The sequence below is a fragment of the Camelus bactrianus genome, chromosome 17, assembly GCF_048773025.1.
Source record: "Camelus bactrianus isolate YW-2024 breed Bactrian camel chromosome 17, ASM4877302v1, whole genome shotgun sequence".
In the NCBI taxonomy this organism is placed as follows: Eukaryota; Metazoa; Chordata; class Mammalia; order Artiodactyla; family Camelidae; genus Camelus; species Camelus bactrianus.
Window position 1 is genome coordinate 40,750,476 of NC_133555.1, and position 110,430 is coordinate 40,860,905.

Here is a 110,430-nt window from a genome sequence, read left to right on the forward strand (position 1 = left end):
CCTAGGGGATGCCTGAGGCACTTTGACTCCTGGCCAGAACCCTTACAGATAGCTACTGATAGAATTTACTAATTAAAAGATAAATGAGGGCGTTGCAAGGTTGCTTTGTACTGAGTTATTGCTTTTTATTCTTATTTATGTATTTATTTATTTGACAGCTCACATTGTATCTTCTCCCCTGGGTGTGTCATTTCTGCTTGGCAACTGATTTCTCAAGGTTTTTATCTTTTTTTAAAAAAAATTAATAACAAGGTATTTGGTTAGAATGTTCATCCATCACATTGCAAGGTTTTCTGGTATTCCTTATAAATTTTGCTCACCTTTTTAAATTTTATGTTTACACTGATTCATGCTGGATCAGCTCCTTTTAATTTTTCTCAGCATTGAATTAGCTGGACTTCCCTGACTGTCTGTCTGTGGGAGGTGGGTATATTCACTGTTTTGGAGGTTTTGGTTTCTCGATGTTTTCTGAAATTTGCCACTGCTTGCTATTCACCAATTTTCAGTACGTTTCCTCTCCTACTCTCACGTAGTTTCCACTCAGTCTCCTCCCCATCTTGCCAGAGCCTTCAGCCCTCTGTTTGTGCAAGAGATGTATGTTTGTCACTTCAGTGTGTATCCTTGTAGACAGGAAGTATATTTCTGAAATCCACTGCCGCAGGGCCACCTGTCTGCTCAGAGCAGGGTCCCCCAAACAGCCACAAATTATGTTCAGTGGTTTAGAGAGCCAGGGCAGGATTGATGCTCGCATGTTGACAGCTCCCCCTTTCACTCTCCCTCCAGGGGTCTCAACTTTCCGTCAGAGATGTTAGGAACGAGGGCAGTTTGCTTAAAGCAGTAGGAGTCCAGTTTGACTCACAAACCCCCGGGGTGAGTTCTCACTGTGACACCCGTGGGCGGAAGAGAGTAAGTAAAACAAATCGCCAATCCCGCGTGACTGACACAATCCAGCGTGACTGACCCTGACCACGGGCAGTACTCAGAGGCTCACAGACACCCATCCTTGGACTTACGTATTTAAATAAACCCCAAACCCTCCTCTCCTTTCTCTGTTCTTCCTTTCACCCCACTTGGTTTCCACCCAGCACCTCCATCCTGCCACCCACCAGGCAGCCCCAGCATGTGCTGACTTCCTGCCCAGTGCAGGCCCCTCCACCAGCTCCTTTGGGAGGAGGGTTTGACCTCCTTGCACGTTTGGCACTGTGCTGTCCTTTGTTGATGATAAACCTGTTGCTTGTTGGTTTCCTTCTAATTTTTTGTAAACTATATAGTATGCGTCTAAGACACCGATTTTGCAAAGAACCTGATGTTATCACAAACACCAATTGGTGTTTAAATGACCTTTTTTCACTTGTTTGATCATACGTTTAGTTCTTGTAAACATCAGCTTGCATTATATTGGCCTGTTTTTCCACTTGATTTTTGTACTTTTGGTAATGTTTAGTGCAAGCATGTTTTTCCTTACATATTTATGACCAAACTTACCCCTTACCATTCTACTTTCTGTTACTGCACCTATGTTCTATGCTTCCTTAATTTTAAAATCTCCCTAGAAAGAGAAGCTCAGTTAAAATGTACATTTCTGTGGCATGTTTTTTCTTTATCTTTCTTCTTTTACTTTTTAGCTGATTTTGATACTTCTTCACCAACATGCTTTCTTGTTTGTCTGATTATCAAAGTTTCCAGTGCATCAGGGTCCACCTAACATTTTCTGACATCTGTAGGATTTTCCTCCCTTGTAGTGAGGCATGGTGAGTCTCCTGCAGGTAGAGAAGCTGGTTCAGATTTGCCATCTGAGAGGCACAGCCATGTGGTAATAAAAATAATATGGAAATAGGATGTAGAGCCCCTGCTTGTGCAAAGTGAATCATTGTTGGGTAAGTGGCCATAAGTGTGACACAACCTGCAGGCGTGCGTGTGTGCTGGCTGAGAGAGCGCCACAGTTTTCAGAGGATGCCTCTGTCTGCTGTGCAACCACTGCTGGCCATACTTAGGAAAGACTGTAATTTACTGCTGGGAAGATAAGAGAGACAGCTCTTCACGGCCATCCTTTAAGACCTTTAAAGGTCATCCCTGGCATCACCAAAAATTCTCTAGTCCGCTTGCATCCTTTTCTAGCAAATAAACCACATTTCCCAGAGACCTTTGGAATATCAATATCGTTCCTGTGATAGATACCCCTTCCGAATGTGTCCTGCTTCAGGTTCCTCTCCTAATAGAAAAAGACAGCATCCTGCATTTTCAAACTCTTGCTTCTAAAAAAATAAGTGTATGACTCTCATAATTTCTGTTAATCAATAGACAGCCTTTTCAGTAAACAATTTCAGAGACAGGCTATGTTTTTCAGGCAGTTCTGTTTCATCTTCTCTTTGCATCATTATGAATCTGTGATGCTCTGATATCCTAATGCAACCTTGCTTTCTTTCAACATCTAGAATTCACAAAGGAATCCTGATTGTTTTTTTTCCCCTGCCCAGAAATATAGAATCAACTCTCCTCTAAGGGTATTTGTTCCTTTCACTGGAGAATAGTTTTAGAAACCACAGCACTAGTCCTACAAATAAACTTGTCCCACATTCTGACTGGAATATGGCAGATGGCAGCAAAGATATCCAATGGCATAAATCACCGTAGGGACAGAACAGATAAAGCCTCCTTTAAAAATATGTCCCGGGGTTCTTCGTATTTCCAGTTCACCTCGATTGTAATAAATTCTTCTTGCCTTACTCTAATAGAAGAGTTTATTAATCCATCTTTTCAATTTTTGAACAACTTACTTTTCTTGTTTCCATTAGCATTAAATTTTTAAAAGCAATATGTTATCACACCAAACCGTAAGTGTAAATATGAGTATCGCCTCCCCAAATTCAGAAGGCTCCACGTCTTTTCTTCCGTCTCCACCCTCAGCTCAGCCATCCTGAAACCGGCTTCACGGTGGTTTCCATCGATTCTTCGGTCCTCATCTTAGCACCAATATCTGAAAGGAAAGAAACCCTAGGCTCCATCTAGGGGAACACCAAAGAAACTAAGAGGTCAAAACACTCAAGGTGAGACACAGGTACCCCATCTGCTTAATAAAAGGTAATAATAAAATGTAGAATATAGACAAATAACACTTCTCAAAGTTATAAAAAAATCCTCTGTCAATTTTCTCCAATAGCGCTCCCCAATTTGAATTTATTTTCCCTTTATATTTTTTCTTTCATTCATGCCATTTTGTATTTAGGGGACAACATTTTTAGTAAAAACCTGTAGTTTCACACCAGCTCCATGGGGTATATACAGTGGCCTGTACCAACTCTCAAGGATCGACTGTGCACATCTCTTTCCTATTCTGCATTCAGGATACCCATTCTTAGCTTGCAATCAGCCATAGTGGGAGTATTTACACCATGGAAATTGGCAAACACTATCAATCAGGACTTTCCACCCAGAAGGCCAGTTTTTAAGCATTTACTGGGACAATTCTGGGTACATATCTCAGTTTTCCCCAAACGGGTCAAAATGTCAGACCGTAAAAATCAACTGACATGCAGAATTATCAGAGTGATATGCCAAACATTATGGCTGAGAATTCCCACTCAAGAAATTTACATAGAGGAGGGTAGGGGTATAGATCAGTGGTAGAGTGCGTGCTTAGCATGCACGAGGTCCTAGGTTCAATCCCCAGTACCTCCATTTAAAAAAAAAAAAAAAGGTTGATTTACACTTAGTAGGCATTGAATAGATACTGGTTAAGTATTTTAAAAAAAAAACAAATTTACATAGAGTAACTTTTGGAGCTTTGTAATTTTTGTAATATTTACTGCATAGTGCTCCCCGGAACCAACCCTTAAAAGACAAAAAATACAATTGGATTAGAGTGCATTTTAGTTATAATTCCATTTAGTTATTCACCAGTTTCAAGTAATTTCCAGATGTTTTTGATCCATCCCCAGAGGGCTTTATTTCCACAACAGACAACATAGAGAATTCAGCAATTTCTAGTTATTAACATTTCTGTGCTGATATACAGGGGGTTTTTTTTTATATGAATTACTACACACCATGCTCTCTCCTCAGTGTCATGTTCTGTAGTAACTGTGTGTCTTCTGGATAATATGGAGGACAGAACCCAGCAAGTTTGGAGTGTGGGGTCTGGCTTTGCCAAAATCTAACATGGACTAAAGGAATATTGTTTCCTTATTGGGTCTAAGTGGGGCTGGCCGGCTAATTTGTTCTCTGTAGTGGTCTGTCATGGCACCCCCAGTGTTATTCCCAGGAATGGCATGGACTCAGATATCTCATCACTGGAAACTGTACACAGTAGAGGTTCTCATTTTATTGTTCATTTAGCACCTGAATGTAGGCAGGGAACATTTCTACCTGAAGGCTCTGTGTAGCTCGATTTCCCTGCCTTTTTATTGCCACTTCCCCAGAGAAGTGACGTCCCCAGGTGAGGAAGCCAGGCACCTGGCCTCACCCTCCCACTGCCCTGGGACAGGACCTGGCCTGCTTCCTCTTTCCAGGAGTGTGATGTTCAGAGCTAGAGCTCATCTGAGTCTAGACGCTTCCTCCCTACTACTGGCACTCCCTCTCCTTGAGCAGGACTTCCTCTGGCACTGCCCCTGTATTCTCACTTGCCCTTCAAACTTGGCTAGGTCTGGCTGTGTTCACTCAAAGACACAGATCCATGGCCTTGTTGGTGTCTCAGGCACCTGCCTGTGCATGGCCACCCCAGCTCCCAGCACAAAACTGACCCCACGCCCTCGCTCACCTTTGCTCTGAGTTTCCCTCCATCTAATACTGCCCTTTTTACATCCCTCCACATTCTACAACATTCTAGTATCTTCTACTGTGCTTTCTTACCTCTTACTAAAGGAAGGTTGGGGGGTGGGGAGGTATATTCTAGCTCCTCCCCCCTTCCCCATGTCAGAAACTAGCAGAAGCCCAGTACAGCCCAGATTTTAAAAACTGACTCAGAACAAGTATTTTTGTTTTCTAAGACTTACAACCTTGGAGAGACCCCAGGTTGATCATTCATCTCCCTTACCGCCCCAGACGCATTTGTATCTGGCTAATACATTGTTGATCATTTCTACATAGCTTTTAATTTCTGTTATTTCTCCAAACCGGAATTATTTCAAATCTTCTTTTTGATTTCCAAGAGTAGAGATATTTCTTGGATTGCCTTTTATTCTGTTGTCATTTTTTTAAAAATTCTATTGCATTATAGAGGGAGTGTGAGATCATATGGCTTCTGCATTTGGGACAATTATAGCATTGTGGGAGGCTAAAATTTATGCATAGGGCATCATATTGTATTTACCATCTACTTTTTGCTTTTTTATGTTCCTCATTTTGTCTTCCAAATTTGTCGACCTGGTATGAGTATATTTGATTCGTTTGTTTTAACTGCTATTCAGGGTTTCATTTATGAATATTACATTACCGATTCATTCATTCTGTTGATGGAAATTTTGATTAACTTCTTTCTCTCTCTTTTTCCAATGGCAAACAATGCTTCACTGAACATGTATCTTTTTTTTCTTTCTATAAATGCAAGTTTTCTCAGGATTGGTGCCTAAAATTCTAATTACTTGATCATAGGTTATAGAATATCCCATTTTGCTAGTACCCCAGAAATGTTGTAATAGTTTATGAATTCTCATCAGTGGCTTACATCCTTTCCAACACTTGATAATTTTTAATTTTTGCCATTACAATGGTTGTTCAACATTATCTTTGTTTTTACATATCCCTGAAGAAAGATATATATCTTCAGATTGAAGAAACTTGAGTCCTGAGCAAAAAAAATAAAAATAAATCCATACTTAGTGACATCGTAGTGAAACTTCAGAACACCAAGACCAAGAGAAAAATCTTAAAAGCAACCAGAGGGAAAGCACAATTTACTTACAATGGAAGGACAAGTAGACTGACAACATATTTCTCATGGCAATTATAGAGGTCAGAAGACAATGGGATGATATCTTCAAAATACTGTTGGGGTTAAAAAAAAAAACCTGTCAAACTCGAACTCAATATTATTCTCCCAATGGTTGTGTCCATGCATCCTCTACTGGCCTCCCCCACCTTATTCAGAAATAGATACTGCTCCTTGACCGAAGGGATGGTAGATGTCTGAAGCTGGGCACATCCTAGAAACTCATTCCCTCTGTTCACATGATTGGTCCAAAGAGGAGGCACAGAAACTAAGAAAGACAGAAATCGCTTTGGTCACTCTCCATCCTGCCCTCTCCATGCTTTGCAGATGCATCCTCTTTGTTTTGGTTCCTTGCATCTGAGAGTTTTGAAAGGGAGCTTTTGGAAGAAATAAGGAGGGGAGAGAGAGACAGAGAAAGAGCGGGGACGGTGGGGGAGGACACTCTAAGAAGTTCTACTCAGAGTTCATTTTTTTACTGACTGGAGGTGTAGGAGTGGTGGAGGGCAGATGGAATGTGCGGACTGAAAAGATGTAGCCCAACCACTGTGAAAGATGGAAGACAGAGGCAACCAGAAAAAGCAACAGATAAAAGCATTGTCCATCAGTGGATAAACTCTGAATAGGCTCCACCTGCCAACAATTTCCATCTTGGGAAATAGAGCATCTCAGTTTGTGTGCTCTCTCACCATAAGCACAGAAACCACGTGAATCTGAGTGTCCCTGTGTTATATCTATGTTTTCTTTATTCAAGCCAAAGACAACATAGTCCATGTAAATCACAGAATTTTAGAACTGGAAGATTTCATAAAGGTCTTTTAATCTAATCCTTTCATTGTATAGGTGGGTAAATCAAAGACCACAGAGTGAATTGCTTGGAGTAACATAACTAGTTCATGACAGATCTAGACTAGAACCTGGATCTCCTAACCCCCGAGTCACTTCTGCCTCCCCATTTGCCACGCTATCTTGGCATCCATAGGGACTGAATTTTTGGAGTAACTTTCCTAATGTCCTAGCATCATGCTTTCTGTAGTAGTTGTTTTCTAAATGCTGGCTATTTAGTATGTCCTTTTTTTCTCTTCCCTTTTCTCTCCATTTTTCCTCTGCTAGAAAGTTCTTGGGTTTGATAATAAAGCAGATGTTCTACAACCCTACCATGAAGCTGAAGACCCTACCACTCACTGGGTGTGGGAGGAGTTAGCTCATGCCTGGTGCCATTATAACAGCCAAATGGAGTGGGAAAAGGTGTCTTGGAGCAGGTAGTACAGTGATACGGGAAAATCAAATGTGGCCCAGCAATCTGGAGTGGACTCTGCTCCTAACCTAAGGGCTCCTTGAGTTCACACTCAGCATTAGCACATCCCCAAAAGAGAAAAGCCTACTCAAAAAAAAAAAAAAAAAAAAAAGAAAGAAAAAAAGCAGCAGCCTTCAAGAAACATTGAAGTAGAGAGGACATATCTCAGAATCCATTTGGTAAAACTTAGTTAGATTTTGGCATCAAATCTTTAAATTCTCTTTCTAAAATCTTTCTGTTCGTATGCTTTACTCCGGGGGAGTTTCTCTCCTGCTTCCCCCCACCCCACAATTCCTAAATTCCCCTTCTTTTGGCCAGAGCTCTTTAGCTCTACCCCAGGACTGTAAACACCACTTGGCAAGGCAAAGTACTTTGGTTAGGCAGGTATTCGTGTTCCTGAAGCCTGCCCTACCTCAGGGAGCTTCGTTCAGTTTATTTAGCCAGGGGGTACGTTATAGTGCACACATGGTTTTAGGTCCAGAGTATGGGACCAATGTATCCTTTTTCTCATCCCAATATGGCTCCAGACATTGTTCTATATCAATAAACAGAAGGGCTAGACTGATCGCAGAAGTCACCCCAGAAGTCAGGTTCCTGGAGTTCTAGATGACTAAAAAGTGACCTCTGTCCACTAGCCCCCTTCATAATTGTCCCTCTGAAATTTTGTTTCCATCTAAGTGTGCTAAATCTTTTAGATTTAAAAATTTCATCATCTTTGTTCTACCAAGTTGCCCCGTGAGGAAGGGAGGGTGAGGTAGGCGTCATCCTTCCACTTTTGCAATTAAAGAAACCAAGATGTTGATAGGTTAAATGACTTGACCAAAGTCATACAGCTGATGAGAAACAAAACCATGTCCCAGCCCAGTTTTTGTTAGGGAAATAAATGCCCTTTCCAGAATCCAGTCTTCTTGCCCATGTTCATGAAACTTTTTTTGAGCCACTACTTTCAATGCCAACAATTGGAAAACTTATTGATTTACTGTATTTGCTTTCATGTGAAGGTATTAAATTCTTGCAAAATCACCAAAATGTAAACAGAAAAATAAGAAATATCAAGAAGTTGAGTGTATGTTTAGAAACCAGATAATTAACTTTCCTAAAAAAAAAAATCAAGGTATATATTAGAGGTTAATATATTCAAATGAAATTTTACTTTATAAATATTAATGCTGGATAAAGCCTAAATAGAAATACTCATAGGAATATTGCTCAGGGCAGAAAAAAAAAATTGTAGGCTCAAAGAAGTTTAGTTCAATGGATTATTTTCCAAAAGCCAGCTGTTTGTTAGCTTAAGTAAGATCAAGCACCTTGGTCATGAGAGTTACTCTGTGGGATGGTGGCGGGGCTCCGTGGGGGGTCTGACATCGTATTATTATCTATGTCTAGATACTCTGACTAGTGAAGGCAGAGGACCCTGCAGCAGAGGAAGGACTGCCCACTTCTGCTCTGAGCAGATGGCATTAGTTCACATTTGGTCTTACACTGCCTTAGAGTCTCTGGCTGCAGCCTTTCAAACGAAATGCCTTAATCCTCACTGGGGCCAGGACGTGTAAAATAATCACATTTTTTTGTCAAAGTCACAGACGTAATCCCTGAGTAGATGATCTGGAGGACGAGAGCAAGCTGAAAATTTCAGGAGGAAGTGTCTCGCGGCAAGTCGTGCAGCGTATGGGAACTTTTGTGCAAATGCTGATACCTTGCGCATCTTAAGAAAGACAGTAACACATTTATGTTAATGAGGATCCTTTCCTTACTATTATTATTCTCTTTTAAAAAGGAGTTGCAAAGATGGTCCAGTTCTGGGTAAAGTCTGCTCATCATAGCAGTGTGGAAAGTATACCAAATCCATACTCGGCCAAGTCAATAGCATGGTGGATATGAAGGCTGAAAAGGGAGCCATGTTTTCTTTTCTTTTTTTGGGGGGGGGTGGGTTGTTGTTTACTCATTTATTTATTTTTAGAGGAGGTACTGGGGATTGAACCCAGGACCTTGTGTGTGCTAAGCATGCGCTCTACCTCTTGAGCTATACCCTCCCCCCTCAAGGCCATGTTTTCCAAGCTGTTTCCATAAATCCCAGAAAATGACAGTTGTCCATATCATATAATCAAGGGGAATGAGAGACAACATAGGGGTATGAAACCATGGTCCCTGCTCTTTTGAGGATTGCGTTCTAGTGATGGAGACAGGTGACAGCCATACAAGTAAGTATAGGAGGTAAATACAAGTAGTGATGAGAACTCTGACTAGGAGATGAGCATCCTGTTTCCCTGTTTCACTGAGAGAGCGCTTCCTACCTGCCAGCTCTGTGCTCATTACTGTACACACTCTTCCTATTCAATGGTGCTCGCCTGTAAAATGAAGCCTGTAGAGCTCCCGCCACTTACCCAACTTCACACAGCCAGTGACACTCAGACAGGGGTGTGGCCACAGCTTTGTTTATTTTCAGATCCCTCACACTGAACCATTGCACGCGCCACCTCTCCTAATAAGGGTTAGGTGATAGCTGCCGTGGTCAACTCCCACGTCTGCTGAGCGTGTGAGAGCCGCCCCTGTTCTGTGCCTTTGGCGCAGACCTGTACCCAAACCCTCCCACCTACGAGAACGCCAACCAATAAAGCGAGCGCTCACCAGCACAGGATACGCCAAGGGCACCTTGTAGCCTTGGCAGCCAGCCCCGTGTGGATGGAGGAGATGGTGTTACATGCTTGGGTGCGCTCAGCCATCTGCTGGAATAGTTGTGTGAGCTCGAGCGTCTCAAGTGGTGGTCTGGCCACTCTGCCTGGTGGATGGAACTTTCACTTCTGAGTCTTTACTTACATAGTACTCAGTAAATCTCTGAACCATTTTTCCTTCAATATGTTTTCATTACTTATTCAGTCCCCAGATATTGACCTTATTGGTCAGTGACACTGGTGATGAGCAGACTTGTCCGTGCACTTGAGGACAGACCCTTTTGTTTTGACCTCTTAGGTATCAGTATAAAAGTGCTTACTGCTCCAGGGTCCCATGTGAAAGGAGAGCTCCTAAAAAACATGGGTAGAGGGCAAAGGTCAGGTAGTCCCCAAAAATGTTTATAAATAGGGGCTCAGATGTTGAGACAAAATGAGTTTTCTATTTAGAAAGAAAACACACACACACACATACTTGATTTTTACCTCTGTGTAAATAATGTCCTGGGTTTAAACAAGTTCATTGCCATAATGCACCCCTACCTAACGTTATTCTAAGTCAGTTATATCCCCGCGGGGGTTAGAAGTGTTCAGAAAACAGAGCTGCCTTAAGAAACAGCTTTATGAAGCTTTGTTGGGTGATATGTGTACACGAAAGTGTTTCATTTTCACAGCAACTTGAGTTTCACAAGTTGAGGCAGGAAATGGGAATGACATGCCAACCAAACCTTCTTCTGTTTGGGCAAGGAGCACCACAGGGTTTACCCCTGCCAGGAGCCCTGGACTTCCCATCTGCTTGTTATTTTGAGCACAAGGAAGACGGGGAATCAGGGAATAGAAGGGAGGGAACTCACCTCTCCCAGAGCACATGAAACAGCACAAAAGAAACCACAAAAAGGGAAGAATCTCTCTCTCTCTCTCACGCGCACGCACACACACACAAACATACACACACACACACACAAGTTTGATGCTAAATGCTCCCAGCTCTTCCTTTGGACTCCAGTGGTTCTCTTATTAGGACTCCAAAGCCTCACTGAAGGGAAACTTACACCAGAAGAAAGGGGAAGTCATCACTTAAAAAGCTGGGTTCAAGTATTTGAGGACTTTTGAAGACTCGAGACAATGAAAGTCTAAGCAAATTAAAACTGTAGGTGAAAGCAAGTTAGGGAGGTAGCTTCAGCAGTGATGGAACCAGCCTAATTCAGGAGAGCCCATCTGCAAGGCATGATGGCCCTTTGACACCAGGCCATTTGGGGAAGCGAAGACAATTGGGATTGGAGAGACCTGGAGCCAGGGTGCACCCAGATGTGGGTCAGCACCCCTCTCAGGTTCATCCTTGGTCACCTGACAGTACAGACCTGCATGAATCAAAGTGGTGCCAGTTTGGGCAGGATCTCAGTTAGCAGCTGGGAACAAGACCTGGAGAAGGCAATGAAGACGGCGTGAAACCCAGAGCAAGAAAATTGTATAAAGGTTGTTGGTGGCTCTTCTGGCAATCTAAACACCAAGCTCTTTGGGGAATTTAAGTTGTAGGAAAACAGATGAGTGCAGGAAAGAGATGGAAGGGAGGCAGGAGCTAGGAGAGGAAGGGGTGGCAGTTGGAGGGCGGCAGAGTGGAGAGAAGGCTGTGGTCTCCTTTGCCCTCCCAGCCCTACCCACTGAGATCAGTGAGCAAACCAAATACCATCTCAAGTCTCAGAAGGAATCCATGGCTTAGAAAAGCAATGGAGCTGAAGTTCTCAATAAATATGCAGCTAAAACCATGTCATCACAATCTTTGCATCTGAGGAGGAAAGCCATAGGGAAGGAAATGAGCAGGATCATTTTAAACATAAAGATTTGGTTGGCAGATTACCACAGAAGAAGATGAAAAGTCAGGGAATTCAGATGGTACCAAAATCCGCATTAACAAGAGTTGAGGAAAACAGACACCATTAACATTCCAAGCCAAATAATGAGGTGTCAGCAAGGCATCAGCTGGAAGAAAAAAGCTGGAAAATGATTCCTTTTTTTCACTGCTTGCGGCCAAAGCTCTAGTTGAAAATGAATGCAAAATCTTGCAGCTGGCAGCAGAGATCCTTAATGATCTCCATCAGCAGAAAACTAAGATTCTGTGCAAGGGTCTGACTCAAAAAGCTTACAATCCAGAAGAGAAAGAACAGAAGCCGTCAGCTGCAGATGGGGATGTTCACAGAGAATTCAAGAAACGGAGAGTGAATTATAGTGAAGATAGATTATATAAAAATTTGTTGGATCATTTTGTGGGGAAAAAAAAATCCCAAGACACCAGGCTTTTTCCTTCTGATGCATTAAGATTTCGTTCTGGAGAGAAGAGAGATACTGCCTTCTGGAGACAGAAATTGCAGATAGCAAACCCAAAGATTGGTGTATTATAGAGATCTCAGAAATAAACCACATCCAGGAAGTCCACTAAGTCCCATCAATGAAAGGTCCTGGAAGCCAGGCTCCTTACCACCCACTCTACACCAGTGCTGTTCCAACTCTTTCTTGTTATAGAAGAGGCACGCCTGCAGGGGAATTAGTTGAGAATGGGCTGCCACCTGAGTAGAGGGACCTATGAGGTGTCAGGAAAAACTTTACCCTCTGATCTGCAAGCAAACATGACTTAATCGACGAAAAATTGCCAGAATGTCTATTGAATCCCACACCCTCTGAATGACAGACTACCCAACCCTCCTTGAAGGTGGACACAATAGGAATATCTCCATTTCATCAGTATTGGAACAGATCTGCCTGGAGGTCAACACGGGGCTATGCATGGACCACCACCTGGGCCAAAGGACTGTGTTCAGTGTCTGAGAAAATATCTGCCTCTAATACTGGCCTTAGTGGGGCTTCATTAACAAAGAATGGCCCCACGGGGGAAGGGTACAGCTCAAGTGGTAGAGCGCATGCTCAGCATGCAAGAGGTCTTGGGTTCAGTCCCCAGTACCTCCTCCAAGTGGAAATCAATGAAGAAACCTAATTACCTCCCCCTCGGAAAGCAAACAATACAAACAAAGAATGGCCCCAGGAGCTCTTACTTTCTGCAGGGAGGGCTGGTTTGGCTAATGCTGATGCCAATGACTTCCTGTCTTTATCAAGAATATCTGTCATTAATTCAGCACATAAAGGACTTCCACTGCCATCAGCCACTTTCTCAAACATGAACCCAGACATTCCCAACCTTTTTTTCCTGGTAAGCTTATATCTCCTTGCTAAAAGAGCTTTAGAAACGTAGACCCTCTTGCCATAAGGAAGTACCATCTTTCTTGACCTTAATTATTTAAGATGATCGACCTTTCTCTTTCTGCAAAATACATACAACCTTTGGATTCCAGAGAGGAGCCTCTCCAGATATCACTGTTGGCTCCCATTGGCTTCCAGTCTCAGGTTATGAATGGACCTTTGGGACAGTTCAAGTGCTTCAAAAATCCAGTGTGAATGTTACTTTGGTAATTAGATTAATACTATTTTAGAGCTTAGTTTTATTGCTAAGAGATCTTTTTGAATCAAATCACTCAAATCTGATCGATCTGTGATTTGCTATAGGTAAGACCACCCCTTCAGCTGTAGCCTCTCATTTTCTCCACTCTCCTCAGACCTTTTTTCTGTACTATTACTGTAGTTTATATAGTCAACGTAGCTTGTGCAACAGAGATGGGGTTGAATATAATCCACATTGAATGTAATACTTTTACATAGATTTGCTTGAAAGGAAGAGTGTAGGAATAAATATCAGGACTGTTTGCTCATCTATATCCTTTTGCTCATCCGTACTTTGGATAAACCTTGATCAAAAGTCAAAACACTCAACTTGGTGGTAGGTGAACTGTTGCCTAAGAGGAGATAATTAGTTGCTGAAAGACCCATCAACTAAACCCAAACCTATAAGGTGATGCCAAAGAATACGCTCTTCAATTCAAGAAACCATTTAGAAAATTACTAACATAAGTATTCTATCAATTTCTATCAATTTCTCTCAGTTGTGAAAGTGGAGATTGTGACTCTTCTATCCCAGTGGGACCCTTTATTTGCATAAAATTAGAAGTCAACATAGACCCTAAAAGCTGCTTTAGTTGATGTGGAAGTGACCTGACCCCTGTCAGCTCAACCTCCCCCTCATCTCATAAGGTGGCATCTGCAAGTACCCCAAGGCTCCCCCAAGCTCAGTCTGGTAACTTTTAGGTTCCAACATAATAGCAGTAAGGTCAAGGTTATGGTTTCAAAGGCCCTGGAGACCATAACCAACTTCTCCTGTTTACAAACATAAAATACTACATGGTACCGGATAGATACATAGTTGATACTTAATAAAAAGACATTGTCGTCACTATCCTTAACCAGCACTCTTGCAAGTGTGTACCTGTGTTACAAATAAGAAGAGTCAGTATGCAAAATATCTCCAAATTACAAATATACACCCTGCTGTTAGGTCAACAGCATCATCTTTGTCTGTTAAAAACAAACACTTCATTTTATTTAAGCAGAGATCGTAAGCACCTGCTAATGATGTTATTAGTGGGACTGAGATGTGTACCATGGAGTCGGGCAAGAAGCTCCCCCAGGACCCTTTCAGAGTTTTCACATTTCTCTGTGTTAGGACAGCAGCCCGGATGGACATTCAGCAAATCGCTGTCTCACAGCACAGCCCCATCTCGCTGTGATCTGTCAGCACTTTTGCAGCTTCCCATAGTGAAAGCTGCTCCTGATTCTATAGGGAAGATCAGACTCTGCCTTTTCTCCTCCAACTATTATATCTTCCATCTGAGACCATATGAGTCTCCAGCTTAGACCTTAGATTTACATTTAAATGAGAAGTTGTAGGCAACGACTTAGTGGCAGAATATTGCCTTGAACTGTAAGTTAACTAATTAGTTAATTGAACTTATCTGGAGAAAGGTTTTTTTAGACGATTTCAAAGAACTTATATGAATTGATTTCCTTATAATCCTCTCCGCTGTCCTCATATCTCTGACATCCAACACCACCATAACCACCAGTTGTGAACAAACCACTTTGCCTCCCACTTCCAAAGAAAATCAAAGCTACAGGCAGGAATGCCACAAGCTCCTGCCACTGACCAGAGTCTACACTCTCCTTTCCTCCTTCCCTTTTGTCCACTGAGAAGGAACCCCGACTCCGTGCCTGATCTCACCTGTGCCCCGGCTTCCTCCCGCCAGCCTCCTCAGTTCTCAACTCCACCAACTATCTCCTCCTCTTTCTTCTGACACCCCCCCTGCTGCCTCCTTCCCAGCAGCATTCAAATGCCCAAGTGTCAGCTGAGTTTGTGGGATGCTCCAGCTGTTGCCCCATCCTCTGCTTCCCTTCCTGGTTAAACTCAGTTGAAGGAGTTGCATCTACCTTCACACAACCCTGTCCTCGCCTCCCTTCACTCCCACAGAGGGTGCCCGGCAAGGTCACCCTACAGGGATCCTTGCAGCTCAATACAATAGTCACCTTTGATTTCTCAAAAGGATCTAAACTTTGGAAAATTATTCCTATTTAAAAAATAACAAACAAGCATCCATTCAGTCAACAAGCATTTATTGAGGTCCCTCTAGTGCTGGGAACTCAGAACATGGCAGTCAACAGGTATTGGCAATCATGGACTTTACATTAGGAGGAGAAGGGGACCCAAGCCATAAACAGATAAATAAATGAACAAGATAATTTCAGAGGGTGATAAGTGCTGTGAAGACAAACAAAACTAGAGTGATGGGAGCGAGAGTAACTATGGAAACCACACTGAGTCTCCAAGGGAAGCTTCTCTGAGATGATACTTGAGCTGCTGGCATTAGTGCAAAGATCTTGGGCCAGAACAGCACAGGCAGAATGAACAGCAAGAACGGAGCCCTGAGGTTGGCACCAGCTTGGAATAGATGCGACACCGTATTGTTTACACACAAAAAGGGAGAGAACGGAAAGAGGAAAGAGAGTGTGGTCTTGCTGGGAAGGGAAAGGGCTTCTGAGTGACAGGTGAAGTGGACCAAGCCTGGAAGAATAATGAGCCTTGTACCCTCCACGGGCCTCCTAGGTAGAAGTTGGAGGAGTGGGCGGACGATCTGTTCCTCTATCTTTCACCCTTCAATCCTAACTTTAAAAGCTAATAAGCAAATCAGGAGCTCAAAACAAGCTGGAATGGCTTCTGGAATGGACCCCGCCAGAGCCTGAGAAGAGACAGATCCCCTCAACCTGCTCCTTCAGTCCCTCAGCTCTGAGCTGAGTAGGGAAAGTAGCCCAAGAGGGGCTCCCACGAGGCCACTGCTGGGCACACAGTGGGACCCAGAGTCAAGGTCAGCCCCTGAGGGAGCGTGTTAGAGTCCAGTCTTCTCTCCTGATCAGCTTCAGGGGTCAGGGTGCTGGAAGGGCATGGACTTGGAAGGGCTCTCCAGTGTTTGTGCCTGGGAGAGAAAATGAGAGCCCTGAGATATTCTCCTGAAGCCAAGTTCCTCAACACACACACACACACACACACACACACACACACACACACACACCCCAATCCACAGGAGCACCAGGTGATCTAAGGGTCCTCCGTCTAACCTGGGGGCTGCCCCCCAGCATGTGTATGTGTGTAGAGTGTGGTAGAACCAGGGTAGAGTTGAGGGGGTTAGTTCCTATGTCCCTGATCGAGAGCCCATGCTCAGGATCAAAGTTCTTTGCAAGACTGTGGGGCTACGGAGAGTGGGAGCAAATCAAAAAGAGAAGGAGGTGAGAAGTCCGCCCCAATCCTGCTCCATTATAATTGGGTTCAGGCCCCCACCCACCACGGAATGGCTTCCAGCACAGGGAGGGAAGTCTTGGCCTGCTCACCTGCCCTAACTCACCCCTTCCCACTATTCATTCTCCTCTCCTAGTTTTTCTGTTCCTACACAGCATGTGGGGAGCCCAGCCAGGGAGAGCATGGAGTTGGGGTGACCAGGCCTCAGGGCTCCTCAGGAATCTGAGGCTCTACTGAAAACAGCAATTCTCTGAGCAGCCCTGCTAGTCCTGTGAAAGCACCTGGGGGCCGTCTGCCTGTGTTCCTGAGGTGGGGGGAGGGAGGGAGGGAGGGCAGCAGCGCTGCCTCACAGGGGCCGTCTTGGCAGCCTGGTCTCCAGGAGCCCTCAGGGGAGGGAAAGGGGGAAGGCATCGTGCGCAAGTCCGCATTACTCGCCCGAGGTTTCACGTTTTGCAAAGCAGTTAGTTCTGGAGTTAAGACTGTCCAGATGGGTTGGACAAGGCTCAGAGGGAGTGTTTGCTTCCCCCTAGGTGGAGATCAGGAGGAGACATTCACAAATCCCTGTGTGAGGCTGGAGATGCAGCCTGAGGAGCAGGAGGGCCTCCTTCCTCGTGGCTTTTCTCTCAGCTTCTGACACCCTAGATCGGCTGCATCTGACATGTTGATGTAGACAACCCCTACCCTCCCTGGGACTCTGCTTGCAGCTCTGCAGCATTTGGTGGCTTCATATCTTATTAGAAAAGAACTTGGATCTTCCCCCAAAGCCAGTTGTTCCTCTGACTGTGAGCTAGGACAGGGAACTGATTAAGGAGGTCAAATGGAAACCATGGCACAGGGGGAGAGAGGAGCCCAGGTAAAGGCTTACTTACAAAGAAGAAAGTAAAGGATCAGAAGTCAGACTAGGCAGCGGGATGCCAGGGACAGAGGGGCCTAGAGGTTGGAGGACAATACATAGGCTGGCACTGGGGCCATCCTGAGCTAAAGGTCTGGGGGCCTGTGCACACCCCGGGGGAGAAAGAACCATAGCTGAGACCAGAAGCGCCGTGCACTGAGCTCTGGTGCCTGAGGGATGCTACTGGGACCCACCACCCGGAGCATAACGCACAGAGGTGCCCCCTCTCACCTCCAGGCAGGCCGCCCGACGGCCCCGGTGCTGTGGGGACTGTGGCCGTCGGCAGGTGTCTGCGCCTGCATCATGTTCAGAGCCAAATAACCTGCCCAAGGGCGTGTGGGTCGAGAAGCAGTGAGTCCGGGAGCTGAGGCTGTCCACTCATTTGGAGCTTCTCCATCACTTCTTCCGAGGGGTCGGCTTGGTCTTCTTTTTCAATCTGGTTTACAAAGAGAAACATGAAAATCCACAGTGTTGCTAAGCAGCGTACTCTTTCTCCATGCTCAGTTAATAGGACTGTAAATTTACAGACCACCTTTGAGGTTATTACTCGTCTGGGAAATCCAGCCTTAAAAATCTCTCCTTTTAATTTCTCACTTCTGGAAGTAACTCGCCAAAATAACATGATAATATATTTTTTTTCCTGGACTGAGCCCACCAAAGATATTCTTTAAGAGATATTCTATTTTTATGTACAATAATTATTGCTTTTCCATTCAATCATTGCCGATAATTTTGAAACCCAAAAAACACAGAATAAATCAAAATACCATCCCACTCCTAGAAAAACCTAGGAGTTTTTACTAGGAGTGCCCATAGACATGAACACCTAAATGTATGCACATATACCCCGAGGGAATATGTACTCACATTGTAAATTTGTGACCATATTGACATGTTCTTATTTTGATGGGGAACATACTTTTCAAGAAGGAGATCAACAACATCCAGTAAAGATGTTACAAATATGTGGCCCCCCCAAAAAACTATTCATTGCAAGCTTATTCTCCAACCAAGGGATTAAATTACTTAGATAGCAGAAGTCTATGTGACCACCTTCAAAATAAGGTCATGTCAAATTGTATGAGAACACCATCAAAGTTCTTAATTTAAAAAAATAAACAAGAAAGAAAAAAAGAATACCACTCATCAGTGGGGCACAGTTTTACATTAGAGACTGATCTTACAGAGATCACAGGTTTTCCTGTAATTCGGGGAGTTTTAAAAATTAGAAATAAAATTAATATTCAAGTGTTAACCGTAACATTCTCCAAAACCCCAAATTATATGTCAAGCTAACAATGCTGGTGCCCCTCCGACAGGACTGAGGATGTCAGGAAAAATAAATGAAGAAATACTTTGTTGAAACTTGCAGAGTGAATTGTAGCCTGGAAGGTTGGAACACATCCCTTGAAGTCTGGGGAGAGAATCTATGTTTTGTGGATTGCTTCCATGACCTCCAGGCATGGGACAGCCTGTTCATATTAGAATTCCCTATAGGTCCTGCTGAATATGATACCCTGGGCACTGACACTAGCATGGAAGCCCGTATTTCCTGGGTATTACCCGATGGAAGTACCACTGCAAATGGGCCACTGTGGCATCTTGGGTAATATGAGCACCTAATTATCTCATCAGCACTCCCCTGGCAATAGAAGCCACATTGATGCCCCTGGAGGTGGCCAAATTGTGCAACCTGAACTCCTATTCAACCAGGGGAAGCAACTGAGTTGGGGAGGATCAGCTAGTTGTTAGGATTAAGCAACACAGTGTATCCATTAAACAATAGTTCTAATAACATCTCCCTACCTAGAAGTGTAAGACTAGCAACTAAGCACTTTACAATAATAACCCATGAGGTAGATAATATCGTCATTTTACAGATGGGCATAGTACAGCTTTCAGACAATAAGTGACTTGGGCAGGCAGCAGTGTTCAGACTCCAACCTGATGCCAGATCCCTTGCCCTTTTCACTGGGCCAGACTGACTGCTAGATGTATTTTTAGGTCTCATTCAGTCAGTAACGTCAATGAAGCCTTGGGTTGGGCCCTGGGGATATGAGTGTAAGACAGAGTTCCTGCTCCTGACTCACACACACTCCGGCAAGGGAGATGGGCACTGGGGTGTTAGATACAGCTGTGCAGGTCCCAGCTGAGCCCACGGAGGTGGTGGCCCCTGCTCAGTGTGAAGGCTCTTAAGTCTAAGGGCTATTCTAAGGCTCCTTACCCCTGACAATAATAATGTTGCTTCTGCAGACACAGAAGAGGGGTCCTCTGCTCACATGAAATACCCTGTAACATCATCTCCCTTGACCAATTCAAAATAGGAAAATAATAGGTCGCTATAATGCAAAAAAATCCTATATAAAATGTCCTAACTGTCTTCTTGTAGCATAGCTTTGAAGGGTGGAAATGACAAAGACAGTCCACGTAGCAAAGCAGAAGAAACAGCTCAGGCCCGTGCAGGGCTGGGGAAGGCAGAGGCATGGGTCTTTGGCCCACACATGGATGGCCATCACATGATTGTTCTTCAGGGCGTCAGTTCTCTCCAAGAAGAGCTTGGCCCTAAATGTAGGTTGGAACTGAGTCCATCACGTAAATCCAATCCCAGGGGCTTCATGTCTCATAAGCCTCAGGTGACATCAGTACCTGGTGATCTTGGGCAATTACCCAAGTTAATCATTCCAGGAGTAATTAGAACCTCTTTGATTCTTTAATCCAAAGCACATTCATGCCCATTCTCTAGTTTGATGATAAAGTATGTCAATCAATGAACCATGAGGGAAGATGAACCATATCTTGAAATGAGGATATGAGGTAAAACACAGGTATGAACCTGCAACTCGACCCAAGCACTTTATCTGGTTGGGCTCAAGCCTTTGGGATCTAACCCCTTCTAATGATTCAGAAAGCCACTTTGTCAAGGACTTGATCTTGTTAAAATACTTCTCTAAAAAGAAAATGAACTAAGTGAAACAGCAATTTAAACCACATACAAAAACTAGACAAACAGATCAAGATGGAAAAGATAAAATTGTCTCTATTTACAGGCAACATGATTGTCTATGTAGAAAATCCCAGAGTCTACCTCCCCTCAAAAAAGCTAGAATAAGTGAGTTTTGCAAGATCACAGGATGCATGATCAATATACAAAAATCAGTTATATTTTTATATACTGGCAATGAACAATTGAAATAGACGAAAGTACTATTTTAATAGTATCTCAAAGCATGAGATGCTTAAGTATAAAGCTAAAAAATGTGTGCAAGATCTGTATGCTGAAAACTACAAAACAAAAAGTACCTAATTGAATGGCGAGATATACCATGTACAGTTCTCCCCAGGCTGACTTACAAACTTAACACAATCCCAATTCCATCCTACCAGGATGTATTCTAGAAATTCATACGTTTGACACTAAAATTTCTATGGAAAAGTATTGGAACTAGAATAGCCAAAAATACAATTTCAAAAGTAAAAACAAAAAAGGTAGAGAATTTACGCTAACATTTACTATAAGGCTATAGTAATCAAGTTGGTGAAGGAAATATACATAAGTTAATGAAATAGAATAGAAAGTCCAGAAATAAACTCACACATTATGGTAAACTGATTTTTGACAAATATGCAAAAGTAATTTAGTGGAGAATCTTTTCAACAAATTATGCTGGAACTATTGAATATCCATACGCAAAAAAATTGAACCTCAATCCATATCTCACACCATTTACAAAAAATTAACTCAAAATAGATAATAATGTCAATGTAAAAGTTAAAATTTTAAAGTTCTAAAAGAAAACATGGGCAAAAATCTGTGTGACCTTGGGTTAGGCAAAGAACTCTTACATGCAATACAAAAAAACATGATCTATAAAAGAAAAATACTGATAAATTGGACTTTGCTGAAGTTTAAAACTTTGGTTCTTTACAAAACACTATTAAGAAAATGAGAAAGCAAACCACAAACTGGGGGGAAATATTTGCAAAACATGTATTTGATAAAGGACTTGTATCCAGATGTATTTTTTAAACTCTCAAAACATAGTAAGAAAATAACCACCCACTTTTTTAAATGGACAAAAGACTGAGCACACACTTCACCAATAAATATTTTTGGTGGATGATCTATAAGCTTATTGAAGGAAACTGGACATCCTTAGTTAACAGAAAAAGCAAAATTAAAACTACATTGAAGTACCGCAATACATGTATTACAATGGATAAAATTTTATAAGCTGACAGTACCAAGCATTGCAAGAATGCAGAGCATCCCACATTGCTAGTGGGAATACAAAATGATACCACCACCTTGGAAAACAATTTAGCAGTTTCCTATACATTTAAACATATGCCTACCGTATGTCCCAGCAATACCAGTTGTAGTTATTTATTCAAGAGAAAAGAAAACTTACACTCACATGAATATTTACAGCAGCTTTATTCATAATCTCCAGAAAACTGGAAACAACCTAAATATTCTTCAACTCATGAATGGAAAATTGTGATAGGTTCATGCATACAATGGAACACTACTCAGCAATAAAAATGAAAGAACTACTGATTCATGCAACATCAGCATAGTTCAATCTCAAGTGCATTATGCTAAATGAAAGAAGCCAGACTCAAAAGGGTGCATACAGTATGATTCCATTTATGTGACATTCTAAATAAGACAGAACTATAGGGACAGAAGACAGAGCAATAGTTGTCAGGGGCTTGGGGACCGACCTCAAAGGAGAAGTGTGAGGGAAATTTGGGGAGGATGATGAAAATACTGTATATTTTGATTGTGGTGGTGGTTGCATGACTGTTGCATAGAACTGTTTGTCGAAAATGTTGAATTCTACTGCTTGCACGTAAATCTGATATATATGTTAAATACATTTGTGTGTTATATAAACAAACATGGCACTTTTCAGGTTCATGGTTTTCTCCTTTATCTGAATGCAAGTAACTGAACTACGACTTTCCAAAAGTAAACCGTGCTTAGTGATATAATGACCATAATCCTGCTTTTACCCAAATACTACTGCCCTGCTGTGTGTTTTTCCCCAGTAACATTCAACTGCCTGGAAATAGACATGGTGGAGGTAGATGGTTGGATTCATTCAGGGTTGGAGTGCTTCCCAAGAATGTGAGACAGATATTCAAAGGGTAGGGGAATTGAGGGTATTTTGGGGAGAGATTAAAACGTTGGGCCATAGCCTCTAACTTGGCAAGGGAGGAAAGTGAAGAAAGGAGGAGTCTGAATAGACATTTTTCCAAAGAAGACATACAGATGATCAACAGGAACATGAAAAGATGCTCAACATCACTAATCATCAGGGAAATGCAAACCAAAAGCACAGTGAGATATCACCTCACACCTGTTAGAATGTCTATTATCAAAAAGACAAGAAATAACAAGTGTTGGCCAGGATCTGGAGAAAAGAAAACCCATTGTACACTGTTGGTGGGAATGTAAATTGGTGCAGCCACTATGGAAAACAATATGGAGTTCCCTCAAAAAATTAAAAAGAGAACTGCCATATGATCTGGAAATTCTACTTCTGGGTATTTATCCAAAGAAAATGAAAACACTAACTTGAAAAGACACGTGCACCCTTATGTTCACTGCAGCATCGTTTACAATAACCAAGGTATGGAAATATGGAAATCACCTAAGTGTCCATCAGTGAATAAATGAATAAAGAAACTGTGGTGTGTGTATATATATACACACAATGGAATATTATTTCTCCATACAAAAGAATGAAACCTTGCCATTTGCAACAACCTTGAGGGCATTATGCTAAATGAAACAAGTCAGGCAATGAAAGACAAATACCATATGATCTCTCTTATATCTGGAACCAAAAAATAGAGGGAAAAAAGGAAACAAGCTCATAGATACAGAGAACAGATTGGTGGTTGCCAGAGGTGGGAAATGAGGAATGAGAAAAATGGGTAAACTGGGGTTTTTTTAGTTTAAATACATTGAATAATTTGTAATAATATAATAATAAATAATGATGATAAAAATTTTAAAATCAAACTAAGGAGGGGTGGGGAAGGAACGAGTCTGATGGATGAAGAAGGAAAAATGAGGGGTTAGAGTACCAGAGGCACCTGGTGAAGTTTAAGAACAGTTGCTTTGAGGACACTTGACAAAGCAAACTGGAAGAAAAGCAGGCTGTCGGTGTGGAGTTGGGTGATTCCACTGGCAATTTCGGAGAATATAGTTTGTTTCCCTCATTGGAGAATAAACTCCATGAGAACACATGGTTCCGACCCAGCTCCGTCCAGCAGAGCACAGTGAGCCCTCAGCACTGCCTCCCAGCCTGAATGGTCTTGCCACCGAGGTTAATCCCGGATGAAGGTGCTGGGAGGAGGGACGGCTGAGCTGGCTGAACCTCTCCTTTGGCAGATACACAGATACCCCTTAGAGTCACCATTCCTCCTCTCTCTGGGGCCTAGGAATCAGGGGCCTCATTTATTCAATCAGTTATTGTGGTCCATACTCTGAATTGATAAATTAATCACCTCCGGTCCCGCTAAACAAAGGAAGCAACCAGTACTGCCGCCTGAAGTATTGAACCAACACCATCTATGAGGAAAACAGAAGCCACACTAGGGGTTTCAAATGAGGGGGTTTAACGCAGGGAATTGATTACACAGATTCGGTCGGCCAGAAAGAGGGCCATTGAGATAACCGGTTGTTAGTAAACACAGGGAGCAGCTACTAACCTTGGGGGCGGGGGAGCACAAGGGAAGAGATGGTGTTACCAGAACCTAGGAGCTTTGCCGGGGGACCCCCCACGGCCGGTGCCTGGCCCTCTCTGGGGGCTGCTGCGCGGCGGCGGCTTGGCCTTCTGAGGGGGGCGCTGCTTGGCTGGTGGAGGTCGGACTTCCGGGCGGGGGCGTGGCTGGCGTTCGGACCTCGGAGGGGACCGTGGCTTGGCTGGTGCTTTGACCACCGCAGGGGGTGCAGCCGGCTGGAGCTTGGGCTTCGGAGGGGACGTTGTACGGCGGCTGGTTCTGAGAGGGCCAAAAGAAGCTGGAGGCTGGAGCCATGCTCTCCTCTGCGGCTTAAGGGATGCTGGCAGGAGCCGGAAACTGGAAGGCAGGCCCTGCTCCCCCTCCCACCTTCCGATCTCCCTCCAGTACCTTCCAGTGGCCGAACCTAACAGGGAGCTGACTGTCGGGGGGGTTTTGGGGGGAGCCGTTTGCCGAGCCCCAGACCCAGCATCGCGGAGTAGAACAGGCAGCGGGGACTCGGAGCTGAGAGATGAAGTCCAACGCCCGGCCCAGGCGCCGGGTAGGCCGCGCGGACCACTCACCTGGTCTTCTGGCAGGCACAGCAGATCCAGTCCTCCTCTTTCTTCTGGTAGAAGCAGCCACTTTTACAGATGCTGTATTTGCGGTCCACAATCTCGCGTTTGGAGTTGAGGAAGGTGAAGGGCGGACAGCAGTGTATGCTGAAGTGCTCGGAGAACTTCTGGTTCTTGGAGAGTCTGGGGCCCTCCTTAGCCACTTTCTGACTCATCTCACTGGAAATCAGTGATGGAGGGGAGAGGCGGGGAGACATAAAACAGCACATCAGGTGAGGGAGATTTCTACTCAAGGCACCCACTCTCTGCTGCTCCCGTAGTCCAAAGTAACATTCAGGGCTGTCCTGTGCCCTGAATCTGGAAGATCGACTTCATGTCCAACTCTATGGAAAGGGGCTAAATTAAGGGCTTGTTCATTTTTATTTGTGTATTTTTCATCGTGTTTTCTGAAAATGGACTCTTTTTTCCCTTATGTTTTAGCCACTTATTTAGGGCAGGAAAAATATTACAAGGCCAAGCATTTCCATGGCAGAACAATACTCTAGACGTAGGAATGGCCGTTTCTCTAAAACACCGAGAAAGGTTTGTTATCCAAAAGCATAATCACTATCCATACTATGAAATACTACACCAGAACGAGAAAGAACAGACGGTGGACACACACATCAGTGCGTTTGAATCTCACAAACGTAATGCTGAACAAAAGAAACCAGACAAAGGAATACAAGCTGTATGATTCAGTTTACATGTGGTTCAAAAACAGGCAAAACTAGTCTAGACTATGGTGCTAGAAATTAGGACATAAAAAATAGTTACATTTGGAGAATGTGGGGTCTGACTAAGAAGAGGCAGGGGGGAATCTGCTGGGGGCCAAAGGTGTTCCGGATCTTGATCTGAGAGACGATTACACAGGTGTATACATATTTAAAACTTCAGTGAGCTGTACACATAAGTTTTGTGTATTTTATTGCTTATCTCAGTTAAAAAGAGGGAGTAAGAGGAGGAGGGGGGGAGACCCTAAAAAGAGAATTTTGATTCTTGAAAAAAAATCCAAAAGGGAGGTAAAAAACTTAATTACTACATATTTTGTCAGGGCAGAGGAAGGTATAGCTCAGTGGTAGAGTGCATGCTTAGCATGCATGAGGTCCTGGGTTCAACCCCAGTACCTTGGTTTAAAAAAAAAAATGAATGAATAAATAAATAAACCTAATTACCTCCCCCAGCAAAATAAATAAATACATACATACATACATACATACATACATACATACATACATACATACATACTACAACATCTTTTGTAGGACTATGTCCCACCTAACACTCCCAAACACTAAAGCACATGGGGAACTTAAATGACTACTCTTCAACAAGAGTCTGCAAATGTACATGGGTGGCGCGCATATAGTGGGCACTGAGAATGTCCCTGCTCTCAACAAACTCAAGGTCAAGTTGGACACACAGACGTGCAGCACATAATTACAAGACAACATGACATCAACCAGTAGAAGCTTGTACAAAGTTCAAGGAAAACATAGAAATGGGATGCATTCTTTGAAGACAGAATAGAAAATCTATGAGTTTTCAGGGTGAATACATAAAAAACAACTCTTGGGAGATACTTTGATTTTATTTTTCGGTTTTCTTTTTATTTGAGTACAGTTGATTTACACTGTTGTGTCGTTTTGTTTGTTTTTTGATGTGGTCGTCTTCTGCTACACACAGAAGTGAGGGCCGAGGAGCGAGTTGAGTGTAGTTGTAAAAAGGAAATACATTCTTTTGCCCCTCCGTTTGTACAGTCCAAATTGTGCTTCACATCTGTTATGTATGGTGCGTGTTTTCTTTCCCAATGTTTCACTTGCTTTTATCATGCAAAATATAATTAATTTTCACGTAATTAATTTTCCCAGTTCTTGTTCAGGGTTTCACATTTTGGTTGGGAAAGTCTCCCCTACTTCAGAAGCTCTTAAACATACTCATGGACATCCCATTTTAAAAGCAAATCCTCTCTGGATCTCACTTTCCTGTCTCTTTTCCTCCCTGTAACTCCTCATTTTTATAGGCAATGTTCTTGAGAAGTCATCAGTACTCTTTTTCTCCATATCTGCATCTCTTCCTCCTTGCTGCACCCTGATCTGGCTTCTGTTCCTGTCCTCCCAAAGAAAACTGGTTCTGTAGGCTCCCCAAAAACCACCATGCTGCTCAACACAGCCTTCTTCTTACTTGACCCCTCTCTCCGTGGAAACTCTTCCCTGCCCCGTCCTACCACAGTCTCCTAGGTTCCCTCTTCTGTCCTAGCCCTTCCTTCTCAGTTTCTCTTATAGGCTCATCTGCTTTATCCCAAACTTTTCATGTTAGAGTCCTTCAAGGTACAATAAAGACTAAATGATTAACCGAGTTCCCTTCAATCATCCGATTCAGCGTTTATTGTATGCTTAGGTTGTGCCAGCCTTAGTGCTAAGTTACGGTAGTGGACACAAAGTTGAATTACGCTTAGTCCAGTCCTTGAGAAATGTATCTGCCAGCTGGGAAGACAGGCAAGGATGCACATAGTGTGCTAATGGCACAAAACCCATCTACTGAGTTCTCCAATTATTCCGTGGTAACTTTCCTTCCTCTCCACCTTCTCCCACCATGTCCAGCAGAGGGCAGCCTCACCACTTGTTACCCATCACGTGCATTCCTGTCAGTTCTCTTCCCTGGAACCCTGACATTCTTCTAGAGCAACCAGCTGAAATCCAACCAGCTTTAAAATTACATTTCCCCCCATCCTTTAGTAAAATGTTTGTAGTCTGGAAAGGCTCTGGCTCCTATTGCCCTTGGGAGCAGAAATACTGCATTTAGTTGGGGTGCATGGCTAACTGGTTACATATACCCCACTTCAGCTCTTTGTCCCACACCATGCCCTGATTTAGGAATGCTAAGGTCCACATGCTAAGCTTTTGCAATATACCCCCAAGCTGTCCCTTCACACCCCACTAGGCTTACTAGTAAATTAGTTCATAACTATAGGCAAATGACTAATGGCAGAGGAAATAATTCACATTTACTGAGGCCTTATTGTATGGTGATCGCTTTATATACTTTACCTCATTCTTATAATATGGCATTATTATCAACAAACTAAAGATGAGGTAAGCTAAGGAACATGAGCAAGTTCAAAAAGGCAGTAAGAGGCAGACGGGGATTTGAACCCGTGTCCCTGTGACTCCAGTGTCCCGTGCCGTCTGATTGGGCTCAACACTGTCTGCGCTCCCTGTGTTCAGCCTTCCTCTCCAGGGAACAGGGGTCCAGGCAATGGGGCCAGCCTGGACTTTGGGGGACTGGAGATGGGCCCAAAGATGGGCTAAGGCTGCAGAGATGCATGGGTCTGCACCCCAGAGTGAAAAAAAGACTGCAAGCTGGGGAAACAGCTCTCTAGAAAGGAAAGGTAGAGGTCGGATCAGGACTGTATGTGGCCAGGACCTCCTGCCAGAGCTTGAAGGCTCCTGGTGAGGGGCTGGAATACAAACTCAGACAGGGTCCTGAAGAGAACGTGACCCACAGGTGCTTCCTCTGTCCCTCCCCCACCAGTCCTTCATAGGCTTTAGAATGTATATTCACTGTTGAGAATTAGAAAACTTGGATGAATGAAGATCATAAAAATGCCTAAATTCTTATCCCATAGTTAACCACTTGTATTGTGGGTTATTGTAAAATATCTGAACATTTTCTTCTTTGAGAATATTTACACGTAAATATACAGTTAATAAAAAGTCAGACCATACCTTACATACTTTTCAACTTAAATACTAGGAAAATCTTTTTTTTTAAGTTTTATAGATATAGACCTAATGCTTATAGCATTTCGAAATGTGTGATAAATTTATAGTCACAGCCCCCTTTATGGTTTATAACATATATTTGTATCTTCTCTCATTTTTCTTGAGCAATCTTGCCAGAACTTATCTACTTTATTATTCTTTTTTAAAAAACAAGCTCTTGGTTTTCTTGCTCTTCTTTGCTCTTTTTTTTCCCTAGTCCATTAATTTCTGGATGTATTTATTATTTCTTTTTTCAATTTTCTTTAAGTTTATGTTCTTGTTCTTTTTCTCTATTCTTGAATCAAACCCTTCTCACATGTGCATTTTTGACTGTAATTTTTCCATACATCTTCAGCTGCATACCACAGTATTAACATACATTTTTCATTTTCACTTCATTCTAAATATGCATGAGTTCTTCTTTTAGTCATCAATTATTTTAAAAAATCTGTTGTACAATTTCCAAATGCACAGAGTTCTTTTTATTACTCTGACTTCTAATCTGAATACATTCTAGTCAGAGTGTGGTCCGTAAGATAATGACCCTTTGATATTGGTTGAGTTTCATGGTTCATTGCAACATTTTAGAATGTTCCACACGTGCTTTGAAAGATTATGTATTTCCAGAAACAGTTTGGAATTATCTAGTAAAGATAAAAATGTGGACAAACTACAGTCTAGCAATTTATTTTTGGATCGTGGCTCAACTTTGCAGATAAAGCCAGTTGGAGGAGACTGATGAGGGTAGAGCTGCTGTTCTAGGCCTGGACCCTTGAACACGGAGCACCTTTTACGGGAGAGACAGACAAACTTCCACCTCGTTTAAACCACTATTATTTCAGCTACAAGCAGTCACATATAATTCTGAATTAATATACTCAGTGTTCTCACTTAAAAGAGGGTGTCTTAGTTGATTTGGGTGCTATAACAAAATACCACAAACTGGGAAAATTATGAATAACATTTATTTCTCACGGTCTGGGGGCTGGGGAGTCCAAGACGAAGGTGCTGGCAAATTCTGTGTCTGGTGAGAGCCCACTTCCTGGCTCATAGGTGGCGGAATGAGTGAGGGAACCCTCTGGGGTCTCTTTCATAAGGGCACTAATCCCATTCATAAGGTCTCCACCCTCCTAACCCGATCACCTCCCAAAGGCCCCACCTCCGGATACCATCACACTGGGGATTAGATTTCAGTGTATGGATTTGGGAGGATACAGCTTTCAGTCCGTAACAGAAGGAATAACAAATAATAACAATACTTCACTCAGAGGGCCTTTGGTAGAATTAAATAAAGTAGGTAAAGAACCTAGCAAAACTACCTAATACAAATAACTTGCTTCATAAATTCGATTTCCCTGGCACTGACTGAGAATTCACCCAAGTGACCTGTCTAATTCTACTGAATTCTTCAGACACCGTTTCTATATCTCACATGACATTTAATTCAAGCATTAATTAAATACTTAATAATGTAAAGACATCTTTATTTACTTTTGCGGCTACAAGCCAATCATTATAAACACTACATGATGTTTTCACAAACTGTACCACCTAATTGCAGAGCAAATATAATTAGAATATAATTATGAACTGTCTGGTGGGATGAAGAAAAAAAAATAACTGAATCTGAAGCTGTAAAAGATAATCTCTTCCAGGCTTTGTAGATGTCTCCATAGACTCTAAAACTAAAGAGGAAAGGAAAGTGAGGCAGGTGTTTGAAGGAGGAAAAGGAAATGAAGGAGAGGAGCCCAAGAGAGAACAAGGACCTCCCCTCACTATTTACTGAGCACCTACTGCCTTCTTGATGCTTTATATTTGTCATTTCTAATTCCCAAAATAACCCTCCAGGTAGTCCCTACTGTTCCCATTTTAGAGATAAGGAAATTTAGACCTGAAGGAGTTAAGTAAATCCTCCAAAATCATAGATGATGATGATGATGATAGAAAACTCACAATGGCCAGCATGACAACTGACGCCCAATATCCACTCTGCCCTTCAATAACAAACCCCGATTTTGATTGGCAGCATGATGTGACCAGTTAAATATATACAACGCCCCCTGTGACCACATCCTGGTCAAGGAGATATAGGCAAAAGTCCAGGGGAAGATGACCTTTCTTCAGTAAGAAGGCTTTTATTCAAAATGGGACTCACCCCTACATCAACTATACATCCATTTTTTTAAAAAGATGGGGCAGGGGGGACTCTTGCGGGGGAGGGTGTAGCTCAGTGGTAGGGTATGTGCTGAGCATGCATGAGGTCCTGGGTTTAATCCCCAGTACCTCCATCAAAAATAAATAAATAAATAAATCCTAATTAACCCCCCCCACCAAAAAGGGACCCTCCTCTCCCCTGATGAGTACATCCAGCCCAAGCCAGCTTTCCTGACCCCCAAGAGGTAAGATTATTTCAAGCCTCTGGACCTTGAGTCATAGGGCTCCTTGCCCCTATTTCCTTCCCACACAAGGGTTATACTGCAACTGCTTCTAACACCTTGGGGCTGACCTGGAGTGGACTCACCCCTACAACCAACACACACAATTTCAAACCTATCTGGACCTTCCCCCCTGCAACCCATACCACATCCCTACCATGATTTTTGAGGTTTTTGTCTGGAGAAAAGTGAGAACATAGATGTCTGCCTCCTTTGCTTTCTCTGTCTCTCTCTCTGTCTCTCTCTCCCAATACGCTGTGCTCCATAGGGTTCAGAATTCTCCCATAAATTCACAAAGTGAGGGAGACTTGAGCAAATGAAGACGTGCTCTTCCTAGGCCTTTTCTTTCCTTTTCCCAACTCTTTCCCGTACATGCCTGTGATTTCTCATTAAAACCCACACTGCCACCCTCCCTGCCTCCAAAGATTAGGAAAAATTGTAAGCAAGGGATGGCAGTAACTGAGAATTGCCATTTTCGTAGACTGGTTTCAAGACGAGATGAAATGTCTAGCATTTAAAATGCTGAATTGACTTCAAGTGCTTAAGATATTTATAAATCTTGAATGAATTTCTGTTAAACCTTGCCTCCAATTCACAACTGAGTATTTATTTTCTGAAAATCGAAGTCCTTGAGAGCAATTAAACCTTTTAACCTTTCACTTTACATAAGGAGACAGAAATAAAATATGTTTTCAGTAGTAACGTAAGAATATGGATGAAGACTAGTAAATGGAATTTTACTCACTGGGAGGGATGGAGGGGTGGGGTTGAGGAGAGTGGTAGGAATTTCCAAACTTAATTTCTGCACATTCCCCAGAAACACAATAATGGTCTTTCAAGAAATTGCCAGAACAGAAAAAAAAAAAATGAAGCATTCATAACTCTATCCATTTCTTAAAACCAGGCTAGCTTATTAAAGGGGAGATGAGTGAGGGAATTCTTGCACTTCATAAAAATATCAGGGAAGCAATAAGGCTTTGAATTTTGTTTAATTATTAATATTCTTCTAATTGTTTACTCATAGGAATATTAGGTAGCCATTCGAAGACCAGCTGACTATCAGGCAGCCATTTTTAAAGGTGCTTATGAATAGGTTGTGCTAACATAAGAAAGTACTTCTGTTAATATCAGAAGAAAGCAGCAGTAAGCTCGATTATTTATTGTATGTCATCAACTCCAGTTAGCCAGCCCCATCCCAGCCGAAGCTGGTTGGGAGTCACTGTGGCACCCACGTCAAGAGGGCTCTCAGCTCCCTCAGGAACCCTCTGAAGTAGCACCCTCAGCAGGAAGCTGGGACAGGAGCCAGGGGGACCCCAGCAGGGGAGAGCTGCACACACAGACCCTGCCTTGAGTAGACGAGACCAGGCTGGCAGAGACCCTCTGAGCTGCCAGTGGGCGTTACTGAGACTATTTGTGACCTCAGTGGACCCCACGGACAGAGGAGGCCAGGAGACATGAGGCTACATGTATAAAGAATACACTTGGAGATAAATTAGGAGTTTGGGATTAATATATACACATTACTATATATAAAATAGCTAAACAACGAGGATTTACTGTATAGCACATGGAACTATATTCAATATCTTGTAATAACCTATAATGGAAAAGAATCTGAAAAAGAATATATATATATATATATAACTGAATCACTTTGCTGTACACCTGAAACTAACACAACATTGTAAATCAACTATATGTCAGTAAGATAAAGATTCAAAAAAAAAAGAATATACCCAGAAAAAGATTGATGGTAAATGCAGCCAGATACAATACTAATACTCAGCCACTCCTTCCGATGTTTGTTGAGTGAATACTAAAAACAACAGTGGTGAACAAGACAAAGAAGGTGCCTGTACTCACAGAGCTTGGGGTAGAGTGAAGTGGCCTTGAACAGAGCATCTCATGTACAGTCTATGAATACATTCTGAAATGTGACTAGGCTCCTGGGTGTAGGCAGAGAGTAACAGTGAGACAAATTTAGACTGAGAGGCTGAGGCAGGATTCCTAAAGAAGCAATACTTGACTTGAGATCTGAAGATGAGTGGGAGCTATCCATGCCTAAGAGAGGAGAAAGTTCCAGATAGAAGTCCCCGAGACTTGGTGTGCTCAGGAATCCAGAAGGGAGCACGTGGCTGGAGCATCAAGAGGCTGGAGGGTGAGACGTGGGCCTTGAAGGTGAGCCAATGAATAGGAAGACATCGAAAGAGCTTGATCAGAAGAAATAAATCTTCCTATTTTTGCTGTCTGAAGATCACTCAGGCTCCTATCAACATCAATTGGAAGGAGGCAGGAATGAAAGTAAGGAGACCAGTGAGAGAGTGGGAGGGAGTTCAACTACAGCAGTGGCACTGGAGGAGGAACTTGGAGGTAAAATTAGGAGACCTGAGGATGGATTGGATGTGGGGTTTGTTGGAAAGGATATATTAAGGATGACTGCCAGGCTTAGGGCTGGAGCAAATGTCCAACTGAGCAATTCACCAAGGTGAGGAAGGCTGCGGGGAGGGGGTGGGAGGGTGCAGTTTGGGACATTTGTTTATTCAGCATATTAACTGAGCACCTACTGTGTGCTAAACAGGATAAAACAGAGATGCTTGTAGCGCAGATGATGAGCTGTACCGGGAGCACAGGCGTGTGCCTCAAAGTTGCTAAAGATCAGGGTAGAGACTGAGAAGGAGAGGAAGCCCAGCAATGAATGGGACATGCAGGAAGGAAGGACAAACAGGACTTTTCCAAGACAAATTAAGTTAGATGATGAATCATTTTACTAACACAGGAACAGATTTAGGGATGGGGAAGGAAAGAGTCAAAAGTTCAGTCCTAGGCATGTTCAGTTTGAGAAATTTATGAAACCTCTAAGCAGCTGTGAAAGGAAGTGATTGGCCCCACAGGTCAGGAGATCTGGAGAGAGAGAGGGTGAGAAATAAATTTAAGTGTATTTGACAGTCGGATGAAATTTACAGCCAAGGGAACACAGGAGAACACCCAGGGAGAGAGGGAGTCTAAGAGTGGGAAAAGAATAACTGGGGAAAAATTTTTATTCTCAATAGCAACAAGGCTCTTTAAATTCCTAGAAATAAAGCAGAAATTAAAACGTGTAAATCCTTGTGGAAAAAAAATTCAATACTCATTCTTGATGAATATTCCTAGCATAGTGGGAAGGGAAGGGAATGTCCTTAACATTATAAGGAGCTAGCTACCAAACTATCCATAGTAACAGCTTACTGCTGGTGAAATCTTAGAAACATTGTCATCCAAATCAGATACCCCAAGAAGGATGCTTTCATGACTGCTATTCACCTGGGCACCAGAAATCCTAACTAGTACAAAATGCAAAGGAAAACAAAAGACTGAGACTCTGCAAACTGTTAGAACTTAAAGAAAAATCCAACGAGACTTCTGGACCCAAGATCAGTATAACACAATCAAAGTCATTTCTAGAGAGCAGGAAGATCCAATCAGAAAATGTAAAACAGAGAAGCTGTTCCCATTGACCACAGAACTATAGAGCACCTACAGGTAGAAGTATATCTCAAAAAAGAAATGCAAGACTTTCACAGAGAAATCTGTAAATCCCTTGGAAGGCGGCAAAAGAAATAGCCAATATACTAAGTATGCTGAATATCTCCTAATAAACCTATCAATTTAATGCAATTCCAATAAATATCAGATTTTCATGTAATTAACAAGATGATTTCATGGTTCTTATGGAAGTATAAAAAAACCAAGACAAACCAAGACAATTTTGCATAAGAATAGGGTTTTGCCCTACCAAGTATCTACACTCATCATAAATTATACTAATTAAAACAGTAGAGTATTGACTTGGAAATAGACCAGTTATTAATGGGACAGAATAGAGAGACTGGAAACAGACCCATATATGTGCAGAAGCATGGTTCATAACAGAGGCGGCATTTTTTTAAAAATGGAAAATGGTGGAACTACTCAAAAGAGACAAAATGAAAGTAGACAAAAGACCCCAACAAGAAAAATAATAGCAAACACGTCATGAGGTGGAAGCCAGCACTATTCAAGGGCTTTATGTATTTAACTCATTTAATCCTTACTTGCTCACAATAGCCCCGCTTTGCAAAATGAGTAACCCGCGACACAGAGAAGTCAGAGAACTCACCCGAGGTCACAGCTCGAAAATACGAGCCCCAGGATCCCAGCCAAGGCAGACTAGTCCGTATTCCTAATCCTGACACTAGGCAACTTCTAACACAGCAGACGGGAAGGGAGGGGAAGCAAGTCAAAGACAATGATTTTGTAGAATGAAAGACACCACGAGGTTACAAGTTAAAAGACCCGTGCCAGTAGAGAAGAATATATACAAACAAATAAAATTATAAAGTTTTAATAATCAGAATGTTTAAGAAAAAACAGCTATACGGTTTTTTTTAATGGGCAAATAATAGAAAGAGAGAATCTTTAAAAGCCAGTAATCGTATACAAATATGTTTAACGCTGTAGCACTCAAGGCAGGAGAAAATAACAGCAAGGGAATGTCAATTCACGGCCCTTCCGATTGGCCCAAAAGGGAGGGGTGGTAATGACGTTATAAAGGAGGGGGAAATGCGGCCAGCAGAGCGTGGGGAGGGGCACAGGAGCTGGTGCATTCAGCAAACTGGGACCCAACTGGAGCCTGGCTACAGGCTGTCAGAGCCCATGGCTCCTGCAGGTGGGGAATGCACTTGGGTGCTGTTTGAGGAGCTGTTTCTGGAATAAAACTGGGGCCCAAAGATTCCACTGCAGGCCTGGGCTTCCTTCACCTAGCCCTGCCACATCCTTCCAAAGGCCGCTAAGCCCCAAATCCTCCTGCTGTGAGAACCATTATCACTAATGAGCAAATTCATTCCGCAGTCACCATCTCCCTTTGAGGTCTTGAATAATTTCTAAAACCTTGCTAATTCCCTCTCAGAGGCAGGGCTAGTGCTTTCCTCTGAGAGGAGATTTACACAGTGAAAGACAACGACTTCCGTGTTGATGGGTCCAAAGCAGCAAAAATACAAGTAGGAAGTGAACTTTCCCTGGAGCTACTACATGCTGTCTGTGAGGATGGCTTTATCCATTTGTCCTTTTTTAATCTTTTGTCTCCTTGGCAACCAAAATGTTTGTAACTTAGTACAGTGAATGCTGAATAGTAGATTCTTGGTGGGAAACCAGTTCTGGGTAATGCAAGACTCCACACAGATATTTATTTTGAGCTAGAGTGCTTTTCCACAGAGAGCAGCATCTTGCCAAAATCCAGTACAGATCTGGGGACTTGCCGAGGTTATGAAAAAATAACAGCAGAAGAGGGTCCTGATTGTCCTGGATTTGGCAACTCATCTGGGAAAAGAAAATTCTCATTGCTTTGGTTTGTTCCGGGCAATGAAGACAAATTAAAGTGGACCAAGGACCTCACTGCTATCTCACAGACTCACACAAAAGCCCTTTCTGACTGAATAAACTTGGCCTAACTCCAGCTATGCTAGGGAAGGGAACCAATGTGACCCAAGGTTGGTAGCCTTAGCACACAGGTAATATATTTAGCACAATTTTCAGGAGTAAAAATCTTCCTTGTTTTAGTGGAGCCAGATAAACATGTAAAAAATACAGTAATTTTCTGAATGTAATTTTAATAACACAATGTTCCTTATTTTCTTCCATCTAAAATCACAAAATACACTATTTTAGCTTATCATGTGAACTTACGCTAGAATTATATGTGAATGAATAATTCCATACTTTTCTACAGACAGGGGGCCAGAGAGTCCAGGGGAAAGAACCAAAAGCACGAGTCTATCTCCTCATTTATCAGTTCCCCTACGCAAAACCTCAGAGGCTCTTCCCGGTTACGAAGCAAAATCATTGCTTCTTAGTAAGACTCCCACGATTTGGTCCTTGTCTACCTTTTCCCTTTATCTCCTCCCACCCCTGCCCTGCTATAGGACAGAAAAATCATCCTATGACCAAAAGATGTGCCTATGAACATACTGTTTCCTTTTCCTGCAATGCCTTTCCCCCACTATGATTGTGTAGTGAACTCCTATTCATTCCAAACAAGCCAGCTAAGGTCTCACCTCATCGAAGGACCCGACCCTCCTCTGGGCTATAATTTGTACATACTTCTGTTGGTGAACACATCACACTATGTCGATGTTATAATAATGTGGCTGTATGTCTGTGATTTCAGCTTGAACTCTCTGAGGGAAGGGTTTCTGTCCGAATCCTCCAGGGTTCTGCTGCTCTGCTGAGTATTAACCATAACTGAGTTGAGTCTTTAAAATCCCCAGGTGCTTCTGTCCCCTGGGATGTCATGTAGGACTCAGGCTGCTTTTGTCAGATTCCCAGTATAACTATTTTAAGAATCAAGATTTTAACATGAAATGGTCTCTCCATAGAAAGTATTGTTTTTTTCAAGTTGTCAAAAAGTATTTCTCTTTCTTAATCTAGTGGTTATGATGTAAGAAATAAGGGTCATGTGTTTCTCCTTCTCTATGAAAATGATGGAATTCGGAATGCACACATAGATAGGTTGAACAATCTCTTCCTGCATCTGGAGAAAGAAACCAATCTTGCAGATATGCACTGTCTTATAGAAAAACCTAAATGTTAATTTGGCCCATAGTCATGGTGGGGAGCTAAGAGAGACTCTAAAACACCTGATGGGCTGATTTATTGCTCTGCTGACAGCTATTGTATGGTTAGAGCTTCTAACCTGCCTTGGGTCCTGCCTTGGGTTCTCCAAGGGTATCAGTCTCAGGGAGACAGAGAAGAGACCAGGCTGGGGACAAGCTGAAATAAGCACTGATTGTCAACCACACCTTTCCCCAAATTTTGTGTCCAAGGCCACCCTCTGAGTCACCAATAGCAGGGACACTGGTAGACTTCCTCGGTTTGATGAAATGCCACTGTATCTTTGCTCCATTTTGCAATTTATATTTACCATATTTTATCTTTATCCTGTTTTATTGAAATCATTCTCCTATTCAAAGAAGAAGGGGTTGTCAAGGGTGACTACAAGGTACACAGTTTGAGCAACTAGGTCGCTGGTGGGAGCATCTGCTGGAGGAGAGGGTTTGAGGGAAGAGGCTCATCATGAGTTCAGTTTTAGATCATTTGAGTTGAGGTGTCTGAGGGGCATCTAGATGGAGACATCAAGGGGAGAGTTCAAAGGAGTCTGGATGGGAGACAGAACTCAAAAGTTGTTGGAGTATATGTGGCAATTAAAGCCATAGGATGGATGGGCTTGCCTAGGTGGCAGAATGTGGAATGAGAAGAGGGTATGACTGTGTTTGGAGCACTCCCACATTTACTGGTTAGGGGGAGGAGCAGTGACTGGCAAATGATAAACAGAAGAACCAGAGAGGTAGGAGGGAAACTGGAGTGTGAGTTATCATGGGAGCCAAAGGCAAGAGTGCTTCAATAGAAGTGGCCAAGTTTATAGAACGATTCTGAGAGGTAGTGAAATATGAGGACTGTAAGGAGCACATAAAGGATACAGAAATAACTGGTGAATTTAACAAGAATTGTCTCCATGGAGTGACTGAAACAATTTAGGTTAGAGGGTTTGTGGAGGGAAAAGCAGGTGAGAATTTGGAAAGAGAAACTATAGGCAACTCAGACCAGAAATTTGAGAATAAAGAGGAGAATGGTGGTCCCTAGAAAGGCATATGGTTTCCAGGGGGCTTTTTTTTTTTTTTTTTTTGGTGGGGGGGGCGGTGATTTGTTCATTTGTTGATTTGTTTTTTGTTATAATGAGACAGATGAGGGCATACATAAGTGCTGATGGAAAGGTCTAGTAGGGAGGAAGAGATTGAAACAAAATAAGAAAGAGACAAAATAGTTAGTATTCTTGAAGAAAGCCTGAGGAGGTGGAATTCAGAGCACATGTAAAGGGGTTGGCTTTGGTGGAAGAGGGAAAACACTGGCTGTATGAAATTCCTATCTGGTAGCTCCCATTTTTCCAGTGAAACGAAGGCAAGGTTATCAGCTGAGAAGCAGAGAGTTGGAGACTGGAGAAGAATAGAATGGGTTGAGAAGAGATTTTGCAGAAATTTGAAGACCAAGCTACCAGGTATTTCTGATGGTCTAGTTGAGGTCACTGACCATGAATTTGTGGTGGTACCAATCTGCCTCATTGTGTTTTTCTCTAAGTGTTTTCAGCAGCCTGAGTGCAGACATGAAGAAGACATATAGGTTCGCCTAGGATTGGGATTTGCCAGAGAATCTGCAGGAGAACAATTGATGTGATAGATCTGCAATCTATCCAAAACGTAGAAATGAGTGATTGATGAATGCAGGGGAGAATGGATTCATAAATGGATGGGGAGATGAAGGGGCAAGTCAATCAGGAGTATCTGGTGGAAGAACAGTTGCAGTGGGGCTCTCAACAAAGCAAGGTGAAAAAAAGGAAGGCTGTGAATGAGGCGCTGGATGTCTGCACTGTTTGATTCCAAGATAGAGTAGTTTCAAGTATTGTTAAGTTCCACAGCATGACAATGGATAGATGAGGCAGAGTGGATAATTCACTGGAGTAGTGAATAGTTTATTCACATGGACACTAAAGTCATCTAAGTTGATGGACGGAGTTGAAGTGGGGAGGGAATGGGGTGTTGGGGAGTCTGGGAACAAAATTATCAGCCGAGGAAGAGAAGTGACTGGGAAATCAGATGAAGACTGACACAAGGAAAGGAGCACAAGCTTCAAAATTTGAAAGTTGCAGTGCGGAGGACTCCAACCCCACTCTCAAATGGGGAGCTCCTTGAAAAGTAGAATGGCCCTCATTTGAAAGGCAAACATGAAGCCTTGTTCTCAGAAGAGTGGCTGGATTCAGTTAAGACAATGAGATGAGGGAATCTCCTGAGTAGAGTTTAAAGACACAAGGGGTGAAGTCTCTCCTTTTTTCACTTCACTATGCGCTATGGTACATGGGTGTGCCAGAGGGGAGCAAAGGGTGGCTTGAGTCATAGACCCTCCAACTGATGCAGAGAAATGTTTTGTTCGTATTTCTACTCCCCAAACCTAGAATACTGGAAGACACCTGGAATCATTTTCAAACACTTTTTTCTTTTCTTTTTTTTAAGGGAGTGGATTTTTTTGGTAACATTTTTTCTTTTTTGAGGGGTGGTGGTTTAAAGCATTTAACTCTTATCAAAAGTTTGATTTCTCAGTCTTTTGCTGACTGCTACATTCTGCTTTGACATTCTGAAAACTAGTAATCACTATCCAGTAATTTAGATGCTGATCTGAAAGAGTATAAAAGATTCATTTTTACCTGTATTTTCATCCGTACACATCTGGTGAATAGATCTCTGTGATGAGCTTCTCTGGGTATCATTTGCTTCTTTTTTCCCTAAAAATGAAGCAGTAGAATGTGTTCTGGTTAATTTAGTGTTTTGGTTACTGAGGTTGTAATTAACTCAAGTGTATTATACACATAGCTTCACATTCACAGCCTTTCGAAGGATCACAAAGTTTGATCTAGATACTGTCAGTTAGAGGGTTGGGAAGGATATAATCACAAAAATCACATGCAGACTTTTTAAAGTCCACCTTATCATTACAGAGGAAAAATGCTATACGTCTAGTCAATTCACTGCCATTAAGTAAAAACTATCCATCCATTTCTTCTAGTAAATCTGAGCTCTACACACCTGCTTTTTGCTTATAATACTAATGAATGAAATTCCAAAATCTTACTCTAAAAATGCAAGTCTTCACAACTAAGTAAAGCATCTCAAGAAAAGAGTTGAAGGAATCTCCTCTTCCCCTCCAGCTCTGGAAAGAGATGTGGTTTTTGGATTATAAACTCAATGAAGGAATCCATTTTGATAAGGCATTAAATTGAGAACTTCTACAAAATATCGATATTATTTTCTCATGAAATATGGAGATTTATGTGACTATTCATACCATTTGTCCCATTCTCTCTTAATATATATCAGATCTTGGAAGTCTTGCTTAAATAAAGGTCTTACAAGAGCATGAAGATTCTAGGCACAGAAAGAACCTCCAAAGAAAACCTGCAATTCTGATTGGTTGTCTTAGCTGACAGGCTTAGGTTCAGGCTGAGGCAGAGAAAATACAAGTTGATTTTGGAGCAAATTGTAGTGATGAAAAAAGTAATAATAATAAAGTGCTCATAAAAGACTAGGACATGTCAAAAAGGCACAGGAGCCAACCTAAAGAGCACCCAATGGCCAAAGCCATTTGAGCAAGAAAATAAATAAAAACAGTATTAGATTATAAACAAAAACTAAAATAAATGTCATTGGACTCAGGCTGATTTAAATAAATAATTGAATACATAAAGAAATGGGGTATAAGAGACACTCTTCCTTTAAAGAATAATTCTGATCAATAAATGTAGAAGCAATAAGGGAAATGGAAAGTCACCACTAAAACAGCACAATAATAATTTCTACAAGCAACGTTCATTAATGGAAGCTAAAATTAGCAAGTGAAAGTTTAAAGAAAAAGAGGGCATAGTCTCAAAATATACCCCCCAATAAATACTTATTAATTAAAAAGAAAAACAGTAATTTCATAATGAAGAAATCTGGCAAATACCTTAACCAAGTACTCAACATTTACATTAATCATAAATCTCCTCTGGTAGGCAAAATGGCTCTCCCAACCAATTTCCAGATTCTAATTGCTGAAACCTAATGAATATGTAATATTCCATGTCAAAAGGAACTTTGCAGATATAATTAAGGTTATAGCCCTTAAAATAAGGAGATTATCCTGGATTGTTTGGGTGGACCCAAGCTAATTACTTGAGCGCTTACAAGCCAAGAAGAACTTTCTCCAGTTGGAATCAGAGAAATGCAACAGAAGAAGAGGTTGGAGAGATTCAAAGCCTGAGAAGAGCTCAACCCACAATTGCTGGCTTGAAGATGGAGGGGCCAGGGGCCTGAGTCCTACAACCAGGAGGAAATGAGTTCTGCCAACACCCTGAGTGAGCTTGGATATAGATAAGAGCCTAGGCAGCCAACACTTTGATTTCAGCTTTGTGAGACCTTAAGCAGAGTATCAAGCCTACTGGTCCTTTGATTTACAGAACTGTGAGATAATAAATAGGTATGGTTTTAAGACACTAAGTTTGTGCTAATTTGTTACACAGCAGTATAAAAGTACTATACTCACTGCTGTGTATCACTAAAAATCAATTTTTCTCTCCTCATAATTGATTTGTTACTCCAATAAGAAATAGATACACATTCTATGAACCTATCTGTATCAGATGCCCTGGCTCTTAAAGGCTGCCCCTCTAGGCTCTACATGCTGCTTTCCTTCCCCACGCCCATTCGCTCCAAATGTGGACACTGATTGTATATTAACTATATTTTCTTATTTTCTGTGTTCTTGATGCTCTTGCATCTGGAGCCTTGCTGATCCTGGAGAAACTGCTCCTCCCAAGGCCAGCTAATTCCTACAGATAGCAAATGACTCCCCTGTGAGGGTCACTTTTATTTGCAAATGAACCAATCCAGAGCCTAAACTTACCAATTACCTTATTTATCAAGCTCTCACAAATTGAGCCAATATCCTCAATCCTAATCATCCCAGGGCCAGGTCCCAGACAACTGAGGACAGCCCCTCTATCCTAGAGCCCACTGAAACCATTCAAACTAGCCAATCCTAAACCTTCTTGGCCTGTTCGCCCTCCCTTGTCCATTCCTCCACACACACAAACACACACACACACACACACGCACACACATACACATACACAAAGACACAATGAAGGCTTCTCACCCATGCTTTCCCCTCACTCCTTCTATATCCCCCTGGTGCTTCCCCATGTGGCCCTGTGTGGCTTGGCATGCCCTCTTCTCTTGGAAAACATGAATAACAAACTATCTTTTCAGTGGCCATCATCTCCTGATCTGCTGGCCTCACCATACCTAAATAAAAACAAAATTCCAGGTACATTTCTAAACACACTGGTCCCTTAACTGCCCAGAGAAGCACTAAGAGCAGGTTTTTACCTAATGGTAAAAATGGGATGACAGAAACAGAATAGACTGCACATGCAATAGAAGAAGTCAGTCTTGGAGCCCACAGGATGGAACCTAATCCTGGGGGCCCAGCCCAGCCCCAGAGACTTCCAGGCAGTGGAAAGCAACTCAACTCCCATCCACCAAGACTCTCCTGGCCTTCCAAGCCTTGGCTCATCATGGGAACACAATCCTTTAAGTAAAAATGCTTTTTCTCAAACTTCAGAGTGACTTCTATGGCCCAGATAAGGCAATCATAATAGGTAATACTACATCTTTCCAAAACTTTTGTTCCTCAGCATTAAATAGCACCAGGCACAGAACCCCAGACTTCTAATCTAATTCCATATCTAGGGAAGGAAATATTTACCTTATCCAGGGAACAGTCTTGTTAAAATCATAATACATTCACTTGACTATAGAGATCATATAACAAGTTAGTCAATTGCCCCACATGCAGATTCATGCTGACTTCAGGGATTTCATTGGGGAGGGGGTGGGAATGCCTTATATTTGTATATCTAAAAGATTCATTTTAGCAATAGTCCCCAAACAAAGGAAATCTGCTAGGAAGTCAAAGTCTCTCACTTCCAGAATGGTAACTGCCAGCCACCTCCACACAGTTTTCCCACTAAGAGACAAACGAAACAAAAGTTCTTTCTTCTCCAGGCACACTGTCAACATGCTAAAGGTCGCCAATGAACCTGGAGTCATTGCTCAGGACAGCTCTTTTCTGAACTATATCTGTTTTCAGCAGATGATTTTGCTTAGAAAAGAATTACCACCTTTACGAAATGAATACTCATAACGCAGTAGACATGAATCCAAAACACACAAAGAATCTTGATTAAATACTTCACTGCATGCCTATCAAGTTCATGTACATATCATTGTAATTACCATTTATAGTTAAAGGACAGCCTTTCCATACTTTTGGTGAATACTTGAGAATTTCATGTAAAATCTCCAGATTTTTTTTTTTTTTTGGTATTTTCTTGCAAAATCTTAGGTACTCATTTAAAGTTCTACTTACAATTAGATGAATAAGACCTTGTTTTTAAAGTTTGTGCAATTCAAGATCCAAGTATGAATCTGGATACGTGTGATCTAAAATGCAAGCCTATTCCTTCTAAAACTACATAATCTTTTTTTTTCAATTGAAGTATAGTCAGTTTACAATGTTGTGTCAATTTCTGGTGTACAGCACAATGCTTCAGTCATACATAGATATACATATATTCATTTTCATATTCTTCTTCATCATAAGCTACTGTAAGATATTGAATATATTTCCCTGTACTATACAGTATAAACTTGTTTATCTATTTTGTATATACCAGTCAGTATCTGCGAATCTCGAATTCTCATTTTATCCCTTCCCACCCCCCTCCCTCCTGGCAACCACAAATCTGTATTCTATGTCTATGAGTCTGTTTCTGTTTTATATGAAAGTTCATTTGTCTTTTTTTTCTTTTAGATTCCACATATGAGTGACATTATATGGTATTTTTCTTTCTATTTCTGGCTTACTTCACTTAGAATGACATTCTCTAGGGCCATCCATGTTGCTGCAAATGGCATTACTTTATCATTTTTTATGGCTGAGTAGTATTCCATTGTATAAATATACCACTTCTTCTTTATTCAGTTATCTGTTGATGGACATTTAGATTTTTTTCTATGTCTTGGCTATTGTAAATAGTGCTGCTATGAACACTGGGGTGCAGGTGTCTTTCTGAATCAATGTTCCCTCTGGATATATGCCCAGGAGAGGGACTGCGGGGTCATATGGTAAGTGTATTTTTAGCCTTTGGAGTTATCTCCATACTGTTTTCCATAGTGGCTGCACCAAATTATATTCCCACCAACAGTGTATGAGGGTTCCCTTTTCTCCACAGCCTGTCCAGCATTTATCATTTGTGGACTTTTGAATGATGGCCATTCTGACCGGTGTGAGGTGATACCTCATTGTAGTTTTGATTTGCATTTCTCTGATAATTAGCAATACTGAGCATTTTTTCACATGCCTATTGGCCATTTGTAAGCCTTCATTGGAGAATTGCTTGTTTAGGTCTTCAGCCCATTTTTGGATTGGGTTGTAAAACTGCATAATCTTGACCTAATCACAAGAAAACATCAGACCAAACCCAGATTGAGGGCATTTAACAAAATAATGGGCTTATACTCTTCAAAACTGTGGAGAGCATGAGAAAGAATGACAGTCTCAGGTACCGTTCAGATTAAGGGAGATTAAAGAGACGTGATGAACTAAAGGTGATGGGTGACCCTAGATTGACTCTTAGGACAACTGTAGATTAGACAGTAGCATTTGCTCAATGTTAATTTTCTGATTTTGATCATGCCATAATTAAATCTCAAATGGCTCAGAAAAAAATAAATAATCCATAAATGTGTATACACAGAGAGCGTGATAAAGCAAATGTGGTGAAAGGCCAGCATTTGGGTGACAGGGATACATCTGAAATTTGTATACTGTTCACAATTTTTTTGGTAAATTTGAAGCAATTTTAAAAATCCACTCACCAAGGCATTCTCCTTTTATTCTAAATAAACGTAAAATAGCACAGCCGCATATCTGACAGCAGTCTATTCTCTGCCTCCCTGTTTTATTAACAAAGCATTCAAAGTTCTTTTCCCCATTTTCCTCCCAGTATTGTAGCCAAGTTCATTACTTTATTCCCCCGACACTTCTTTTCATTCCTTTATCAGCCACAACATTGAAAAATCCTGTGATTTTTAGGAGATTCTGTATAAGACAAAGCATTAGCTTCTTTCCATTTCAGGTTGCTCATCTACAGGGAGCAAAATTCTAACAAGATCTGGGCTCTGCTGTTCCACTAGTACTCTCCACCCCCCCCACCCAAAACCCAGACATGTGAGGAAAGAAGTCGTTCTTAGATAAGAAGAATAAATAATTTTCAAATTGTGAGAAGCAATAAAAGAAGAAATGGGAAAAAAAAAAAAAAGACGCCCATAAATGCTTTTGGTCTGGCTCCAGTAACACAGAGCTTTAAACCCAGGAGAATCTGGGTTAAGGTTTGAAGATGATTCCCAAACACTGGCCAGAACCTTCTAGGAAGGCCCTCTGCCCACGTCAGAATAACCTTGGTGTCCTCTGTGCTTGCTTCCTCCCTCCTTCCTTCTCCTCCCAACCTTGACTGTTTAGTGTATCGAATTTCCCCTGGGATATAATGAAATGGCCCATACAGAAACGAGCACTTGCCGCCAGAAGATGAAGAACAACACACCAAGTAAGATGAAAGCCAGTGGGACCCCCTTACCGTCAGGCAGCAGTTGTGTGAAACAGGTTCCACGTCTGCACCAGGTCCCTGGGGGGAGGTTGAGGCTACCTCAATGCACATGCAGAATATATAGGGAGAGATTATATATCCGGGTTTTTCATCACACAAGGTGTTTTTGATGGATTCTCAGCCCAGATCCACTTAAAAACAAAAGCTACACAAAGACTACAAAAAGGCCACACAAAGTTTAAACAAAAGGCTAAAGAAGGACCAAACAAAAGCCAAAGAAAGTTTAAACAAAGAGTGAAACAAAGACAAAACAAAGGCCAAAGAAAGACAAAAACAAAGACCAAAACAAAGGGCAAAAGAAAACCTAAACAAAAGCTAAGCTAAGCTACAACCATATCACACATGCACACATACATACACATGCACACATACACACACACACACACGCACGCACACGCACACCCCGTCTACACTATATCCCCACACACACTGGCATATTCTAAGTCTTCCACCTCCTACATCCCACATAATCAACGCCCCATGCCAAACCCCTCACAAAGGCTCCCTCCACACCAGCTGTGCCCCATCAGACCAACATACCAGGTCCAACCACACCACCCACCAACTCACCCCACCAAACCACACACCCTTCCATCAGTGCACCACCGCCCCTCAGCAGCCATCTCACCCTGCCTTGCTATACCTCACACCACACCCCACAAGCCCTGAACAGAGATGGAGTCACACTGATAAACCCCTATTGTTTCCCTACTCTCTGTAGATTAAATACCCAGCCACACTTCCCTCCCTAACACACCTACATACACATGCCCACGTCTAACATTCACACGCTCATACCCTCCACACACTTAACTTAATAAAAGGACCACAGTCTAGTCACAACTGAGACTGGATTTGGAAGATTCTGTGACAATTACCCTTTGCATTCAAATTTATTAAAACTTTAAAAAAAATCGCTTTTGATTCATGATTTCTGTAAATGATGAATCTCATTCAATTGACATGATAATATTAGCTTCAGTCTTAGACACTGGCATTATCTTATCATTGTCCTAAAATTTGGTGATCACACTATAATTCTATGCCTCTGTTAAATCTTGTGGGTCCTATAACCTTGTGCTTCTGAAAAACTTCATTTTATATATGTAGAATGACACACTAATGATTTGAAAGATGACAGGGCTCTTCTGAAATTAATCTAACCAACAGTAACCTTGTCCCTTGAATTCCCAGAGCTCCCTGCACGATGGTGAGATATAAATTCCAACACTGCCGTCAAGTTTCCTTTTAGGTGCATGTCTCAGTGGATGCCAAAAAAAAAAAAAAAAAAAAAAAAAAAAAATTAACCCAGGGAACAATGAAAAGGCAATCCAATGAGACTACAACATCCAGTATAAATCTCATTGTACACTAACTTCATGGCTAGTTAAACATTCATTCCCTGAGTAACGAGCTGTAAATGCATGCTGGTTGGTTCACTCCTCCTGTGAGGCCAGGGCTTTGCTTGTGCTGCAGTGGATGCACCTGAGGGTTAAGGAGAGTAAGGTGATTCAGAGAATGGGCTCCGGAGGTCCTGGACACTGAGATAATCACAGGACCCCCCTCATAGGGCTAGGCTGAGCGCTAAGTCAGTCAAGATGTGTACACTGGTTGGACCAGTGCCTGGCACATGCTTAGTGCTGCATCAAATTTAGCTATTGTGGTCCTGGCCCTAAAGAATCTTGTAAAACGGGGACTGGCAGTGATTGTAAGAATACCCTTCCAATTCAGAAAGCAGCCAAGGATGAATTCAGGCTATTTAAAAAGTGCAAGTTAGAATGAGTAGCTTGTAAATATCCATCTTTAGTAAAGGACCCTCTTGCTTCTCAAATCTTTACAACAATGGTCCTTAATGGCAAATTTTTATGAAGTTCTGTTTTGGTCTTCTAGTCCATAATATACGGAGTGATGTGCGATTTACACAACCAAAGTATGGAGGTCCCTCAAAATGCTCGTTGAGCCATTTCTTTTCATTCCTACTTAAATTTAGATGTTTGCCATTCAGACAGTGGTGTTCTTAGTCCCAGAAAGACAGTCTAGGAGGCCACGTCCTCATTAGTGTCACTCCTCTTGAATGACAGTTTTGTGTTCCACAGAGGGCAAGGCCTCCCAGGAGTCCAAGTGGAATCATGGTCAAAATTAAGTAACTTGCTAATATTACAGAGGATTTCTTCACAGTAACTTTGACCACTATTGACAATGCACACATGCTATGGGTTGAACTGTGTCCCCTCCAAATTCATAAGTTTCAGACTTAACCTCAGAGTGTGACCCTATTTAGAGACAGGGTGTTTACAGAGATAATCAGGTTAAAATGAGGTCATCAGTGTGGGCTCTAATTCAATTGAACGGGTATCCTTATAAAAACAGAAATTTGGAGACAGACACACACATAAAGGGACAACAATGTGAAGACACGGGAGAAGATGGTCACCCACAAGCTGAGGAGAGAAGTCTGAACAGACCCTTTTCTCACTGTCCCCAGAAGGAACCAATGCTGCTGACACCTTGATCTCAGACTTCTAGTCTCGAGACCCATGAGACAATTTCTGTTGTTTAAATCACCCAGTTTGTGGTGCTTTGCTGTGGCAGCCTTGGCAAACTAACACAGCACTGTTCTTCTAAGGACTATTTTAATTCCTTTTTATATTTACCAAAATAATGCTTGCACAAAGTTATGATAGTATTCAGAGGCTTATCTTATTTTACCACCTCATCCCCACTCCATAATCCCACTCGCCAGACATCATAACTAAGGTTGAACTTTTAAAAAATATTTTTTCTGTATTTATCTCCATATTGCTAGATAATGTACACAAACAGCTGTTTCTCTACTTATTTATTGTAGGCTGTTGGCTTCCTCTGAGGGTTTGTTTTTCTTACATGCTACTTCTTCCTCCCTTTTCCCTCACCCACCGAAGGTAGTTTTATCAGTCAGTATTTATATTATTATAAACATGGAAATACTATTTCCTGCATACCTGGAGATCAGCTATCATTGTTTCCTTTCTTTGTACAATTTTATTTTTCCTGGAACTGATCATTGTGTTGGTTTCGCTTTCATTTATTTATTTTAATCTGCTTAGTTTCTTCATCACCACTCATTTTTTCTAAATATTCCGGCAGATCTGTCAGTAATTTTTTTTCAAACGTTACAATACATCCAGATAATCGTTTACTTCTTTTGTCTTCTGTAATCTTCTGTTCTCTCTTAAAATGGAATTTCCTCCAGTGTGCTGAGTCTCCACTCATTTCTATCTCCCAAAATTGTATCATAATCGCTCATCTTTTGGTGTCTCCTTTTCTTTGGTGGGTAAACACCTTTTAAAAAGTTCTCTGCTGCCCCTGTGGAGTGAAATACTTTTTTAAAAATTCTTCACCTTTTAAAAATATTTTACTACTATAATTAGAGTAATATGTGGGGGAAGAAAGAGTAGATAAAATAAGCATGTGTCATTAACCTGCCACTTTTAACCACAAACACAGCTATTGTTTTTATTTTACTTTATTTTACCATAAAATTCACAATTTTAAAGTGCAAAATTTAGAGATTCTTCATATATTCACAAGGTTGGGGAGGCATCGCCACTGTCAAATTCTGTAACATTTTCATCGTCCTAAAAATAAATCCATGCTGATTAGCAGTGAAGCATAATGCTATTTTTATATCAGCACATAGAGTCAAGCATAATAGGGATTAGCGGGTATGGCAAACATTGTTAGAGGGATTACTAAAAGTTAGTATAAAGTGAGTGAGTCTTGTATAGAAGAAAGTGACCGTGAGAAAGACACTGACGAGATGAAGACATCTCAGTACTTAAATATACATAAAGTCATATTCACAATTAGACAATTGCTGTCTACCTCACAAAGTCATGTATCAAAATATGTGTTGTAAAAGTTGTTTTTTGATTAAAAGGATAAAAGACAGGCCAGAGGCAGCTGGATATAGGTCAGTGGTAGAGTGCAGGCTTAGCACACACGAAGTTTTAAGTTCAATCTCCAGAATCTCCACAAAAAAAAAAAAAAAAGATGTGTTTCAAATAAATTAAAAAAAAAAAAGCTAAAAAAAAAAGAGAGGCCAGAGATATTAAGATTAATGACAATGTTATTTTTCCTGTAGAAATATTTTAAATGAGTTTTATAAATAGTTATAAGCCATTTAATTATTGCAAGGTAAATAATTATGAATTGATCAAATCTGAGAGAGACAGACCTAAATGATTCTTCACTTGCCCGTCAAGCCTCACTTTCAGAGCAAATCAGTCTCCTCTAAGACTTTGACCTTGATCATACAGATTTTTAGCTGTACAGTCCTCAGCTTTCAATGGTAAACAGAGGAACAGGACACCCACTGACTGAGCTGCCAGCCAAAGACAAAGCTTCTGTGTGTTCCCAAGCTCCACACCCAATCTCTCTTTCTCTCTCTCTCTACTATGCTTGGGCCCAGTCACAATTGTGTTCTGGCCAGTGGTGACCTGTGTAAATGTACATTATGTTCCCTCCTTAAGGGGTTGGGTTTTTATCCAACTTGCTCTGTTAAAACTCAGTCTGCAGAAGACACGCTTCTGCTGTTCAACTTCCTGGGCCCAGCCCCAGCTTTCACCCCTTGTCATGTTACCTTGAAAGAAGGAAAGGGTAGACACAGGGTAGCAATATGCAAGGATTCTAGCAAAAGTGGAGACTCAGGGTAAGAATGTATCTGTGTGTTGTGTTAGAGAAAACCAGAGCTGAATAGTAATTAAAGTGTTAAAAACAGGTTTTATTCAGGAACTTTTGCAATCGGAGAAAAGAGACCTCAATATAAAACTGGACTCAGTTCCAAATACAATATGGACAAGTGGGGATTAATAGCCAGAGAGCAGGTTAGAGGCGTTGGTGGATGGAAAATCACTAAGAGGAAAAATTGGGAGTAAGGAGGGGATTTCTAGCTAAACTGGCTGGACAGGATTCTTGCTGAAATCCAGCCAGGGTGATAGGGTGTTGAGGATGGGGGATTTTTGCTCAGATGACTTAACAAGACTCTTGTTAAAACTGGGTGATGCAAAGACAGACATTGAAGTCCCAAGGTCAAGGCTAGTTGGGAAGAGGGTTCAGAGGGGCCTGGCTTAAGCTGGTCCAGGAGGGTCTTTGTCAGACATCAGCATGTTGCAGCGGGGCAGCCCTGATTCTAATTACTGTTATCAGTTATCCAGAGACAAGGGATATGCGCAGTTGAGCAAGACTGAACTATTATATTCATTATTAACAATATTAATTACTACTAATGGAAATAACCTTTGAAAAAAAAAAGAACTCTCTTTGTTTTAGTTCTATACTTACCAAGCTGCCAAGCACCGATTATTTTGTTATCAAAATAACTCACGTGCCAAAGTGGTGCATTCCAGGGTGTCATATTCTGCTCCTCTTCATCGTGAAAGTGCCTTGAGAAAGTCACAGATCCTGGGTAATCTGTTGCCATTTAGTTAATAGATTGGAATTAATTGTCGAGCTCTGTTAAAAATAATACTAATGCTGCCTGGCACACAGCAAGATCCCTGTCATAGAAGCTACCTTCTCTAATTTATTGCCCCTTAACAAACTAAAGCTCTGGTTTCTGACCCTGTTGGTCTGAAATTCATAACCAAGCGTAGGCAGCGCACGTGTGACTAAACCAAAAACGGCCCATTTTTAAAAAATAATCTTTATGGAAGTTTTTACCCGAAGTTCACACTGACTCTCTTCCATTTGCTCCAAGGCCGGCTTCTTGGCTCGTGTGGTCTAATGTGAGAAGGACCCATATCCCGTCCCACGGTGAGACAGAGCCAGTCCCAGCCTCTCTTGAGGGAGAAATCTGTCTCCCCGTGGGAATTCTCAGTCTCACCACCACCCTCTGCTGCCCCTGGGTTCTCTCTCCTCTCAGCGGGGCTGCCTCACCAGTTCCACTGGCAGAATTCTCCCAGGGCTAAGAGTACACCAGGACTCCTGCAAGATTTCTTTTCAGTAAGAAGGGGCCAGAGGGACGGTACAGCTCAGTCGTAGAGTGCCTGCTTAGCACGCACGAGGTCCTGGGTTCAATCCCCAATATCTCTGTTACAAAAACAAAAAGAATTAATTAAACATAGCAATTTTTTCTTTATAATTTTACATTTTTTTTCCTGGTGTGCAGCACAATACTTCAGTCATAGAGGAACACACATATTCGTTTTCATATTCTTTTTAACTGTGTTACTACAAGATATTGAATATATTTCCCTGTGCTATACAGTATATAAAATTTCTTTTAAAATTTAATTTTAAAAAGCTCCCCCACCCACCTCCACCGATTAATATTGTCTCAAAGTTCAGTGCCTGGTGAGGCCAGTGACTAGTGGATTTGCATTTGCAGTAAACTTGGCCGGGTCTGCCCTGATTCCCGGACAGGGAATGAAACAGACAATTGCTTTGAAAGGGCTCTGGGAGGGGGAAATGCTTAATCATTCCCCGCAGAGTGTACAGTAGTTACTTCACCATAACGCTGACGGAGGTAAGAGCTAAAAGTGTGGCAACCCACTCCTTGAACTAATTTAGTCACTGAGAGAATTTCATACAGTATCTGAAGTAAACAACGCAATGTCCTTCCACTTCATAGAAAGAAATCCCAGAATGAAACTCTGTCCTGGGTCAAACCCACATAGTAAACATTTTTGTCAGAAGCAGCCGTTATCTGTGAGGAAGGGCCTCCATTCTGTCCAAGTAAAATGACGCTGGGGATTTCATTCCTCTGGTTTTGTCTGTCGAGTCCGGTCATTGGGTGGCGTTTTCCTGTCTCACACCCCGCTGTCCACATTCTCATGGTGACAGGGCCGAAGGGACTGACTGTCCAGGTTCAGAGCTGTATAAGAAAGTACAATAAATTTGTTTGGAAAGTAAAGACAAGATGTTATTTGCACACACCCACGAGTGCTTTCGTGGCCGTGTCCTGCCTGCCCCTCCTCCATGTCCTCTGTGCAGGCTTTGTTCCTCCCAAGCCAACAAGCTGTGATGGGCCCAGGCAGGATCCCGGGTGACACGTCACACAGCACTTCCATATATGAAACCCTTGGTTCCCAAACGCTGCAGAAGCTCTGGTGTGCACAGCAGTTTCATGGGGCGCCATGGAATACTTAAAATGTCAAGAAAACCACAAGAATTCTAGACCTCTCTCTGACACCCCGTGGGCCAGCGGCTTGAGCTAGTTCACCATTTCAGCAGCACATTGTGCCATGTTCCTTTAAGATAATGTCACATTCTTTATAAAGGTGGATTTTTAGATGTTTGCTTGATAAACAGCAAGAATTGCAGGAAAATCATGCGTGACAGGGAATGAGAATGGCGTCAAAACCTGACTCCTGCACACACCCCATGAGCAGGTAATTGTGGTTGTCCAGGGATAAAATTAAAAGACTATTATTCCTTTCAATGTGTGTGTTACTTTTCAAATCACTACTTAGTTGTTAGAACATAAATGCCTATTAAGTTATTTGGGCCTAATTACTTCATAAAAGGAGCTGTTACGTATTTCTTTTGGCCTGTGGAAAAAAAATTACAGAAACCCTGAAAGCTCCTTGCATTGAAATGCTCAAGAATTTCTGGTATAAAACATTAAAATGACAGAGGTGTTCCACAAGAGCGTCGTCTTCACTTTTAGCAGAAAATTGTTTCTTGTCTCTGGAACCCCTGAAGCAACTCTGAAGAGCCCTGTGTCTCCCCACAGAGCAACTGTTTGAAAAACACAGAGGACAGCATGAAAAGCTAACAAACATGAATTTTTCTAAACCCTTGATCCAGACGCATCAGTCCCACCCAGGGTGTGACAGCGGGAGGACAGGGCAGAGCATCTGAAATATCCTGGGCTACCTGGGAGGGGCCATGGTGCATCAGGAACCACTAATTGCCTCCCTGATACTCCCTCCACCTTTCCTTCTAAGTCACAGAGCCCCTCTAATGCTGCAGCAGTGATGTGCTCAGCGATTACAAGAACCCACACATCCCAGCCTTGCCACCCGCGGTGGTCCAGCGATGTGGAGGCAGCCGCCTTGGTGGGCTTCCAGGGCGGCTCTTTAAGATGACTCGCTCACCCTTGCTCCTTCCCTTTCCCTCTCTTCCCGCCTGTAACATGAGGTGTTTCAAAGGGAGCCGCAGGGGCCAGCTTACAACCACAGGAATAAAAAACCAAGGCCACAGAGCACAGATGGGAGGACTCAGAATGATCGAACATTTTCCCTTCTTCGAGCCCTTTATAAGTAATTGTCTGTTTCATCCCCTGTCTGGGAATGAAAATGCGAACAATCTTTGGGTTGCCTAGCTATGGAAGTCACTTTGTAAGAGTGAAAAATACGGCCCCATCTTAATTAAAGCACTGTTATTTTAGGCCTCTAACTAGCAGCCAATTTCTGAGTGATACAAGCTGGTCTCCATGGGGAATGGGAGAGCGGCAACAGCGTTGGAACTGACTCCTATTTGTAATAAATATTTGTGCCATAAAGCTTTAATACATCAATTACTAAGTCAAATGTCTCACCCAAAACTCTGTCATCTACTTCAGCAGTCTATGATGAAAATACTTGCAATCACAAAGGTTAAATATAATTCCCAAGTGATTTTCATATAAACTACACTCATATGACATATATATTATGTATGTTATATATGTTAGTCGATTCCATATATCAGTATAGATTATAGATGGATAAAATGTAATAGGGATTTACTATGTATATATAGTATTTCTTATCATGTGATACGGAGTTTATTAGTATATTCATTTTCTAATCCTGATATAACCAAGTGCTACAAACTCAGTGGCTGAAAACCACACAAACTCATTATCTGACAGTTCTGGAAGTCAAAACTCCAAAATTGGTCCCACTAGGCTAAAATCGAGAAATCAGCAGGGCCACATTCCTTTGGGGACTCCAGGGGAGAAAACGTTCCCTTACCTTTCCCAGCTTGCATTCCTTGAGGAGGCTGCCTGCATTACTCGGGTAAGGGAAAATACAGATTAAAACTAAGAAAGATTTTTAAGAAGAGACTTAATTCTCCCTGTTGAATATAAAAGACTCGCCCCTCCTTCTTCTTAGAGCATTTACTTTAGAAAACTTGTAATTATACGTTCTTTGTCTCTTTGAAACATATGTAAAGCAGACTAAGCCTCTTGCCAGTTTTCCAGCCCAGGAATGTCTCCCTCCAGGACCTGGGAGCCAGCTCTGAAACAACATCGTCAAGGAAGATGGTGCCCCAACTCCCAGCTCCTGCGGGAAGGTAGGAGCCTCACTCTAAGTAGCAAAACGACCTCCTGTCATAAAGACATAGGACATTTATTTCTCCCTTTGGATAAAGCCCATTAGCTGATACAGGTGGTCACTCCAGCTACCAGTTGAACTTAGGATGAAAGATATGTGACAAAGTTTGCAAACCAAATGTACTTAGGATCTCTTTGAACGTTCTGGGATTTTCTTTTTCTTTTCTTTCTTCTAAAATATTTCAAAATATTTGAATATTTTGATTGAAGAGTTCTAATTGATTTTGAACAAAACACAACCAAAATTTGAAGTAATTCACTCACAAAAGTGAGTAGGACCACTTAATTTGATTTACCAAGTAGTTTTTCAAAGGCTCAGACATCTCTAAAATCTGACGCTTAGCACCAAATTTTGAATGAAAAATTAGCAAAATTAAAAGGACAGTCATTTGATCGAAACTGAAAGTCATTTCAGGGAATGATCTGTAAATGCACGTTCTGTAAAGAACCAAGTGACCTTTCTATCAAATGTCTGTCTTAAGAGGTGCTGTCAAGTCCTCTTCCTTGAGGACTAGTTGTTATTTATCTTGGGAGCATGCGTGTAGTGGGTTGTATCTGCTTGCTGTATACAAAGGATGGGGCCCAGCCAAGACAGTAGAAACAGCTCTGCAGGAGGATGGTGACACAATGTAGGAGTAAGGACTTCTTATTCTTACTGGCTTGGGAATGGGATTTTTCTAGATTTCAGCCTGGCTGCAATGGTGAGATGTCAGCCAAAGCAGTGTCCTCTCTCCACCAAGGCTCACACGCAGCCATAGCAGGTGACCCGCCTGACAGGTGAGCAAACATCCCCATGGGCCGGTACAGACTCAGTTTGTGTCTCTTTTCCCTGTGTCCCTTCCAGTTTATCACTTGTCTGGGATTTTGATTTTGTAACAAAATATTATTTTTAATCGCTACATTAGATGAGCCAGGATGAGTTTGGGAGGCCTCCACTGTGTCCGTTCGCTTCTGCCATGACCCCTTCTGCTGGTGTGTGAGACACGCATGCAGTGAAAGGAACTCTCACTTAGATGTGCTTACGTCTGAAAAATCACCCCAGTAACCATCTCTCTATTCTTTCCAGAAGCAGCAGCTTAAATTACACCTCCCTTTCAAGAACGGCATTCAGGACACTTGCTAAAATGACACTTGCTAAAATGCTAAAATGGGGTGTGGGAGGATCAGTGGCATCACCACAGTGCCGACAGTGGAATATAAATATATTGGTGCGTGAGGACCTAGGGACAGTCAGTTCCTACTTGTGTCCAAGCTGCTGCCTCTGCTGGAGACTTGAGTACCAGCCAGATGCACAGTGACAAAGAGTAGTCTGATGGCTTCTGCTACAGTGGTTTAAAAAAATTTTTTAGTACTTTGTAAATCTATAGCTATTTAATTATTAGGCAATCATTTTGCAATAAAGCTTTTGATGGCAAAGAGCTCAAATAAATGAAAGCCAAGGCTTAATAGAAAACTAAGGTGTTCTTTTCTTTAATTTTAGGGGAGAGGTAATTAGGTTTATTTATTTATTTGTTTGTTTTAATGGAGGTTTGGACCCGGGACCTCGTGCATGCTAAGCATGCACTCTGCCACCGAGCTATACCCTCCCCTGAAAACTAAGTATTGAATCTCAGATTATCCAGAAAACTGATGATGAATGTGTAACTTGTACAAAATGTGTATAAGCATTTATATTCCACTGTTGGTGCTGTGGTGATGCCACTGGTCCTCCCACACCCCACTCCCGAAAAGATAGAAATCTGTTGACAAAGCATCAATGTCCATTTCAAAAGTGTTTTAAGACTGCATCCTAAAGTGACAGTTCAACAGGTCAGTTACAGAATGTGCATTTACAGATCACTCCATGAAGTGACTTTCAGTTTAGATCAAATGACTGTCCTTTTAATTTTGCTCATTTTTCATTCAAAATTTGGTGTTAATCATCAGATTTTAGAAATGTTTGAGCCTTTGAAAAACTATTTGGTAAATCTAACTATGTGGGCCTACTCACTTTTGTAAGTGAATTACTTTAAATTTTGGTTGTGTTTTGTTCAAAATCAATTAGACCTCTTTAATCAAGATATTCAAAGAATGGAGCACCAAAAACTTCAGCTTTTGACGTTTTAGCAAATCACAATTATCATTAAACCCGAGAAACGTGTCAAGTAATTCAGTTGAGATACTCTGTGTTCTGAGCTGCCTTCCAGCGTCCCCAGTTGCCTCTTCAAGGAAGCATCCATCCTTGTCTCACTTCCCTACTCCCCAACACGTGGGGACCTCCTGTGATCACCTCCCCAGTTACTTGTTTGTACAAGAATTCTTGTCCCTGGGTCTACTCCTGGGGGGACCCACTCTAAGTCTAGACCACTGGACAGTCTTCCTGTGAGCCTTGCTCTTTGTTCCTTCACATAATGGAGGCTGGGGAGGGGCCTCATTGAACTTGGGGTCTGTGACTATCTTGTATGGGAAGTCAGATTCCCCATCCAGATCAACCTAGTCCCAGGTCACCCTGAAATTTTGATATGATTTAGCCAAGTGATTGTTGCTAAATCAGATGCCACCACAGTCTTCCTTGTTCCCATAAGCAGCTTCTGCTCTAGCAAGTCCATTAATAGTCGTTGAAACTTGGGACGTCTCTATAGGAAAGCGTTACCCTGACACTCTGTTTTAGACTATTATTAGCTCCAAGAAATATTCTCTTTTTTAAAAATAATATGAACAGATTACACATACTAAATTATATAAATGTATAAATTATATAAATGTGTATATATACTAAATTATATAAATATGCAACATTCTAAATTATATATACTAAATTATAGATGCTAAATTATATAAATGTATAACATTCTGTTTGATTATATAAATGTGTAACATTCTCTGACTATTAAAGGAAAACAACTTTATGCTTGAACATTTGGAGATTACAAACAAGTGCACATCTAGTCAGTGACACAAGGAAAGCAATTAAGTCCTCGCGTGTGAGGCTACAGACTTGGTCTTGTGGAACCAGTGATTAGAAGGAATGAACACTGAAAGGCGGGGCATCCAGGCTTGCAAATAAGGAACTTGTTACATCTCCCTGCATCTGCAGTGTCTTTGTTAATCACACAAAGTGTGATTTTGCATTCTAATTACAAATGCCATTAGTCTTTGTACAGATTTGAGCAGAGCCAGTTGCAATCATAGTCATTTTATGACATGGATTCTAATTTGTTTGTAAATTATTAACTTTTTGAATATTATTTAATTGCAGTGGTTAACTTTCAAAAACACACACAGGGCTGAAAACCAAGATCCAACAAAGACTTTGGTTAAAAACAGAATCTTTATTTTAGGAAACCCACAGTGAAGGCTATATTTTATGGTCAGCATTTTTATTTAAATATTTGACATTAGTCAATCCTATTCTTTTCTTAGTAAATTTTAATGAATTACAATGTTCAACACGATAACTTAGTAGTTTGTTTTTATTGTGAAGAATTTTAAATACACACAAAATTGGGGAAGAATTCTTTTTTTTTTTTTTAACCTAGTTTCAGTAACTATCAACATTTTCTCTTCTTGTTTCATTTATACCTAATCCTCACTCATTCTCTCCCCCACCCACATACACTTTATTTGCTGGGGGTGGTTCAGAAGTTTTAAAATCAAATCTCACTCATTATTTCGTTTCACCCATATATCTGCACTATGTCCTGGATGTATCTCTAACAAGTTATTATGACTTTTTAAGTTGACCACAATGCTATTGTCACACCTAACAATTTAACAATAATTTCATAGCTAACATGATAATTCATTGCTTGTTGCTGATAATCAGTAATTGAAATTGGCATTATAAGAAAGTAATTTGTTATTTTGAAAATACAAATTGTCATAGAATTTTGCTTTGGTTTCAACTTCACCTGCTAATCTTTTCTGTAAATTCAGTGAATTGGGGGAAAAACAGACAGCTGCTCTTCTATTTAGAATTGTTTAAGGTGAAGTTACATAGCAAGTTTCTCCTATCCCTGATTTTAAATAAAATGTTTATGCTCTGTTTTGTAAATTTCCAAGCAGTATTAAGATTCTGCAGTTTCCAGAATATGTTCCTGCTTTGTATTTTCCAAAGATTAAGAGCATTTTATTTCTTTTCACATATTTTATTAAATTACAAAAGGTTTTACCAGTTTACATCCAACCAGTATCTCTCCTCTACACTCTTTCCAGCACTCAGAATTAGAATTCAAAGTACTTTGCCAATTTGATACACGAAAAATGATATCTTGTTCTGTTTCGCATTTCTTTCTTTACTAGTGAAGTTGGTTTTTTTGTTTCCGATTGTCTTGAATTTTTCTTTTGGGAATAATCTTTTTGAAACCATGAGTAATTATTGGTTGAATTTATTTCACCTGCCTTCACTAATCAAGGTCTTTTTCAGACTTGCATTCTCTCCAAGTTGCACTTGGTCTAAACAATTAGATGTTTGCGGGAGTTAGTCTTCAGGAGTTTAGAGTCAGCTGCCTGCAGTTTGAACAGAGCTGAGACCCAGCTGTGTCTAGTTGAGACTGGGCTGGTTAAGACTGAATAGGACCGCAGACTCTACAACTGGGCATGCGCAAGTGTCCACTCCACGCCCCTTTTACGTCAGAGGCCGGAAAGCTCCACCTTCAAATGACGCTCAGTGCCTCCATTTTTGAAGGTGAAGAGGCGTGTATCTTAGTTACATCTGCGCAGAACGATGGTTTCCACACCTTTTCACGATCACCTTCCCCACGGGCCCCACCCCTGGGTCCGCCCTGCTCTTTATAACCCACTCTGCTGCAAACCTCGGCGTCTCAGCGTTTGCCTTGCTGCAAACTTCGGTATTTTAGTGTTTTGGCTTGTTGCAAACTTCAGCGTTTTAGCGTTTTAGCTAGTAGCTGCAGACCTCGGCAGCTTAGCGTTTTGGTTTGCTCCAGACCTTGGCTTCTCAGCATTTTGGCTTGCTGCATGTCGGACAAAAAGAACCTGATTTGGTAACGTTTTTCTGTTTTTTGCTTGTTTTAATTTTAGGATTTATGTGGGTTTTTTTTTTAACAGATTTGTAAATTCAGTGTGCTGTGTTGTTTGTGTAAGTTTTTTAAATTTAACTTTTTATTGAAGTATAGTCACTTACAATGTCAATTTCTGGTGAACAGCATGTTTCAGTCATACATACATAGGTATATTCATTTCATACTCTTTTTCATTATAGGTTACTACAAGATATTGAATATAGTTCCCTGTGCTATACAGGAGACTTGTTTATCTTTTTTATATATAATAGTTAATATTTGCAAATCTCGAAATACCAATTTATCCCATTCCACCCCTTTTTGCTTGGTAACCATAAGTTTGTTTACTATGTCTGTGAATCTCTTTCTGATTTGTGGATAAGTTCGTTAGTGTTTTCCTTTTCTATCCTTTTTTTTTTTTTTTTTTTTTTGGATTCCATATATGAGTGATATCATATGGTATTTTACTTTGGCTTACTTCACTTAGAATGACCATCTCCAGGCCCATCCATGTTGCTACAAATTCTTTTTTATGGCAGAGTAGTATTCTGTTGTATAAATATACCACAGATCCTTTATTCATTCATCTGTCAATGAACATTTAGGTTGCTTCCATGTCTTGACTATTGTATATAGTGCTGCTGTGAACGCTGGGGTGCTTGTCTCTTCTTGAATTACAGTTCCCTCCAGGTAGATGCCCAAGAGCGGGATTGCTGGATCATGTGATAACTCTTAATTTTAGTTTTTTGAGGAATCTCCATACTGTTTTCCATAATGGCTACGCTAACCTACATTCCCACCAACAGTGTAGGAGGGTTCCCTTTTCTCCACACCCTCTTCAGCATTTATCATTTATGGCCTTTTGAATGATGACCATTCTCACTGATGTGGAATGATACTTCATTATAGTTTTGATTGCATGTCTCTGATAATTAGTGATATTGATCCTTTTTTCCTGTGCCTTTTGACCATTGGTCATTGGAGAATTGCTTATTTAGATCTTGTGCCCATTTTTGGATTAAGTTGTTTGTTTTTTTATTAGTAAGTTGTATGCGCTGTTTATATATTCTGGAAATTAAGCCTTTTTAAGTCTCATCATTTGTAGATACTTTCTCCCATTTCATAGGTGGTTGTTTTGCTTATGGTTTCCTTTGCTGAACAAAAGCTTGTAAGTTTAATTAGGTCCCATTTGTTTATTTTTGCCTTTTTCTGTGTTTTTTTTTTATTGAAGTATAGTCAGTTTACAATGTTGTGTCAATTTCTGGTATACAGCATGATGCTTCAGTCATACATGAACATACATATATTTGTTTTCATATTCTTTTTCACCCTAAGTCACTACAAGGTATGGAATATAGTTCCCTGTGTTATATAGTATGCACTAGTTATTTGTCTATTTTATATATATTAGTGAGTATCTGCAAATCTTGAACTCCCAATTTATCCCTTCTCACCCCCTGCCCTTCCTGATAACCATAAGTTTGTTTTCTGAGTCTGTGAGTCTGTTTCTGTTTTGTAAATGAGTTCATTTGTCTTTTTCTTTTTTTTTTTTAGGTTCCACATACAAGTGATCTCATGTGGTATTTTTGTTTCTCTTTCTGGCTTCAGTTAGAATGACGTTCTCCAGGTCCATCCATGTTGCCGCAAATGACATTATTTTATTCTTTTTCATGGCCGAGTAGTATTCCACTGTATAAATATACCATAGCTTCTTTATCCAACCATCTGTTGATGGTCATTTAGGTTGTTTCCATGTCTTGGTTATTGTAAATAGTGCTGCTATGATCTTTGGGGTGCATATATATTTTTGAATTAAGGTTCCCTTTGGGTATGTGCCCAGGAGTGGGATTGCTGGATCATATAGTATGTCTAGTTTTAGTCTTCACAGGAATCTCCATACTGTTTTCCATAACGGCTGCATCAAATTATGTTCCCACCAGCAGTGTAGGAGGATTCCCTTTCTCCACACACTGTCCAGCATTTATCGTTCCTGAAGTTTTGAATGATGGCCATTCTGGCTGGTGTGAGGTGATACCTCATTGTAGGGTTTTTTTTTTTTCGTCAGTTAACTTTTTTTTAATTTATTTTTTTAAACATTTTTTATTGAGTTATAGTTATTTTACAATGTTGTGTCAAATTCCAGTGTAGAGCACAATTTTTCAGTTATACGTGAACATACATATATTCATTGTCACATTTTTTTTCGCTGTGAGCTACCACAAGATCTTGTATGTATTTCCCTGTGCTATACAGTATAATCTTGTTTATCTATTCTACATATGCCTGTCAGTATCTACAAATTTTGAACTCCCAGTCTATCCCTTCCCACCCCCCTCATTGTAGTTTTGATTTGCATTTCTATGAAAATTAGCAATGTTGAGCATTTTTTCATGTGCCTATTGGCTATTGGTGTGTCTTCATTGAAGAATTGCTTAGTTAGGTCTTCTGCCCATTATTGGGTAGGGTTGTTAAATTTTTTTGTTATTAAGTTGTATGGGCTGTTTACATATTCTGAAATTTAAGCCTTTGTCAGTTGCATCATTTACAAATATTTTCTCCCATTCCTTGGGTTGTCACTTTGTTCTGGTTATGGTTTCCTTTGCTGTGTGAAAGTTTATGAGTTTAATTAGGCTCCATTTGTTTATTTTTGCTTATATGTCTTTTGTCTGGGTAGACTGCCTTAGGAGAATATTGCTAAGATTTATGTCACAGAATGTTTTGCCTATGTTTTCTTCCAAGTGATTTATAGTGGCTTGTCTTAACGTTGAAGTCTTTAAGCCATTTCGAGTTTATTTTTGTGTATGGTGTGGAGGAGTGTTCTAACTTCATTGATTTACATGCAGCTGTCCAGTTTTCCCAGCACCATTTGCTGAAGAAACTGTCTTTACTCCATTGTATGTACTTGCCCCCTTTGTCAAATATTAATTGACCCAAAGCTTGTGGGTTTATTTCTGCACTCTGTCTTCTGTTCCATTGATCCATATGTCTGTTTTTGTACCAATACCAAGCTTTTGATTACTGTAGCTCTGTAGTATTGTCTGAATTCTGGGAGGGTTTTTCCTCCAGCTTCATTCTTTTTCTTTAATATTGCTTTGTCAATTCTGGGTCTTTTGTGATTCCATATAAATTTTAGGATTGTTCTATTTCTGTGAAAAACGTCCTGGGTAATTTGATACGGATCATATTAAATGTATAGATTGCTTTATGTAGTATGGCCATTTTAATAATATTAATTCTTCCAATCCAAGAACATGGGATATCTTTCCATTTCTTTAAGTCATCCTTAATTTCCTGTGTCAGTGTAGTTCTCTGCATGTAAGTCTTTCACTTCCTTGGTCAGATTTATTCCTAAGGTTTTTTTTTTTTTTTTTTGGATGCAATTTTAAAAGGGATTGTTTCTGTACTGTCTTTTTCTGATGTTTTCACTGTTATTATAAAGAAATTCAACTAATTTCTGTATGTTAATCTTGTATCCTGCTACCTTGCTGAATTCTGTCAGCTCTTGTAGTTCATGTGTGGAGCCTTTTGGGTTTTCTATAGATAGTATCATGTCATCGACATACGATGAGTTTTATCTCTTCTCTGCCAGTTTGGATCCCTTTTATTTCTTTTCCTTGTCTAATTGGCTAGGACTTCCAAGACTGTGTTGAATAGAAGTGATGAGAGTGGGAATCTTGTCTTGTTCCAGATTTTAGCAGGAAGGCTTTCAGCTTTTCACAGTTGAGTATTATGTTGGCTGTGGGTTTGTCATAAATACCTTTTATTTTCTTGAGATATGTTCCCTCTATATCTATCTTGGGAAGAGTTTTTTTTAATCATAAATGGGTGTTGAATTTTATCAAATGCTTTTTCTGCATCTGTTGAGATGATCATGTGATTTTTGTCCTTTCTTCTGTTGCTGTGGTGTATCACATTGATTGATTTGTGTATGTTGAACCATCCTTGTGTTTCTTGGATGAATCTAACTTGATCATGGTGTATGATCTTTTTTATTTGTTGTTGGATTCTGTTTAGTAATATTTTGTTGAGAATTCTTGCATCTATGTTTATGAATGATATTGGCCTGTAATTTTCTTTTTTTGCTAAGTGTCTTTGTCTAGTTTTGGTATCAGGATGATGGTGGCCTCATAGAATTGAGTTTGAGAGCATTCCTTTCTCTTCAATCTTGGAAGAGTAAGAAGGATCAGTATGTGTTCTTCTTGTTATGTTAGAATTCTCTGATGAAGCCATCTGGTCCTGGACTTTTGTTTGCAGGGAGATTTATTGCTGATTCTATTGCAATTCTGTGATCGATCTGTTCAAATTATCTATCTTTTAAAATTCACTTTTGGTGAGCAGTATGTTTCTAGAAACTTGTCAAATTCTTCTAGGTTGTCCAATTTTTTGCCATATAGATGTTCATAGTATTCTTTTATTTTTTTTGAATTTCTGTGATGTAATTGGTTCTAATTTCTCCATTTTCATTTCTTATTTGGTTTATTTGTGTCCTCACTCTTTTCTTCTTGGTGAGCCTGGCCAGAGGTTTGTCAATTTTCTTTACTCTTTCAGAAAACCAGCTCTTGGTTTGATTGACTTTTCTGCTGTTTTTTTTTTTTTTAAATCTGTTTTATTTATTCCATCTCTGATATTTACTCCTTTTCTTCTGCTGACTTTAGGTTTTGTTTGTTCTTTTTTTAGGTTGTAGGTTAGGTTGTTTATTTGAGATTTTTCTTGTTTTTTTGAGGAAGGCCTGTATCGCTGTGAATTTCCATATTAGGACTGCTTTCGTTATATCCCGTAGATTTTGTGTGGTTGTGTTTTCTTTTAAATGTTTCTTTTTTAATTTTTAAAAAATAGCTTTGTGTTTTATTTATTATTGTATTTTTTAATTATTTTATTTTGGTGGAGGGAGGTAACTAGGTTTATTTATTTTTATAGGAGATACTGGGGATAGAACCCAGGACCTCATGCATGCTAAGCAAGTGCTCTACCACTTGAGCTATACCCTCCCCCATGTGTAGTTGTGTTTTCATTGTCATTTGTCTCAAGGTATTTTTAAAATTTCTTCTTTGATTTCATTGTTGACCCATTGGTTTTTTTAGTAGCATGTTGTTTAGTCTCCATGCAGGTGTTTTTTTTTTTTTTTTTTTTATCATTTGTTATTCTGTGGTTGATTTCTAGTTCCATGCCTTTGTAGTCAGAAAAGATGCTTGAAATAAATTCTGTCCTCTGAAATTTGTTGAGGCTTCTTTTGTGTCCGAGTATGTGACCTGTCCCAGAGAATGTTCCATGTACACTTGAGAAGAATATATATTCTGTTTTGGTGTGATGTAATGTCCTAAAAGTATCAGCTAAGTCCCACTGTTCTATTGTTTCTCCTGTTCTCATTTAGTATCTCCGTTGCCTTATTGATTTTCTGTCTGGAAGATCTGTCCAATGATGTTAGTGGGGTGTGAAAGTCTCCTAATACTGTGTTCCAATCAATTTCTCCCTTTATATTTGTTAGCATTTGTTTTATATATAAAGTACTCCTATATTGGATACATATATGTTACTGAGTATAATATCTTCTTCTTGTGTGGCTCCTTTTATCAGTATTATTATGTTGTTCTTTATCTTTCTCTGTGGTCTTTGTTTTAATGCCTGTTTTGTCTGATAGGAGTATTGCTATTCCCGCTCTCTTGTCATTTCCATTTGCATGAAATATCTTTTTCCATCCTCACTTTCAATCTATATGTGTCCTTCACCTTAAAGTGGGTCTCTTGTAGGCATCATAGTATAGCCTTTTGTTTTATTTTCCAGTCTGCCACTCTGTCTTTTGATTGGAGCATTTAATCCACTGACGTTTACAGTGATTATTGATAGACACGTGTTTATTGCCATTTTATTCTTTGTTTTCCAGTTGACTTGGCATTTCTTCTTTGTTTTCTTCTTTGTTTATCCTTTTGTGGTTTGATGTGTGTGTGTGTGTGTGTGTGTGTGTGTGTGTGTGTGTGTTAGCTTGGTTTGTTTTTAGTTTTTGTGACTACTGTGACCTTTTGATTCATGGTTACCCTGTTTTCCAAGTGTGTTAACCCATTACATTACTATATCTATTTGCTTTAGACTGGTAGTCACATAGGCTTATCCTAAGAAGAATGGAAAGAAAACCTACATTTTCTTTCTCTCCTCTTCCACCTTCTATGATGTTGTCCTCTTTTACATCTTCATGTTTATTCTCTTGTAGCTCACTGTAGTTACCATATTTCCAATTATGCTTTACTCTTTTCTATAGCTTCCTGCTTCTTTTCTATTTAGAGTAGACCTTTCAATATCTCTTTTAGGATAGGTTTAGTATTGTTGAATTATTTGTTTTTGCTTGTCTGTGAGATTCTTTATCTCTCCTTCTATTCTAAAGAATAGTCTTGCTAGGTACAATATCGTAGGTTGCAGCTTTTTCTTATTCAGGACTTTGACTATATCTTGCCACTCCCTTCTGGCCAGCAGTTTAAGTGTTGAGAAATCAGCTGAAAGCCTTATGGGAGTTCTCTTGTAACTAACTCTTTATTTCTCTTTCTGTGTTTAGAATCTTTTGTTTATCTTTAACTTTAGCCATCTCATAATGTCTTGATGTAGGTCTGTTTGCGTTGTTCTTGTTTGGGACCCTCTGTGCTTCCTGTACTTGGTTATGTTTCTTTAGGTTTGGAAAGTTTTCTGTCATTTCTTCAAATACCTTTTCAGCCCCCTTTTCTCTTCTCCTTTTGGGTCCCCTGGTATGCACATATTGGTGTGCTTATATTATCCCCTAGGTCCCTTATATTTCTTTCATTGCTTCTAATTTGCTTTTCTGTCTGCTGTTCCAACTGGGTGATTTCTGTTATCCTGCCTTATAAATCACTTATTTGTTCTTCTGCATTATTTAGTCTATTTTTGACTGCCTTTAGCCTGGCTTTTATCTCAGCAATTGAGTTTTCTGATTTTAATTGGCTTCTCTTTATAGTTTCTATTTCCTTTTTTATAGTATTCTGCATTTCTGTGGATAGTCTCTCTTATTTCCTTCAGTGCTTTTATTGCCCCCTTTTTGAAGTCATGATCTAGTAGACTGTCAAGGTCTTATTTCATTGTTTGTTCTTTCAGGGAGCTTCTCTTGTTCCTTTCATTGGAAGTGGTTCTTCTGCCTCTTCATTTTACTTATGCTTCTCTGACTGTATGGATTTAGGAGCATCAGTTACATGCTGTGGTCTTGAAGGGCTTTTTTTTTTTTTTTTTTTTTTTTTTAAGTGGGAGCATTCCTGTGTAGACCGTGTACATCTAATAATTTTGTCATGAGAGCTGTTTTTAGTCGGGATGGTTGTCACATCTTTCTTCCATGTGTATTGGCTGTTATCTCTTTGATTGGGGGTGTGGTTGGTGTTTTGGTGATCAGAGCCTGCCCTCACTGTTGGGCACAACTTCCTTTTTGTTCTGTGATTGTCACAGCCCTGACAGGGGCCAGGTCTGCTCCTCTGTTGTTGGAATAGAGGCTTTCCAGACCCGTTTTTGAGCTGCAGCCAGCCCCAGTCCTCTCCCCAGTTTAATCTGCAGAAGTCTGAGCTCCAGCAGCCGATCCTGGCCCACTCCTGCCAGCTTGCATCTTGGTCTGGTGGTCACAGGGACCCTCTGTGCTGGTTCCTCTCAGTTCTGTCTGCCGAGTGGCTGCTGCATTCTCCTCTGAGCCTTGGAAGCTCCCTTTCTGTCCCCACTGACCTCCCCACTGCAAAGGGGGCGTCCCAGAGTGAGGGCACGTTTCTTCCTTTGCCGCTCCCTCTCCGTGGGTCAGATCCCACACCAATGTCCTTTTTCTTTTTTTTTCCCCCCTACACGTTTTTGTGAGGAATCTTGTATTTCCAAAGTAAGAGCTATTCTGCCAAAGTTCAGTAGGTGTTCTATGCAAATTGTTCCATCTGTAGGTGTGGTTTTTGATGTGTTTGTGGGAGAGGATGAGCTTTGCGTCTACTCCGCCATCTTGTCCCCCATCCCTGCTTTGTTTATTGAAACGGAATAAAATGATGCATTTTCATGCAGTGTCAGTTTTACTTAGATGTATTATGAAGTAAAATCTTCTTAAACACAAACAAGAGCTTTTATAGAAATACCATTCTTCTTTATTTGGGCTGCTTGCCCAGAGCCAGTTAGATTTGAGTTCAGGTTCATTTTTCCCTCCCCTGCTAAAGGGGAAGGGGCTGCTTGGCTGGAGAACCTTATAAAATACTGAGTTAAAGGATAAAGAAAAGCAACCCACCCTATTGAGGAGTATCTTTAGTCGCCAGTGCATTTCAGTGTGTTTTCAGGTGAAAAGCCTGCCTTTGATTTATACAGTCCATATTCCAGCATGTGCAAACCTCGAGGCAAAATCCTAACTAGTGCACTTAGTTATGCCGGATCTAAAGTCTTTATTATTTTGACCAATATAGATAATTACAAATTGGTCCAGAAACTGGTAGACTATCTAAAATACATGCACCTGCATTTAATAGGCTTATAAATACTTTCATATCACTTTTTTGGTGCAGTGAGTTTCAAAAATTTCAGTGAGCTTTCAAATATTTCAGAACTTACCACTTCTGCTTATTACTCACAATAGCTGATTGGTACGAGCTTGCAATTATCCACAGATCTCTGGACACAAGGTCTCCAACACGCACGGGTCAGAGAGAATGTATGGGGTACAAGTGAGCATAGATCAATTCAGAGGAGCGCGTAGGGCTATGAGTTGTATGTTCTGGTTTTCAAAGTTGGGCATTCAACCCTGGCTTGTGCTTTTCCCCCTGCAAAATATGGGCCAAATTATTCCCTTCTTTGTAAGTAGTTTATGATACTTAAGACTTTCTTTTGATTTTTTTTAATGATCTGATTTCCTTTTACTTCAAGTCCATTGGGACTTTGTGGAACAGGACAGAAGGCTTCTGTAACATTTGTTTTTCCAGAAATTTGATGATGGGTGAGCTTTTTAAAGTATTCAGTTCTTTAGCTACATTTTCCTGCCTTGGCGTTTTAAAGAATTTAGATGTTGGGTTTGGGGTTTGTTTTTTTTTAACTCTTTGTGTAACAAATGTATCTTGATTATATTTCGTGTTTTCAGTCTAGCCAGTTCTAGTTTTCTGTGAGTACTGGAGAAAACTGTGGTTGCAGCGTGCTCTTTAGTTGTGGAAAACATGATTTCTAGCATGGATTTATGCTTCCTTAGGCAGCCAGTCAAGTGAGTTCACGTGCTCTGAGAATATGCTAACTTGAAAATAAAGAGTTGGGCTGTTGAGTCTGGAGAGTAAACCAGGTGTGGTCCGAAGTCTCTCAGACCCCGACAGCGCCTGCTCTGCCCCTGCAGCCCGATGTCACAGGAGGTGGTTTTAAGCCATCTCTTCCCAGCATCTGTCAGCTCCTGTGGAAACCCCAGCGTAGGGAGAGAGGGGTCAGGCTCCACCAGTGTGACCAGTGCCTGGGGATGTGATGCACACGGAGCTTTGCCCTTCTTCTCGGAGGTGCAGGGACCCGTCTCCAACTTGCCGCCAGGCAGCTGGGAGACCCCGAAGGCAGCCCCCACTGCTTTGTCCATTCCCATGCTGAGTCTTACCACATCTCCTGGGAACTTTGATTCTGGGTCGAACGCGGATTGCTTGGGAGAAAAAGAAACCTAGAGATCACTTAACCAAATCCCCCATTTTATAAACAAAGTGAAACTCTCAGAGGCTTATGGTTTTATTTTCGATTCTGACAAATTATGCAACATTTATAAGTATCGCTCTACCACTGTCCGGAATTGAACCTGGCTGTGGTTCACTTTCTCTCTCTTCCTTTTCTTTGTCTTAGTGTCCTACCTCGTTAAAGGATATATGTTTTTTAAATACAATAAGGCAGTAAAATAATCTTAGTCTGGTGATTTTTAAGAGCTTAAAAAAAAACTGGATAGAAAAGTGATTTTATTTCTGCATTTCAGCAACTTTGATCCTGGAAGACAGGATAAAGCAAGCTTTGTCAAACTGCCTTCTTTGATAACATGTGTGGAATTGGTCATCTGTGTAGAGCTTTCCTAGCTCTGAGAGGGATCCCTTTAGTGAGCCTTATTTGACTGGCAGGAGGGACTCACCTGAGGTATGACTGTGCACTGCTGGTGGGAATGTAAAATGGTGCAGCCTCTTTGGAAACCAGTCTGGTAGCTCCTCGGAGTGTTAGGTGTAACCTAGCAGTTCCCTTCCTGGGCATAGACACAAGAGGCAGAGAAGGCAAACATAGCCACACAAACACTTGTCCACAACATGTTCATAATAGTGTTTATTTCTTACACCCGAAAGGTGGAAACAACCCAAATGTCTGTCAGCTGATAAACAGATGTGTTAAATGTGGTGTATCCATACAATGGAATATTATTCCACAATAAAAAGACATAAAGCACTGATACCTGCCACAGTATGGATTATCCTCAAAATCATTGTGCTGCGTGGCAGAAGCCAGTCACAAAGGACTGACTGTATGTCGTATGATTCTATTTATATGAAATGTCCAGAATAGGGAAATCTTTAGAGACCCAAAGAAGAGTAGTGGTTGCTTAGGGCAGAAGGTAGGGTGGAAGATACAGGGAATAATTGCTGATGGACACAGGGTTTCTTTTCAGGATGAGGAAAATGTTCTAAAATTGATTATGGAGATGGTTGCACAGCTAACTCCTCGAGTATATCAAAAACCACTGAAATTGTACACTCTAAATGGCTAAATTGGATGGTATGTGAATTATTTTCTCAACAAAATGCTCAATATCACTAATTATCAGAGAAATGCAAATCAAAACTACAATGAAGTATCACCTCACACCAGTCAGAATGGCTGTCATTCAAAAATCCACAAATGACAAATGCTGGGGAGGCTGTGGAGGAAGGGGGACCCTCCTACACTGCTGGTGGGAATGCAGTTTGGTGCAGCCACTGTGGAAAACAGTATGGAGATTCCTCAAAAGACTAGGAATAGACTTACTGTATGACCCAGGAATCCCACTCCTGGGCTTATATCCAGAAGGAACCCTACTTCAGGATGACACCTGCAACCCAGTGTTCATAGCAACACTATTTACAATAGCCAAGACATGGAAACAGCCTAAATGTCCATCAACAGGTGACTGGATAAAGAAGAGGTGGTATATTTATACAATGGAATACTACTCAGCCATAAAAACTGACAACATAATGCCATTTGCAGCAACATGGATGCTCCTGGAGAATGTCATTCTAAGTGAAGTAAGCCAGAAAGAGAAAGAAAAATACCATATGAGATCGCTCATATGTGGAATCTAAAAAACAAAAACAACAAACAAATAAAAGCATAAATACAAAACATAGACTAAGACATAGAATACAAACTTGTGGTTGCCAAGGGGGCGGAGAGTGGGAAGTGATAGGATTTCAAAAATGTAGAATAGATAAACAAGATTATAAAGTATAGTACAGGGAAATATACACAAAATCTTATGGTAGCTCACAGAGAAAATAACGTGACTGTGTATATGTCCGTGTATGACTGAAAAATTGTGCTGAACACTGGAATTTGACACAACATTGTAAAATGATTATAAATCAATAAAAAATGTTTAAAAAAGTTTTTTAAATAACAAACAAGAAAACGAAACAACTCATGAATCAGAGGGGCATATTTAGGCATCACAAGAGTGGGAGCTCTGTGACCTCAGGGGAAAAAAAGAAATCAAAAAAAGAGAACAATTTACATGGTATTATTTTGGGTGGGGGGGAAATACATATATAGTGGAGAACTGGAAGATACACCTGTTTTCTCAGTTTTCTCTCTTGGCTGGACTCCGTCTACAACAGAGAAGAGGGCAAAGTCAAGCAAAAATAGCTCCAGCCCTCCCGGGAGACAGATCCGCCCTCCAGCGCTCCGGCTTCCTTCTGCCTGAGTCACAGACCCGGGCCCAGCGCACGCAGCGTGGGTGAGTGGAAGCGGCCTCTCCCAGTCCCGGGGACGGTCCGCACGCTCCAGCACCGGCTCTTCCATGCAGGCAGCCGGCCTGGCCGGACCTGAGAGAACATCGTTCTCCGTAATCCCTGCCACCACCTGCTGCCCTTGGGCCAGCTCCTGAGCCTCCAGTCTCTCCTGTGGCTGGGCCTTCCCACCACATTGAAGAGCACCCTTACTGGAAATACGGGTGCCCCCTCTGAGCCATCATCCACCTCTCCCCCTTCACTGCCCCCAATCTCCCAATTGCCTCTTGGCCACACTCTGGGCTCTCTGCAAGATTCGGGATCTTGTAAGAACCTCTTCCCTGGAGATGACGAGGACATCTGACATTTTCCAGAACTGCCCATACTGTGCTCTTTTGAGACAAAATGCAATTCTGATATTGGTTGCAAAAGCCTACATGTTTATTTCCCCGCCAGAACCAGAAGGAGATGTCCTCGGGTAGGGTGGGAGCAAGCTAGAATGTCACACATGAGAAATAGGGGCATGGGGGAGGGAGGAGAGGCCTAAAGAAGTGAGGTGGGGGAGGGCTCACAAGGGGGCACAGGGCAGATAGAGGAGGTGGGGGGAGATACCAGCACCTGGCCTGCTGTGGTTACCCCCGGAGTGACCCTCCCATCCGCCGGGGCACCGTAGGCTTGGGAGGCTCCAGCTTGACCCTGTCTTCACCAAAACCCAGGGCTCCAGCTCTGCTCCCAGCCCCAGCAGTGCCCTTGCCTGAGGTCTGAGTCCTTCCCCTTGGCCTTGGGCATCAGGCAAAGGGTAGAGAGGAAGTCATTGCCATCAATCTCATCCAGACTCCAACCTTCCTACCTTGCGTGTGGGCTTTATCAGTACCCAAACCCCACCCATAGGGCTAAACACGTCGTCTCTGCCTCCTCACTCACCCTGCCTCTCAGACTGGCACCGCGGGATGGACCCAACAAAGGCAAACAGGAAGTGAAGCTTCAGCTCCACTGTGTGTTCCCGGGATTGAGGTGGGTATGGAAACACCTCTTCCCTGTGGCAACGTTTTTGAGAGAGCATTCTGGTTCTGTCAGACAGTGCCTGCTGCACCTTCTCCGGGCTCCTCTCCAGGATATGGCACCATCTTTATTCTCAGCCTACAGCACCCTGCAGACCCTCTCCACATGTCAGCTTCCAGCCCCCCTAAACACTGCTGCCTCCAGGGAGCCCACCCAGCACCCCACCAAGGAAGTAAGTTAAGACCTGAATCCAGGGTCGTTGTGGGCTGTTGTGGGCTTGGCTGGGGGCCTTTGGGGATTGGCTGGGGCCTTTAGGGCTGCAGACAGTTGCTGAGAGAGGTCTTGCCAGGGGTTGGGGGAGCTGCCCATCTGCCGACACAAACGGGATCAGGAGGTAGAGGCCAAGGAGTAGGCGGTGTAGGGACACTTGCCCACCCACCAGCGCCGGGACCTGAAGTGAGGGAGAATCCGACCCCGAGGCCACCCGCCAGCGGCGGAGGGGCCGAGGCTGGGCGATGAGCGAGAGCCTGGGCGCCCCCGAGTATCCCCCTGCCTCAGGCAGGCTGCAGGCAGCGGGGCAAGGGCGGCCCTGCGGCGAGGAGCGGGTCTGGTCTGGAGGGGAGGCCGAGCCCCTTGGACTCTCCGGGGGCTCAGCTCGCCCCCAGATCCAGGGCCGCCCCTGCTGAGAGCCCGGAGGCCCCCACCGCCTCGGCCCTGTGCTTGCGGGAGCAGCGTGGGATCCTGGACTGGACCCAGTTCCCTGTCCTCCTGTGGCTGTTTCCAGACCTGTTTGAGCACAGGCTCCAATTTTAGATGCTGTGGAGGACTGGGGCAGGGAGCATCTCTGACTTTAGGCTCTGAGAGACTTTCTCCACTCACTCACTCCAAGGGAGCTGGGGTCTAGGTGGCTTGCTCAGTACTCTTTCCTCCTGAAGTCGGGGCCTGTGTCACCTGCCCCACTCAGTCTCAGTAACCTTCTATTTATTTTTATAATTAGTTGCCTTTTGTCTCTTATTCCTCCGTGGGGTAGACTTCAGCCCCTGCGTTTCTCATGCCTTCCTGTACCCACCCTCCTAGGTAACCCTCACACTGAGGCTGGGCTTGGACGAGTGACTTGTTTTGGAAATGAGACATTAGCAAAGGTGATGCAAGAGAAAAGTTGAAAATTGCTTGTTACTCCTGGAACCTGCCTCCTTGTGCCCAAACCCTGGCCCAGGACCTGCAAAGACCCAGCTGAGAGAGAGGCTGCCTTGAATCATCCAGCCCACCTGCCCCCTGCCCCCAAGACGTGTGAGTAAATCCGTCCCAGTTCAGCTGAGCCTAGCGCACATAAGACTGGCCCAGGGGAATCTTGAGCTAAGTAAGTGTTGTTGATTTGAGGTAGATTATATACCAATAGCTGATGTATATACATCTCAAACCCGTAGATCAAATCCCTTTGTTTTCTCCACTCCCACCCCTTATCCAGACCCTGCCACTCTGGACACCAAGCCTTGAGGAGCCCCACTTGGGTTTCTAAAGAAGTGTTTCCCAAAAAGTTTTACATGGACCGCCTGCATCAGAACTGCCTGGAGAACCTTTGGCAGTGCTGAGTCCTGGGAGTTGCCAGGAGTCTTGGGGAAGGCGGGATGACTCTCCAGTTTGACAAGTCCCTCTGTCCCATTGGACACGTTTTAATAGTTTTCTCACCCACAGTTACTGCGCTGTCATCACTTGCCCCAGCCCCTGGGCACCATCCAGATGCTGACCTAAGAAGATAACCTTGGAGGATGTGGCGCACGTCATCAGTACCGCACGTGCAGATGAGAGCTGGGGAAGTCCAGTTGCCCCATCTCTGCCCCTCCGCGAGGGGCTGGCTCACAGGGCCAGCCTCCTCTCGGGTTGATGCACCCGGCCCAGGGACTTCTGAAGACTGAAGATGAAACTGGAGGAGGAATCAAGGTGTGAGGTCTTGGGAAGTGGTTTTCACTTCTGACTGCATTTAGGAGTCAACTGAGGGGAAATTAATTGGACAGTAATTCCCTCTTTGCAGTGCTTCTGAGCCTGCTTTTCTGAGAAAAAGAGCCCAGGATATGTGCCCTAGAGAGAATAGAATTAGCCATTTCATCACCTATACTTTGCTATCTCCCGCTTCTAGAAGTGAGTTCCTCAGAGAGAAGGGGGCCCGGGACCGCCGCCGCCCTCACCTAACACCGGCTCGTCCCAGGCCCGGCCAGGCGTGAGGGCGTGACGGGCCTTGCCGACGGTGCAGCCAGTGCTGGCGATGTGAGCCTGTGAGGGCCCTGAGGCGCCCTGACCCCCCAAGCCCGACTCCCGAGCACGGTTTCTCCACGTCAGGCTTAGATCAGCAAACCTGTCCCCTTTCACTGAGAGCTTCTCTGACGAAGGCCTCGGCAGACGCCGTGGGGCTGTGCCCTTCCCACTAAGAATTAGCCACCACAGAGGTGGGACAGGTGGCTTCTTAAACCCACACTGTTAAAACAGACATGAAAGTACACAAGGAAGACAGAATCATGACGGTCTGCTTGTGATGGGGCCGGGCCCCGGGCCCACCCCCCAGCCTGCCAGCCCAGTCCTGTTTGTGGATGAAAGGAGAGGCTTGCGCTGTCTCTCCTGCGGTCGTTACAAGTGCCTTTTTCCTCTGAACAGTAAGGATCCCCCAAAGCGAGTTTGTCCTGCTTTTTTCCCCCTAGCAGTGACTTGGACTTACGGTTTCTTCGGTGTTTGAAGGCTCTCTGCTCAGTAATGTGTATGGGACCGTCATCCGCAGACAGATGCCCTTTTTTTAAGTTGTATTAGACTATCCGAGTTCAGAGAAGGGACCAAAAGAGGACTCCGGGGACGTGGAATGTGAATTCTGAGAGTATTATTACTGTTCTGGAGGAGGAGGAGAGAGGAAGGAAAGCTTCCTGTGCGCCCGCCTCGCGCCGCCCCCTGTGCTCGGTCCTTTGTCCTTGAGCGTCTCCGGCGCCCGTCCCCATGTCTGCACACGGGAGGGCAGGCGTGGGAAGCGCAGTTCTTTCTTTGAGAGGATAGCCAGTGTGTGCCAGTGGGGTTACAGGCGATTTTCGTTCCGTTGCCTCAAACTGGTTCTTGTTCTTCGAGTTAGAAGACCCAGTGGACTCTGTCCAGGCTTTCGCTGTCCTGCTTGTCCTGACCAAAGGACAGAAGCTGCAGAGACTGGGAGACCATCTAATGGCTTCCTTCTTACAGGGCTCCCTCCTCCCCCAGGACCTGTGCTGCTTGTTTTCTCTCCAGCATCTTCCAGCAATAGTTTTTGGTTGGCCTGTGAGAGCTTGGTTTCACTCCAGCAGAGGCAGTTCCCATTTTCCATCTTGAATGTGAGTGCGCAGTTTGCGTTTATTCACTTCGTTGGTGGCAGACTTCGTTCAATATGTATCAGAAAGTCAGTCCACTCTCTGAAGGATGTCCCACCTTAAAAACAGTATTTCAGAGCCCCTTGAGCCAGAGGCTTCGGGGTCGCCCGAGAACAGTAGTGAGCGGCGCTCCCAGGCGAAGTGGCCGAGCCACCGCCCAGGGGCAAGAACAAGGACTCAGTTTCTCTGAGCTGTTTCACAAAAGCAGGCTTTAATCCAGAAGGTGTATAATATGCAGCAGGCTCCTTGCACAGAATTAAATTGGAAGCTCTTCACCTGCTGAAAGTTTTCAGTCTTAGGTTTATGGTTCCCACTACGTGAGTAATAGTGGACGGCACTTACACAGTAGCAAGTGGTTGGGGTCCGTGCCTTAGTAAACAGTGTACTAGCCTGGGTTTTAGAAAGTTAGAATAAAATGAAAGCGTCTAAAAAAAGATGAGAAAAAGCAACAAAATTCACGCTGAAGAGGCGGGTCATTCAGGGTCTGTGCAGACAACAGGAATTGTGCTGGTGGTGGCAGTGTGGCCTTCCTGGCCTCAGGGAAGTGCTCTAAGAAAGACCTTCATTTCCCCCATGGCGCGTCTCACCCCGCGTGCCCACCTGAGCTGGAGGAAGCCCTCTGCAGTACTGAGCCCCTCTGCCTGCCGATCACTGGCAAGATACAGGGGGCACATTCTTTCCTGGCCTTTGACCTATCCCCGGGTGGAACCCTTGTGCAGGGTTGATAGGTGAGAAACCATGTTTTCAGCGCCCTGGGTCAGGTTCTGTCCCTAAGCACCAGATCTCAGACGGTGGAGAAGGCACAGCTCCTCACCAGGGTTTGGGAGAGGGCCGGCGAGGAAGCCTTTGCCGGGAAGATTGTCTCTGTCCCCTGTGTGGTTAACAGAGTGGCCGACAGTGCCCTGGCAGGTACCCTGTTTAGGGTTCTGGATTTAAAGGTTGTAAAGCCATAAATTCCTCTCTTTTCCCATTTTAATTTAGATGGTCATCTCTCCATGGGCATGGATAAGGTGAAATATTGAAATTCTTTGAAATATAAAACAGGACGTTTTTCTCAAGTTCTGTATCTACCTCATCAATCTACTGTTTTGACAGGAGAACAGAGGTGGCACAGGTATCTCTGGCACCTTCACATGATAAGCGCCTTACTGCGTGCCTCCAAATTACAGAGTAAGTTCCTGGGGGCGGGAATCTCGAGGGCTCTGTCGGCACCCATATTCCTAGCTCCGTGCAGAGCACGTGGTTTTCAGTAAATGTTACTGAATAGTGAAATTACAAGCTATCAGAGTTTATTTTTCTCAGTTTTTGCAGCAAACCTGGGAGGCAGTGGCTTTTCTTTATCTGATCACCTAATGTATAGCTGATTGCTGGCAGAGGGGACGGTAGTGCCACCCAGGCCCGCTTCCCAGGACGTGGAGAAGTGCCCTTGGGAGCATCGAGGCTTGCAGCTTCTTTCTGGGTGTCCAGATCAAAGCAGGTCAGCAACTGCTCTTTACCTAATTGAATCGCAAAGAAACAACACTGAAACAAAAGTTCTCATTAATCAGATTAACAAAGATGTATCATTACTGTGGCTGATGATAAATGGAAAACTGCAGTCTCTTTTGTTGCTACTAAAAATGCACTTCCAGAACACTTAATGATTCTGTTTTCAATCCTTAAAATGTCCCTTATTTGATCCAGTTAACCACAGGATGTTTGTGACAGTTATGGTTATAAATGTAGATAGTTTATAAACTATTAAAAAGAAGAAAATGGTTATATAAATTATTTTATAGCCACTTAATGTGTTATTATATAGTTGATATATACAGTGGGTACCACAGTATGATAACGTGGAGAAGTCCTTATGGTAAATTCTATAAGGAAAAGTCGGTGGGCTCTAGATGTGTAAGTAATGACTCTTGCCTAATTGCATTGCCTCATCAGCTCCTTGCTCTGATATAAAGTGGTGGTAATAGTGGACATCCAGGTCTTGTTTCTGACTTGAATGAAATTGCCTCTAGAATTTTCCCAGCATCTGAAGCCCAGTTGATTAAAACAACAGCAGTCATTTCTTCTGCTCACAAATAAGCAAATTTTTGTCTTGACAGGAGCTTGACCGGAATGACTTTCATCTGCTCCACACAGCATCCGCTGAGACGGCTCTAATGGAGACTGGACAGTCCGCTTTGAACACAGATCCCTCTCCTGGCTGGTGAGTTACCGCTGGCTGTCGGCTGGCAGCTCAGCTGGTCCGGGGCCTGGGAGGGAGGGCTTCGCTGCTGGGTGATGGCTGAGTTCCCAGAACACGTGTCCCAAGAGATGCAGACAGAAGGGCGTGGCACCTTCATGCTCTGTGCTTGGAAATCACATAGCATCACTTGCACCGTACCTTGTTAGTTGACAGAGCCACAAAGTCCTACTCGGGTTAAAAGGGAGAGGACATAGATTCCACCCATGGGGTGATGGCAAGTTCAAGTCGTACAGCGAGCATGTGGATGAGACGTGGTTATATTCTAACGCTCATTAGCAGAGACGTTGAAACACTTAGATCTTCAACATATCCGCTATGCTCTTTGTGTATATTTTGTTGAATGCTTTTGCTTGGTTTTTACCCCATAAGTTGGACATTTTGTTGATTTCTATAATGCTCGACACCAAGGAATACATCTCTAAAGAACATAGCTCACCTTTGCCTGCCTTTGAACTTCTAACGAATGGAACCACATGATTAGGAATAATTTCTGTTAGTGCTTTCTTATGTTTTGCAAAGTTACGTTTATAAGGCTGATGCATGTCGTTGCAAGTAGCTGTGCTTCGTCATTTTCTCGGCTGCCTGCCTCTCTGATACGAGCTACGCCAGCGTGTGAGCTGTGCTCCAAAGGGACCCTGGGCCATTTCCAGGTTTGTTGATTAGCGTTCTTGTCCACATATCCTAGTGCAAAGGTGCACAGGTTTCTTTGGTGTATTACCCCCAAGAGGGGTGTTACACATGCTGATGTTACTAAACGATGCCGAACTGTGCCAATTTATACTCCCACCAACCAGCACAAGAGTTCCTGTTCCAAAGCCTAACCGTAATCTGATTTTGCCAGATTGTGTCGTAGGTTTGTAATGGAAAACACCACCTTTAACCCTACCTTCACTGACCTTTTCTGCGTGCTGTCTTTCCAAGGAGCAAATGTTCCCTCCTTCAGAGTCTGCCACTTCGGATGCGTAGCTCAGGACCGCTAGACCTGCTTGTGCAGAAATGCGTGGCTGAGTGTGCCCGGGCCGGAAACAGAGAGTGCCTGGATTCTCCCATTTCTGCTTATGGGCTGCCTAGATTTAGCTGGAGTTCTTGTTTCTCATAGGATTTTGTTCACAGCAGACAAAAAGTTGTCAGTATAGCCCATCATTCTGGATCTCTCTCACCTTTTCCCTAATGCCACAGATTTGGTCAAGTTACAGTCTATCCTGCAAAGTAATGCAGGTCTCAAAACCTGACTGAGCACCTCACTACTGTGTAAGGAGAGGCACCAGCTTCTGACCCTGCACCAGCTAAAAGTCAGGGTCTGTTACTGGAGAAGGGAGCGTGGACGTTAGTGGACCTCCAGCACTCTTGGCCACAGCTTCCTTCTGGCATCACTTTTTATTTTTGCTTATAAACTCTTTGTTTTCTGGAGAAGTGTACTGTCCTATGTCTTGGATGACAGAGCTGGGCTGACATTCCTTTTCCTCGTTCTGTCGTCTACCTGCTGTCCCTGCTGATGGGCAGTCACGCAGGCTGCTGCTTCCCCTCGGTTACTTTCCAGGACACTTCTGTGTTTGGCTTTTCCATGATTCCTCAACAGTGTAACTAAGGATAGGTTTTTTTAAAAATGATCTGACTTGGTTCGCATGGGCATCCCTGAATGTGTGGATTCATGAGAAGCTGAGAAAATTCTCAGACTTTTCTCTTTGATCGTGACTTTCCTCATCCCGTTCTCCTGGAATTCCAACTAGACATTTGACTTTCTCATTCCACCCTCTGTATATCTTAACTTCTCTTTCCTGTCTCTCTGAGTAATTCCTTCATAAATTTTTCTAGTTTCCCAAACTCCCATTGTGTTACAACTTGTGATGATCATATTTTTTCATTTCTAAATTGCAAAAGTAGATTATTAATCGTTAGACATTGTTTTAAAAAGACAAATTACTTAGCAATTTACTATATGAAGTGATACACACCAAAAAAAAAAAAAATCCTCCAAAAGGGATTTTTGAAACCATGTCAAGCCAGCCTGTTTATTCATTCCTTCAGTCTTGAAATCTGTGAGGGAATCCTGTGTGTGGTCCTGATGGTCTGGAGGACTCCTCTCCTGTGCTGAAAGCTGTAACTTCCTCTTGAAAATTGTAAATGGGAGACATCCCTTGGGTTGGGATACAGTATTGGGTGGAAGGAAATGCAGAGACCAGTGACTGAGGAGGTGGCGGAGGGCCTTCCAATGGGAACATGATGAGGGACACTTTTGGCAATTTCATGTGCTCTTGGCACATGTGTGAACTGTGCTAGCCACACATGGAGGAGGAGGACGGCTCCCAGGCCTGCTGTCTTTCAGTGAGGGTACAGCAGGGGGCAGAACTGGGGTAGATGACTGTACAGTTAGTGATTTTTATTTTCTGGTCCCCAACCCATTTCCAGAAATATCTAAAGGAGAAAAAAACCTTTAAAGAGCATTCCACGGGTTGGACAGTGGAGGTCTACACCTGTCACACAGCATGGGCTGCAGGAGACTCCATGACCTCCCGTCCTACCCTCACGGGACAACCCCCGAGGGTAGGACCTCTCGCAGCTCGACTTGGTGAGACTGGGCCTTTCAGAGGGGTTTCTTTGCTCTTTTGATTCTCCCCTGGGAGTCCCTTCATTTGTCTCTCTGCTATAGCCTGATGCCTGTGATTCTTGTTTTAGACAAACCTTATTTCCATCATCAATTTTTAACTTTTTAAAATCAGAGTAGTCAGTTCGCAGTGTGTCAGTTTCTGGTGTACAGCAGTGTCCCCAGTCATGCATATTCACACATATTCATCTTTCATAACTTTTTCATTAAAGGTTATTACAAGGTATTGGATATAGTTCCCTGTGCTCCACAGTAATTTCTTTCAAAATCAATTTTTATATATAGTGGTTAACATTTGCAGATTTTGAACTCCCAGTTTATCCCTTCCCACCCCTCCCCCCCAACCTTGTTTTCTGAGTCTGTTTTGTAAATAAGTTTTTTTTTTTTTTTAAAGATTCCACATATACGTTATATCACATGGTATTTTTCTTTTTCTTTCTGGCTTACTTCACTTAGAATGACATTCTCCAGGGCCACCCATTGTTGCTGCAAATAGCATTTTTATTCTTTCTATGGCTGATTAGTATTCCATTGTATAAATATACCACAGCTTCTTTATCCAGTCATCTGTTGATGGACATTTGGGTTGTTTCCACATCTTGGCCATTCTGTATGGTGCTATGAACATGGGGTGCATGTCTCTTTTTGAGTTAGAGTTCCCTCTGGATATACATCATTCTCACTTCTGATCCTATAGAAAATGGTTTATTCATTAACTTTGTCATTGCCTTCCAGATGAAAATGTAACTCACAGGTCAGACTTTTTCTTCATTCACTGCTCTATCCCCCGTGCTTAAAATAGTGTCCGGTGCTTATAAATGTTTGGTGAATTTTTAATTCTTGAGATTCTTTGCAAATAATTGGCTAATCCTTAGGTTATTTGTGAGACTCACTGAACTTTCTAACACGTGGAGCACAGCAGGCTCTGCTCTACTAAATACGTAGTGTTTGGCATGTAGATTTGAAGGCTTTTCATGGATGGTATTTAGTAATCTCATCCTTGCCTTGCCCAAAGGTCTGGATTGCTCAGGCAGGGTCAGAAACCCCATGGCAATGTGACATTTACCACTGGATATTCATATTGTGTAAAATACGAATTTCGAGTTCCCTAAACATTTAAGGTACAACTTAAAATAGTTTGAGAATCTAAGAGTTTACCAAAAGCTGTGTAAAGCCTCTTGGGGGAAAATTAGACAATTTTATTGAGGGAGGGTCCTAAAAATGGGAGCCCTGAACACCTTGCAGGAGTGGATACCCCAAGTCTCATTGGGAACCTCAGGCTTGCCAAGTGGAATTTACCTCTCCAGCTGTTTCTTACATGCTCAGTAAATCTCTTAAGATTTGTTCTTCACCATTTTCTCTATTCACTCAAAGTACTTAACTGTTTTCTGTTGATTTGCTCCTGCATTGGGACCTATTTAAAAAATGTATCCCATGGAAGAGAACCTACGGTATTTAGGAAGGCAGGGTAAGAAAGGCAGACTTTCCGAAGTTCTGCATGAGATTGCTTCTATGAGCTTAGAAGACAAAGCCCCAAGAAATGCATCAGGAGCTGGATGCTGGGAGACGAGTAAAATCCTAAGCTTAGATCTCACTTTAAACTTAAGCCATGTATTCACAGCAGGGTGTTTTCAAGATCTGGTAGGACAAGGGCGCTATTTCTAGGAACACTCCACCCAAACCCAGTGCGGTTGGAGGACAGAGGGCTTCTCGCCACCCCCCCCCCACCACCACGGCCGCACGCCGGGGCAAGGCTGCTGATACCCAGGAAGGAAGGAAAGTAGCTGCTGGCAGGTTACAGGGTGAACACCTGAAGTGGGAGAGATTTAATTCATCACTTGGATTCAGCAGCGTTTACGGACTGCCCATCAGATCAGGTAAGCAGGGCCAAGCCAGAAAGAAAACCAGGTCTGGACTGGTCAGTTTAATTTAAGATGCCTATTCTGGTTCGCGCCAGCCCAAGGGCGCTTGGTAGTGCAGCCACAGGGCGCCTGCCGGGTCCCCAGGTCTGGGCCATCTTGCGGTCCTGAGTTGCGGCAAAATCTCAATCAGCAGCTGCTGACATGAGGAATGGAGTCTTCTCTGGGAGGCCGTGAAGCTTATGAGTCCCTGGTCCTAAAACCAAGTGAGTAGGGAGTGGAGCCACTAGAAATTCCTAGTCCTGGGATCTCCTGGCTTCCACCATGCTCACTATAAACCAAAGTTGCCAGGAGAGGACAACTCTTAGGAAGATGGATCAATGGCGGAAGCTGGTGCCAGAGCAAGGGGCAGAAAGAGCTCTAGGTTGGAGACGGCACTAGACACACAATTTGAGGGTGGAGTTTGAGGTGTGGGAACGGGGGGGGGGGGGAGGGGGGCTGGGGAGTCCATCTGTGATGCCACAACTATTCACCACAACACAGATGAAATTGCCAGAAACGTTTTTCTATTCCTTGCTGCCCCTACAACCTCCTCCAACCCAGAGCATGCTAACAAATGCTTTCTCCCTCCTCCTCAGCCACCAGAAATTACCAAGGGGTGCGGACCACTCAGCACCAGGACAGCATGCGGTCAGGTCCTACACACAGAGCTTTGCAGGTATGTGGCACATTCATACAAACTTGCTCCTAAACACAGTGGCAGTTTCTCTTAAGCTAATGCTGCTTTGAGAGCTGCAGGGGGAAGGGGGAGGGCCCCCCCCCACTGCCTCAGCATCACTGCAAGGGGCTCTGGGAATCTGGTCACATGGACATTTTCTTGTGCATTTTTCAAGGGGACAATGAATCAATTAAAATTCGTCCTGGCTCCTCAAAACCTGGATCCACTCACTCCATCTAAGACAGTGGTTTTCAATAGGTTAAGTGTCATAAAATTTGTCCAGGAAGGAGCCACTAGTATTAACAGAATTGAAACGCAAAGAAAAAGGTAAGTACGGATAACATTTTATCACATGAAACTTGTGTGCACCCATACAGCCCTTTCCCAGAACCTGTAAGCAGGCAGGCTTACCTGTTGGTAGACAGTGTCTCTCCAGGCTGGGAAAGGTGTGGCCCCTTCAGTGGTTTCAGAATAGGAAAGACGTATCCTTTCTTTGCCCAAAGGAAAGCTTGGACACCTGATGTCACTTCCACATTGGCCACACAGCTAGTAAATTAGCAGCACTGTCACTGAAAATCAACTTACTTTAAAACCTGGCCTCTACAGAATTCAGCAAAGCAGACTGTTAACAAACACAAAAAGGAGGCTCAGGAAAACCTCCAAGGGAAAAGTAATGTACTTTTTTACCTACAGCGGGCTTTAAAAGTGAAACTGATGTTAAGAGCCTTTAAAAGTAATCGCAGGCCATCTTGATCTGAAATAAAAAACTGTAATAGTAAAAAGCTGAAATAAATGGACACAATTTGTAGAAACTTTATTTTCCGTCACCTATTTCCGTTTTAAGAGTTTGTCTAAAGAACAGCTTACGACCACTCCGTGGTTGTTGCAACCCATTCAGTGGCCTGAGCAGTGGGAGCTGCAGACCAGTCTTCAGTGGCGGGCTGAGCGCTCCAGTCTTCTGTTATGAAAATACAAAAAAAGCCATCAGCCCCATTCCCGTAGCATTTGTCACCCCACCAACAATTTGCCTTGTGTTCCAACAGGTATACATTTCAAAGAATCACGACTAAGAACAGATCATTTGAAAAGCACCTGAAACCACCCTCTCAAGTTATTAGCACGGCTACAGCACAGCGGGATGAAAACCTTTTAAGGCTACTGTGTGTGTGCAGCCATAGAGATGCTCCAAGCTGGATGAAAAAGAGAAGTTCTAACCACCAGCCTGACACACTTGGCTTGCGACACGTACCAGTAGGGAACTGCTGAATAGGCACAGAGGGCACCTGCACGCCTTCAGACCAGTCCGCCACCTCAGGCTGAGTAGCAGTGAACTCAGGAGCAGGAGCTGTCCATTCACCCTGAAATTCCTCCTTGGTCACGGCCTTTTCAGCTGCAGCCTGCTCTTCCTTTTCAATCTGGTTTAGAAAAGATTTTTTAATTTATAGAGCGTGACAAATACTTACAAGAAGCAGACTATCAAGTCCAGTTGCTATGTGACCACAAGCCTTTGTAGAGGAAGCTTACCTCTTCAGGATCTCTGTAGAAGTAGAGATCAGGCATGACCTCCCACGGGTGCTCCCGGGAGATGGTGCCACGCATGCGCAAAACCTCCCTGGCGAGCATCCACCACATCAGACCCACTGAGTGAGCTCCCTGCAAAAGTGACAGGTTGTAAATGTCCATCCACAGATGACTGGGTAAGGAAGATGTGCTATATTTATACAATGGAGTATTACTCAGCCTTAAAAAAGAATACAATGCCATTTGCATCAACATGGATGGACCTGGAGATTGTCATTCTAAGTGAATCCAGAAAGAGAAAGAAAAATACATGAAATCACTCACATGTGGAATCTTAAAACAAAAAGACGAACTTATTTATAAAACAGAAAGGCTCATAGAAAACAAGCTTATGGTTATCAAAGGGGAAAGGAGGGGGGCAGGGATAAACCAGGAGTTCAAGATTTACAGATACTGATATATATAAAATAGACAAATACATACTGTATAGCATAGGGAACTATATTCAGTATCTTGTAATAACGTATGGTGAAAGAGTATGAAAACGAATATATGTATGTACACGTATGACTGAAGCATTATGCTGTGCACCAGAAACTGACAACATGGTAAACTGATTATATACTTCAATAAAAAATATATATTAAAAGTGCCAGACTGTGATTATAAAGTGACACCCAGCCAACCCCAGTGAGCACCTCTCTATTCCACCTAATCTGTCCCCACATCATCTAGGTCCCCTGGCACCATGACAACAGATATGGCTCTTCATTCGACAGTTTTTATTTTTACACCAAGCTTACTCTATAAATCAGTGATTCTCAACCTTGATTGCCACTGGAATCATGAGGATTAATCAGAATTCCACTCTAGGCAACGAAATGAATTACCTGGAGTCAGTGCTTCAACACTGGTAGAGCTAAAAAACAAAAACTCTGCCTGATTCTTTTATGGAATCAGGGTTCTGAAACCAGTGACAAACTGGACCAATGTGAACCATATGCGACCCACATTTTTAGGATCTCAGAGCAAGATCCATCAAGTTGGTCTGAAAACAGAAAGGCCAAGTAATGCCCGAGAGACCCAGACAGAGTAAGAAATAATGGAGAAAAGCAGAAGAAAACAGATCATTTAAAAATGTTCACCTCTCATACATTAAAAAGGGACCTGTAGCAAGTATTACTGTCAAACACCACTCATTGGGCCAGAGACCCGCGTGGTGTTCGTGAGAAACTTGCCCCTCGTGTAGCACACTACCTACACCTGTGAGTTCACCGGCCAACCAGTGGCCTCAACCCCAAGCTCTAACAATGTGCAGAGGAACAGCTGTTTCTAGAGCACTCTTCTCGAGCTCTAGTATAAATCATAAAACCGTTACCTTGTTGTTGCACGGGATGGCAATGTCCACGTAACGCAGAGGGGAGTCCGTGTTACACAGGGCAATGGTAGGCAGGTTAACGTAAGATGCCTCGGTGAGAGGCTGGTGGTCGGCTCTGGGATCGGTAACCACCAGAAGTCTCGGCTCCCGGAAAGCTGCCTGGATCTGGTTAGTGAAGGTTCCAGGCGTGAAGCGGCCAGCAATAGGCGTGGCTCCAGTGGCAGCAGCAAACTTCAGCACAGCTCGCTACAATTAATATTAAGAGTTAGCAGCCCTCAGGAGACGGTGCCACAGGAAGTAGCCCATGTAGTCAGAACCCCCCAAAATCCCTTCCTCAAAAACAAGCATGAAATCAAACACCTAAAGCACCCAGTAATTCTACGCCTTCCATTTATTAACTGAAAAATTGTAAAACCAGAGCCAGAAAACATGCCAAGCCCGGCCCCTGCCCTAGCCCCAGCCCCTCCGCCTGGGCTACTCTGCCCCCGCCCCCAGGCATCTGGCTCACTGGCCTCCTCCTCACATCTGGTGGATCCGGAGCCAACTAGCCTGGTTCAAAGTATCAAGTAGGCCACTTTGTGACTTGGGCAAGTTCCTCACAGGATTGTAAAAATCGCATGAATCAGTACAACACACACGAGTGCCTGGCATCCAGCGAGCACTTGTGTACTCTGGTCGAATTTCACCCCAGCTACCCTGTACAGAGCAGGTACACACCCACCTTCTTCACTCTCCGTTACTTTTCCTCTACATAAAGCTTACTTTCTGCATCTCTTCAGTTTTCCTGCTATATTCCAAGCACTCAGCAAGCACTGCCTGGACCAACCTAGACACTCAGTAAATTTTTGCTGAGTGATGTGTGAGAATGGTCACTAAGCTCACTTCTACAGCAGTAATTAAGAACTGTCAACCATGCAACAAACCAGAGGCGACCAGTCACAACCCAGCCTCCGGGGAAATAACCCACTGTAAAAACACATCTGCAATTCATGGGAGCAGTTAGCCTAAGCAACAAAATAGTGAAAGACCATCTTACTACGTAAGTGAAAAATGTGTCAAAATTCAAGTCAAACATTTTAAAAATTAGAAATGGGGTAAATGAAATCCTTTTAAGTGCTTTAAAACAAGTTTAAAAATTCCCATTAGTTTTCAACAGAAAAAAGAAGAAAATACTATCGAAACAGAAATGGGGGACAAAAGAGAAACGTTCTACCTCACTTGTCATTGAAAAAAAATTAAGCCTTTTTCATTCCTTTAAGCTGGCAAAGATTCTTACTCTTGCTTATGAGACTTGAATGAGACAAGGACTGGTACCCTACTCATAGATAACCCTCCTAAAAAATTTCGTAGACATGTTTTAACTTAGCATTTTATCATTTTAAATTTAAAAAACTCACTGCAGAAAAATGTGGTGAGCCACTTTAACAGGGTCATTTCTCAGTATTTAGTGGCACCAAGAAAAACTCACAATAACTTAAAAACACAAACCTCACCACTATCAAATGCCAAGTGACAAATATGTTGAAATGGTTTAATTTTAGCAATTCCTATGACTCAGGCCAATTTTAAATGGCTTAACAATGAAATTATGGGACTTCTTTTCTTACGCTTTTCTAATACATCCCAAAACATGTGTAATAAAAACCAAGCACACTGTTCCACAAACCTGGCCAGTATTCCTGGAGGATATGACACTGACATCAGCTGGGTTTTCAATGGCAACAATGGCCCGAGCTGCCAACAGAAGCTTCTCCCAGGTTCTTTTCAGATTTATGATGTAGATACCTAGGTGAGGACACAAGGCTTTAAACACCTGACCAAGCTTTGCAAATAGACATTCATCTAAAAAGCTGAATGTATGTGGCAGCGATTACTATCAACTCCAGTCACAGAGGCGAGCTCTACTGGTGTTAGCGAAAATCCTGCCGTTACTATAGCACACTTCCGACACCCAGAAGTTCACCGGCCAGGACTGGCCTCCACTCTGAGCTTTAACAGTGTGCAGCTTTGCTTCACTCGGCAGTCCATCTTCGCCTCCTCGTCCCCTTCCCTCAGGCCCCACAAGGGGAATCCTACAACCTCTTACCATCTCCTGGCCTCTTACCACCCGCCTTGATGTCAGATGCATCCCAAACTCCTTTCAACCATGCCACTCACAGGCTTAAGCCCTTCAGTGGTTCTAGCTCTAAGCTGAAGAGCTGCTTTACCCAACTTAATGCCTCCCATATTCCTATCACAACCTCCCTTCCCTCTTCTGATACCTTTAAGTCTCATCTCTTGCTCTATTTTTCTCACAGAATTCATTTTTACAAACTTGTATCATTACCTATGAAATATAAGGCACTATGGGAGATGAGTTATTAGGAACTAAGCTAATCAACTCCCTTACCATCTCTATGCCACACTTCATGACCCAAGTTCCATAACCTAGTAATCTTCCACTGCAGCCCAGAAACCTTTCCTTCCTTCTACTCAGGTTTAAAGCTTCTTTCCAATCTAAGGATCTAGTTTCTTCTGTTACTTAGTACGGAGCCCTGCAAGGCAGGTATTTTAAAAATTACCTCACCCAGTACCACCAAAATAAGAGTAAAAATTTGTCTTTACAGCTGGAAGGACAAAGAAGAAAAAACCTTAAACAGTGACTGACCATCACTTTTCCTTTTGTAGATGTACTGCTCCATTTGGAAGTCAAGGTTGGTGCCACCTAAGTGGGTTCCTGCTGCAAGGAATTTGAGGACATCCTCCTCCTTCATTTGCAGGACATCAAGGGCTCCGGACATTGTGAAAGTTTCCCTTTAAGTTACGATGGGAATCTGAAAAACAATACTTACAAGTTCTTTCTACTCCAGTGACTCAAGTGGGATAGGGTAACAGGTACATCCTAACTACTTAATAGTCAAACACAAAAAAACCTTAATGTTTAAATCCAACCACGATTTATACTTACAGCGCCAGGTACTGGGCTGTCCAGTACAATCTTAAGACGCAGTATTAACAGATACACGCCACCTTTTATAAATTGCAGCAAATCCTACTACAGTGGCATGGAGAAGGGCAGAACAATCAGGTAATGAAACTAAACGAAAACAGTAAACTGAGGTTAACACTTCTCAAGGTAAGCAGGAGTTAGGTGTGAATGAGAAAGCCGTGTTCGAGAATATTCAAAAGCTGAAAAAGGAGTGATGTCAAAATTTAAAGCAAACCGAAGGTTGGAGTTTCGGCGTTAATTCTCCCTACAGTCACGACTACTTTTCCTCAAAACCCTACCAAGAACCTTAACTCCTCATCGAAATTAACATTAACGAAGAAAACCAACCAGCCCCAACAGCTGGAGGCAATCAGAGCCTGGGCATCTCGGTTTACTGCCGAGGGTGAGGGCTGAAGCGACTGCGGCGCGACGCACAGGCCGAACTCCATGCCCTCCACCCGCTCGCAGCGCTGGCCGTGCCTCCGGGGCTCCAGCACGATCTCCGCCCGCTTCCGGGGCCTTGTGGGAACCCGCGGGCCCGAGCCCGGCCACGTGCAGACCGCTAGACCCAACGGGAGGCGTGCCGAGCCGGAGACAGACGCACGCGGCCTGCGAGCTTTCACCCCATGTCCCCGCACCCTTCGTTTGAGCAGGAAGCTCCTTCTAGTGGCCCTGGAGGCCGCAAGAACCCCCAAAACACTCACCCAGAACAACGCCGTATGGACCCCTCTCTGGGTAGCGCGGAAAAGACTGACGGGCGGAAATGACGTCCTTATAAAGTCCGCCGCCAGCCAATGACAACGAACGCCGAGCGGAAACGCGGGAGAGGCGGGCGTCGAGGGGGCAGGTCTTCCTCCGGAAGGCGGTCTGCGGCGCCTGCGCGGGCGCTAGGGCATGGCGCTTGGGGGCGGGCGGACCAAGGAACGCAGTTTGCTTTCTCGTGCTGCAGAAGCAGTCTGCGCTTGGCCTCCGCCCCGACTGCCACTCCAGTCAGGGGCGCGGGTTTGAAGCCAGCCAGCTAGTTGGGATTCGAGCTCCTCTCCAGCCTTTTGTACATAGGAACTCGAGCGAGTCGCTAACCCAGGCTGCAGTTTCCTTACGTGGGAAGGGGTTTTGAACACAAGCCTGTGCTGGATCAACAAAAGCTGAAGAAATTATATTTTGGCGAGAAGTAGTAGTGTGTAATTTAGATTTTTAAAAAGTTATCAGAAGTTTCCCGGGGGCGGGGGGGGGGGAGACAAAACTGCACGGGTGGTATGCATGGAAATTTTCTCATGGAAAAATGGCAAGATCCATTAGTTAATATTTATCCTGCCCAACATAATACCATACAGCCACTAAAAAAATAATTAAAATATATTCTATGGTACAAGAGGGAGTAGCAGGATGAAGGCTATAGTTTTGAATCCCTAGGCGCTTAATGATGATTGTAAAAAAAAATAACCAATAGGCAGAGTATTAGTTACAAGGTAGGCTTCAAACCTGACCGCACTTAAAATGACTTGGAGAGCTTTTAAACATGCCCAACTCCAAACGAAAAAAAAAAATCTGGCTAATTTTAGCGTGCAGCCAGGGTGAGAACCACAGATATACAAGTAGAGAAACAGTAGGGTTTTGGCCTCTTTTTTATTTTTTGAAATTGTCTATGAGGAACAGAGGTTTTTAAATTGAAACAAAGCAAACCCCACTGTATTTAAATAAAGAGCTGACATACAAGGAAAGGAGTAAACTTGGTCATGGCTTTAAGCATCCTTAGAAACTGATGAAATATCTGTAGACATTTTGGCTCTTAAAAAAAAAAAAGGAAGACAAAATAGCTATATGGCTGGCTTTTAGGGGCAGTTTTCAGTCACTGCAGGACATCTCTGGAAGGCCCTCTGGGACACTTCCAAACTATTTCAGCAGCAGCCCCCTCCCCTGTACACCACAGAATCTCAAGAATACTTCCAGTATAAGAACTAGAAAGTTGTACTGTTTAGGTTTTGTTTCTCTGCAAAATAGTATTTTCCCCCACAAAACAACTCTGTCCTTGAAAACTGATCTGTATGATGAAAACTTGTGGCAAGGAAATGAGTTGAGAAACATCCAAAGATGAAAACGTACTATACTGTTACTAAACCACGGTGAGGAGCCCTTGGCCTCAGAGGCGCTTGTCAAAGAATGGCTGCGGCTCTCCAGCCAGAAGTCCACCTCCCCACCTCTCAGCCTCCTGGTCCTCTGCGCAAATTTCTCGACTAGTTTTTATTCATGCACATTTTAAATAAAAATCTCGGGGCCTTTCTTTTGCAAACTTTGGTTTCTGGAATCTGTATTTAAAAAAAATGGGTTTAAACAGTCTTTTTTTCCAAATATAAAATTGTGCTAGGGACTAGTTTTGGGGGCTCTACTTCACATGGCATTAGATGACCAGGAGAGTCTCTGTTCTGATTTGAAGCTGAGAGAATGTGGGGGCACCTGGCTGGCTCCAGTCATCAAGTTCATTTTGGGTCTTTCTAACCAGAATTCCTCCTTGCTCCTCTTCATCTATTTGTCTGGTACCCAGTTGTCATACAGTTCTCTCCACAACCCTGACCTGTAGTGGCCTGAGCAGGGTTCTGAAATCACTTTCCCCTCCTTTGTCCCGAAGCCCTCATTCCACCAGGCAAGTGGTTCCTTCCATCCATCAAAAGCATTTTGTCTTAAAACTTCTATCATTTGGCACTTGTGTCTTGTGTTATTAGTTCATGCATTGGAATTTCAGCTTCATCACATGCCAGCTGTGACTGAACAAGTCACGTAACCTCTCCCAGGAAATGAAAGCTGTTGCTGTTGCACCTTTTGCTGTTCCCCCTGAAACGAGCCTCTGTGTCTGGAAATCCTCTAGGATCCAAGTGAAAAGAGAAGCCTGACCTGATGTTCATGTTTTCTGAACCACAGACATTTTAATGCTCTACACAAAACCAAAGCTACAGATCAAATATCAGAACTCAAAAGCTTAAAAATTAAATCACATGTATTTATACTTAATAAATCATATTAACTAAAAAGGACACAATTAATCCCTGAAATGAAGACAGGCCTGGAGAATCCAGATTGCTTCAGTCAGTTTGGCTTTCAATCTTCAGAGCAATCCCACTAAACACCTGCATCCTCACGCAGGCCCAACAGTCTTATGCAACTGCCATCTTGAACCCCCAGGTCCAGGAACAGCCACATCTGCAGCTGCTCAGGCGCGAGTTCCCTAAGAAGTCAAAGGTCACTGAAGTCCAGTGGGATGAGTTCTCAGAGTTGCTAAGCCAAATTTCCTTTTATACAAATGAGGAAACCGAGGTCCAAACACAGCCCAGAGTTACACCAAAAGTTAGAACACAGTTACAGTTAAAACTCATACTCAACCACAGTCTGTTAGTCTAAAAATACCAGTCTACATACAGGTTTTCTTTACAGTGGGATGGGACCCAGGTTACACCCTGAAGAATGCACGATATAGAGGAAGCATTCAGGGAGAATGAAGGGCCTTTCAGGAGAAAGGGGAGAGGGAACTATGATATGGTAACATATCCAAGAGTGTTCATTCACTTTCATTAATCCACAAGCCCGATTCTGCGAGAGATGATTAGTAAGGGAAGGGCGAATTATCTGGTGTGGCCAAGACCCAGGACAAACTGGCAGTATGCTGGCAGTGTAGACTAAGCCTGGCCGAGAAAGACTAGGACTATTGTCCTAGGGGACATCCCTGCAGGCAGTGGGGAGTGAAAGGATTATTAACAATGGGATGGGTTTTATGAAGAGATTTAGGGGAAACTTAGGTTAATTTTCAGCTTGTTGAGTTCAACCGGCCATGAGTATGTGCGGATGAGTAGCAGGTGGCAGAAGTGATGAGGCCAGGTCTGAGGATGGAGAAGATGATGAAAAGGCAGGGACCAGTCATTCACCAAACATTCATCACATGGCTTCTCTGTGCCCAAAGGCACGGATGGAAGCTAGGATGCAGCAATGATTGAGACACATGGACTGAACTGGAGAGAGAAATTTAACAGCCACTACAGTCCTTCCAGTGCACAGAAGGGGAGCAGAGGGTCGCGGGGCACTCAGAAAGGGCCGCCCTAGCATGAGGGGTTATGGAAAGCTTCCCTGTACAAGTGATGCTTGACCCAAACTCTGAAGGACAGAAAGGACTTACCTAGGTGGGGCAGAACAAGGGGTTCCAGAAGAGAAAACAGCAGTTGGAAGGTATGAGGCAGCAAGGAGGCAGCTCAGAAGTGGGCAGAAGGTAACAACATGAAGGCATCCAGGGCACAGAGGCCTCCAGGTAAGACCTGAGAATGGTTTACAGAGTCAGAGGAGATCAGACCGGCAGCAGACAGCAATCTGGGGAAAGAAGGTGAAACAGAGGACAAGACCAAAGGCAATTCTTGACTAAGCCAGGAAAACGAGGCTTAACCCCAGCACCAAACTGAGTACGGAGAGGACGGGGTGTCATCAGCAAGAGAAACACGTGATAAAAACAGTACACAAATGGACCTGCATGTCTGTTTGGATAACGGTTCAGGAAAAAGTCCTTTTTCCAGAAAACAGTGATTTAAAAAAAAATCAAATTATTTACAAGTATCAAAGAAGCAGTGAAATCTTAGAAAAATAATGTATACATATACGAAACAAATTGGAGAAATACTAGTGACAAGAATAATGCCAAATGGTAACCATTAGTACAATGCTACAAAAGCTCACGGCTCTTTACAGAGTCTATTGTAAAGCAGGCCTTATGTTTAAATTCTTCCTGATGTCAAAAGTATACAAATTTAGTTAAAGTTGATTCCATTACAAGTGACACTTTTACTGGTTCACGACGTAGATTAAATTCCTGGTGAACCACTCTGTTGTTCACCTGTAAGAGAAAAGCACAAACTGTCCAAAAGAATGGAAAACCCTCGGCAAAAGCCTCTGAGTAAACCCCACAGAAGGAGGTGGCAGAATTATTCTGGCTGCACCAGGAAAATAATGTAAGCATAACCCACGTCCCACCAACTGCCTGGAAGGCAGCATGGAAAGTGCACAGGTCTGAGTCTCAGCTCGCCCCTGGGTAGTACCAGGCAAGATATTAACCTTCTCTGAGCGTTGCTAAATCATGGCAAAATGAAAGGGTGGGATTATGTTATGTCCAAAGTACTGAACAGCTCTATAATTTCCGGGTTGGCTGTAAGCTCGACTATCATCTACTACCTCACTAAGCTACAAATGCCTTTAATGCAAAGGTCACATCACGCCCATCTTGGGACTTTCTTGCTAGTGTTTATGCAGCAAGTGCTTGGAAAATGAACAGTGTTCATACCATATCACCCAGCAATTCCACTCCTGGGTATATATCCGTAAAAAACAAAAACACTAATTTGAAAAGATACATGCACCCCAATGTTCACTATTTACAATTGCCAAGGTATGGAAGCAACCTAAATGTCCATTGACAGATGAATAGATAAAGAAGATGTGGTATTTATGTGCAATGGAATATTACTCAGCCGTTAAAAAGAATGAAATTTTGCCATTTGCAGCAACATGGATGGACTTGGAGGATGTTATGCTAAGTAAAATAAGTCAGGCAGAGAAAGATGATTATTGTAATGATATCACTTACATATCGAATCTGAAAAATACAACTGGTGAATAAAATGAAAAAGAAGCAGACTTACAGATACAGAGAACAAAATATTGGGAAGCAGAGAGAAGTAACATAGGGGTAGGGGAAAAAAAGGGTTATTACAGGAACATGTGAAATCATGTTCTCATCAAATGCATTAGCTTTAGACTGAATGGACCACATGTTCGTTGGAATTTACTTACCTTGGTGAAGAAGTCAGCGATGTGCCACTTATTTCCATACTGTTTAAAGACATCAGTCATTGTTCTGATCATCACAGAGCCGGTGTGGGGGTCACGTAAAGCAACATGATCTACAAAGGCAAAAAAAAAAAAAACCAAAAAAACAAACCCCAACATTTTCTCCATTTCCTCCTCTACTCGCAGCAAACTTGTTATTTTACCCACAGTTAAAACCTAGAAGGGGAAGGGTATAGCTCAGTGGTAGGGCATGTGCCTAGCATGCACAAGGTCGTGAGTTCAATCCCCAGTACCTCCATTAAAATAAATTAATAAACAAACAAATAAATAAAAGTAAAACCTAGCAAATGGCTTTGAACTGAGAATACAGAAATACATGCATTAAGACACAATCACAGGCAGAAGCACCTGAGCCCCCACCCCTCCCCAGGGGACTCATGTGACCAATAGCACATAACCCCTCCAGAGGACATTCTTCTTAGATGTAGTTTTAAAATACAAGTTTTCAAATATCCACAAAAATAGAAACAACAGTTCAACAACATATAATCATCCCTCAGATTCAAGAGTTATTTTGTCATATTTGCTTTATTTATCCCTTTTTAATTTTTTTTGATGACTTTTGCTATAGCATTTTAAGCTAAATAGCCCTGAATACAGCCAGATAGAATTTATTTGGGGGTTCTCAAAAGTTTATCTACTGAAATTATTTTTATTGTTAGATTAAAGAAAGATGAAACATGACTGTCTAGTGTGAAAATTCAATGGAAATATCAAAACTGCATGCTCTCGGGGAGGGTATAGCTCAAGTGGTAGAGTGTAGGCTTAGCGTTCAGGAGGTCCTGAGTTCAATCCCCAGTACCTCGATCGAAAACTAACTAAATAAATAAACCTAATTACCTCCCCCCTGCAAATTAAAAAAAAAAGTTGAATTATTGACTTAACTCAGAAGAAAATCAGGGTGGAAGGAGGTGTGTAAGAATACATAAATAATTTCATAAAAATAAAGGTACAAAAAATAAAGGATAGAAATAAATGTTAAACAACAGCACTTAAGTGTGGAAGGGGATGAGAATTCGTGTTCTGAGGTTCCGTGTATCTTCAGGGAGTAAGGATAAGGTTTTTATTAACTTTAGACTAAGTGCACATGTATAAAATTTCACGGGAAACCATGAGAAGGAAAGATGTAAGCTGCATACGTTCCAAGTCAGTAGACGGAGAAAAATGTAACAATAACAAACTAAACTCATAATCAATAAAAGACTAACATAATATCGCACAGACCAACTGTACTTCAATTTTGAAAAAAGAGCAAAAAAGGAGGGGGAAAAAGCAAATAAAAATAAATAGCACAAAGTAAACTGGTAAAAGTGTAAATATATCAATAGTCACAAGAAGGATAAATTGTCCTAACTCACCAGTAAATAGATTGATAATATCAGACTGGATTAAAAACAGTATGCATCTATATTTTGTTCAAAAGAAACCACCTAAAACGTAAGGGCCCAGAAAGGCTAACAGAACGAGATCTGAAGGAGATATACCAGGCAGATACAGGACAGAATACTGGGGTATCTATATTAATATCAGACAAAACAAACTAATACCAAGAAAAAGCACTATTTGGGATAGTACGTTCATCAAACAATGATTAAAATATTTATTTCATCACAAAGTCAATTCTAAAATCATACGCCTCTATTAAAGTCGCCTCAAAATCTATAAAGAAAACAAAAATAGACAATAGAACTACAGAAGAAACTGACAGTGTCCACCATGATAACCTGACGTATTAACTAAACATCTCAACTATTGGCAGTTTGAGCAGACAGAAAACATTGGGACAATACAATTAAACTTAACTAGCAGAAATATATAGAAACATGTACTCAAGAAAGGAACACATATTCTTAAGCATATATAGACTATGACAGACTGATAGCCATTAAAAATTTACTACTGATAAAGACATAAATCAAGTCTCAACAGTTTTTAAATTGGTATCATAGTCCATATTCTTTCTCAGTTCACAGCACAAATTAGACATCAATTAAAAAAAGGGTAACTTTAAAAATCCCCATGCCAGAAATTTAGAGGCGTATTTCTAAATTACTGGGTAAAAGAACAAAGGAAATTTAAGAATCCTTAGAACTGAAGGATAAAAATATTACACATTAAAATAAAAAAGATACAGTGAAGGCAGTACTTCGAGGGAAATTATAGGTTTTAAAATGCTTATTTTTTTTAAAGGTAGAAAATAATGACCCAAGTACTTAACTGAAAATGTTGGGAAATTAAGAGTGGAATAAAACTCAAAAATGGAGAAAAAAATGAAAATATGAGCCAAAATTAAATGAAATCAAGAACAAACATAATCCCAGAGGCGATTAAGAAAACTAAAAATGGGTTCTTAATTAAATAAATAAACTACTGGCAAGACTGAAAAAGAATAAGAGAAAGCCACAAATATTAGAGGTCAACAAGGGAACAGAACTAGAGATAGAGATTTCACATGATTAAAAACACAAGGAACCCTATGCCAAGAAATAGGAAAATAAGTTTTTGTTTTTCTCCCATTGAGAAGCCAGTTTTCCCTTCACTATTTATTGGACGGTCCATTCGTTCACCATTGACTAGAAGTGGTTTTTTGTCATTATATTTGGTTCTACCTCAAGGTTCTCTGTTCTATCCCAAGGATCTGTTTGCCTACACACAGGCTGACACGAAGCCTTGGTTACTGCTTTCACTGAGTATTCATATCGTACAAGACAAAGTCTCTCAAATACCTGCATAGCTCACTCTCTCATATCCTCCAAGTCCTCCACGAATGATCAATTTCTCAGTAGGACCATCCCTATGCATCTCTTTCTAAAACTACAATCCCCACTCTACCCCCAATACTCCCTCTCCCATGTTCCTACATTATTTTTCTCCATAGCACATATCACCATCCAACATATTTTATTTTTAGTAAAATTTTGATGGAGGTGCTGGGGTTTGAACCCAGGACCTCATGCAAGCTGAGCATGCTCTCTACCACTGAGCTATCCACCCATCCCCCTTGGTAAACTTTTCACCAAAGGGTAACCATTGTACGGAGAAGTGCACAAAGCATGTGGGTATATGATAGTTCAATACATTTTCATGCAGTGAACACACTCACATAACTGGCATCCTCACCAAGAAACAAGATGATACCAGCACTCCAGAAGTTTCCTTCTTATGGTGAAAAAGAATATGAAAATGAATATATGTTCATGTGTGATGGAAGCATTATGCTGTACACCACAAATTGACACAACATTGTAAACTGACTATACTTCAATAAAAAATATAGATATACAGAAGTCTCCTTCTTGCCAGCTCTGGTCATTACCACTCCAAACATTGTGCACCTCCAAGGGCAAGCAGCACACTAACTTCTACCACCATAGCTTAGCTTTGCCTGTTTTTGAACATTATACAAACAGAATCATAAAGTAACACTGTATCTATTTTCCGTGTTTACTGTCTGTCTCCTCTGCTGGAACACAGGCTCCATGGAGGCAGAGATTTTTAGTTCTTTCATTCAAAGCTGATCTCTGCTCCTCAAACATAAATAGGCCAGCACATAGTCACAAAATTCATTCAAAGTTGGAGCTCAAGGTTCCTTGTTTGATCCTTAACAGTTCCATAATAATGTTGTGATTAGTTTGTCAAATGCCATGAAAACACTATAGAATTCAATTTACAAATTTAGAAGAAAAAAAAAAACTTGTCTTTTTCATGATACTGAAATTTCCCACCATGAGCATAGTATTTCTCACCCTTGATTCAGGTCTTCCTTTACATCTTTCAGGAATGTCCTATCATTTTCTCTAATAAAGTTCTTGTTCATCTTTTGTTAGTCATTTCTAGACATCACTCACTAAAGTAAGAAAAAATAATATGGTATCTTTTATCTTCTCTATTATATGTTCTAAGTCGTTATTGCCACTGTATTCAAAACAATTGACTTTCAGAATATCGATCCTTATCCCTCTTTTCTTATCTCAATGCATTGGCTAGGGTAGTAGGAAGGTTGGCATGCTTGTCTCATACCTAACTTTCAAAAATTTTTTACAGATTTATTAAAGTCGAATTGATAATTGACAATCATCTGTACATATTTTAAGCAATCAATTTAGTAAGTTTTGACATACTTCTGCGAAGTCATCACCACTATCAAGATAATGAACAGTCAGCCTCCTCCAATGCCCCTGTCATCTGTCCTTCCCGCTCCATCTCCAAGCACCACTGATTTGCTGTCTTACGGATTAGATTGCATCATCAGGAATGTTATGTACACGGAACCATACGGTATCTATTTTGTCTGGTTTCTTTCTGTCAGCAGGATTATTCTGACATCTATGCTGTCACATGCATCAAGTGTTCATTTCTCTTTATTACTGAGTAGTAGCTCATGTATGATATACCGCGATTTATTTATTCTTTTACCCATTGATGGTCATTTGGTTTGTTTCCAGCCTTTGACTCTTTCAAATAAAGCTGCTATGAACATTTGTGTGCAAGCGTCCATCAGGACATATGGCATTTATGTATGTATGTATGTATGCATGTATGTATGTATGCATTGGGGGTGGGGTTAGGTTTATTTATGTTTAGAGGCAGTACTGGGATTGAACCCAGGACCTCATGCATGCCAAGCATGCGCTCTACCACTTGAGCTAAACCCTCCCCCAATCAGGACATATACTTCCATCTCTCCTGGGCGAATAAAGTTACATCTAATTTTAATGGGGACATTTTCCTTTTACGTCACTTTTCTTATTTTCCTTTGCTTCTATTCCTTCTCTAACACTTTATCTTGAGTTGTGTGTATATTTGTAAACTACTTTAATCCTTTTGGAAGAAAGTAAAGTCAAGATAGAAACAGCTAAATGGGGGAGAGGGTATAGCTTAGTGGTAGAGTGTGTGCTTAGCATGCATGAGGTCCTGGGTGCAACCCCAGTATCTCCATTAAAAAAATAATAAATAAATAAGCAAACATAATTACCTCCCTTCACCCCCCCCCAAAAAAAGATTAAAAAAAAAAAAAACAGCTAAATAAATGTCCTTGACCACTTACTGTGTATTTTCTACATTTTCCTGTTTCCCTTCACGACTGAATCAAGTCTGCCCTTTTAGCATGTAAGATTCTTTTGGATTTTAAGTATTTAGGAGTAATAGTAATAATAATGATAATAATGTTTATCAGCATAACATATTGGTAATAATGTTAATTTTTTTAAAACTTATCATGCCAGTTATTATAAGCACAACATCTGCATTAGGTAATTTAATTTATACAGCATCCCAATGACAATGATTAATTTTATCTTTCTTGTTTTGCATACACAAACCCACATATCTAGAGGCTAAGGGATATCGAAGGTCTCAAAGACAGCAAGTGACAGAGCTGGCTTTGGGGACGAGATCTTTTTCACATGAGAACAGATGATTTTATTTACTTTATTTATTTATCCTTTGCTAAGAGGTTGGTGTCATCCTGGAAGAGATGAACAGTAAGATGTAAATCTTCCATGTCTAACGGTAGAACAGTGTCTAAAGGGAGATGGATGGGTTAATGAAAATTTCTCCTTACACACATCAATTTGTAAAGAACAGATAATTTTTTTTTTTTAAGATTTTAAAAATCATTAGGAACAACCTAAACCCTCGGGAGGAAGGACCGTACCTCAGTGTCATGTGCCTGCTCTGTCTTACCTGCCTGGGTGGGATAGATGATGAAATAATCACTGAAGGTAGGCAGCCGCCTCTTCTTTGATCCGTCGTCAGAGTCCATGGGTTCATCATCCGTTTCAACACCACTGTCTCTTCTCTCTGTTGTTTGAGGAATTAAAATACAAACTACAATCATACACCATTGACACCGACACCAGTAATCTTTAACGAAAGTCACAACACACTTGTATCTCCATCAGAGAGAGAAATAGCCACCAACGTTGCATAATTCAGATGTCAGTCCCACCAGCGACCTGGAATCACATAAATGGTGGGACATCCCCTGGAAACTGCCCGCCGCCCTCTCAGAATGTGAGGCTCCCTGACCTACCTTCATGAGGTCGATGACTTGGACTCTCCCTCAGCCTGAGTTAACGAGTCTATCCCAGGTAAGTTCCCCTCCATCCCCTCCTCCCAGCTCAAAGTCCCTCCTGTGCGCCACAACTAAAGTTACATGAGCTGAGGGTCCTCTAATGTAAAATAAATAATATTTTAAACTTAATTTTCTTTCCTCAACCATCGATATGAGAATTTCCTAGACCCAGGACTATCACAGAGAAGTCTCCACTTACCTCCTCTGCAGGCCTGGATTATAAAGATTTTTGGTTTCTCTTGAAGTGCTGGACAATTTTTATTGTTAAACATTTCAAAAATGCCTTCCAAGCTGACTTTTCCACCATCTTTCATTCTAATAAAGCCTTCTTCTCCATGGGACATAAGAGTAACAAGGCAACAGCCGATGTCATCTTTAATTTCATTTAGCCCATCACGGAATGAGGTTATTTTTTCAAGTAATTCCTGTAAAATAGGATAACATATTAAAAAGTACTGGAGGTAGGAAAAAAATCAGAAGTGCCAGAGATGGTCCCTTTACAAGGTGATCCAAAGAGATGACAAATTTGAAAATACCTACTTCTCCAACAGAGTCAGTATGACTTGTCATTTCCCTTTTGATTGTTTTCAGAATTCATATGATTTCTTCTTGTACCAGTGGTTCTTGTTTGACAAAATGAGGGCATTTATGATTCTCTACCACAAAATACAACAGGATTATAGCTCCCCCAAAAAGTTAATGTACTTATTTTATATTAACTTATTTTATAAAATTAATTCCCTCAATAAGCTAGAAATGGAAGGGAACGGAGCTTACCCCGTCACATCCACCTGCCCAAATCTATGAGAAGACGTCCTTAAAATCATCCCACTAAAGAGACACGAATTGACTGCTGTCACTAGCCTCATACGTGCTGTAACAAAGACCCCAGCCATTTCAATAAAGTAAAAATGAAATGATTTTAAATATTGAAAACAAAGAACCAAACCTCATGAATTACAGATAATATGATTATCTAGAAATATAAAATTATCAACTAAAAACTATTAGAACTAGAGGTCAGCAAGTCGATCAGATGCAAGATTAATTTACAAAGATTTATAGCTCCCCAATTACCCAGCAATAATCACTCAAATCACAGAGTGGAAGAAGGATCCACTCATGGTCACAACAAAACTTAAACAATAGTAGGAATAAACCTAACAAGAAATGCAGATTACCTAAATGAAGAAAATTATTTAAAAAAAAACTTTAAGAGGCAACATAAACAAACCAGGAGACACTAGGGGGAGGGTATAGTTCAGAGGTAGAGTGTGTACCTAGCACACACAAGGTCCTGGGTTCAATCCCCAGTACCTCCATTAAAAAATAAATAAATAAACCAAATTATCCCCTCCCAGGGAAACACACAAACAAAACAAAACCAGGACTGAAGTTAATTTAGTCTATCCCAGATTAAGTTTCCCGCCATCCCTTCCTCCCAGCTGATGCTTTGAATTGAGATGACCGAATGCTATCGATCTGCCAATTAACTCCAAATTAATCTCAATTCAGTGTCATGTCAATCAAAATCTCAAAGGATTTCTGGCAAACTTAACGAGATGGTTCTCAAGGTCACAGAGAACAGACGCTCAAGTAATAGCAGAGGGGGCAGGGAAGGGTTTAGCTCAGTGGCAGAGTGTGTGCCCAGCATGCATTAGGTCCTGGGTTCAATCCCCAGTACCTCTGTTAGATATTATAAATAAATAAACAAACAAACCTGATTTCCTCCCGCCACAAAAAAAAAAAAAAAGAAGAACAATAACAGAGAACATTCAGAAGTGAAAAAATAAAACAACGAAAAACCCAATGAGTGGGGACTAGGTCCTAACCAACATTCAAATATACTGTAAGACCATGGTGAGTAAAACAGCGAAGTACTGGCAACTATAAACAAACACATGAATGGAATATTTTAGAATCCAGAAGTCGATCCAAGTATACATAGGGGTTTAGTTCACGATAAGAGTGGAATTTCACATATGTGGGGAAGGGATGTATCATCAACAGGGAGATGGCTATGCACTTGGAATAAAGTGAGAACTCCCACCTCACTGTTCCAAAAATAAAATTCCAGTGAGTGGAAGACTAACCTTAAACATAAAATATCACAGAAAAATATTTAAAGACATTTTTAAGTTGGGAAGGCATGGGGTTTAGTCAAAACCCAAAACCCAAGGAGCCAACAAACAGAAAGATGGACAAGTTTAGTCACAAAAACTAAAAGACTTCCATTGACTTCCATTCCAGGACAACAGAAAGTCAAAAAGCAAGTAACAAGGTAGGAGAAAAATATCTGCACTCTACGTTGTCTAAAATCCAGGAACAAGAGCTACAGAATAAGAAAAAGAAAAAGAAAATCCTTTTCTTAGGAAGCAAAGACAGGGCAAAGGATACAAACAAGTAATTTGCAGAAGGAGAAAAAAAAAGTGACAAAAATAAGTTCAACCCAACTAATAATCAGGAAAATGAAACTTAAAACAGTGAAGTATGGTGGGGAGGGTTTAGCTCAGTGGTGGAGCACATGCTTAGTATGCATGAGGTCCGGGGTTCAATCCCCAGTACCTCCGTTTAAAAAAATTAAAGTAAATACATAAATAAACCTAATTTCCCCTCAAAACAAAACAAACAAAAGAACAGTGAAATAATTTTGCCAGTAAGATTGCTAAATATTTACAAATAAATGTTGATAGGCTGTAGACAAAGAGGTACTTCTGGACCTTTGGGAGAATAAATCAAAACAATACTGACAATATCTATCATCTGAATGGACAGGACTGGATTAAAAAAAAATCATGTAATGTGGAAGAGATTCTGGTACAGTCTGTGAGAAACAGGAAGGAGTCTATTTTTAGCTTTGAAATAACAAAATCAAAATTTGCTGAGTCCTTACTATAAGCCAGCTACTATTCTGAGGACTTTTATATACATTTCTCCTCACCACAGCCCTACAAGATAAATGACTATCATCACCCCCATTTTAGAGATAAGATCACCCCCATTTTAGAGATAAGCAGTGAATGAATGTACGGCAGAATTTCTAGAACTTCCGCACTATTGACACGTTGTGTCGGGTGACTGCTGTGGGAGCTGTCCTGCGCACTGTAGGGTGCTCAGGAGCACCCCCACCTTCTACCCTGGCTTCTACACTGGATGCCAATGGCACCCTCCAGTTGTGACAACCAAAAACGTGTCCAGACATTGTCAAATGTCCTCCAGGGGGACAAAATAACCCTCAGTGGAAACCCAGATTTAAGGTAACAGCTACTAAGAGACAGGATTCCAACCCTGTCAGTGCACCACTCCTTTCATAGCCCTTCTGCTGGGCAGTCCCTTAATATTCACTGGCAGTGACTCCTGGGATCTACGAAGAACTCTCCTCTGTTATCAACCCCAATTCTGGGCAGGGCCAGGCCAGGACTCAGGTAAGGGTCAGAGAGGTCAAAATGAAGTTCCCATCCACCCACCTACCCACCAACACTCTTCAACCTCATTTCTTCCTGTGTTAAATCACAATGCAGTTGTGCCCAGGGCTCTCAGCAGTCCCTCTCCCCGCCCCTCCCATGGTTCCAAGTGAGTCCCCCTAAGGACCTTTCAAAGCCCCTGGGCTCCAATGCTGCTGGGATCCCTCTGGCCTGGCTTCCTGCTGACCTCTCACAGCTGTCTCCGAGGTCCTCCTGATCCCAAATGCTCTGGACCTTGCCTACTCTGACTCACAGCTTGTCCTTGGGACTCCTTGCCCATCTTGCTTAAAAAGACACCTTCTGGGGTTCCCTCTCCACTAACTGCACAGCCCTAGCCAAGACTGGTACCCAAGAGGTTCCTGCTTGACTAGAAGGGAAACTGGAGTATCACACACTTAAGATGACAAAAGCATCTGTACCCAACAGGTAAAGCTGGGTAAGAATTTCATCGGGACATAATAAGTCCATTGCTCTGCAGGACCTGGTTCTAACCAAATATAAAGGACTAAAAAAAAGTAACAAAAAAAGGAAGGAAGGTTATAATATCCAAGCTACAATTTTTCCTTTTTTTTTTTTTTTTAAACTTGTTACCATTTTGTCGGGATTGATGCACAATGTATGTTCAAACTGGCACTGGTCAAGCCACTCCTCCATCAGTAGGACGTCCTGCTCAGCACCTGGCCTGTTCCTCATTTCACACATCAGGAAGGCCTTCCTCTTGCCACTCAGGTCATAATAGTCCTGTTTCCAAGGAAAGCCAAGAAACAATATTTCAACCAAACCAAACTCGGAAATTCAAATACATCATATATGTGCAATGAGTTTTTTTCTGGGATGAATGATGAGGTTTCCCAGTGCAGGGCAGGAGCACAATACTGATTTCCACTCTTATCAGTTCTGGAAGGGAGGCATGACTTGATTTGTAATTACTTCAAATGCCTTTCTCAAACTAGGACGAAGAGGCCAATCCCATTTTTAAACTCCTATACCTAGCCGCCACTACCTGTTTAAGGAAAATGGTAAATGACAACCCAAGGCTACAATTATCAAAGTCCAGAATGTGGGACATTCTACAGGACAAATAACCTAGGTTCATCAACAAACAAGAAAATAAGTTAAGGGGAGACGTATCGTAAATTAAGAGTCTTACGAGACAAACCATCAAATGTAACTGTGTAGACCTTGTTTCAATCAGACCCTGACTTGAACAATCCAGCTATAAAGGACAGAGGAACCAGTCAAGGAACTCTGAAGGCTAACTACATCTTTGCCAAGATTAAGGTAGAATAATAGTATTAAGGTTACATTTTGAAAAAAGTGTTTCTCTGAAACATACAAATAATTTATGCAATGAAAGTGAAAGCCAGTAGTTCACGTAGTTGCCGAAGGCCATACAGTCTGCAGTGCCTCAGTTTTTCCCTTGATTTGTCAAAAGGAGATAATGACAGTGCTTACCTCATTTGGTTAATACATGCAAAGTGGTTTTAACTGGCTAAATGTTTTGCTTTTACTATTTATAACAGAAAGCAGGGCGATCTGACCCTTTGAGGCAACCATGCAGGTAATTGCCTTTAACCCAACAGAAGCAGCACAAAAAATGTTTAAATGGTGACTAAATACTATCTTTGCTGACCAACGCGTAGTGTTAGAGTGAGAGTCAAGATACTTACCAATTCATCCTCCACGCAGTCATAGCTTCTCTTTGGAATCTTTCGTGGAATCCCTGAATGAATTTTCATGAAAAGACAACAAAACAGAAAAAAAGACCATTTTTTCCCCATTTTTTCTCTTTTTAATCAAGATCTGCTGTCATTCCGGTTAATAGAAAGCACCTTCCAAGGAATCCCGTTGCCTCTCAGGTTTTGGGATCCATCAGGCTTCAGTCTCATTTTAGGATTTCTAGGATTATGAACACCCTCTCACAAACTCATGAGGATGGAAACTTAGCAGAACTCCCTGACACCCTAGTCAGGTTCAGGGGCAGGGAGACCCGGGCCAGAGATGAAAAGACTAAGGACCAATTAACATTACTGCACATGCACTTTCTGAAAAGGAGACCAAGACATCAATAAAGAGAAAAATGATAATAAAGGAGCTAGGCCCTATTTAAGTTTTTAATTAAACAATCTCTTAGCATTCAATTCAAGTATTTATTGAGTGCCTACAGTGTGCAGCCATCATACTGTGTGGTTTGGTTGATTCTGAAAAACCAAACCAAACCAAAAAAAAAAAAAAAACAAACCACTTTATCAACTGCGGGACACTCACTCACAGTCTAAAAGGGGTGATAACAAAAGTGATACATAAACTAAGCCTGGAGAGACTATGACAAGCGCTGTGCAGGTGCAGTAAAGGCACACTCTAAGGCTTCACGGGGTCACTATTCTGCCTACAGGTCATGTTCTGTGGTCGTTTACAGTTGTCATTCCACTACAAATCCAAAAAAGTCAGCAGAGCAACTACCTCAAAACTCAAGCTGGGAAGAGTTGAGACCAGCAATGATACATTTTAGTGTCTATCTCAATGCATTCAGTGTAAGTGCAGCTTTTCTCTTTCTCTCTCTCTTCCTCTCTCTCTATACACATACACACACTCACATAGTATACACACATAACATTTATTGATTTTGCGGGGGGAAATCCTAACCTCCCTCCAACTTGTTATTATTTCTTGATCCTAAGCCACATCTTCCCAGATTTATGGCAAATGTTCTAATGGCGTGGACATGTGGCAGAAGGGATTCCAACCCTGGGTTTCTCACTGAATCATCTAAAAACCTCCCACATCATAATCACTTGGAGGTACTTGTTTAAAAAAGGCATCTCAGGCCTGCAGAGTCAATCTGATTTCTGAGCTCACTCCAGAATGGCTCCACTTCGAATGGTCACTTGGATTCCGCGCCTGGGAATGGTGTCTCTCCCGCCCGCTTGCCCGCGGGTTCCTACCTCCAGCCGCGCGTTCACTCGGTCTCTCCACGCCGGCATCCTCCTTGCTCGGCTCCCCCCACGGCCCAGTGAATCTCGGTCTCCCGCTGCTCACCTGGGCGCCCGGGCCAAATCCCGCGCTAACCTTGGACCCTCTTCCGGTCAGTCCTCACTCCCCCTCAGCCCCTCCCCCCAGCACCCAATCCCTCAGCCCGGGAATCCCCGGGCGGCTGGGCGAAACCCCGCGCGCACCCAGCCCTGGCTCCGGTCTCCCCACTTCGCCGGCCCGGGCATCCCCGCGCGCTCACCCCGGCCGTCGGCGGCGGCGTTCTGCCAGCGCGGCAGCAGGTCGGCGCGGGGGAGCTGCTGCAGCACCTTGACCAGGACGCGCTTGGCGGCCGGCGGGCAGTAGTGCTTGGCGAGCAGCCGGGCCAGCCCCGACGCGCTGCGGCCCTCCAGCTCCAGCCGCAGCTGGCTCACGCGCGGCTCCACTCCCATCTTCTCCAGGATGACGCAGAAGTTGCGCAGCTCCTGCGGGGACAGCAGGTCCAGGGTCTCCTGCAAGCGCCTCTGAAGTTCCTCCGTGGTCTGCGGAATCTTGGGAGACGCCTGCAAACCGTTGGGCTCCGAGCGCCAGCCGCTTCCCGGCCTTCCCTCCATTGTCACCCAACGATGCTGAAGAGCCCGGGCGGGAGGGACCAATCTGAGCCCTGGGCGCCTCACACGCCTCCCGCACCTTCTCTTTGTTGTGTAAAGTGGAGGGGTTTCCGCCGGGTCCTCCAAAGCCGGGCGAGCAAAACCCCAGGCGTTGGGGAAGCTCCCGCCTCCCTTCTGGCTCGGGCCCGGGCCCCGCCCCCGGCGGAGCCACGCCCCTCACCCTGGCGCCCGCGCTCCGCCCGCCGGAGCTCCCCGCCTTAACCCTTGGAGGCTGGGTTGGCAGAGCTGAGTGGTGCTGGCCCTGCAGTGCTCCCTCCGTGGCTCTTTACTCTGGCGGCGCGCGAAGACCAGGGGGACTTTTGAAACTGCTTGTGCCCCGGCCACAGAGTAAGCTGATTACGTCAGAACCTCTGGGTGGCTGACCCAGGAATCAGTGATTTTTAAAGCTTTCCAGGTGATTCCAGTATGCAGCCAAGTTTGAGAACCACTCATCTCAGACTCCAGAGGGTTTATCAGCTACCTAAGCCAGTAATTCCCGAGGAGCAGGGGAGAACTTGGAAGCTGAAAGAACGCTTACAGGTTATGGCATTGAGCCAAATTTTTTAGAGACGACGAGGTGACAAGAGCCGACATTTGAGAATCTGAAGTCAGGAGGAAGTTAGAAATGCACACTGCTGGGCCTGGGGGCGTGGAACGAGCCCTGCTTGTCCAAGATCTCAGCTTTGCAACCCTCCCCACCACCCCAGTCCTTATTGCTAGGTTCTCTGACTTGACTGGGCCCTCAGGAACTGACTCACTCTAATCGTGGTTTGCCTCAAAATTACTTACCCTTTCGAACAGCTGGTGAAAGAATCTCAGGAATTGTTTGAATCTTGATTGAAAATAAGCCAACTGTAAACAATCATTTTTGAGACAATCAGGGAAACCCGAGTATGGGCTGGGTATTGGATGATAAGCAAAAAAACCAAGTTAATTTTTTCAGGTGGGATAATAACGTTGTAGTTATTTAAGAAAAATGTCCGTCATTTTTAGGGATGCATACTGAAGTGTGGAAGGGTGAAATGGCATGATGTCTGGAATCTGCTTTTCAAAGCTTCATTAAAGGGAAGAAAAAAGGAGGGGGAGAGGGGAGAGGTGAGCAACAGTGGCTAAATCCTGGTAACTGCTC

At 42.3% G+C, this 110,430-nt stretch overlaps 3 protein-coding genes, 1 long non-coding RNA gene and 2 other non-coding genes across 14 annotated transcripts; 1 reads left to right on the forward strand and 5 right to left on the reverse strand.

Annotated features, from left to right (window-relative positions):
• Window positions 1–2,793: 2,793 nt before the first annotated feature.
• Window positions 2,794–47,030, reverse strand: MOBP (myelin associated oligodendrocyte basic protein). 2 transcript variants are annotated; one of them, XM_045509767.2, is made up of 7 exons: window positions 46,349–47,030; window positions 40,319–40,396; window positions 24,825–25,034; window positions 24,232–24,522; window positions 17,740–17,944; window positions 5,900–5,982; window positions 2,794–5,782 (listed from the first exon to the last, which is right to left on the reverse strand). In XM_045509767.2, exons 3-4 carry the CDS (start codon window positions 25,028–25,030, stop codon window positions 24,267–24,269), a joined length of 462 nt encoding a protein of 153 aa, XP_045365723.2. In that variant the 5' UTR covers window positions 25,031–25,034; window positions 40,319–40,396; window positions 46,349–47,030; the 3' UTR covers window positions 2,794–5,782; window positions 5,900–5,982; window positions 17,740–17,944; window positions 24,232–24,266. The 2 variants fall into 2 exon arrangements, with proteins under 2 accessions (XP_045365723.2, XP_045365724.1); XM_045509768.2 differs by lacking the exon at window positions 24,232–24,522.
• An 8,505-nt stretch (window positions 47,031–55,535) lies between these two features.
• Window positions 55,536–86,570, forward strand: LOC105061749 (uncharacterized). Of its 7 annotated transcripts, none has more exons than XR_006721633.2 (11): window positions 60,300–60,661; window positions 72,457–72,608; window positions 73,492–73,614; window positions 73,740–73,834; window positions 74,680–74,892; window positions 75,298–75,543; window positions 78,075–78,149; window positions 78,282–78,456; window positions 79,073–79,176; window positions 84,318–84,397; window positions 85,441–86,570. It is a non-coding gene; the product is annotated as an uncharacterized LOC105061749 (long non-coding RNA). The 7 variants fall into 7 exon arrangements; XR_006721629.2 differs by having other exon boundaries at window positions 60,301–60,661; window positions 73,492–73,595; window positions 73,678–73,834; XR_006721631.2 differs by having other exon boundaries at window positions 60,301–60,661; window positions 73,492–73,595; window positions 73,682–73,834.
• RPSA (ribosomal protein SA) lies at window positions 85,195–91,120 on the reverse strand. Its single transcript, XM_010945868.3, has 7 exons — window positions 90,969–91,120; window positions 89,944–90,109; window positions 88,963–89,081; window positions 87,297–87,542; window positions 85,922–86,050; window positions 85,647–85,812; window positions 85,195–85,355 (listed from the first exon to the last, which is right to left on the reverse strand). The coding sequence occupies exons 2-7, from the start codon at window positions 90,074–90,076 to the stop codon at window positions 85,261–85,263; spliced, it is 888 nt and encodes a 295-aa protein (XP_010944170.2). The 5' UTR covers window positions 90,077–90,109; window positions 90,969–91,120; the 3' UTR covers window positions 85,195–85,260.
• On the reverse strand, window positions 87,084–87,237 carry LOC123614309 (small nucleolar RNA SNORA62/SNORA6 family). The gene has a single exon (XR_006721672.2). It is a non-coding gene; the product is annotated as a small nucleolar RNA SNORA62/SNORA6 family (small nucleolar RNA).
• Window positions 89,153–89,302, reverse strand: LOC123614305 (small nucleolar RNA SNORA62/SNORA6 family). Its single transcript, XR_006721668.2, has one exon. It is a non-coding gene; the product is annotated as a small nucleolar RNA SNORA62/SNORA6 family (small nucleolar RNA).
• A 2,039-nt stretch (window positions 91,121–93,159) lies between the features above and the next one.
• Window positions 93,160–109,677, reverse strand: LOC105061748 (caspase-14). 2 transcript variants are annotated; one of them, XM_074345179.1, is made up of 8 exons: window positions 108,914–109,677; window positions 107,352–107,404; window positions 106,273–106,422; window positions 102,417–102,642; window positions 101,827–101,943; window positions 99,262–99,300; window positions 96,085–96,194; window positions 93,160–95,131 (listed from the first exon to the last, which is right to left on the reverse strand). In XM_074345179.1, exons 1-8 carry the CDS (start codon window positions 109,263–109,265, stop codon window positions 95,030–95,032), a joined length of 1,149 nt encoding a protein of 382 aa, XP_074201280.1. In that variant the 5' UTR covers window positions 109,266–109,677; the 3' UTR covers window positions 93,160–95,029. The 2 variants fall into 2 exon arrangements, with proteins under 2 accessions (XP_074201280.1, XP_074201281.1); XM_074345180.1 differs by lacking the exon at window positions 99,262–99,300 and having other exon boundaries at window positions 108,914–109,648.
• Between the last annotated feature and the right edge of the window lie 753 nt (window positions 109,678–110,430).

Bases quoted from the DNA above. Each gene is read 5' to 3' on its own strand.
- MOBP (XM_045509767.2), bottom strand. From the start codon at position 25,030: ATGAGTCAGAAAGTGGCTAAGGAGGGCCCCAGACTCTCCAAGAACCAG. The intron at 24,523-24,824 runs GTGAGTGGTCCG...TGGCCCTCTCAG, and splicing joins TGTGCCTGCCAGAAGACCAG to AACCAGCCGCCGTACAACGT.
- RPSA (XM_010945868.3), bottom strand. From the start codon at position 90,076: ATGTCCGGAGCCCTTGATGTCCTGCAAATGAAGGAGGAGGATGTCCTC. The intron at 89,082-89,943 runs GTCAGTCACTGT...GTCCTCACCTAG, and splicing joins CTACAAAAGGAAAAGTGATG to GTATCTACATCATAAATCTG. The intron at 86,051-87,296 runs GTAACGGTTTTA...TCACTTTTGCAG, and splicing joins CCATCCCGTGCAACAACAAG to GGAGCTCACTCAGTGGGTCT.
- LOC105061748 (XM_074345179.1), bottom strand. From the start codon at position 109,265: ATGGAGGGAAGGCCGGGAAGCGGCTGGCGCTCGGAGCCCAACGGTTTG. The intron at 102,643-106,272 runs GTAACAAGTTTA...CCTATTTTACAG, and splicing joins GCATCAATCCCGACAAAATG to GAATTACTTGAAAAAATAAC. The intron at 96,195-99,261 runs GTGAGGATGCCA...TTGCCTTTGTAG, and splicing joins TGGTATCATCTTGTTTCTTG to ATCATGTTGCTTTACGTGAC.